General features: G+C 33.4%; 3 protein-coding genes across 3 annotated transcripts; 2 read left to right on the forward strand and 1 right to left on the reverse strand.

Moving 5' to 3' along the window:
- The first annotated feature begins 3,089 nt into the window (after nucleotides 1–3,089).
- LOC134687436 (calreticulin-like) lies at nucleotides 3,090–9,658 on the forward strand. The gene is made up of 10 exons (XM_063547736.1): nucleotides 3,090–3,326; nucleotides 3,882–3,986; nucleotides 4,983–5,189; nucleotides 5,599–5,693; nucleotides 6,234–6,368; nucleotides 6,720–6,908; nucleotides 7,413–7,556; nucleotides 7,898–8,078; nucleotides 8,396–8,466; nucleotides 9,104–9,658. The coding sequence occupies exons 1-10, from the start codon at nucleotides 3,242–3,244 to the stop codon at nucleotides 9,128–9,130; spliced, it is 1,239 nt and encodes a 412-aa protein (XP_063403806.1). The 5' UTR covers nucleotides 3,090–3,241; the 3' UTR covers nucleotides 9,131–9,658.
- A 23,609-nt stretch (nucleotides 9,659–33,267) lies between these two features.
- LOC134697718 (uncharacterized) lies at nucleotides 33,268–86,529 on the forward strand. The gene is made up of 41 exons (XM_063560035.1): nucleotides 33,268–33,426; nucleotides 41,278–41,295; nucleotides 43,271–43,422; nucleotides 43,817–43,908; nucleotides 45,131–45,293; nucleotides 45,890–46,069; nucleotides 46,649–46,794; nucleotides 47,201–47,519; nucleotides 47,699–47,875; nucleotides 48,200–48,298; nucleotides 51,015–51,131; nucleotides 51,550–51,675; nucleotides 52,022–52,263; nucleotides 52,598–52,708; nucleotides 53,469–53,620; nucleotides 54,075–54,296; nucleotides 54,571–54,763; nucleotides 55,815–55,988; nucleotides 56,554–56,766; nucleotides 57,113–57,334; nucleotides 57,998–58,092; nucleotides 58,911–59,131; nucleotides 60,463–60,653; nucleotides 61,707–61,873; nucleotides 62,226–62,320; nucleotides 63,354–63,530; nucleotides 63,906–64,189; nucleotides 64,591–64,835; nucleotides 68,738–68,898; nucleotides 72,589–72,753; nucleotides 74,129–74,353; nucleotides 75,662–75,845; nucleotides 76,438–76,631; nucleotides 76,975–77,128; nucleotides 78,688–78,844; nucleotides 79,821–80,223; nucleotides 81,345–81,462; nucleotides 82,133–82,316; nucleotides 83,627–83,723; nucleotides 84,332–84,508; nucleotides 86,115–86,529. Exons 1-41 carry the CDS (start codon nucleotides 33,384–33,386, stop codon nucleotides 86,253–86,255), a joined length of 6,996 nt encoding a protein of 2,331 aa, XP_063416105.1. The 5' UTR covers nucleotides 33,268–33,383; the 3' UTR covers nucleotides 86,256–86,529.
- A 114-nt stretch (nucleotides 86,530–86,643) lies between these two features.
- LOC134697814 (glucokinase regulatory protein-like) lies at nucleotides 86,644–108,950 on the reverse strand. The gene is made up of 20 exons (XM_063560134.1): nucleotides 108,888–108,950; nucleotides 108,334–108,416; nucleotides 103,255–103,316; nucleotides 102,754–102,822; nucleotides 101,732–101,797; nucleotides 101,019–101,092; nucleotides 95,818–95,884; nucleotides 94,222–94,370; nucleotides 93,373–93,413; nucleotides 92,787–92,851; nucleotides 91,978–92,084; nucleotides 91,205–91,303; nucleotides 90,732–90,829; nucleotides 90,427–90,503; nucleotides 89,272–89,362; nucleotides 88,827–88,906; nucleotides 88,099–88,301; nucleotides 87,877–87,916; nucleotides 87,254–87,388; nucleotides 86,644–86,819 (listed from the first exon to the last, which is right to left on the reverse strand). Exons 2-20 carry the CDS (start codon nucleotides 108,398–108,400, stop codon nucleotides 86,694–86,696), a joined length of 1,716 nt encoding a protein of 571 aa, XP_063416204.1. The 5' UTR covers nucleotides 108,401–108,416; nucleotides 108,888–108,950; the 3' UTR covers nucleotides 86,644–86,693.
- Nucleotides 108,951–131,942: the final 22,992 nt, after the last annotated feature.

The raw sequence follows: 131,942 nt of genomic DNA on the forward strand, positions 1-131,942 counted from the left end.
ATGTATATTGAGGCCGAGATGAAAGTTGAAATAGACCCCAAGTTGTAGGACTGATCTGCAAAGGTTCTTACTGGAATACGGACAAGAAATATGGACTGCCATTATTAAAAAGAGGATAAACTTGTAAAGGGATAAATTATTAATATGGCAAAACCGTATACATACATAGTACATGTAGGACAAGTCGGCACAGTTGAAGAGAAGTTTCGATGGACAGATTGTGATAAACGCCCATTGTACTTTAAAAAGGTTACTTTTTAGTATTGCCATGCATGATAATAAAATATCATGACAGCTTTAACTAAGACAATTTTACACAAAAAGGGCCGCCGGGCATCAAACACTGTTAGGAACTTTTTCTGCAAGACTTATATAAAATATTGATCAAATATGCTTAGAGATAAATCGAAACAATTAAAGGGGTGAGATATACGAGGGTCTTAATGGGGTTTACAGATAAGAGAATGAAGGACTAATACTACAGATAAATGGTCCAAAAATAGAGAATATACAAAACTAGTACTGAAAAAATAAAATTAGAGAATAATGAAGCACAAAATATAAAGAATAAAGATTAGCGGAAAAAATTATAAAGGATAGAGAAAATGGCTTGAAAAATTTGATTAGCCTGAGAATTTAAGGACCCCTATCCAGACCATCATATATTCGGTGTAGACATTTCTTAGATACCAATCATTAATAACAACTATTAGATATGCATGCACAATGTTTTATATAATCTCGGACAACAGCCACTTCTGGTTTAGATTGATACTTTCCGTGATGAACGGAGTAGTTTCTAAATACATATATTTTGTTCAACTTAATTCTTGGATAAAAAGGAACAAAACTGTTCATGCAGAAATAAAACATTCCGAAACACTAACAAACACTTGTGTAACAAACAATTTAATCACATGAATTCGCCTTGCTCCAGAATCGAAATGTCGACTGTTACATACTCCTCTGTATTTTGACATTTTTACCTTTTAATGGTGTTTGTTTTGTTCACACATCATTGTCAATAAAATGGAAATTTATCCAACTGTCAAACAAATGGGATGCTAAGCTAGCTGGCCACAATTTTCTAGATAAGAAAATACCTGTAACAAGTCAGGAATATGACAGTTGTTATCCATTTGTTTTATGTGTTTGAGCTTTTGATTTTGTCATTTGATTCTCATTTAATAAGAATCTTCCCGTTTTGAATTTCCCCCGTAGTTTGTGGATATAAGGCAAAGTTTGATAATATAATCTGTTAGGTGTTGTTTTTTTTATAAATTTCTCCAATAGCTATATAGCTCTTGTTGTTTTTTGGTTTTTTTTTTGCACCATGGTATCAAATACTGTATGATATTGGTACACCATGTATACCATTGACACTACTACTAGTATCTACGCTGCTAGTACACATGTATCCGGCATGTCCGGATATCCCGGTCTTACCAAAATCTCTCCGAATTTTCTCATTTATTTAAAAACACGTGTACAGGATGTCGGTATCACATTTGTTTTACCTTTTTTTTTTGTCGGGGTCTTTGGATTTGTTTGATTTGTGCGGGTTTCTTGTGTGTGTGTGTGTGGGGGGGGGGGGGGGGGGGGGGGGTTACAACATATAACATTAAATTGTCAAAAAAGTGTAGGGTCGTAGGGACTTGATTGTGCTGACTATTCGTAAACTAAGATCTACAACATAAACATCGAATTCTCCAAACGACTATATTAAACATAAAGAGATATCCAATGCATTCACCTACTAACGAGGTTACTATCTGATAGATACATGCAAATATTCAAATAGTTTTTGTTACACTCAAGATTAAGTCTTACATTTTCTGCAAAATTCACAGTGGCGGATCTAATAGGGGTTAAACCGTTGAACCCGTTGAACCCACCTTTTATGACGATCAATGCATTTGAATGGCGGGACAAAAGTTGGAACCCTAGACCCCCCAACCCCCACGGCACCACCACCACCACTACCACCACCACCACCAGTCCACCACCTAGATCCACCAATGCACGAGAGTGTGCATGTGATAAGGAAACTTTAAAGTCCTATCTATATGCGTGTTTGCGTGAATGAGTATAGATTTTAGTAAAATTTGTAGGAACACAACAGTTAAGTCCATGTCCACATGAAATATATGGTTTAAGGGAAAAGTTTGCAGCCATTTAATTGCATACAAATCGATCGTAAAATCCACGCAAATATTAATAATATTTGAAAGATCGGACCGTTTTAAACTTCTAACATGTTTCTCTAAAAATCTTTCCAATATATACTGATTTTTTTTACTACACCAATCATTTTTATCCAAACTGGCCAAACATTGCAGAATGTGACCTTTGAATGAATGCACCCCTATTTTTCTTTTTTGTCTAAACTATGATGAAATTATGTAATGATATGTTCCCTGGTTTTTTCATATGTTTCAATGAGTAGCAGGTGATTATACTTTTTTTTTCTTGTGAAGAACATATAAGATAAGGATTTGAAGTTATATTATTACCAAGTGGCGTCGGGATCTAGAAAGGGGAAAGGGGGTCCGAGTTTGAAACCCCCCCTTATTTTAACGACCAATGCATTTGAGATATATACATTTTAATGACCTAGAATATAAACAAGACTAAAAATCCTTGGCAGCTTTTCTTTATCATTACCGTACCGCCTAGATATTCCAAATCAGCATGGATACAGATTAACAAAATAATGGTATTGGTTAAAAATGAAAGAAGGCATGTTTCTAGCACTTACAAAACTTTCAATTCTCGGAGTTTCAATTATTCATATATTTATCATTTATTTTTTTCCTTTTTTTTTGGTTATAAAACCATTTTCATCTTGTCGTGTTTTGCTTTATTACGTTCCGGCAAGACACTTCTAACAAGTTTAGTGTGATATTTTTTTCTCTCTCACATTTCTTGCTATAAGCTCAAACTATTAAGTAGGTATGATTAGCTCGTGTTTTCGTGTCAGCCTATCCCCCCTTTTTCTGCTGTCAAAATCGGATTGGATATTATAAATATCCGTGGCACGGAAACAGCCGAATGCAACAGGAATAGATTGACGTAGATAGCCGGGCGCGTGGTACAAATCGATTGGTCCACCGAGGTAAATATATATCCAATGACAATCTTCCATCTGGCCTGTCACGTGTGTCCCGGCATCTTCTCACTGGAAATACAAACATCAGAGAAGTGAACATCTTACTGGATCATATTGGAACATCGTCGAATAATGAGAACTTTCCTGTTGCTTGTCGCCGTTTTCGGCGTAGCACTGTCAGACCCAACTGTTTATTTCCAAGAGGGTTTCTCCAGTGGTGAGTTTACAACCTTTTTTTATAACTTTTGAGAGACGGTGTGCACATGTGAGAAAAACATACAAAATTTATCCTAAACTGTCAAAATAGTGAATTATTTTCGTCGATTACTTCAACACTGCATTCTTAAGAAATATCATAGATCAGTCTAATGATATTAATTGCCTTTGTTTAATTAAATAATTTAGTACAAGGTGCTTGTCTGTTGCAGAGTTGGGGAAATTGGGATATTTAGACTGGCTCAGTCATATCAGTCATGTCAGTAGCTTGTGTAAAACACAATTTTGCTTTATTACATGTCAATAATAATACTAGACCGTCAGAGTTAGCCTTTTCTATTTCCTTTTTGTAATCCCAGATGTCTTGAATGCTCATTCTTTTAGTCATGCTTCAGTGATTCCCTATATAATCAGCAAAACTTTTCCATCAAAAGGGGAACTGCCCTTCCCTTAAATTCGACTCTTGAGGGTTGCTATCTCAATCAATATCGTTGATCTTTGCCAAAATTGCATGTTGTTGTCTTGTAACATATTAATTTATTTATCTTTTTTTAAGCTGGTTGGACCGACAGATGGGTTGAATCTACTGCTAAGGGAGCAGATCAAGGCAAATTTGAATGGACTGCTGGGAAATTTTATGGAGATGAAGATCTAGACAAAGGTAGGCATATTAAGCATGTATATTGCATATAGAAGAAAAAAATTATGGTTGAATGTAAATGGATTTTGTGTTTATAATTAAAATATTAAAATAAAAAAAAAACCAATATATCACTCTTAAGGATGTATTCTTCTGACTTTTCAGTCTCGTTCAGTCTCGTTGAAATCTCGTTCTTAAATTATTTCCAAAACATATGATAGAAGTGGAAAATATCAATGAATTGTAAAAATATTATAATCAAACATAACTCTGTGAAAAAATTGTGTATTGACCATGAACGGTTTTTGAATAATCCAGTTTTCAAATTTTATGACCATTCAAGTCAGTATTTTTAGTCAAAATTTTGAGAAAATGGGTGAGGGACACAAAAAATGAGTTTACAAGAATAATATACATCCCATCTCATTTTGGTCTTTTCAAATTTCTTAGATATGTATTTTTTCAATCATTTATAACAAAAAAGTTGAATTAATATGCATTTTGTTCTTTAAAATGAGAAAAATCATAAAAATACAAAATTGGCAGTATGGTAAATTTTACACAAAAAAGCATCAAAATATGATAAAACTTTCTTATATTAACACCTACCTATAGTTTTTGTAAGTTAAATTTATTCAGATTGGTCCACTTCATCTTTATGGAAAGTATGAAAAAAAGTTTAATTGTGAAACTGTGATTTTTTTCACGATAATAGCACAAAAATATGTAAAAATCGATGAAAAGTGAGAAAATCATCAAAATTGGGCATTTTCAAAGGGCCGTAGCAAAAAAAGAAACACACCACCATATGATTTTTTCTTCACCAATTGTTTTGTTACAGTCTTATAAACCTAAAAATCAGGTTAAGAAAAAAAGTTTAGTTCTAGAAATTTTTGGCTCCTCAGAGGTGTACATCCTTAATGATAGATCAGGGTCTGGGCTAGATATTTGCACCACTTGATCCAACGAAAGTTAGAAAACGATTTTGAATTTATTTAGTAAATTTTAATTTTACAGGTATTCAAACATCCCAGGATGCAAAGTTTTATGGAATTTCCAGCAAACTAGAGAAGCCAATCAGCAATGAGGGAAAGACTTTAGTTATCCAGTTCACTGTCAAACATGAACAGAACATTGATTGTGGTGGAGGATACATGAAACTTTATCCAAGTGATGTTGACCAGAAAAATCTCCATGGAGATTCTCCATATCTCATCATGTTTGGTAAGTAAAAAAAAACAAGGTTTTGATCATTATTTTTCTTGTATACCTTATATAACTGATTTTTCCCAACCTGATATTGTTGATTACAGTGCATGGTTTTCTTATTAACCTGAGGTTCTGATAATTTTAAACGAAAACTACTTTTTAAAGTGTTAAATGCTATCATCAAACTCAAAGAAAAGGTGATATTTTTTTGTATTTTAACTAGTTATTTGAAAACTAAAGTATTTTCAAAATAATAAACTAACTTTTGAATTAGATCCTCTTGATATAATCAAATTGATGTACAATTTCTTAAGTAAGGATCCCTCCCTAGGCTTGCAATGTTCAGTTCAGATAGTACTAAATGTATTGGTATTGGACTAAATTGAGATTATGATAGATATTTATTTGAATTAATTGTTTCCAGGCCCTGACATATGTGGACCAGGAACCAAAAAAGTACATGTGATTTTCACCTACAAAGGAAAGAATCTTTTAACGAAAAAGGAAATCAGATGCAAGGTACATTAGATTTCTATTGATGATTAGACATGTTACAGGTGTATGCTATAATTTTGCAGATGGGGCAATCTTGAATTTAAGAAAAGCAACCTCGATAGATTGATTGGATTAAAGCTGTGTTAAAAAGCAAATCAAGTTACATATACAGAAAAAACAACAACAAAAAACATTCAAATAAACCTTCAATTTAGTCCCACAAAATAATGACTTCTGGTAGTGGGGGAAATGTTCAGGATGACAACAGTTTTGTGAATTCCACTGTCAAAAAAATATATAAGAAACTATTTTCTATAGCTTGTTTATCTATTCAGTTGTTGATGGTCATTTTGTGTTTTACAACAAAAATTCAGACAATTTGACTGTTTTATGTACATTTATCTGTGTTGAGTAAACCGGAAAAGATCTCATAAAATTGGGAATGGAAATGGGGACAGATGAGATGCAGTATGCTTGCATATGAGGAAACATTGATAAGATGGTCTAACAAACATAAATTTTACCCTTAATTTAAATAATGATAATCTATTTATCTAATTTCAGGACGATGTGTTCACCCATTTATACACATTAATAGTAAGACCAGACAACACATATGAAGTTAAAATCGATAATGTTAAAGCTGAGAGTGGTACTATGGAAGATGATTGGGATTTCCTTGTACCCAAAAAAATTAAGGTTTGTATTGAAATAAACTTATTGTTTTTCTCAGGTTTTATATTTATAAGAATGTCGCCAATATAAAAAGTGGTTTTTAAAGTTTCTTCAAAATTGATTTCAGCCTCATAATTTGCTATGATATCAATCCATAGTTTTTTTCTTTAGAAATTAAATTGTGTGTTTGATGGTAAGAAATACAAGATTTAAAATACTATTTATATCATGATTTTATAATAAACACATTCCATAGTGCATATATATGTTTCGCAGATCCATTCAGGACATGCTTTTTTTTGTGCTGGAGTTTAGACTGGTATTATTTCGAGAACATGTAATAAAAATATACAATATTTTTTATAATTTTGATAGGATCCAGAAGCAAAGAAACCTGATGATTGGGATGAAAATGAGAAAATTGATGACCCAGCAGACAAAAAACCAGAAGACTGGGACAAGCCAGAACATATCCCAGACCCAGATGCCAAAAAACCTGATGATTGGGATGATGAAATGGACGGAGAATGGGAACCACCACAAATTGATAACCCAGACTACAAGGTAGGCTATAATTAAGATTTGTAAAGTCATGTTATATATGTACTTGTTTTTTGTTATGTGTATCATGGAATCTTTTTTACACAAGACAATAAACTCCTTGATGTATGTAGCTGTTTAATTAAAACATTGAGTAACAGTTAAACTTTAAAAAAAAATGGCAAGTGAATGTTTCAAAAAGCTGTGTTTTTTTTTGTAAATGAGGTAGAGAATACTTGGTTTTATTAGATTTAATTGAAGATTCATTATTTAAGGAAAAAAGATGACAATTAATTTTTTTTTAAATAAGATTTTTAAGTACATCTTTTTTTTACTACTGCTGTTTTAAGTATAATTACATACATCTGACAATGATATGATATATACATATACCATTTATTTCACTGATTTAATAAGACAGATGGATTATGTAAAATAAAAAAGAACTTTCACTACTTAAGTGTGAAATATGTTTTAGAATATATACATGTTAGCAATCAAGTGACATTATGTTTTTCATCTTTTTAGGGAGAATGGAAACCAAAACAAATCGACAACCCAGCTTATAAAGGAAAATGGGTTCACCCAGAAATTGATAACCCAGAATATGTAGAGGATAAAGATTTATATAAATATACAGATATTGGAGCAGTAGGATTTGATTTATGGCAGGTAAGGGAGATAATGTGTTAATTATAGCTAGAGTTGTCGTTCTTTTACTTTCTTATAAAATTTAAATTTTTGATATTTTTATTGTTGTGAAAATGGTGTCAGGATAGATACAAATGTCTTGCAAAAAAAATAAAGATCAAGAGATGAAAAAAAGATATTTGTATGCTGAGCTTTTGGAAGTTAAAATAATTAATAGAACATGCAAGTTAACTACAACATTTACCATTGATAAAAGCTAGAGTTAAAGTTTCAATACAAGTTCAATCATACTTTGCAAATCAGGCAAAACACAACAGCTTGTGCACAATTGTTTAAATGGTGTTTTTTTTTTTTACTTCCAGGTGAAATCAGGTACCATTTTTGACAACATTTTAATAACTGATGATGAAAGTAAAGCTGAAGAAGTAGGAAAAGAATTATGGGAAAAAACAAAAGATGCAGAAAAAACAATGAAAGATAAACAAGATGAGGAAGAAAGAAAAGTACGAGAGGAAGAAGACAAAAAACGAAAAGAGGAAGAAGGTATGCATGAATTTGTAGGATAATGCATTACACTTGAAATCTCTTCCTGAGCAAATCAATGATTATGACATACTTTGATTACGAAGACGCACAGCTGATTATTTAAAATACTCAGAAATAGGGTTGATCCTCAAAACTTAATTTTTGAATGAATGCATTTTTATTTACAAATATAATCTTAATAGTCCCTTTTCAATTTATGAACTTTTTATGTTGCTTATCAAATGCAAAAATTACACTTTGAAACTACACTATTTCTTTGTGTGCAACATGTGTTAATTAAACCAAAATATGTAAACTTGTTTTTTAATCTTCAGATAAAAATAAGAAAGAAGGTGGAGATGAAGAGGAAGAGGAAGAAGATGATGATGCTGGAGAAGAAGACAAAGTAAGTAAACTGATAAAAAATCCACAAAATCACTCACACTCTCTTGTAATATTTGGTAAATCCCCAATTTTATCAAGATGTAAAAATGAGATGGGTTTGGATTGCCAATGAGACAGCACTCCACCAGAGACCAGATAACAGAAGTTAACTATAGGTCCCTGTACAGCCTCCTAAAATGAGCAAACCCATATTGCATAGTTAGTTTTAAAAGGTCCAAAAAACACAAATTTATAACAATTTTAAACAAGCAAGCTGTGTGACTGGGCAAACAATTGGTAGAGCGGTTAAATTGTTCAGACATTTTAACTGTGGTATAAAAACAAGTAATTCATTTTAAGGTTACTAAATTTGTAATTGTTTTTAAATTTCTAATGGAATGTAGTTATTATTTTTAGAGAAATATTTGTCTCTTAAAAAGTTTCAATAGTAGATTAGACAGCTATTGTCAGTCATTATTTATAGATTTCATGTATACAAGGTGAAAAAAATGAAGTTTTGCTAAATAAGTGAGCATCGAACCTGTTTGGATTCATAACAATTATTAACCAAATTCATTGGCACTTTGATATGTCCAACTTATTCAGTCAGAATATTAAGTTATGAAAACTATTTAATTAAATGTCTTATTTTATTTCAGGATGAACATGACCACGATGAGTTATAGGAAAGAAGATTTTAGGACAATTTTAAATTCCATCTTCTCTTCATCGCTGTATGGCAGACTTTATAATAATGTGATCAAGTTTTACTAGGGGACATAATCCATGGGGAAAACCTGCAAATTGTGTTGTGTCAAATCAAATTGTCTGTTTTTGTATCTGTATTTTTAGAGGTTATCTGATTGTGAATGAACATGGGTGAATGGTTGTGTATATGTTGGTATGATGAATATTTGTTTTGATACTGAGAGAAAAATATCCTATGTGTTTGAAAGGCATGTTATGCGAACATTATTATCAACCAGAGTTCACAGTTTATAAAATCATGGTAGTAGTCCATTTCTTTATTTCAAGCTTTATTTATTAAGAATATTTGGAATATCATATTTTTATTGTATTTCATTATTATTATTATTAATGTGTTGTTAATGTGTATTTGTTATACTTCTAGTATAAATTGAGCATTCTGGTTGAACTACTAGGTGTTTTACATTGCTAAAAACAAAGCAATGGTAATAAAACACTTTTATCAATATATGTCTTATAGTAGTTATTATGGCCACCTTTTAATGATTGTTGGTGTTTGTCCAGTAATCTTGGGGCTTTTTGACTCGCATGACCAGACAAAAAAATAAAGGCAACAGTAGTATACCTCTGTTCAAAACTCGTATAAAAAACAAAATTGGGGTAACAAACTAAAACCGAGGGAAACGCATGTAATATCAGAGGAGAACAACAACACAACACTAAAATGTAACAAACAAAGAAACAGACCAAGCATCAGACAAAATCCCACGAAAATAACAAATATAACATCAAAAACAAATACATGAATTTGGGATAGACGAGACAGTTTATTGCCATTTGTTTGACTCTGAAGTTTCCTTTTGAGTAAATAATCCCTCCAGATTCCTTTGCTCCGTATGTTATATGGCCAGAAAGCAATGCTTGATAATGTATTCACTGATTCAACAAGCCAAAAAGTGGTTAGAAAACACGGAACAGTTGATCAATCACCAAACAAATCACGGATCCCAAAAGTGGCATGAAAACGCCAAAAGTCCATCAATCACCAAAAATTCACGGATCCCAAAAGTGGCATGAAAACACCAACCGTCGATCATTCACCAAACAATTCAGATCCCAAAAGTGGCATAACAACACCAACTATCAACTAATTGTCCAATGGATCATGATCGCTAATTAAATTACGTGACATAAATTATTGTGGTAAACATTTTTAAAAATGTGCTAGAATAATTAAAAACCTGGATTTTCATTAAGGATGTCTGCTTGTCATGTTTTTGATTTTTGTCAGATTTTCAGAAACCTCTGGTTTTATCCATTTGAATGCCTTGAAAATTTTTCCCCATGGACCCCCATTTTTCTTTTTATAAATCTTTTACATGTATAATAATAAGTCATTTGTAAATGTCTTATAACATTTTATTTATTTATTAATAGTATTTGAGAACGTTAAGGTAACACGATACCGAATGACGTTACGCCACGAGTTATCGTTCCTAACGTTGTCGAATAACGTTCACACATGATGTATGTGTATACAAGCCAATGTAACAGGTTCTGCAATCACAAGGTGATTTTGAATAATAAAAAAAAATTGTTGGTTACTATGTGACATTTTTAACGGAAACTTTTTCTAGATGCAGAGTGCCGAGAGTTTTGATGCAATACATAACGGTTAACTTGTTTGACATAGATTGCTTTATCGTTTTCCGGCAATTCTTCTGCTCCTTTTTATACGACCGCAAATTTTGAAAAAATTTTCGTCGTATATTGCTATCACGTTGGCGTTGGCGTTGGCGTCGTCGTCGTCGTCCAAATACTTTTAGTTTTCGCACTCTAACTTTAGTAAAAGTGATTAGAAATCTATGAAATTTTAACACAAGGTTTATGACCACAAAAGAAAGGTTGGGATTGATTTTGGGAGTTTTGGTTTCAACAGTTTAGGAATTAGGGGCCAAAAAAGGGCTCAAATAAGCATTATTCTTGGTTTTCGCACAATAACTTTAGTTCAAGTGAATAGAAATCAATGAAATTTAAACACAATGTTTATGACCACAAAAGGAAGGTTGGTATTGATTTTGGGAGTTTCGGTCCCAACAGTTTAGGAATTAGGGGCCAAAAAGCGACCCAAATAAGCATTTTTCTTGGTTTTCGCACCATAGCGTTAGTATAAGTAAATAGAAATCTATGAAATTTAAACACAAGGTTTATGACTATAATGGAAGGTTGGTATTGATTTTGGGAGTTTTGGTCCCAACAGTAAAGGAAAAAGGGGCCCAAAGGGTCCAAAATTAAATTTTGTTTGATTTCATCAAAATTGAATAATTGGGGTTCTTTAATATGCCGAATCTAACTGTGTATGTAGATTCTTAATTTTTGGTCCCGTTTTCAAATTGGTCTACATTAAGGTCCAAAGGGTCCAAAATTAAACTTAGTTTGATTTTAACAAAAATTGAAACCTTTGGGTTCTTTGATATGCTGAATCTAAAAATGTACTTAGATTTTTTATTATTGGCCCAGTTTTCAAGTTGGTCTAAATCCGAGGTCCAAAATTAAACATTGTTTGATTTCATCAAAAATTGAATAATTGGGGTTCTTTGATATGCCAAATCTAACTGTGTATGTAGATTCTTAATTTTTGGTCCAGTTTTAAAATAGGTCTAAATTAAAGTGCAAAGGGTCTAAAATTAAACTAAGTTTGATTTTAACAAAAATTAAAATCTTGGGCCTCTTTGATATGCTGAATCTAAACATGTACTTAGATTTTTGATTATGGGCCCAGTTTTCAAGTTGGTCCAAATCAGGATCTAAAATTATTATATTAAGTATTGTGCAATAGCAAGTCTTTTCAATTGCACAGTATTGTGCAATGGCAAGAAATATCTAATTTCACAATATTGTGAAATAGCAAATTTTTTTTTAATTAAGAGTTATCTTTCTTTGTCCAGTATAGTAAGCAAGAAATATCTGCAAGAATTTATTTTAATTGGAGTTATCTTTCTTTGTCCAGAATCAACTTAAATCTTTGTTATATACAATATACAATGTATATTCACTTTTTACTACCAACTGATAAATTTAAATAATCTTTACCATTCAGTGATAACAAGCAGTTTTTTTACATCTTAATATTTTATGATGTATTTAAATGAGTAGTAATTGTTGCAAACTCCATTAGAATATTTTAATTGAAATTAGTTTTGGAATAAGGGAAAGGGGGATGTGATTAAAAAATTGGTTCAGCATAGTGAATTGCTCTAAGAGAAAACAAAAATTTTAAGTTCATTTGAATACATTCATTCTGTGTCAGAAACCTATGCTGTGTCAACTATTTAATCACAATCCAAATTTAGAGCGGAATCCAGCTTGAATGTTGTGTCCATACTTGCCCCAACCGTTCAGGGTTCAACCTCTGCGGTCGTATAAAGCTACGCCCTGCGGAGCATCTGGTTAACCTTTAAAAATGTATTACTTTACTTTTAAATATTCTGTTTCTTGAATATTAAAGCATCTGCACGGTTTATCGTTATATGTTCTTATGCATAAAAGACCGAGTTTTGTCACTTTATTGTATTCTTGGTTTATATTTGCAATAAATACTAATTCATGATGCACGCCGTATCCCCATGCAATTTTCGTAGAAATCCAATCTATAGAAACTTAGGATGATGCGTAATAAAACAGGAATTGTACAAATATTAATTCGTGTTAAAATGGTCGTCAAAAACACAGCTCGGGCAAAATGGAAAAAGGTTATCATCTGGATGAGAATTCGAATAGAAATAGGCGAAAAAGAACAATACATTAAAATCATGCAGACTTTGAAACTCAAACAGAAAATAGTTTGTTAGTATGGAATGTAAAAAAAAGTGGTTTAACTTTGTTATTTTGCCGAAAAACATTCCCTGTGTTCCAAGTATAATCAGTCTCTGAAATTCATTGGTCTGTAGAGAGTGAATCCGATATAGTTTCTGGAACATTTATAAGATAAAGTGCTAGCGTTGTAATCCTGTAGACCAAATCTTCACGGGACAGACAGCGTAGACTGAGAAATACATGAGAACTTGATTCGGCCAAAATAAAATTAAATATAATTCAGGTCCAGTTAAAATCTGATTAAAGACAGCCCCATGTATCCACCTGCGTCTTTAAACGCAAGTTGATAGTCAGGACTGGCTCTTGTCAAACTGGTTCCGTTACAATTGTTTTTCTCTCGAAATTTACAAGCAAACGACTGACTAACTTTTTATTCAAACGACAGAAAGAGACATGTTTCGTAGTGAAAACAAATACATTTTATATTTCTGACAATAACATAGTTTTTATTTTTTTTTATTCTACGAATTACACCACAAGGGTGACTAGGGAATAGAAATGATCACTTGGTCTTCTTCTGACCGGCGGTAAAAGGCTTCGAAAGTGAGACGTCTATTTGACTGTGCGGGATGTATCAAGTTTGCAGCCACATCCGGTCAGAATGGGGACATTAAATCCGATGCCTCGAATAAAGAGAGTGCTATGCTCTTTGAAATTCAAAAACATTTGCAACAACTCTTTGAGGGGTCCGTAGGTGGCCTGTTGCAAGATAAAATTTCTGTCCCTATCTAATATACCCTCATTTTCCAGTGTCATTCCAAATTTACTCGACCATAGCACAGGCGCTTGGGTCTATGATACAGATTTTTTTTATTAATTTTTTTTTATTAAAATATTCAATTTTCTATATTTATAATACATATCTATCACTTCTGTGCATGTCTCACTAAGTTTCGAGTGATTTAAACGACCCAGAGAAAATACCCAATTTTACTATCCATACTAAGAAACAGTTTAAAATACCCAATTTTACTATCCATACTAAGAAACAGTTTCTTAGTATGGATAGTAAAATTGGGTATTTTCTCTGGGTCGTTTAAATCACAGTTTCTTAGTATGGATAGTAAAATTGGGTATTTTCTCTGGGTCGTTTAAATCACTCGAAACTTAGTGAGACATGCACAGAAGTGATAGATATGTATTATAAATATAGAAAATTGAATATTTTAATAAAAAAAAAAAAAAAAAAAAATCTGTATCATAGACCCAAGCGCCTGTGGACCATAGTCCCGGAACGCCTCAATTACATAACCTACCAATTATTGTTAATTGTTCTCGCCCTTAACATGCATGATCTATTTGCCAACGGACATAAAGCAAACAGCAATCAATCCGACAATTTACAACCGTCACTTGAAACTTTAGTTGTTAAAATTCAAATCATTGCCTATATTTTTTCTAAGAAATCGACAAAGTTTCCGAACATTAATTTTACGCAAACAGAAATATCTACGTTACCGCTTGCTCATTATGGAAGAGGATAACATGAGACTAGTAAAAGTACAAGTATAAATAAAGCAAACAATTATATGGAAAATTTTATTTGTACAACAGTTGGATGTTATAAAGATAAATGGAGATATGGGATATGCAATTTATAAGAAAGCAACACCTAGAGCCAAGGCTCCGTGCTGAAGGCCGTACATTGACCTATAATCATGGTTTACTTTTTTAAATTGTTATTTGGATGGAGAGTTGTCTCATTGGCATTAACACCACATCTCCCTATATCTACCTCACGACATCAAAACCTTAGAAATCAAGCTAATTGGACGAGTATCTTTTTATTTCTAATTTGTAGTTTTAGTAAACGTTGGTCCCCTAGATTGGAAAGTTTTTATAAGTATAATTATCACAGTTACATTTCAGTCTCTTAGTACATATTTGTTGAAGTTTTAAAACTTTTATTCTTCGGTACAAAATTCAAACCATAATGAAATAAGGTGGTGCGGTAAAATTGCCAATTAATCAACTTTCCACCAAAGACAAAATGACGGAAATGTAAGTTTGCTTACATTGCTACTTCCTTTCAGATCTCCAAATAACTATTCCATTATATGAGCTGGATATTTAAAATACGTTTTGTCACCAAAATCCTAATAGGCACGTATCATCATATTGTGTCACTTGTGTCCGTTCAACCGTCAATCCCGCAATTGGTATATATAGGGTGTATACGGCTAAGTATTTAGCACTACAGTCTTTTTGCTTCAAGTTAAAATTATGTACATGGTGTTAAAACTTATATTAAAGCTGTGCATATCGTCTGGATTTTCTTTATTTTTTTTTCATGGCAGGTTGCTAGTTTAGGCATTTTGAAAAAAAGGGCACGCAGAGTACAGACTCCGGCTTACATCTCCTACATGTGGAATTTCAAGCTGGATCCTTTATAGTTCGCAGTTTGTTTTACTTCTAAAGAATGCATATCTGATCTTAAGATTTGTTTTGTAAATAATTTTCCACAAATAAGAGAATGTTGAATTTTGTGAAAGCTTGTGTACAGTTCGCAATGCTTGTCCGACTTGCTTAGCAACCAACTGACACATTGACACCACGCAGAGTACGCTATACTTATGTATGTAGCAAGTCAAGAATGTGAGTTCTGAAATTTCCTTTGAGTTTTGTAATTTTATTTTTTAGAATGTGTATTTTATCAGAATAATTACTTTCACTCATAATTTTCACAACTAACAGAATACTCAACCTTTTTTGACTGGTGCATTAAATGTGTCTTTTATAAACAACTGTTTTCAATATTGTATTGTATCATCCCGAACATGCATGAACTATTTGCCACTGAACGTTAAACAACCACCAAAAACCGTGGCCGAGCAATCATAAAACTTAACTGGATCAAATTTTTAAAGTACTCTATTTCTGCATGGATAAAGCGATGATACCATCTTTGTCTTAAAGGATGGAGATAAAAACTTAAATCACACGTGAAATTTTTCATGGTATTTCCACGTGAACTTTATAAAAATTTGAAGGTATTTTCATGATTTTAATTAAATTTTAGAATTAAGATCTTTTATCTTTCCGGTGATTTATTCATGAACTATTATCATAAGATGCACGTTGAACAAACCAGTTCAAGCAACACTTTTTGTTTCAAGTATATATAAAAAAAAGAAGATGTGGTATGACTGCCAATGAGACAACACTCCACAAGAGACCTAAATGACACAGAAATTAACAACTATAGGTCACCATACGGCTTTTAATAAAAAGAAAAGCCCATACCGCATAGTTAGCTATAACAGGCCCCATAATGACAATGTAAAACGAAACGAGAAAACTAACGGCCTTATTTAAATAAAACAATGTACGAAAAACAAATATGTAACACATAAACAAACAACAACCACTGAATTACAATATGCTCGTTTGGTGTGAAAATTAGAAAAAAAATAATGTTAATTCATTGAGTGAAATCAGTGTATGTAAAGTGCGGATCCTAAAATATCATTTTTACTGTATATGCCATAAATTTCTAATGTAGAATGATAAATAAACAGACGAACTTTTTTTAATTTTTGAAGAAAATCAAGAAAATTAGTTAAAATGTATATGTTCAGAAATACATAATATTAATTAAACAAAGTAAGAGATGCGAGCGGGGTTTTATCGCGCCTAAAGCCATCCAGCTGTGAAATATATACCAAAATAGGTGAATATTTAGGACATTTCACGAACAGATCGTGCAGGTGTTTTATAAGTAGCAGGTTAGATGTTGTTGCAGTAAAAAATATTCATTTTAATACAATTATTAAAGTTGTATAACGTAGAATATGTTTTGTCATTCAGTTTCTTCATATTTAACTAAATTCCACTATGATGATTTCGTAATGCTAGTCATGTTTACTGTCGAAAAATGATACTATTCTTTCATTTTCACTGTGGAGCGAATCATTATTATTGTATATGCGGTGCATTTTCACTGTATAATTATTTTTTTTATCTATTACAGCTCATTTCTTTAAGCATGTAGAGCAAGACTTTAGTTGATTTGCTTGCTTTTTTATTATTGGATAATCATTATGATAACACCCAATTTAATTCAAATATTAAAAATACAGGTTAAACTATGCCTATTCATATTGTTTAAAAATGTCAATCTTATTTACAAAGTTTGTATAAACAATTATACAAACAAAGCAAGCAAGCCAACCAAAGTTTTGCTTTACATGCATAAGAAATTAGCTGTAAAGCCTTAATTTAGCCGACTTGCTCAAACAATAGATAAAGTAAGAGAAAGATTTGATAAAATTTAACTTACGGAGGAAAGTTTGGTTTTAAAACACTCTAATAAATTCAATAGAAATAACATTTATTCCGAATGTATTCCATTTAGTTTCTTATAAAGCGTATAGGGATCTTTATAGGGATGGAGAGTTGTCTCATTGTCACATACGACATCTATATACGGCTCAAAAACGAAACGAGACGGGATAAAAAGGGATAAAAAAAATCTACGCTACTTTTTTAATATATTTATAATGGGCTTAATATGAGTCAAAATAGAGTAAAATAGTGGGTCGCATTTGGGTATAAGCGTCACGCCGGATTGCCGATATTTTGCAAGCGTGACAAGTGAAAGTCAAATGATTGTGTAGTGAAAAACGGGAAATGAAGTCTAGCGGGACACGGATAAAAATTAGAACTGCATAGTATAAGCGGGATACGGGAATCTGACAAAACAATAAGCTGAATACGGGAATCTGACAAAACAGTAAGCGGGATCCGGGATCAGAACCCCCCAATGAGCCCCAAGAATAAGATATTTTTGTATATTCATCCTAGTGTTGCAGTCATGCCTTCAATAACAAATGTATCCGATGCATGCATTTTTTTTATATTTTTGGTCCCTTTTTCAATTCTGTGGGGTCCAAATTTATAGACAAAAGTCCTTTAATATAGATATTTGGAATTCGTTGACATACTGAATCTAACCGTGTATCTAGTTTGGGAATTTTTTGCCTAGCTGCTGAAATAGCCCACATAGAGTTCCAAAGGGTCTAAAATCAACAAAAATGAATTGTAGCATGCATTTCGAGTACAATAACCCAAATATGCATGGTTTTACCTCTGCGGTAGTATCCATTCGCGGATCTAGAATTTTTCATAAGTAGGGGCCCACTGACTGCCTAAGAGGGCCCGCTGCTGTCACCTTCCGGTAATTCCCTATGTAAGTTAAAATCAAGGAGAGACGTAATCTGAAGAATACAAAATGACATTTTGAGAATCGCTTTTGTTACAAGTTTGAAAAGCTATATATTTGATGAAGAATGAATGAGGAGTTTGTATTTCAATTTGAAAATACATGTATCATAAATCCTAAAGTCATCAACTATTTTTTTTTTTCATTTGTTGCAAGTGCATTTATCACATAATTCTACAATAAAAATTCCTCGCTTCTTTGAAAATTCTACATTAATAATGACTGCACTAACAGCGATAATTCATCGCATCTATAGTTAAAATGGATCGCTTTCAATAATCGATATGCTATATTATGATGCTTTTATAACACTTATTTGAACTTTAATGCTATGTTTGTATATTATAAAGACATATCACAATGAAAATATGTTAAAACTTAACTTAAAATCCTTTAACTTGATATTTTCAAAACGTAAACAAATACAGTTTTCCCATGATCCTTTATTCTACAATAGACATACCCGCATATAACAGTAAAAATGAACTAGCTGGATTCGCACTTTATATACACTGGAAATGTCCATGTGCAGGACGAAATATTTCATATTGCATAACTAGGAAATTTACGACACCCGACAGGGGAAATGAAAATAAAATAAACACCATTCAGATTCCGACACATATTTTGTTTTCCATTTCTCTGAGTAGGAATAACGCACTGGAATAACGTTACATTCTGTATTCAATAACGTCACACGTTTTCGGCCAAATTCTAAGGGTATCAATCAACTTTGAAGCCATTTATCTCAAAAACAAGGATGGTGACATATACGTTTCTATACGTGTATGGATTTAGTATGCAATCCTGGATATTATGTTAGTTGTTTGTTTTTATCCGTATATAAGAACATAGCCATCCATTGGAAAATCTAAAAAGGAGGGCCCTCATGGGGTTTTTGATTATGTGATTACTTGGCCGTTTTTTTAATGATTATTTGATTATTAAGCCAAATATTTCATGATTATTTGATTACCTAGGACTGTATTTTTAGTTTATGATTATTTGATTACTAAAGATAAGCAAATATTTAATGATTATGTGATTATATTGGCAAAAAAATGGTGATTATGTGATTACTAGGACCCCCCATGAGGGGCCTCATACCGGAAAAGGAAGGTTGGGATGCATTTTGGCGGTTATGGCCCTAACTGTTTAGGAAATAGGGGCCAATAAGGGTACAGAAACAATTCATTTCTAATATTATGTATAAATTGTTCATTTCATGACAAAATATCGTAGTAGGTATTTCATCTAGTTATATCAGGTGTTTGTTGAATGTCCTATAGGTATAGCAGGTACTTGTTGAATGTCCTAATGGTATGATAGATACTTGTTGAATGTCCTACAGTATGTTAGGTACTTGTTGGATATCCTATTGGTATAGAATGTTCTTGTTGAATGTCTTTCATTATAGTAGGTTCTTGTTGAATGTCCTACAGTATGATAGGTACTTGTTGATTGTCCTACAGTATGACAGGATCTTGTTGAATGTCCTATTGGTATATTAGGCTCTTGTTCAATGTCCTTCAGTATGACAAGTCCTTGTTGGATATCCTTTTGGTATAGTAGGTTCTTGTTGAATGTCCTACAGTATGAGTCTGACAGGTACTTGTTGGATATCCTTATGGTATAGTAGGTTCTTGTTGAAAGTCCTACAGTATGAAAGGTACTTGTTGAATGTCCTACAGTATAGTGGGTTCTTGTTGAATGTCCTACAGTATAGTAGGTTCTTGTTGAATGTCCTACAGTATGACAGGTTCTTGTTGAATGTCCTATTGGTATAGAAGGTTCTTGTTGAATGTCCTACAGTATGACAGGTACTTGTTGGATATCTATTGGTATAGTAGGTTCTTGTTGATTGCCCTTCAGTATGACAGTTACTTGTTGTATGTCGTATTGGTATAGTAGGTTCTTGTTGAATATCCTACAGTATGACAGGTACTTGTTGGATATCCTATTGGTATATTAGGTTCTTATTGAATGTCCTACAGTATGAAAGGTACTTGTTGAATGTCCTACAGTATGACAGGTTCTTGTTGAATGTCCTATTGGTATAGTAGGTACTTGTTGAATGTCCTACAGTATGTCAGGTACTTGTTGGATATCCTATTGGTATAGCAGGTTCGTATTTAATGTCCTACAGTACGATATGTACTTGTTGAATGTCCTACAGTATGACAGGTTTTTGTTGAATGTCCTATTGGTATAGTAGGTTCTTGTTGATTGTCCTACAGTATGACATGTACTTGTTGAATGTCCTACAGTATGACAGGTACTTGTTGGATGTCCTACAGTATGTTAGGTACTTGTTGAATGTCCTTCAGTATGACAGGTACTTGTTGGCTATCCTATTGGTATAGTAGGTTCGTATTTAATGTCCTACAGTACGATTTGTACTTGTTGAATGTCCAACAGTATGACAGGTTCTTGTTGAATGTCCTATTGGTATAGTAGGTTCTTGTTGAATGTCATACAGTATGACATGTACTTGTTGAATGTCCTACAGTACAGTATGACAGGAACTTGTTGGATGTCCAACAGTATGTTAAGTTCTTGTTGAATGTCCTTCAGTATGACAGTTACTTGTTGAATGTCGTATTGGTATAGTAGATTCTTGTTGAATTTTCTACAGTATAACAGGTACTTTTTGGATATCCTATTGGTATAGTAGGTTCTTGTTGAATGTCCTACAGTATAATAGGTACTTGTGGAATATCCTACAGTATCCTGACAGGTTCTTGTTGAATGTCCTACAGTATGACAGGTTCTTGTTGAATGTCCTATTGGTATTTGATATTGTCTGCCTACTAGACTAAGAGATTTTCTACGCAGGCCATTGGAATAGAGGTAGAAGTTGACATGTTCCAAAACAATTAAAGCTTAGACACATACGTGTATATCAGCAAAGAATGGTGGTTTTGGGTATCCTGGTATGGCAAATATTACTTTCCTATTTACAACCAAGATATTTTCCATGTGGCCCATGTTAAGTTTAAACATATTTATTTATAGTAAATTGGGAAACAAGTTATTGCAACTTATATTTATACCTTTTCACTTTGCAGGTGCGAGTGCACGTTTAAATATTTTTATTAATGCAATAAATCAGCAAGTTTTCTTGACAATTGTTTGAATATTTAAGAGAAATATCTTGGAATATTTACTTTTTATACGCCCGTCAAAATTTTGACGGGACGTATTATGGTATACAAATGTCCGGTGTCCGTCCGTCTGTCCGGCATTAACATGTCGCGCCGTAACTTGAGAACGACTTATCAAAATTTCATGAAACTTAAAATAGTGGTTGCTTATGATGGTCAAATGATCTGTATACTTTTTTGTGAAAATAAGATTAAAACTTTTTGAGTTACGGCACTTTGTAACTAAAACAGGGGTGTGTTTTTTTCACATGTTGCACCGTATCTCAAAAACGATTCTTGACTATGGCTTAAAACTTTAAATACTTCTTAGTTATATTAATCTTAATATCTATATACTTTTTGGTGATGATTCAAAGTTTAATTTTTGAGTTATTGAGTATTTTGTAAAAAAGGGGGAGGGTTTTTATACATGTCGAACCATATCTCAAAAACGATTTATGATTATTGCTTAAAACTTTACACACATGTCTTTGTTATATTAATCTAAAGATCTGTATACTTTTTGGTGATGATTCAAATTTTCATTTTTGAGTTATTGAGTATTTTGTAAAAGGGGGGGGGTTACATGTTGTGTCGTATCTCAAGACAATTTATGATCATTGCTTAAAACTTTACACACTTCTTTGTTATATTAATCTAAAGACCTGTATACTTTTTGGTGATGATTTAAAACTTTATTTTGGAGTTATTGAGTATTTTGTTAAACAGGGGAGGTTTTTTTGCATGTCGCGCCGTATCTCAAAAATAATTTATGATTTTTGCTTAAAACTTTACACACTTTTTTGTTATATTAATCTAAAGATCTGTATACTTTTTGGTTTTGATTCAAAATTTTATTTCAGTGATATTTAGTTTTTGTAAAAAAAAACAGGGTTGGGGGTTTCACATGTCTCGGCGTGTCTCAAAAACAATATATGGTTATTGCTTAAAAATTTCTCAGAAACTATTTATGATTATTGCATAAAATTTCCGACCCTAATACCAGAGAGAAAAGAGTGCCCTATTCAAACACCAGATTTTTAAATTGATAATAAGCAGAAACATAAGAAACGTACAGATGTTGTCATATATTGGTCTATCTAAAATTTCATAATTAAAAAAAAATGTTCTCAAAGTTGTTATTGACTCCCTTACACATGTAGTTAAAATTGCTTTCGGATTTTGTAAAGACATTAACCGAGATATACTTATGGAAATAATATTAGGAATACATGTTACATGTACGTTCATAACCAAACAAATAAAGTTCCTATAGGCATAAGAATGTATAAACTAAACTTTGTCAGATAAATATGTCCAATTTGAACGGCATATTTCAGCTTTTTATTGCTCCGATTGGCTCATTGGTAATCATACCACATTTTCTTTTTTATATCTACAGAAACGTTCTTACTTTACAAATCATAAATTGCTATGAGGAACAATAAGTGCATATGGTGCAATAAAAAAAGGTGTAGTAAAAACGGACTGCACAGCTGTCTTTTGGGTACTAGCAGATGTTTCGTTGGGCTGTTTGATGAAATTGAAATATAGCTGTTGCAGTCTAGATAGTTCCGATACGTAATTGTAATAAAAGTGTATCATCATGCCGTAAAATGTATGGCCTTGCAGAATGTATTATAAAAAAAACTCTCGGCTTATTTTATACCCTCTGATAAAATTTAGGATGAAATGGTTTCTATTTCTCTTTTTGTCGAGCCTTCGACTTTAGTCGAAAAAAGCGAGACTAAGTGATCCTACATTCCGTCGGCGTCGGCGTCGTCGGCGGCGTCAACAAATATTCACTCTGTGGTTAAAGTTTTTGAAATTTTAATAACTTTCTCAAACTATCCTGGGTTTGTAACAAACTTGGACAGAAGCTTGTTTATGATCATAAGATAATATCCAGAAGTAAATTCTGTAAAAATAAAATTCCATTTTTTCCGTATTTTACTTATAAATGGACTTAGTTTTTCTGCGGGGAACCATTACATTCACTCTGTGGTTAAAGTTTTTAAAATTTTAATAACTTTCTTAAACTATCCTGGGTTTGTACCAAACTTGGACAGAGGCTTATTTATGATCATAAGATTGTATCCAGAAGTAAAGTTTGTAAAAGATTACTCCGTTTTTTCTGTAATTTACTTTTTAATGTACTTAGATTTTCTTACAATCATATAATAGTAACAAGAGGAATATTTTTATTGATTTTTTTCCTCATTGTTGTTGAGCCTGCGATTTACAGCAAAAATAGGCGAGACACTGGGTTCCGCGGAACCCTTACAAATTTTTTACATCAATAAACGATGACCGATGTCTTTGGTCACCGCTTGTGTGGTCTAGACTTAGAAAACTTGTATATTTTGCATACATTTCTTTTCTCTACATTGGCTAGAGGTATAGGGGAGGGTTGATATCAGATCTCACAATACATTCAGGTATCGCATCTCAAATTTATTTGTTCATAGTGTGTTAAATTAATCTAAGTATTTTGATTGAGTTAAGCCTCCCAATTGATCATGTGTTTTTCCATGATGTGATGTTATACTATTGTCTCAGTAAAAGGGAGAAGGTTTGGTACCATTAAAACGTGTAATCCCGCTGCAAATGTTTGCACCTGTCCTAAGTCAGGAATCTGATGTACAGTAGCTGCCGTTTGTTTATGTAATTTATACATGTTTCTCGTCTCTCGTTTTTTTAAATATAGATTAGACCGTTGGTTTTCCCGTTTGAATAGTTTTACACTTGTAATTGTGGGGCCCTTTGTTATGCTTTATAGTTTGTTGTTTAGTGTGAGCCAAGGCTCTGTGTTGAAGGCCGCACCTTGACCTTTAATTCTTTACTTTTATAAATTGTTATTTGGATGGAGAGGTGTCTCATTGGCACCCATACCATATCTTCCTATACCTATTAACCCCATGGCATGATCTGTGTGCCTGTCCTAAATAAGGGAGCTTTGGCATTTGTTACTGAGTAGTGTATGTTTTTTTTAATATTATTTTATTTATATGTTTTGGAGTTTAGTATGAAGTCCATTTTCACTGAACTTTCTTTTCTAAGTGTTCTTCGACTTTTTTGAAGAGCTAATGATTATTGTAGAAAGATTATTTCCTATGACCTGGTAAACGGACAGAAAGTCACAGGACAAAAAGTCACAGGACAAAAAGTCACTGGACATAAAGTCACAAATTTGGTAGGACAAAAAGTCACAAATAATTTGTTGACACTTGTTTGAATATATAAGAGAAATATCTTGAAATATTTACTTTTTAATACATATATTCAAATTAAAGTTTAGGAAATGTGTCATTATACTTGAAAAATCAAGATTTATTTAATTTTGATAATGCAAAAGATATATCTCTTGGCACCATGAAGCCATTTAAGTTCCAAGCCACTTTGACATTTTGTTTTTTTTAACAATTATTTGATTATCTTCGATATATTTTTGATAATTTTTGTTTACAAATAGATATAGGAAGATGTGGTGTGAGTGCCAATGAGTTGGTATATATACAATAGTTCAAGAAAAATTCAAAAATATTTTTTGTAGAAATAAGCTGTTTTTTCTTTAAAGAAAATAATCAGAAAAAATGAACTGTGACTTTTTTTCCTGTGACTTTTTGTCTGTGACTTTTTGTCCTGTCACTTTCTGTCCTACATTCTTTTATTGTTTACCATTTATGTCTATTAAATGGGCAGCTTTTATTGATATGTTCAGTTTAGTAATATTTTTAACAGTAATTTCATTAAATATAATAAACAAAATGTTTTATAGATTTCCGTATAAAAAAATGAGTGTCTAAAAAGATATGTACCTTCTTTAATCTAATCAAACGAAACAGTTTTCTTATCACTGGATTGTGTCTTGCAAGTTTTCAAGTAAAAAGGTTATTATCAGAATAAAAGATCAGAGAAAAAGATAAAACAACAACCGTATGAGAATATAAATCTTTCAAAATTTCTTTTTCGTGCATGAATTAAATTATAATTGTTTTGAACAGTCACGAACATAACTTTTATTGCCTTTTTCCTGTTATTATGGTTATGTCAACATTTTTTGGGGGCAGTTGTTATAGAAATTAAACGTCAGTCATATATCAGGGCAGAATCAATTTGCGCCAATTGCGGTTTTGAAAAGGTATTAATTGCGCCACTCTCTTTTATTTTGATGGTATTAATTGCGCCAATAAATGAAATGAAATTGCGCCACATTTACCTGTTAATTTTTTTTACCTATATCATACCTGTACATGTTTTACCTATATCAATACAAGACAAGACAAGACACATACTTTATGAAAGTCTCACCACTTGATAAATATAAAATATACAGCTTTTTTAAACACAAGATAACAACAAGAGCCACTCTATAAAGAGTTTTAAGAGACTATAAAATATTTTTTCTTAAAATTATAATACAAATACAAGTCAACTATCAAGAGTATAAAATATGTTTTCGTTTTTTTCACTGCAGATTTTGGCAGTATGCAATACCACATTTTCATTTGTAAAAAGAAATATAATTATTTCATTATCAGTCTCCAGAAATTAGAACGTCAAGTTTTGAGATCTGCGAGCATAAACAAAGCAACCAATATGTTTTCAGAGCGACCTTCAAAAATAATAAATTCAGAGATCTTCAAAATTGAAGAAGAAAATTTATACAAAAAAGATTTAAAATGTGTGCCTCAGTCTATGTATAGAGAGAGAGAAGAAAACTGCGTCTGGCTTAACCTAGGAATCAAGCAGAATTTCAGAATATTGGAAGATATTGGTGTTGTTACAAACAAAGATGATGTCTTTGTATTGTGTAACGATCCACAAAGCGGGAAAATTAGGTGGCGCAAAAGAAGTATTGGCGCAATTAAGTTGTGGCGCAAATGAGTTACTTTTTGGCGCAAAAAGATATCGCCCATATATCACAAGTAAACCTTTGATAATTTGGTCACCTGAAATTACATAATCATTTACCTGTTAAAATCACACATTTTTGTTCCGGGAAGATTTAGAAACAGAACGAATAGCTCCTCTAGCCGTGGTTTTCTCTTCTTTCTCAGGGAGTACACATACATTTAGTATTTCCGACAATGTACATTTATTGTTTATATTCTACAATTTACAACTGGGGCTTTAAAGTTTATTTTTTAAATCCAAGAAGATTAAAAAATCAACCTGAATATTTAATATTAAATATTCATTTTTTACTATTAAAAAATAAGACCATTTATTAATATTAGAAAATGATTTTTTAATATTAAAAAATGTTTTATAAATATTAAAAAATGAATATTTAATATTAATAAATAGGATCTATTTTTTAATATTAAATATTATTTTTTAATATTAATAAATCGAATATTTAATATTAAAAAATGATTTTGTAATATTAGAAAATAAAACCTATTTATTAATATTAAAAAATGACTATTTTTTAATATTAAAAAATATTTATTAATATTAAATATTCGATTTATTAATATTAAAAAATAATATTTAATATTAATAAATGATTTTTTAATAATAATAAATAGGGAATAAATTCCACAACGGCTTGCCATATATCACTTCATTTTTGATACACAAAATATTGACCATACCATTCTAAATACATGTACGTCCTTTCCATGTCAAGAAATTTATCAATGTAATGTATGCTCAGATATTCAAGTCACAAAAAGGTGTTACACCTATCAAAAAAATACATAACTTTTGCAAGGTCTACTCTAAATTAGAAAAGATGTCATTGTGAAAGTGATCTTTTGAAATTGGAGTTATCTCCCATTGTCTAGAATTCTTGTTAACTGCAACCAATGCTTTCATTGATTGATTGATTATTGGTTGCTTTACTCAGGAACATATATATTAACTATACTGTTCCCAGCTTTACTCCGCATTAGCACAAAAAAAGGCTGTATATCGCGGCGAACCAATGCTTTCATGACAATGCAATATTTCATTTTTACTTCCCTCTGAAAAAATAACTTTTGTGCTTACAAGCACTTTTATCAAATAAATTGGCAGAATCAACTAGATAAAACAAAAATCTTTTCTGCAAAATTTTAGCATAGAATAATCTACAAATAACCAAACGTTTCAGAATTAGCAATTGACCCTTTATGATTTATTGCTCTTGAAAGACAAATACAATTATAATGGGCATTATATTCGATACAGACATAAATTTTAAAAAAAAGTTTGAATTAATCTGGTCAAAATGAGCACCAAAAAAAACATCACTGATTTATTACTGCCTTGTAATTCAATAATCAAATTCGTCTTCATGTAACCTTAAATTAACCCGAAGCTGTGGATTAATTACCCATGAAATCTGAAATGAGGAAGAATCGCTAAAAAAAAACCCACACACACAAACATTAATATGTAAAAACGACAGTCACATGCACGCGTATGAGGCGCCGTTTTACTATTTAATACTCATTTTCTGATACCAAAAAATTATATAGAGATTAATACATGGCCTTTTCCATATCAGCCTGGGTATCATCCCGAGACCCCCATATCAGCCCGAGACGGAGTCGAGGCGCTGATATGGGTCGAGGGATGATACCCAGGCTGATATGGAAAAGGCCATGTATTAATCGCTTTATCATATACTTCCGACAATAGTTTTATGTAAGGCAAAAAAAAACCAAATGCAACAACTAAAACAGTCAAAAACTTTATAAAGAAGTTAAGTTATAAATCCAATATACTATAATTGTCAACCAACAGCATCACTACCTCCATATATATATACATTGTATGGTAACATTTCCTATAGAGGCATTTTGAAACATTGAATATTTGGAAGAGTTTCATGATCATTATTACTCCATGTTTGTTGTACTATAAAATGATTCATAATTGCCAATGTCATTTGTTAGCTAGTACTAAACTATCCCCACAAAAGTTCCCGTGAATTTTGACGTCGTCATCAATATCTGACGTCACAATGGAAAAATAAACAACCGATACCGGTAACACCGGAAGTAACTTGCACGAGAAGAACTGTTATGGGTTTTTGCACGAGACGCCACTGATATGGGTTATCAGACCGGGCTGATATGGGTTATCAGCCTGGGTGGGAAATTATGGCTTGTGTACTTCCGTTCGTTACACATATGCAAAAGCTATCATATTAATGCTAAGTATATGATAATTTCTGATATCAAATATTCTTTTTTTTGATATCAGGAATTCGATTTCTTGATATCAAGAAATAAAGCATATTTTCTGATATCAAAAAATCGAATTCCTGATATCAAAAATTCATTTCTTGATATCAGGAAATCGATTTTTTTGATATCAGAAATTCGAATTTTTGATATCAGAAAATACAAATTATTTTTTGATATCAAATATTCTATTTTTTGATATCAGGAATTCGATTTCTTGATATCAAGAAATAAAGCATATTTTCTGATATCAAAAAATCGAATTCCTGATATCAAAAATTCATTTCTTGATATCAGGAAATCGATTTTTTTGATATCAGAAATTCGAATTTTTGATATCAGAAAATACAAATTATTTTTTGATATCAAGAAATAGATTTTCTGATATCAAAAATCTATTTCTTGATATAAAAAAATGGATTTCTTGATATCAAAAAATGATTTTCTGATATAAAAAAATCGAATTATTGATATCAAGAAATAAAAATTATTTTCTTATATCAAGAAATCGAATTCCTGATATCAAAAAATGTATTTCTTGATATAAAAAAAATGAATTCCTGATATCAAGAAATAATTTTTGATATCAATAAATATTTTCGGATATCAGAAATTCAATTTTTTGATATCAGAAATTCATTTTTTTTTATATCAGAAATTCAATTTTTTGATATCAGAAAATAAGGAATAAATAGTAAAACGGCGCCTCATAGTATGTGGACTATCATTTTTTATACACTCGTTTAAAACGAGATGTACTAGCATTCCGGTATACGAGTAGACAGTCCAGTCCATCCGCCAACAATTTGTAAGATAACCCAAGTTTGCTTAAAACCTTTAACTTAGACCTACAGAGGAAATGGAAATACCCCTTTAGATTTTGAAAATAATTATCATTACTGACTTTGTCGTTTCAAGGACTTTAGACAATAGATTTATAGCACATTTGTCAAGTATTGCCTACTCCAGTATGTGTAACCAGGAGACTGGCTACTGATTTGAAGTTGAGAACGAGCTGCAACCAACGACCGATTGCAGATGTTGACAATGCCAACATTAGATAATGACTAGGATCTAGTCACTTGACTGTGAATACTCGCTTTAACTCCACTTGTAGAATTAGACACAAGTCCTATGAAGTAGTTAACAATTTAATGATTCAGGATGGAATATGTGTAGTTTTACAAAATGATGTTCTCTAACACACTGGACTGATACAAATTGACAAATTGAGCGGACGTTGTCAGTACGAATGCCCGACTCTCACTGAAGTTACTTTGACGGACAAATATTGCAAATGAAAGGATTTCGATAAAATAATGAATAGTTAAACAATATAATGACATTTTATGACCGAACATTTTGACAACGAAAGTTCAAAAGTATAATATTTATGAAGAATACCCTTTTTAAACAGTTCCAAATGAAGATGCATAATTTACACAAATTATCCCTATCACATAGGTCTGGATTAATTTAAACTTTCAGTTTGAAACTTTACATTATTGGTTGGATTAATAACAGGACACTCCATTTTATTTTTCGATCCAGAGTTGCATGACTTTGATTGTCAGATTTTATTATTTTCATGCCAACGCCGTATCGGAGGTGCATTAAGTTTAACCATTGTCCGTACTTCCCTAACTTTAGTTTGCCTTAACCAAATACAAATGTATTATGAAACTTCTACAAAATGCTCATTGCCACAAATCACAGATCAAGTTCGAATTATGATGGCTTCACTTTTACCTTTCTAGAGTTATATGTCCCTTTACAAATGAAAACAAGAATTTGGGTACCGTTACCGTTCCCGTTCTTTAGTTATGTTCTTTCATTATAACGTATATATGCAAGCAGGGGATTCATCTGTGTCCAATGGACACATAACCCATTTATTTTCACATGTTTTACCATAGTTTGCTTAGATTGATTCTATGAAAACTTTACACACTAGTTTGAAATGATGAACATAAGATCACATCTTCTTATATCTATATTTTATATAAGACATTTGGATTGAAAACAAAAATCCAATATGTCATTCCAGAATTATGAGACTTTAACTGTCAAATAGACAACAGGCATTACATGGACTTTGACTGTCAAATAGACAAAAGGCATTATATGGACGTTGACTGTCAAATAGACAAAAGGCATTGTATGGACCAGCTGTATCAAACTTGGATAAATTTTCTACAAACTCAATATATTTTTTTTCAAATTGTTGAACGTAAGACGCTTTTGGTTTGGAAAATATTCTTATTTGGTCAAATTAGTCAATTGTCAATTTGTAACTTGAATCTTTGTAATTTTTGGTCTCTTGTGGAGAGTTGTCTCATTGGTAATCATACCACATCTTCTTCAGTTTTATATTAATTATGAGACGTGTTGAACAGATAATTTTGAAATACTACCTATACGCCTAAATGTGTCCTGAAGCATTTTTTTACAGAGAACCTTTGTATGCTTCGTATTGAATAAAATTGAGAATGGAAATGGGGAATGTGTCAAAGAGACAACAACCCGACCAAATAAAAAACAACAGCCGAAGGTCACCAACAGGTCTTCAATGTAGCGAGAAATTCCCGCACCCGGAGGCGTCCTTCAGCTGGCCCCTAAACAAATATATACTAGTTCAGTGGTAATGAACGCCATACTAATTTCCAAATTGTACACAAGAAACTAATATAAAAATAATACACGACTAACAAAGGCCAGAGGCTCCTGACTTGGGACAGGCGCAAAAATGCGGCGGGGTTAAACATGTTTGTGAGATCTCAACCCTCCCCCTATACCTCTAACCAATGTAGAAAAATAAACGCATAACAATACGCCTTTATTCTTAAAAAAAATCCATTTTATACTTGCAACAATTTCTGTTGACAAATACCGTATATATATTTTTTTAAATCGGATTAATTTGTTGCAGGAAAAGATAACGCTGCAACAGCATTCTGTATTGGTTCGAAATATTGTCATTCTGCTGTTCTAATAATATCTTGCATACGCGGATTCAGTTGCGAAAAACATTCACATAAAAAAATCGAAAAGAAGGGGGTTTCCACATCTATTTTTTCAATTGTAATGACCTCCGAAGACTGCCGACGATCATATAACCCGATACGAAAATTAACCAACAGTTAGACAGTCAAGCACGTGCAAACGTAGAATACGAACGAATTATTTAGATATCATGTATACATTTGTCAACTTTTGATGCAAAGACCCGGCCTGTGGGTGAATCAATATTAATTCGAAAAAGATACTAACTTTAGTATTAAACCTGGTAACAGTATCGTAGCTATATCCCTTTTGCAAAAGTTTAACAGTTTGGTTTACATTTGAGGTGAAAAACGACATTTTTTTTGCTTTGTATAGAATACCATAAGCAAGTTACTCTCAAGAGACTGGATCGTTCACCTGTATTTTTTCGCTTTAATCTTTCATCAATGATTATTTTTGTTTTTCAATATACATTATGAGTGGCTTAGAAGTGTCAATTAAATTTTCCTTGTATCTGTCATATTTTCTCAAAAGCAAACATATGCACTTTACCCCTGTTTTCCATTTTAGCCATGGTGGCAATTCTCTTGACGTACATAATTAAATGCAAACTTCTTACTCGATACTCTGAAACTCATTTAGCCCATGTTAGGCTGAAATTGGTTCAGTAGATTCAGAGGAGAAGATTTTTTAAAGTAAGAAAACACATATAAACAAATTGTGTAAAGTTGTCTTTAAACGACAATAGCTCCCTATATAAGTATACGTGTTTTAGTATGAATATAGACACATGAATACACAAATCCGCAAAATCATTTAATTTTGAAAAATATAATCATGCTGTCTACTGCAGCATTTATTGGTTAGTCAACAGGGGTACGCCAGTTCAACTGTTTTCCACCGTAGGGTTTGCAGCCATATATTAGACCGTTGGTTTTCCCGTTTGAATGGTTTAATATTACTAATTTTTGGGGCCCTTTAAAGTTTGCTGTCCGTGTTGAAGGCCGTACCTTGACCTATAATGGTTTACTTTTATAAATTGTTATTTGGATGGAGAGTTGTCTCATTGGCACTCATGCCACATATTCCTATATCTATGAACTTTAAAATAATTCTGACTAAGACCTAGGATAAATTAAAGTATTTGTATCAGCTATGATTTCCCTTTCCTATTTAAAAATAGTCCTACGCCAATGTTCAACCCCTATCTCAAAATTCTACACCCACCCCAAATGAACCTAATTGCATGGCTTCTACCAGATTATGCCCTGGATAATCCTGAAGAATGGTTGCGATATTTTCATTCAGTCGGATGCCAACAGCAAATCACATTCCCCTGTGGACATATGAACTAAAAACCACTTTAAATACTTATCTTAGAGATAGTATGTTTTTAATTGTGTTAAACTTAAGATTATACTTCTATTTTCATCCTCTGTTATCTAAACTCTCCTTTTTTTGTTTCCGCAATACAAGGTGATACTTGTCAATTTCAATTTCCGATTTCAGATGGTAAGTAAAGTAAATCGTTTCTCTGGCTCTGTTCAGCATCCTACAGCCTGATCATTTCAGATATTCATCGGCCCGAACACTGACCGTACACTTATTCTCTTCCACTTGTAATAACAACGGAAAGGTTATTCACAAGAAAGTTTAACATATTGAGATTTTTTCACATTCATTTTGAAAAACAAATCGAGTGATAAAAGTTGAAAGTTCAAATGAAACGTCGGTCTTTGACCTTCCTTCATCTTTAAGTTCCATCTTCTGTTTAAGTGAATATTACAATAAGTGACTGTTGAGCTAAAATATGGTGTCTTGGATATTTTCTTTAACTTTGTTTCTTCTTCTCGGTAAGTTTTAATTAACCATTTTGATAGTTATTTAAGTATCAAAACAAATTTAGGGAAGAGTATATAGATGGAATGCAAATGTTTTCTTTTGGATTGAAGTGTCACGGTAAAAAAGGGAACAATTTGTTAGTTCCGGTAATACTTAAATGAACTTTGGTTCTTTTAACTTGTTTATAAAATAAGTCGTGGGGAAAGAAAGAAAGGATAACACAAAACCCGTTCAAAACCATTGAAGAACAACGGGATGAAAGTTATACACAAAAGTACCATTCCATTATTTCCTAATTTTTATATAAACTATATGTAGTTTTTAAACCATTGCAAAAACTAATCGTTGTTCAGCGTTTGGTCATTGTTTTTGAAGATTGACAATGTATTTTATTTGCTAAAGAGAATAACAACTGCATATCATGAAACACGGAGATCTAACTTTTAGCTTTACTTCCAAGCTCGAACGATGATAGAATCTAATTTTCTGCCACTATTACAATTTAATATCAAAGTGAATTTAATTAAACGAGTGTTTTTTGATAGTTAGCATTTCGGATATTTTACTGTTGTATAATTTTCGTAGGTTTATTGTCTGTAGAATATTCTTGATCTCATCAAGCGGATTAGACACAACGCATTAAACACATTAACAATGGATTTGGCTTGTGAAATCAGGTTTAGTTGATAAACAGATACTGTATATAGTACAGCATTTGTTATTTTCAAGGTTACTCAAACATATGTTTTCCTTTCAAATTGTGTTTTAGATAAGTTGAACTTTTATTAATAAATCAAACCACCATAGATCACCATAGACAAATTAACTTTGAAGTTAAAATTGATAAATTATTTCTGTATATACAAATCTTAGTTGATCCATTGTATAACCAACATGATCATATGCAGGTATCGTATACTAAGTATATACCATAACTCAACACTGGCACACATGGCCTAAAACATACAGCACTGTTTACAGTCTGCGACACCAGAAACACGTTAAAATAAAAAGCCACCCAAACTAATAATTGGTTTGATTCACGTGAGCTCTTTTATATCAAATCATGCCACATTTTGTATCAAATCATGCCACGAGAGCCGTGGTTTAGTGGTTAATGCATCGGACTGCTAACACAAAGGTTTCTGGTTCGATTCCCGTTGGGATGAAAATTTCTGGAACTCAATTTTCTGCTCTCTCTTGACACCATTTGCGAGTATGGTCTTAAGGAAACGATGATAGTCCGTCGGAAGGGGACGATAAATGGCTGACCCGTGTTAAGAGAGAGCCACATCTCTTGCACGTTAAAGACACCCTTGTAGATTTCGAAAAAGAGTAGGCTAATGCCGCTACAAGGTAGCACTCGCACCCGCAAAGTGGAAAGGGATTAATATAAGTTGCAAAACTTGTTTCCCAATCCACTCTAAATAAATATGTTTAAACTAAATCATGCCACATTTTATATCAAATCATGCCACATTTTATATCAAATCATGCCACATTTTATATCAAATCATGCCACATTTTGTAGAAAGTTCATGAAGGCCTAAACATATTGTCTTTGATCTCTAAGACATCATAACAATTTCATGTACGCCTATGATATAGTCTATATACGTATGATCACATATTGTCTTTGATTTGTAGGACATCATATCCTAAACGAGACTAAAAAATGATACATGAATTTTTTTTTTATCAAACATACCAAGCTCAAATGTTGTTGCTTACAGTTGACATTTATACATTATTCTTTGTTTCTCAAGTGCGTTTTGTTTATCTAAGGCTATTAACTGTGTAATGCCATCTTGGATTGTAAAATGATCTGAAAAAATAAGTCATTCGTTGCATTATGCAGACCAGGGGCGGATCCAGCCATTTTAAAAGCGGGGAGGGGGGTTCCCAACCCAGAGTAAAGGGGGTCCAATTATAAGCATTGATCGGTCAAGAAAAGGGGGTTCCTACCCCCGGAACCCCCTCCCCTGGATCCGCCAATGCAGACAAATATCAAATATTTCATTTTGTTAAGTTCAATTTTTCAACTTAGCAATATAAAGGAAGGGAAGTATTTTAGTAAAATTTGTAGAAAGAAATGTTTATGAATTTTTCATTTTTGTCGCAGAAAGCCCGACATATAGAGATAGCATGGCGGGCGGTGGCGGTGGCGGAGCTGGCGGCGTTAGCTTTACTCTTAAAAGGTTTAACATTTTAGAAGGTAGAAAACCTGGATCCTTCATACTTTGTGTATAGATACCTTAAGTTATTGTATTATGTTTCCGTCCGTCGTATGTCCATTGTCATTGACCTCATTTTCATGGTTCTTTCTTATTATGAGTAATAGGATAACTATATTTGGTAGTGCATTGATTGCTAGGTCCTCATGCCGTCAGATAGTTTTCTCTTGACCCCGACCTCATTTACAAGATAAGTGAACGACAAGGTTAAGTTTTCGTGATTAAGTCCGTATCTCAAATACTACTGTATTTGGTAAATGGAACGATTGAAATGTGTACATATCCAACTGACAGGTGTCATCTGATCTTGACCTCATTTTTATGGTTCAGTGGTTGTAAATAAGTTTTTGTGTAATTGTTTTGGTCTGTTTTTCTAATAATGTATACCATAGGTCTACTATAGTTGATGTATGGGATTATTACAAGGTGTGCATATCCATATGACAGGTGTCATTTGACCTTGACCTTAATTTAATGGTTCAGGATATAAAGTCAAGTTTTTGTGTTTTTGGTCGTCTGTTGTTCCAATACTGTATGCAATAGGTCATCAATATTTGGTGTTTGTAGATTTTACGAACTACATGCATGTGTCAATCTGGCATATTTTATTTGACCTTCACCTCATTTTTATATTTCATTGCTCAATGTTATCTTTTTTGGTCTGTTTTTCTAATACTAATAGCAATAGGTCAACTGTATTTGGAGAATGGAATAATTGTAAGGTGTATATGTCTGTCTGACAATAATCATCTGACGGTGGCCTCATTTTCATAGTTCATTGGTCAATCTTAAGTTTTCCTGGTTTAACGGTTTGTTTCTTCAAGATACTATATGCAAAACGTCATGTCAAAATCTCGGGGGCTCTACTTCCTATATACAAGATGATAGGACGCCCGCTGGAATATGTCACCTTTTCAGGCTTGCAAATATGTGAACAAAAGTCGGGGAAACTATCAGAAATATATGAATAGGTCAGTCAATATACCGGTAGTTCCCATAACTTCTTCGCCTGTCATCTTTCTTAATGTTCCCGGCTTTTTTATCAACCATTTTTGCTCTTTTTGGCACTTTGGCATTCCACTATTTCATTACAGACCATTGCTACACGCTCAACCCAAACAATATGGAAAACGGTTACGCATAATGCAATATTTGAAAATGTATACATTTCTACCTACGCAATATATGAAAAGGTATACATTTCTACCTACGCAATATATGAAAAGGTATACATTTCTAAAATCTAAATTATATGAAAGGGTGGGGTAACAGAACCCCAGCGGCGCTCTGTCAATTAAGTATTGAAGTAGTCCAGACCCCCGAGTTTAAAGTACGCAATGATTGTAAGGTGAGCATGTCTGTCTGGCAGGATTCATCTGACCTTGACCTCATTTTCATGGTTCATTGATCAATCTTAAGTTTTCCTGGTTAAGTTTGTTTCTTCGATGTACAATAGGTCAACTATTTTTTAAAGCATATTTGGTGTATGGAATGTTTGTAAGGTGTACTTGTCCAGTTTGGTTTAGTGACCTTGAGCTCATTTTCTTGGATCATGTTAAATTGATTTGATAGTTGTTAAAAGGCTATATATATTTGGGATTATCAATCTAATATCAATGGTTAGTAAAGAAGGTGAGATTTCAATGTGTACACTCTTTTTTACTTTAAGTGTAGCAAGAATACATGGGGACACCAATTTTCGCTTTTTAAATTCTTTAAGCATATTAGAAAACATATATCCACATGCACTTCAAATTCGATCTCATTGATTTCTTATTTGAAAATTAGCAATATGACTGAAAAAAATAGTTTTTTATGAATAATCATGCAAAAGTTGGCGCGCATCTTGTAGCTTGAAAAATAGCACGGTGACCATTTTCTTCAATAATTTTTATGAAGAAATAAAACATCGTAAAATTTACAATTTGGCAAAGCATAAGAAAATTCTGTACCGGGAAAATTACATCACAAATTCAATTATATTCAATATGTATTTTTTAATGATATGATACACTAGTTTCTTTCCCCTTCTCGCAATAGAACTTTTTAATGAAAGCAAGAGTGGACGCATTGTTTGTACTTCAAGCAAGTTGACCTCTACACCCCTACATATTCCTGAAAAGGTATCCTTGTTCTGTCCATACTTAAATATATGAAGCAGGAACTATAAAGGTATGATGGTATTTCGACAAAGGGGTTGTTTCAGTTATAACTTTTGCCCTAAAAATCACAAAAGGGGCCCCAAGCCCCCCACTCGAATATTTCTATGCCGTAACGTCTACGACCATGAATTATATGATATCTTTAAAATGTATATGACAGTTTTCTTTAAAAATTATGTTCTGCAGTCCTTTGTCCACATATATAATATATTTATTTATGCTCAGCTGAAAGAACGGTAAAATCAGAAATTATCACGATGTTTTGATTATTGTGAAAAATGTGACAGGATTATAATCGAAATATTAAATTTAAACTTTCATTTTGAACTTTGTGTATGAATAAATCAGGGTTTGTCTCAATATCATAAAAATAATGAATTTCAGAAATAATATAAAAGGCATGCAATAATTTTGAATATACAGTATACTTTTCTCTTTATTTTTCAACAAAAATTTCAATAGGTGACTCACCATGCGGGAGGGCGCGACATAAACATCATGAAATAAGATTGAACAATGTTCTAATGAATATAAATGAAATGTTTTTCTAATTGGGCCAGGAACATATACATGTACATGTATATTGACAAGACTCGAAACTACCTAATTGTAGCTGATTTCATTGTCAGCTCATAGCTAATAAAGACATGATATGAAAAAAGAGACATGTGTTCAAAATGTACTCGCTATTATACTATAAATAATTTCTGATGATATCAATAAAATGTCATTTAAACTAAGTTTTAAAGAGGTGCCAGTGTATCTAAGCTGTAATCTGTCGCTTCAAATTTATTAAAATCTCATTCATTTGATCACAGAATGGTACAGAATGCAAACGGGGTAATAAAAAGATGTTGTCAATTGCATTACCAAGATCACAAACAACCATAAAACACTTATTTTGGTCATCTCATATGACAAAATAATATATATTTTATGATAAAACTTGTATTTATTTAGGAATAGAATTATGTGGTTAATTGATTGAGCAGTTCCAATAGACCACTTTCGAGTTCATCCGTCACCGGCAAAAACTCGTCAATTATACACGCCTTTATGATGTCATTTACCAGATAGAGGGGGTCGCCTGTATCCCTGCACTATATACGTTCATCAAGCGTCTTAGTGATCGTCATTGTGCAGGATAAACTAGAAATAATGGTTGCTCTGTAGGTACTTACTGACAATTCCCTAATGACAGCAGTGTTGATTATCATTTTTGAGAATTCAATTTGCCGAATAATTCGTACAATACAGAACAATAGTTTTCCAACCACTCGCTCAGCATTGGAACGGAAGTGAAGACGCCCCTAAACGCACACATGATGGTGCATGATAAAGGCGCGTATAATTGACGAATTTTTTCCGGTGACGGATGAACTCGAAAGTGGTCTATTGCTTTTGATTGCTTTTCGATTGCTTTTTCGGTCAGACGCTACCAAAATCAATAAAAAGACATTAGCCCAAGATGAGAACAGTATTTTGTTCCTCCCTGGCTGGGATTTGAACTCATGTTACTGATATATTGTGGCACTTAATTGTCTTGCACTATGCCTGACCCTCTAGACCACTCTACCACCTAGGCCCATATGTATATATATACATCTCGTCTAAACATCAACCCAACAATGTAAGATCTGTAAATTGTTTTTTGCAAATATTTGGATCTTCCCTCGCTGGGATTCGAACCCATGCTACTGAGATATCGTGACACCAAATCGCCTGCAATGTAACTGGTGCGCTAGACCACACGACCACCTTGGCTTCATAAAAATGAAGCTTTTGGTGGCCTGGTTTTACCTTTCCACGTCAGTTTTAATCTAGCGTCCTACCACAGTACATAATATATAAGGCATGAACATGTTATTTTTACAGATTAGCTAATTTATCTATAGTAAAAGATCCTACAAATTAATGTAAGATACAGTCACAGAAAATAATTATATTTATACATGTAAGTACGTCTGAGCCTGTGACAACTCTTCAACAGATTTATCCATCGGATTACCAGCAGTGATGGTGATACATGGCTGTGAACATTGTGTATATACAATGTACAACTCGTCTAAACATCAACCCATATATATATATCATCTTCACTAGCCAAGGGTTATGATCCACTCCCGCTAAGAGAGCGGGAGGGGATCCTAACGCTTGGCTAGCAAAGATGTATATATATATTAATTGCCTGATTTTCATTTGCTTCTTAACTTCATTTTTTAGAATCTCTCCAATATAGAACCATGCGTAAAATTGCAATTTATGACAAATATTTATGTCCATGTACTGTATTCAAAATTATTAAGTCTTTCCACTTTTCTGTGGAAAGACCTAGTGTATTTGTTCTGATTGGTTTTTTTTCTTCCTCCTAAATTTGTTTTTGCGATAAATATTTGTTTTTCGCAATATGTTGCTTAGATATTGTCATATTGTATCCTATAGTTCATGCACTTTTAAATTTCACCCTGCAAAGACGAACAATTTTTTTTGGTAAGAGTTATCTGCCAGAATACTGTTTTCCTTGTGACTAAATCTCCTCCGTAACCATTTAAGAAAGCGACAAATTTGTATTGTCAAATTGCTTGATATATCCTTAGCAATATTTGTCCTTTTTTGCCGAAGCGATATGAACTCTCCATATGAGAGTTATTTCCCCTTATGAATTTGATATAAGGGATATGCAATTTTATCTTGTAAACCATAAGTGATAGAGACCTAGGATCTGTTGATTTGAGGTTTTGATAGGAAAAAAAACCAAACAATTAGGTCAAGGTCAGAGGTCAAGGTCATATTTTAAATTTGAATTTGGCTTATTTTCAATTCATAAGATATCAACAACATATTTTTACTAAATTGTAAGTTGCAACATGTCGTAACACATGAATTTTGGTTGATAGGAACGCTAATATTCAATTGGAGTTTTCTCACCTCTTATATTATAAATTAGGCATATAGTGATATAACTCATTAACCATATATATAATTAAGACCTATGGTCTTTTGAATTGAAGCCCTTGGTTTATGACCATAAAATTGAACTCAAGGTCTTAGGTTAAATTGATGTTCTAGATATTGACCTTTGCTTTAACCTCATATATAAACATAATAAAGCCATGTGACATTTTGTATTACATTGCTAGACACTTGACCATGGAAAAGCCAACTGGAAGTGACCTGGTGTTAACTGGAAGTAGCTATTTTTTTAACTTATTGAATGAAAAAGTATATTAAACAATATATTTTTGGAATCAGTATCAAGTAAACTATCAAATAAAACGGGAAGTGACATAGTTCAAACAGAAAGAAACAATATTATTAATCTCCCTTATTTAGAAAAAAATGTATAGAAACCATATATTTTTGGAATCAGTGTACAATAAGCTATCATTTGATGCTGGATATGATATATGAAATTGAACTTTATGGGTGGAAAACTAAAATAAAACAATATTTTCTTTCTTTTCAGCTTTTCCTTGTGCTTCAGGTGAGAACAGTTTAGTGTCAATAGGTAAACTTGATAAAAAAGGTGTTGGTATATATTGAAAGTTAATAACACAAGATTTAAGTTTTTTTACTGGTTTTCTGAATTTTTTTCTGTTGTTTAGTCTTAAGACACAAAAATTTTGACTATGATCCATCATACATGCATGTACATGTAGCCCAGTTCTTTAAAGTAGCATTGGCTACCAGATATAAAAGGAATTAAAACATTATTTTGTTTTGTTCAATCATAATTATTAAATGAAAGAGATATTTTGAAATACTTATTTGCCTGTAGCAATGAATTTGGTGTCAATTTTGTCAAAATAAGATAAGAAACAAAGCTGAGGAATTATTTACTTGCAAGTGCATAATTCGATCTCATTGTATCTGAACTCATGTGACCTTGACTCTATCCCCATATCTGGAATCGGGTTACACATGTTTTCAGCCATTAAAAAGAAAAGAATGTCAACATTGAAGGTGAAACAAAGTATGAACCATTTGGTTAACTGATTCAATCCACTAAAAAACATTCTTAAACAGATGAAAACGTATGGAAAAAAACATACTTTTCAACCTACAATATGAAATCAAACAGACATACAAAAAAATCCTAATTATTTATGTGGTCACTATCTGTTCACAGTTATATTTATAATTATATCGGGTTAAATGAGTGTCAGCAGTCTTAGGAGGTCATCTTCATGGTAAACTAGGAGACGATTAAAATACACATGAAATGTTGATACATTTTATCTAGTCCATACATTGCTTATTGTTTATTTTAGAATTTTGTTTTTCTATGTTATAAATCAAATTGAGAATTTGAGTTTAATTGGTGAGGATGAATTTGACAGGTAATGCCCTTTAAAGGATCAGCAGAAAAGAACACCATTCTGAATCATATGCAGCTCCAATCTTGACTCAGACAGTCATTATAATGTTCAATGTCTAACCTAAGCTAAAAATCTGTTTTTTTACCGTGGGTCTAATAAATATTTACTAGCTGAGAATAAAATCCAGGATCACTTTCACAGTAAAGCCAACATTCTACCAACTTAGCCAAGGGAATAATCCACTAGATATGACAGCTAAGGGAATGTGTTTATAGAATGATTAATTCAGGGGAAGCACACTAGACCACAAATATTACTCTATGATTTAATTTGGCTATTTTTCTTCCAATCATATTTTTTTCAATGTTTCTTACTTTGAGACTTTACAAATTATAGGAAGAAAAAGTAAAACGTAAATGTGTTTTTCAAAAAATTAAAAATTGTGTCATGTTTTTTGTTGTTGAAAATGATGAATGCTTCTTCTTTTGTGATTTAATTGATGGTTAAAAACTTTGAACATGCACACATTTTTCATGAAGCCTTTCCAAACTTCATACAAAATGTGCCTTGACCCAATAAAATTTGAAAAAAATAAGCATTGAATTTAGTAAATTACATTTTTATTCTACATCCATGTAATTATCCATGAAATTTTCACAAATAGCATGTGCAGCTCAGTCATAAATGTTGCACTTTATATTATAATTATAATTTCTGAAATGCCTCAGCGAAACCAAAATTACAAAATACTTTGAAACTAATATCTATGTAGTGTAATTATAAAGATATAATAGTAATTAATACTTGTAGTCTTAGACATCTTGTTTGTTGTTTGCACAGAATGGAAAGATTTCAAAAGATTGTTGTCATCAAATATATAACTAAATTAAAATGATTGCAACAGAAATAGACTTTGAACTTGTTTCAAGTAACAAATTGCTGGAAAAATCTTATCAACACAGAATACATTGTTTCAATTTAATAAGTAAAATAAACATTTTCAGCAAGTCTTTTCGTTTTGTGTTTTCCCTTTTATAATATCAGGAACATATATATTAATATTAGATATACTGTTCCCAGATAATATGTACCTGCATTTGATTTTCTCCGTTGTTGATTTTGATATACATTTTTTTGTAGATGCTTATTTTACTGAACATAATTCCTACAGTTACACCTATACATCAACAGTTGAAAGCTCCTTTGTAGGAACTACTCCTTCCAAATCAGGATTTCAGTATACATGTTCAGTAATAATTAGACTTTACACTGGTTTTAAATCAGAATTAAAGGTATACATTATTTAATAGTATTTTGATTTTTACGATAGTTTATATGCAGTAAAAAGCTCTTTGAACAGCATTTGAATATAGAATAAATTGATATATGTAGCAGTTATTCTTTTAGAGGTAATAATGATTTAAAGTTGTTTGAAATTGATCTATAAATAGTTTGAATGGATGTAAAAAGCGCCATGTATATAAAAATGAATTCACTTTAAATAGTAATTTCTGAAAAAACCAGTGTGTGATGGAACATACAATTTATTCAAAATATTATGTCAGTATGAACATTTCTATTAAGATATTTATTTATCATAAATTGAGTTACTATTATACTTGTGTCTTAGATACAAACATTATTTATAGTCTTCTTGAAGCCAAAGTTTAATTAATTTGTTGTTAGGTTGAAAACTGTAATGTATACAAGAGAGTTGACAGTGAAACAGAAGAATATACAGAAGTTCTGTCAAATCAACTTTCAGCAGATGTTAGCAGGTATGCATAGGATATAGTCTAGTAATTATGATTATTTTTTTATTTTATCTGTTGCATTTTTAGCTTACCTGACCTGAAAGGTCAAGTGAGCTTTTCTCATCACTTGGCGTCGTTCGTAGTCCGGAGTCTGTCGCCAGTAAACTTTTACAAAAATCTTCTCCTCTGAAACTACTGGGCCAAATCTAACCAAACATGGCCAAAATCATTATGAGGGTATCTCGTTTAAAAATTGTGTCCCTTGACCCTGCCAACCAACCAAAATGGCCGCCATGGCTAAAATTGAACATAGGGGTAAAATGCAGTTTTTGGCTTATTACTCAAAAACCAAAGCATTTAGAGCAATTCTGACAGGGGGTGATATTGTTTAACAGGTCAAGATCTATCTGTGTTAAATTTTCAGATGATTTGGACAGCCTGTTATAGGGTTGTTGCCCGAAATTAGCAATTTGAAGGAAATTTTGCCATTTTTTGTTATTATCTTGAATATTATTACAGATAAAGATTTTGTAAACAGCAATAATTTACAACACTGTAAGACCATATAAGTCAACATTACCAAAATGTTCAATTGACCTCCGAAGGAGTTATTGCCCTTTATACTCAATTTTTAACAATTTTCACAAAATTTGTAATTTTTTTCTTACATTTTCCACTGGGCCAATCATTAAAGACAGAGATAATTGTAAGCAGCAAGAATGTTCAGTAAAGTAAGATCTACAAATACAACACCATTACCATCACACAATTTTGTCATGAATCCATCTGTGTCCTTTGTTGAATATTCACATAGACCAAGGTGAGCGACACAAGCTCTTTAGCGCTTCTAGTTCAGTAGCTGACTAGTGTGCTTGTACTTCTTCTGCCAAACCCCCTGTTTCCAATAACTAACTAGCTGCTACATGTATTAATTGAAATAAATACTTAGATATCACAATATCGAAATCAAAATTATTTGGCAATACAATGTATTGGAAAAACACTGTCATACAAAAACATAGGACTTGAAATGGACAGTCATGACCTAATAAGTTTTGCTGTTTTATTTAGGCCATTGGTTTGAAATTCTTAGGTGTGTTCCCCATACTGTGTAGTGCACACTTGATAAACTTTATTGCAGAAACTTATCATGTAAGGTGAAATTTGCTTTAAACTTTTATAGTAGTCTATAGAAGCTGAAACTCACAACCACAGCAAATGTTATTTTTAAAGTTTTGTATTCCAGATATCCCCTCCATTTTACTTTCACTAACAACCAGATTGATGCTAGTAGCATACATGTACACAAAGATGACGCAGTGTATAGTGTCAACATCAAACGTGGAATTCTGTCAGCCCTACAGCTGGAGGTACTTGGCCCCAATGAGAAACAAAAAACTCTTTCCCAGGTGAGATTTGAAAAAATATCCTTATAGTAACATTAAAAAAGTTCATTATAGGATATTTCAAGATGTGCATTAATGTATTTTTTGTCCCCCATGCAATGCATTGTGGGAGAGAAAAAATACCAGGGATCCATCCATCTGCTTATCAGACCCTCTGATTCATTTAGCGCTTCAATGTACAATTCATGCCAGATAATTTTGAAACTTGCATACAACTTTGAAAAGTAGTGCCGATTATTAATTTTCAAAAGAGTTGTACACCTTGGAAACATTTATGATATTGAAATTGTATTGTAAGCCCTCTCAGGTGTACAATTCAAATATTATCCATAATGGAAATACAATTGCATATGCTCTGAAGCTTTCATTTCTCTTAAGATATTAACAAAATGTTTCAAAGAAGGAAAAAAAAACTTTTTTAGTTTGTTCTTGTTCTTTGGATAGATAATATGTGCAACGTGGGGGACATTGGAACTCTTTTCTTTCATTAATTTATCTTTTATGTTTCTTTGAGATCTGATATTGGCCTATAGAACATGTAACTACTATCCTTTTTATATTATTTTTACTGATTGTATGAATATCTTAATACTTTCCAGGTTGATATATTTGGCCCATGTAGCATTCACTACAGCGTGCATGACCACACCCCTGATAGTATATTCACCTATAGAGATTTGACCATGTGTGACATGCCACAGATATACACCTTACAGATGAGATTCTTCTCCGTCATTAAGAAGATCCATGGTGGATACAGACAAAGACAAACATCAGAGGTAAAAACCTTGTTCTGTAGAATAGTTGTATTGCTAATTACTGAATAGATTCAGATATTACAGACTTTTTACACTGGTTGTCTCCCTTTTTACAATTGCTGACCAGTTTTAAAACAGACAAAATAGTCTGCTTCCTATTCAAAACTTGATAAGTTGAAAGTGATATATAAATATTTTAACCAATTTTTGATGACAAGAAATATTGATATTAAAAGTTTTTAGCTTGTTATAAGATTTAGTGTATTTAAAATACTTGATAAACCTCATAATTACATACTTAAATTTGCTCTTTCTACAAGCTCTCCTTTGTCAATGAAAACTTTGTCCAACCTAAGGGACTTATATCATACACATAATTACCTCAAAGTCTAGTTCTACATATAGTTGTGCACCATATTTTCTAGCACATCTTTTTATCCAAAGATTCAAGTGACAGAACTTTTAATAAAATTTATAGTTTTTGGCACTTAGAGTTAAGTAAAGTTGATTTGTTGAAAATGTAAAGGAAATCTGAAAATCAAAAAAAAGTATTATTTATGATATGAATGTGTTAACAAAATATGATAATTCATTTTGCAGCCAATTTATCCATTCAGATCAACTGTTAGTTGTGAATACAAGACCTCAGATAATTTAATCAGTTCTATAGATTGTCTTCAACGACAATCCTTCAGGCCATCAGCTTACAATGGCAGTATATATGCTACAGCAATTACAGATGCTCGGTAAGATAAGTTAAATAAGTAATTGGTGAACGGGTCTCTTTAAAGTTATGCCAACAACGACCAAACATGTAAAATTAATCACCGTCCCCAAGCTGGTCCTGTTACTAGAAAGTAGAAATATATGAAAGACTTTCAATATCATGGTTTCAATTCCAATTATTCTTCACACATTTGAATTGGATATAAAATTGAGAATGGAAATGGGAAATGTGTCAAAGAGACGTTTTTTGTGAAAAATAATAATACAGGGGACAGTTTGAAAAGTTGAGGATCAGTTTTGGAAATGGTTAAAGATATTGAAGAATTTTTAGATACATTTTTGCACCAATTTTCTGTGCTCCATAGATTGAGGAAATTTACACTTGAATATAACTTAGAATTTGACACTGATAGCTTTCTTTGATAGCCAGAAGTTCCAGTTTAGAAGTGCCACTCCCTTGAGGTCAGATGATGAGATAGAATCGTCAGCAGATATGAGGACAACTGATTTTCTGTTTGAATTTTCCAAAGAAGAGGAGGTTTCTGTTTCACAGGAAATAGTCCAAAACCAGCTGGATGCTTTGGTTAAATCCTTCAGAGAGCTTGACCTGCAGGCATGGCCTGAACTTTACCAAGACTTTGTCTGGTTTATGAAGCATTCTACAGAAGAAAATCTACAACTTATTATTAATGATGTTCTAGATTGTCATGGAAACCAAGATGGAACTTGTGACCTTGAAAAAAAGGTAATCAAGAGTTAAAAGATTTTATTGAAAAACAAAGTAATTAGAGTGAGCACAATCGTTTCAGAATGAAAATATACAATTCTAATGTTTTACTTGTATAAATATAACATCTTGATAGTAAACATTTACAGTTTCTATTATAAACTTTTTATTAAGCAATATATTACATTATTCTTCAGATGTTAGAAGAGGAATATTTTGTGGATGGTTTGTTGTCCTGTGCTACACAAGCCTGTATAACTGTGTTTACAAGATGTATAAAAGAAGACCATGTCACATGGTTTACCAGTAGATATTTCCTATATGATCTAGCTATAAATCATGAACCAACTGAAGAGTCAGGTCAGCTTGTTCTTGTAAGTAAAAAGAAATTAAATCCCCCACGAAAATTTCTGCTTTTACAGTAGTTCTTTGTTATATATAGTATACAATACCACTAATTCCAACTCCATAAATGGTCATCAAAGATGAGATGTATAGTTTGATACACCAGATGCACCTTTAGTCTATACATGGCTTATCAAAAGCACTCAATTAAATTATTGTGAAGACTAAATCATTGATGATGTTGTTTTTTTTCACAGAAAGCTAACAAATTGAATCCCTTATGTTATAAATACCATCATTTACACTATGTAACAACTATTTGGTTTTATTGAATGGTTTCTTATTCATTCCAGGACATATGTAAAAAGACAAACAGTACAAGCTGCTGGCTCCCACTCAGTGTTATGGTTAATAAACTGTATACATCAACAACTGACCCAGATTTAAAACAGGTAACAAAATATCTTAAGGTACTGATGGTTTCATTTTTCTAGAATTTTAAGGCCCCACTTAGGAGCGTTTGTTTTTCCGTTTGTGGGTTCCTTCATTCGTCTGCTAGAAACGCAATACACATGTCCCCTGTTATAAAATCTTCTAATTTTAATGCCAAATTAGAGTTTGACCCTAATTTCCCGGTCCACTGAACATAGAAATTGGTACTCTCCCACTTCAGGTTAAAGTTTTTGATGAATTTGAAGTCAACTTGAAACAAAGTAAAAATGTTCCCTATGATGTGATATTTCTTATTTTAATGCCATATTAGAGTTTTGACCCCAATTGCATGGTCCACTAAACATAGAAAATGTTAGTGTGAATAGTGCATCTGTGTAGTATGGACAAATTTTTGTTCAACTTAACTTGGTAATATGTGCCTTATTTTACTTTAAAATATATTAATATTTGATGTACACACTAAAACTATTTCATTCAACTTATGTTACTGGGGAATTGGAATAACAAGTACATTGGCTTCTCAAACATCCTTGAAAGTTCTTGAGAATGAAACTTGAGAGTTCAAGGTCTTATAAGTGCCTAAAATGTGGTAAGGGTTCTTCAAAATACTTAAAAAACAGGAAATACTATTAAGCTATTAATCTTGTAAAAAATAAATAATACAGTAGATTTAATTAAACAAAAGTGAAAATAAGCAGTTGATTTTCATTCACTTTACAAAAATGACCACAATAAGAAAAGACATGAATCATACATTGCTGATAGATATTCCATAAAAGATAATGGTGCATTGTATGTGTATAGTACTAATGAATATTTGCCCTTAAAGTCTGGTGACCATCTATTAAATTCCAGCACAAAACTGTATAGTGCTTTCTTGTTTTGCCATTTAGTTTAAATCGCAGTAACTTTTCATTTTCATTATTATGTCAGGATCAATATTTTATTATACCCCACACAACGAGTTGCGAAGGGTATAATGTTTTTGACCCGTCCGTCCGTCCGTCAGTCTGTCCGTCCGTCAGTCCTGTTTCTTGTCATCGCAACTCCTCTCAAACCACTCAACAGAATTTCACGAAACCTTTTCAGAAAATAAGGACATACTATGTAGTTGTGCATATCGACGGGAAATTGCGGTTCAATTTTTTTCTAGGAGTTACGCCCCTTTGAACTTATTTACTTTAGTGTACTACTGCAACAGTTTGTCATCACAACTCCTCTCAAACCACACAACAGAATTTCACGAAACCTTTTCAGTTAATAAGGGCATACTAAGGAGTTGTGCATAAAGACGGGAAATTGCGATTCAATTTTTTTTCTAGGAGTTACACCCCTTTGAACTTATTTACTTTAGTCTACTACTGCAACAGATTGTCATCTCAACTCCTCTCAAACCACTCAACAGAATTTAATGAAACCTTTTCAGATAATAAGGACATATTGTTATTCAATTTTTTTTCTAGGAGTTGCGCCCCTTTGAACTTATTTACTTTAGTGTACTACTGCAACAGTTTGTCATCGCAACTCCTCTCAAACCACTCAACAGAATTTCAAGAAACCTTTTCAGTTAATAAGGACATACTAGGTAGTTGTGCATATCGACGGGAAATTGTGATTCAATTTTTTTTCTAGGAGTTACGCCCCTTTGAACTTATTTACTTTAGTGTACTACTGCAACAGTTTGTCATCGCAACTCCTCTCAAACCACTCAACAGAATTTCACGAAACCTTTTCAGTTAATAAGGACATACTAGGTAGTTGTGCATATCGACGGGAAATTGTGATTCAATTTTTTTTCTAGGAGTTACGCCCCTTTGAACTTATTTGCTTTAATGTACTACTGCAACAGTTTGTCATCGCAACTCCTCTCAAACCACACAACAGAATTTCACGAAACCTTGTCAGTTAATAAGGACATACTATGTACTTGTGCATATCGACGGGAAATTGCGATTCAATTTTTTTTACTAGGAGTTACGCCCCTTTGAACTTATTTACTTTACTGTACTACTGCAACAGTTTGTCATCCCAACTCCTCTCAAACCACACAACAGAATTTCATGAAACTTTGTAGATAATAGGGACATAATACTTAGATGTGCATTTAGACAAGAAATTTTGATTCATTTTTTTTCTAGGAGTTACGCCCCTTTGAACTTATTTGCTTCAATGTACTTCTGCAACAGTTTGTCATCTCAACTCCTCTGAAACCACACAACAGAATTTCATGAAATTTTGTAGATAATAAGGACATACTATGCATGTAGATGTGCATATTGACAGGAAATTATTATTCAATATTTTTCTCATACAATTTTTTTCTTTACACTTATTTAATTTCTCCAATGACAATGTGGGGACGTGGGGTATGTGAGCGTGCTCACTAAGGTTCTTAAATTTTATATGAAATTTGCGTATTGTGTTATGAAGTATTTACATTGACCTTTGATGCAAACGATAAAGGTATATAGAAGAGAGAATTTTATAATTATTTCAAAATATATTTGAATTCATCTGCTGATAACAATATTATATTCAGGCCCTTAGCCAGGAATTTCCAAGGGGGGTTTGGTGGACTCACAAACTCGACTTTAACAGTCACTGTTCGAACAGAACATTGACGTTGACAGTGCTTATTTGTTAGCATTGAAGGGTGGTTCGTCCAAACCCCCCCTGGCTACCGGTATGATATTCAAACAAGTATGTCAATTTCAGGAAGAAGGGGTTGTTTTTCAAACAATTTCTACCTTACACAAGACTCTGGTTAGTGCACTTGAGACAAAAGAGGAACTTCAAACAGTAGGAGCCACCATTATTGTGAGAACTTTAAAGGTAAACAATTTTTTTGTATTGAAAATATTATTTTATGCAGATTCTTGTCTTTGTTCTTTCTTACCAAAGTATTCAGCTTTGAGGGGGAAGAAAAATCTGTTTTTTTATTGAATATTGTTTGATCCAACGTTAATAAGTTCAATCTTAACTTTCAATAACAATATAATGGTTCATTCCTCACTAACACTCGGCAAAAATAATCACGAAAATAATGCCTACCCAAGTTAAAACTACAATAAAGTAAAGCTTGCATCAATTATTTCTTAAATAAAGTTGATGCAGCTTGCCTGGTCTGCCATAATTTGATTATTCTCATTTTCTTTAACTGGCATAACATGAAGTATTTTTAAAGCTTGAATATTGACTCATTTCATTTAAAGGGAGATAATATTGAAAAATGTTATTTATACATTTTTAGGCTATTGGAAATATTGGCCGAGCTGTACAGGAGGTATATGATACAGATGGAAGGTTGATCAAAACTATACTTGATTTGTTTGACAATAAGGGTGTACCTTTCAAAGTTACTAAATCTGCAATTCAGGTACTGTTATTACAATGTTAGATAGTTTTGATTAAAAAATACTTTGGATAATGTTAATCTAGATGTATAATGTAGAATTGACAACATCTGATAGTTGATTTAACTGTATTATATCTACAGTTATTTCCCTTTAAGAAATCTCATAATAAAATTGATATTTTTAAATCCTTCTGATGTCATAAAAAAGTAACTTTAATATGTTTATCAGTACATATTCTGAATTTCAAAATGACAAACTAAATTTGGCTCTTTTTGTTGGCTTTTCCTTATTCATGACCTCAGAAATGAGAACAATCTTTTATTATTTTCAGTAACACATTTAGACTTTCTAAAAAATCCATTTCAGGTATTTGAGAATTTGGAATTAACGAGTATGATCAAGGAGAAACTGATATTATTGACATCAGATATAAATAGACAAGCTGTAATAAGAACGACAGCATTCTCTGTCCTAATGATATCTGAAGAGCAGGATTGTATTTATAAACTGATCAACCTGATTCATACTGAACAGATGAAATACATGCAGACTTATATGGTATCCTATGTACAGGGATTGTTGGAGAATGATCAGCCAGATAAAAAACAGTGGGTATATTACAAATTACAGATTATGAATGGCATATGCATTATACTTTCATAATTATTATTTAGGCTCTGAATGATTTCATATCATTGGGATAAAGGTTTGGAGTAATTGGTGGATAAAGAATCATTGCAAGATTTTTGTTTGTTCCGATCAAAACTCAAAATTTGAACAAAATAATTGACACATCAATCAATTTATTTTTGAAGAGCTGATTAATGATTAAATAACTGCTCATCTCTAAGGTTTCTTCCTAACTTTTGGTAATTTACATACAGTTTATTCAATTTAGTATTTACTCTTCAGCAAAAAATTACTAACTAACCTTGTTTGTAGGTTAAGAGAAGCATGGCAGAAAGCATTACAGACAGACGGTAGATCACTACCAGAAATAGATGATTATCTTGCTGGACAGACTAGATATCTGGAGTTGTCTAGATACTTCAGGTTAGAAATGGAACATAATATGAATGTAATAACTTTTAATTTATAAATTCTTCTAAAAAATTACTGTTCTTTAAAATAGTACTAAATTTTCCAGGAACGTTCTTTTTGGTAATTTCTTGATTTGTGTAACACTCTCACATTCAATATAGCCTCTAGAGTCAATTAACAATTTTGAATTATCAAGCTCTTGTTAACAAGTAAGAGATCACTGAAATTGATGTGCCTAGGAAATCAAGGCTTTAGCACAAGACCTTGTTGGAACCTGCTTAATAAGTTGGTGTTTTTTATGTATGGATGGTGAAATGATAGTATGTCTTTAGCACTGATCTGAAAACCTAATATGACTGAAACTGTGAATAGTAACCTTCCTTTGAACCCCATGCATACGGAAAGTTAACACTTTATTTAAAAAAATATTAAGATAAACAGATAAGCTCCACTGTTGTCATTTAAATTTTGGTTATTTCAAATGCTTTGTAAATTTCTCAAGAGGAGCAGGGTTGTATCACACAGGATGCAATGGTTGAATCTTTATTCATACATACATTTTTTCACTTCTTAGATTCTACCTGACTTGGTCAGAATTTCACTCTATAATTATTAATTGGTTAGAATTGTATATAATATATAAATATATGAATACGTATAAAAAAGAAGATGTGGTATGATTACCAATGAGACAACTATCCACGAAAGACCAAAATGACACAGACATTAACAACTATAGGTCAACATACCTGTATATTTCAATATATTTTAGATTGCCATTTTCTGTAACAGACTATGGTATACAATTAGAATTTGACTTAGTGTATGATCCTGCTAGTCCTGTGATTGAGTCTGCTGTTGTTAGGTTAAACTATTACAAAGATGAGAAATACAACTTACTGGAAATGACAATAGATATTCAAGGTAGGAAATACGTCATCAGTTAAAAAATTTAGTAAAGCAATAAAAATTCCTAAAAATTCTGATATGACTCAAAAGATCCTACACTATTGAAACACTGTTGAAATTATTTTTGCAGATTTTTTTTTTTTTTTTTTTTTTTTTTAAATTACGTCCTAATATGCTCTAAACTTTGAAACTTGAAAGTAATGCTAAGCACTTACAATGTATAGATAGAGAATATAAAAAAAAGAATAGTGAAGATAAAATTTAAATGTATATTAAAAATGTATTAAGTTTGCATCTTAGTTCAAAATAAAAAAATAAGGAAACAATATACAACTCTAAAGATATATCAGACACAAGAACAGAAAGAACGCTTAACATTTCCCCAAATTTCGTGAGATGAGAAGCAAATGGATTTGTTTCCATGGTAAACAGTTGGCTGATATCAATTTCTATTTTTTTTTCCTTTCAGGTTTAGAATCCCTTTTGGATGCAGTATTTGAAAGTAAAGGAAAAGGTTTATTTTCATTGCTTTCTTTTCTTGCTGAGGCCAAGAAAAGTTTGGAAAAGGGAGTTAATCCACAGTTTGCTGAATTTGACAAACCACTTTCAGAAGCTTTGAACAAAATCATTAAATTAGTTAATCACCCACAATACGTCATGCCAGATGGTATTCTTACTTGGAAATTATATGGTAAGAATAGAAATATTCACACACTACTGTGTTTGATAACTAACTCTAATCAAAATTCATTTTAGAATAACAAAACCTGAAGCTTTTCCTCATTTCTGATACTTTTAAAAGAAAGATTATTTTTGTCTGTATGAACAGCATCTTGATCAAACTCAAAATGCCTTTTTTCAAACAACTAGATGATTTTAATTAGCTTAAATAGTTCAGCTGTTACTTTTTTTTTTTATCTTTATATGTAAGATACCAAATAATGAAGATAAAAATGTCTTCACAGGTTATGAAGTTATGTATGTAGATATTGGTGACATTCTTTCAATGTTGATTGGAAGTCCTTCTCAACAATCATCACCTCCACAGCAGCGTCAGAATCTACAACAACAGCGACGTCAGCAACACAGACAACCAAGTGGATTTATAGCTAAAGTAATGATGGCATTAGCTAAAGGATACAGACTTATTAAAACTAGGTAGTTATTGAATTCTGCTTGTATTAATCAGGGAAACATACAACACAAATTTACAAATTTCTTATATTATGTCTGGATTCGGGAAATCTTGTTAATATACAAAAAGAAGATGTGGTATAATTGCCAATGAGACAACTGTCCACAAAAGACCAAACTGACACAGACATTTTAAAACAACTATAGGCCACCGTAAGGCTTTCAACAGTGATCAAAGCCCATACTGCATAGTCAGCTATAAAAGGCCCCGATTTGACAATGTAAAACAATTCAAACAAGAAAACTAACGGCCTTATTTATATAAAACAAAAAATAAACAAAAAACAAATATGTAACACACAAACAAACAACAATCGCTGAATTACAGGCTCCTGACTTGGGACAGGCACATACATAAATAATGTGACAGGGTTAAACATATAAATGGTTGTTTAGAGTCTAATAATTTTTGTTTGTTTTTAAAATTAAATGTGGATATCAGATCTCTTTTGATTTCTTTCACAATTCATCTACTGTGTGTTCCTTTGTCCTAAAAAAAAAATTGTCAATAAAACGATTTAGATGACCTTGACTTTCTGTACAGAGGTTAAAACAAGCACACCTTTAATTAAACATGTCATCTCAATATGTTCTACATGATCATTTACTGACTTTAATTACAAAATTCTGTAATGCATAAAGGGTTAACACATTATTCTATGTGTTTTTTATTTATTGACATTGAGCTATTTTTCTTTTCATTTCTGAGGGTGGATAGGACCTTTATCGGGACTCCAGGATCAGGTGTGTTTAAGCTCGGGATTTCGGGATTGACCCTTTCGGGATCCAGGAATTATATTTTTCGAATTCCGCGACCTCAGGATTTTGTATTTTTAAGCCTGGGATTTTGAAATTTCTTGTTTTTACGCCCGGGATTTCGGGGTTCAGGACCCCTCCTTTCCCCCCTCATTTCTGTGATCAGCAAAAGTTCTTGTTGGAAAAAAAAAATACAAGATTAAATTTTCTATATTTTATGTAAGTTATTAGTCAATATATATTACTTTGTATTTTTAAGATCTGCCAAGGTGCTTGATCTGACAAAAATCATACCGACTATATCAGGTGCATCATTGAATATGACTGTTTTACTGACAGCCTCAATGGGATTGGATGTTACTGCTAAAGCTGATGTTAGTCAGTATATGAGGAGAACTGGACCTGTTCAAGGTACAGGGGAACTGTCTATGGGGTAAGTTATATCATAATGATAAGTTTGAATCATGATAAAAAGGTCAAGAAAGTTTTAAATTGAATCTATATTATTGATTTATGACCAAATGATTGTTATTCATAAATTATTAATTTTGGTGCTGATCTTTAGAAATCCAGTCACCAATTGAAAATGTTATAAATGAAAATCTGCACAAATCATTTCAAATTTGTAAAGATCTCTGATGATTTAAGATAACGTTAAATATTCAGGCACTGGAATTTGAATAATGATTGGTATAGAATCTTTTAATCTTACTGAAAACCTGAGCTGAAAAAAGTTCTAAACATTAACTTTGATAGCTGCAGAACAGCAGATATTTTGGTGATGGTTTAAATTTTATGTAAATTGACAGGCAAAGAAACTAATTTATAATTTCATTAAAGTAACTGGTCTTTGTCCAGTTGAATACATTCAAGTTTACATTTAGAATTTTTGAAATGTCTATTTAATTTAGTTAAGTGATAAATACAGGTAATCAGCTGATTTTTTGCTGATGCAGCATTAATTGAGTAACATATGATATAATACATTGTATTGTCAGATTTGCTGGAGAGTTTTTTGGTCAGATGCTAGTGGAGTTAGGAGATAATATACAAGCAGGATGTAGAATGTTGTCTTCTCTCAATGGGAAAGCTGAAATGGAAAATTCTGTCACCTGGAATAGAGGCAGTAAATCTAAAACAACTTTAGCTAACTATACTGCAACAGCTACAAGCAAAAACATTGATGGAAAATATAATGCAATCCATATCAAGTAAATACTATTCATATTATTGTACAAAAGTGACTTCATTCTTTTATGGTACAATGTACCATGTTTCTGATTACTGTCAAAACTGAGACAAAAGAAACATATATTTATAGCTGTTTTGCTTCTCATATGTTAGATTAAGTTTATCTTGATTTGTTAAATGGCAGAAAACATGTTTGTTTTTGATGTATTACATTATAATGTACCACAGAAATGATTTTCAGTAAGAATATCAACTTGAATAACATGAATAAGTCAAATAAATATTTGGAAAATAAAGGTCTGTTTATCTTTTTGGATCCTCACTTTGAAACTGAAAATGATGAATACTTGTTATTTTTTTCACCAGGAGTGGATTACATCATCTTTTTGATGACTGGACAGAAATACCAGCAGATCCAAAAGTACAAACAACAATGAAAAAATGTTCTGGTGCCCTGTTTATGCTGCTGTCAGGGAACAGATTCTGTATGGAGTTTGACTACCCAGATGTTGCTGATTCTACAAAACATCCATACTTTCCTTTGTCTGGACCATTTAGCGTTGACATAGATTTGTCAAGGGCTGATAAGTAGGTTATTTTAAATATTCACTATGGAGGTACAGATTTAAGTTTAATATGCCCTGTATTTAAGGAACATTAATTTATGATACTATAATGTTTGAAATAATTAGAAATTCATGTATTAGTCTTTTGTCTGTTTTATCTTTGCAGTCTACTATGACATCTTGATTATGTTCTTACTCTGTCACACCCACATAAATCGCATTGTTAGGGTTCAAATCTGATGCCCTCTATTATATATAACTGGCAACAGGCCTGTGGAGCCTGGAGGGTAAGAAGATAAACAGCTGCAAGGGACAATTTATTCCTTTAATCAACACTCCAAACTTTTTTGAGTGGTTGTTCAAAATTTAACATCCGTTTCAATGCACAAGTCCTGTAACTTTGCAGAAGTAACTCATTTTATCTATTGGTTAATATAATTGAAGTTGCCATAATCCTGAATAAGCATGAAATCTTCTTTTAAACCCTGCTCTGGAAATTAGAGGGCATTATGTGTTGTGGTTTACTGAACATAAAAAAGTGATTGTGCAAGTTTTGTGTGGTGTCAAACTATTCTTGTTTTTTTTTCTTTGATTCATTTTTGAGTCTTCTTTTATTGAAGTATAACTTTATCAGATAATTCTTATGTTTACATAAACTCTTTGAACTGATATTGTTTATACTCAGGGACATGAAAGAATACCTTGTGGAAATTACATATTTGATAACTAATGGTACCACAGGACCAAGGAAAAATGTTCATCTTACTTATTCAGCTCCAGGTATACTATAGATATCCCTCAAATGTATTCTGTTCATTTAAAATCATTCTTTAAACACTACAGTTGTTTAAAAAATTGTGTTAAAGATTTAAGGTACAGTTTTGATGGAAGCAGATCTGTCCTTTATCTAAGATAGAGTATAGAATCATTTTTACAACAGCATAGACAAGACCATTTCATGGCGTGCTTAGGTTATCAATTGACTGGGTCAGATAAGGTGAACGTTAGTGTGTAAGGCCCACTTGTCTTAATAGTGTACACGTTAAAGACATTTAAACTGGTGTCGCCAAAGGTTCTAAACGCCTAAATAAAATACGAATAACTAGCAGAGGACTTAAAGTTGTTCATTGATTTAAAAATGTTGAATACTTTTAAATTTTTCTTCTTGTTCCCCTGCATGTACTTTACTCTTTTATTCTATTTAAATCCACATTGGGAGGCCTCAGACAGACTAAGTGAGCATAAAATCACTGTTATTGATAGTCAATGACAAACCAGTTAAATGCAAATGATTCAGTATTATTACCAACATAAGTACATGTATTATGGTTGTCCACTGTGTTATGAAAATGATTCTATTGTGGATTTTATGTAGGTCTCAAACCTGCCACTTATTTGATAGTCATTCATGTTTTAAAATTGAAATCCATACATAACTATACTGGTACTTTAGGACAGTGTATTCAAGCATTATAACTAATTTTTATGCAAACAGGTTATCTTTCTGTTATTATTTAAAGTCCAGGAGAGTAAAATGTTAATAAAGCTTCCTCTCTAGCATGTCTACCAACAATAAAACATGTATTGTTCTTTTTCAGGATCCAAACTAAAGAGACAGATCAATGTTGACATAGAACAGAGTTTGGTAGAGGACAGCACTGTAGCTAAATTACATATGCTAGAGACAGGATTACATCTAGATTTTGTCAAAAAAGATTTAAAACAAGTAGATACTGAGAAAAAAGACCTTAAATCCAATCAACTCACTGACTTTCATCTACAAATAAAAGGTCTTACTTTACTGAAAACTAAACTCCAGGTATAGTTTTATAGTTACAGGAAAAAAACATGTCATACCCTTGACTGTATATTTTTCTACAATAACCTTCACCATTTTCATTTAGGACCAATAGTTGAGAAAGTCTTACAACTTTCTGTTTTGATAATCAGTGGTTTATACATGATTTTTTAAATCAGTGATGTTTTTCATAATGTGGTGGATGTAGCGCTTTCTTAACCCTTTAACCAAAAGCTGCCTAGACAGAAGCTACTCTGAGACGATACCTTCCCTGGCTACTATAACTCAAGTGGGAGATCTTCATAATAAATGTCAATAAAAACTTGTCTGTAGTTATTTGTGTCTTTATTTCATCATGTTTATTCACTAACGACATGTTTACAGTTTTGTTCTTGTATTGATAACTTAATCTTCATAAAATATTCAAATTTTCAATTTTTTGGCATTATCTAGGTGAAATTCACAAAAATCTGCTCTTTGACCCCAAATCGTAATTTTTTAACCAAAAACAGCAAAATTTTGAAAAATTTAATTCCTTACACTAAACAATGTCTATTCCAAGTGTTTTGTACATAAAACAACATTTTATGTCAAAAAAGTTTACTAGTTTGGTAGTTTGGCTTCAATTCTTCCATATTATTTCGAAAAATGTTCTCATAAATTCCGTAAATTTCCTCTGCTTTTGACACGGTTTACCACAAACGGAAGCGCCATGTTCACACTTTCATCCAGGTATTCAACAAAGAAAGATAACTCGTGTTTGCACTATTTTGAGTGGGAAATATAAAAGAGGTATTCCGATCCTGGAAAAACAGGACTCATCGTCAGCCGTCTAAAGCATGAATCAAGGTAAACCGGGATACATCGGCAAAAGGGTTAAGTAAGAAATTGACAATTAACAGTATGTTTTCCAGAAAAATAACACCTATTACAAAATTTGGTGTTCAAATGTCAGTCAAAGAAATCTCTGAAATTAACTTTTGGATGAATGATGTACATTGGCTTTGAAGTGGTGGTTATAACTGGTCATATATTAAAAAGTTTTAGCAATGATTTGAGTTTAAAATGCCAGGTCATTAAAAGAACATCCCAAAACAATCATACTTGAAACGCTTTTTCTATAATTTTCGTTTTTTACTATTTTTTTCTTAAATGTTATTGTAAAGCATTTTAATTTGAGTAATGGCTGATTTTAATAGCTAAAGACATTTAAGCAGTTTTATTTTAAATTTAACAGAATAAACTTATTGCTTGCATTTTCAACCTTCAAGGGACTTCACAAGATGATATGCAGCTATGCAAAAAATCTGTAATGATATATCAGATATACATGTATATTTATTTCATTGAAGATTAACAAAACCACTAGAGAGGAGGTAATATTTGATCCAAAACAAGGAAAGGATGTTAAAGGAAATAGATCTCACATCGAGACATCAATATCTTTTGCAGCACCCTACACTAGTTTAGATGTCAACTTTGAAAATCTAAGCCAGAAACTTAGCTCACACATTTTTACTAAATTCCATGTAAAGTATACCTGGTAAGTTGTTTTTTTCAGTCATCCCACTGTCTATATCACTCTGCTCATCTCTAAATATTATTCCATATCACGGCTTTGTGACTTCAAATATGTTGACCCCAACTTAATAACTTTGACTCGGACATATCAGTGACGTCATAATGTTTGAACTGATGTTGATAATTTGATCCGAACTTATCAAGCCAACTTCTAGTTGCTGGTGAAACTAACAAAACACTTCCAAAAGATGCAAATACAGCCCGATAAATCGATTATCAGGTTATCTGCATCTTGATATTGTTAAACAGTGGTGGATCCAGGTTGGTGGTTTTGGACAATTAATGCATTTGAATGGGGACATGTAGTTGGACCCCACCCCAACCCCTTTTGTCCTAGGTTAGGGACACCCCCCTTTTCTGGATCTGCCCTTGGTAAAATATCTGAAGGCTTTATGATCTCGTTTACTGTGCTCACTCAACAAAAAAGCTCCATGTTTTTCAGTATTTAGCAAACATCAATCAATTATTGAAAATATAAAATATAAAAAAGAAGATGTGGTATGATTGCCAATGAGACAACTATCCACAAAATTCCAAAATGAAACAGACATTAACATCTATAGGTCGCTATACAGCCTTCAGTTTGATTTAGATGAATTAACCTTTGATTTAGAAAATGTTATTCTTCAAACACCTAATAGATTTTAAAGAATTTCTGCTTCAGAAAAACTGGGTATTACATTAATGGTATTTGGTGTGAGTTTTTATTGTTTAGTGAATTTTAAAATTACAGGAAGATTTAAACTAATTCATATTCTCTTGCACTTTACCATTTACACATAATTCTCAGTTTATTAACCATAATTGGTACCTGTTTAAGGGCTCTAAAAATCTAAGAGTTCAATATTTTTATCTCAATTTTTTACCGTTTGATAATGAGACAATTAATATTGAAAAGATTGAACACTTAATGAATTACAAGGTTGAATCTAATTTGCATACTGTTTGAGGTTTTTTTCTGTCAGTATTTTTAATGTTAGTTAAAAAAAAATTGTACAGGTATATTATTTTTCAGTTCTAAGAATCTCCCACTCTTATACCTTCTACACATTCAACCAAAATTAGCTGCCACCAACAATGATGTAAGTGAGATAGAGTTTGTCAACACTGTTGCTATGGGGTACATGACAGGGAACACTAGATTATGGTCTGCTGAAGACAGCATGTATTTATCTTATCCAGGTATATAAACTGTTATTTGTTGATATTTTTATGGACCCGCAAGGAAGTTGTCAGTGCCATATAGTTTTACCCTTTTCCGATATTCTGTAATCTGACAGGGTAAAATTGAGAATCAAATCAAAATTTATCTGCCGTGAAATTTTCAGATGAATTGGACAACCCCTTGTTAGGTTGCTGCTCCTGAAATGGAAATTTAAAAGGATAAACTGTAAACAGCAATAATGTACAACAAAGTAAGACCTAAAAAAAAAATTTCAAAATGAGGAAAATTAATACTTTGAATGTAAATATTCTAGAATTTTTATGTGTTATGCTCTTAGTTTAAGAAATACTTTCATTTTCTTTTCTATAGGACAAAATTTTACATTATCTAATGAAATGGTAGCTAACATTACACATGCCCACAGGAAAACAGTCATAACATACATTGGGTCTGGAGACAAACAGGTAACTTGTAATTTGTTATATAGAGAATTTGATGTTGCTGGGAGATTTTAATAGGTTCTGTTTTGTTTAATTACAACTTCCTTGCCATGATCTTCCCATAAAGAATTGCCAATGGGAAGTAAAGCAGACTTAAATCAATCAGTCATTTTTTGGACGATTTTTTAATTGAGTTCAAATTAAATATCAAAGCGACGAGAGTACAAATGTACTAAAAACTAATGCCTTTCATTCATGTAACCCAATTTAACAAGCTCTTTTTTGTGACTCAAATAATGGTAATAGTCATGGTAATAAACTAAGAACATATCGCACAGTTAAAAATAATTTTGAATTAGAAAAATATCTTCTACTGGACCTTAACAAAAGTGTTATTTCTAAAATGGTAAAAATCAGAATTAGTAATAGTAAATTACTAATAGAAGTTGGTAGATATACTAGAACACCTTTAGAACAGAGAATTTGTCCAATTTGTAACGATGGAATTGAAGATGAGTTCCATTTCCTCATTCAATGTAAAGCACTAGAAATTAATAGAAATGTACTCTTTTGTAATTTAAGTGATATAGTTCCATCTTTTGCTAATATGTGTGAACAAGATAAGTTTAGTTTCATTTTGAAAAGTAATGATACAGACATTAGTACTGTAAGTGTAGCTGGAATAAGCGATATGTATGATTTGAACATTCATTTAAAGCAAACATAATGTTGTTAAGAACTTTTATAGTATAAAAGCTAATTGTTAATAGCTTGAATTAATAATTTTGTATGAATAACACCTCCACGCAATGTAAATATAAAATATGTATCTCTTATCATTGAGAAAATATGTTGTTTTTGTTTTTTTTGCTTTTGTCTGTTTGTTTGTTTATTTTTGTATTTGTATCTGTATTTTGTAAATGTCGGCTGGTATCATTTCTGTATAGGAATTTACACCAATAAAATTATTTGATTTGATTTGATTTGCTTTTATCTTAAACCTCTTATCATCACAGCAAATGATTTTAATGAAGTTGAAAAACTATTTTTGTTACAGGAAATAATTGAAATGAATGCTCATGTTAGAAATGAAAGTGATAGTACCAGCCAGCACTTCTGTTATGACATGATAATAGAACAGAAAGATAGATATGATATTCATTTTAAAGGTCATCTCCTTGGTAGCCTCAGAAAGAAGCTTTTTCTCCTAACAGATATTCACTTTAAGCATAAGGTAATAATAATTTCATTTCTGAAACATATTTCTTTATTTTGATCGATTTGAAATTAGTGCTGATAAAATCTTAAAATGATTAAATGCCTTTGTCAACTTACTATTTTGATTTATTTATTCCAATTGTTTGGGGTTTCCTGGTAACAAATCATAGACTTTGCAAAGGTGGGAGACAGTGGTGATAATATTTTGAGAGCCTGTCATATCCCTGTTTTTTCCTTTTTTGTTTTCATCTTGACTTTTCAAAGAACATGCAAGGTAATTATCAATATTGCCTTTGCTTTTTGTTGCCATCTTTTTTTGTTTTTTAGCTTTGTTTGTAATACATATAGTTTAGATCTGTTTTTCTAAGTAATTCAAATACATTTAATTTAGCCAGGGAGTGAGAATGGTGTCAAAAGAAGCCCAGAGAACCCGTTAGTCCTGAAGAAAAGCAATGGAAATACCTGCAGTATTTTTGAACTAGATGAATGGGAAATCAATGTAAACTTAACAGTGGATACCAAACCAATATTTGAAGTTGGACAAAGGAGACCAAAAGGATTAGAGTTTGTTTGGCACTTAGATGTACTTTATCCAGATTGTAAGAATGAAGAGGCACAGATTATATCTGATGGAGCTATTGGAAGTCATCTACAAAACCAACTTACTGATTTCAGGTTGATAGCTATGTATATAAAAAATAGGAAGATGTGGTATGATTGCCATAAAGAAAACTATCTACAAAGACCACATGACCTGAACCATGGGTCACCTAAAACAAGGAGAAAAATCCATACTGTTATAGCTAGCTGTAAAAGGCCCCAGTATTGCAAATGAAAAGCAAATGGAACTAGAAAACTATCTTCATCGAAATACTATCACTTTTAAAATATTGAAACAAAACATAGATATTCTATCAATATAAATCAAGTTGGAAAAACGGGATATTATCCTGCTTGAAATATTTATTACAAAACTAAAGTTTGAGCAATACCAATCCAAAAAAGGCTCAAATACTCCTTGTTTTTAAAGTTGGTATACAAAAAAAGATTCTATCTTCTTTTTTTTATTATTTCAGATATTGGTTAAGAAGCACCTTCAGTTTGATATCACCTGTACAAACAGAATCTAAAGACTATGATATTGACTTTAACATTGAATACTTGTGGCATGATCATAGTAACTACAAGTTATTATATCATGGACCAAACTTAAATACATCATATCTTATCAATTATGAGAGGTTCCCTGACAAATCTGCTGAGATTAATGTGAAATGTCACATGGATTCTCCTCTGAAACTACTCAATTTTGATTATGCAGGTATGTCTACATTAAAAGTATCTAGCTTTACTTTCACAAAGTTCAATGAGAAACCCCATCAGTCTAGGGTCAATGAGCTTACCTTCTTACATTAGTGATGGAGGTTGATCCTAGCTTAGTGCGTTCCTAGTGGAAGTTACCAGAAAACCACTTTAGGAGCATAACATTTATAAAGGATAATTTTCAAATTTTTAGTCAAACTTATGACTTCAAAGTTGGTATTTGCTACTTCCACATGTTCCAAGCCAAGAATTCAACATTTCAGAAAAAGAATAGACTTTAAAATGTCATCTTTGTTTTGAATTAATTTTACAGAGTAGGGCCATATGTCTTCCCATAGACATTTTATTACCTTTGAGATAGTACTGTAAATTCAGAAATTATTGCGAGGTTTTTATTATTGCGAATAATGCGACTGAGTTGTAAACGCAAAAATTAAAACTCGCATTTTTCGAATATTCTAACTGAACTTAGCATGACTTTTCTCAAAATCGTAAAAATTAAAATCGCATTCAAGTGTAAAATGACAAAATCGCAATAATAAATGCACGCAATAATTTCTGAATTTACAGTATGTTATAAATCCAACCCATGTTAAAAATAAAATTGAGAATGGAAATGGGGAATATGTCAATGCATCTTCATCCAAGCAAGAAAATCCTGCACCTGGAGGTTGGCCTCAGCTGACCCTTAAGTGAAAATGGACATCAGATTTAAAAAAAAAAGATATGTTTTCATCTTGGGACAAGTAATGGTTCTATATATGTATGAAATACTTGGGACTATATAATAATAACCAGGATGCGTTGGAATGAGCACTGTGATGCTTTGAATGTCTAGTTTCAAATTGTATCAAATGTTTTAAAATGCCAACATACCAACATTGCCAAAAGAGGAGGTATAATAAGAACACTTTTTAAAACCCTAAAGTTGAAAAACAAATGATATGTATTGCACCTATACTGAACAAAAATAGCTGTGGAAATTTTACAAGTTTTATTTGAAACTAAACAATTGGTGTTTGTATGATTTGGCATTAAACATGTATTTTAACATAAGTCAATATTTTTAAATATGAACTAAATGTTCAAAGTATATCTAAACAAATAAAAAGTATTTACTGTAAAAGTAAAATCTAAGGAAACGTCACCATGCAACTTCACAAAAGGTCATCTTTTAAATATGAGCTAGTAAAATATGTTGCACCCATCGTTTTCCTTAAAAAAAGAATACGTATTAAGCATGGACTAATGTCAAATTGTTCTAAATATTTGAAGAAATAGAACAAAGCATCTGTTAGATGATTTTTAAGGATTAAGAAATAATTCCTTCATGTCATGCTCTATGCTCATTTTAACATGGGTAGGCATTATATTTGTCGATATTTTACACTGAGCTTCAGCTGAGCTGAGAATTGCGTGTCGATATCTTGTCAATCGTACGGTTGTTTTATCTGACTAGTTAACTATAACTAAGTTGATACGGAAACTTTTCTTATCTTTTTTTTTTTTAATAACCATGATCTGTTATTTTTTAACAATAATGATAATATTGGAATTAGTTAAAAAGTAAAAATTTCAAATCATAAATAAGTGTTCCGTGAAACTTGAATTGTTTTGGGAAATCTAATTAGTTCATAATTCTTTTATGTAATAAACTTTATTCAAATAAATTAGGATCTTCGCTCCACTGATCACCTGCATGGCTAAAGGTATTAGTCCCAAAGGTATTGCAGGGGGTGTGACACGTCCAGGTATTCAAGCGATTTCCTGTCGAGCTTGCAAATTCATGCATCATTTCACTTCTTGGGGTATTGGTCAGTGTACACGGCTGATAACTTACAACTTTCCATTTTGAACTATTAGGTGTATAATATGCATCTCTATCTTGCGTGTCCGAAAGTGATATTATATACTGGTCATTACTAAACTCATACCCTTGTTTATAAATAACATTTCTGATGTAAAGAAAATTATTTATAAAAATATAGATAATACCTAAAAATAAACAACAGATTTGATGAAATAAAAATATATATACATATTTTTTGTCAATGGTGAAGGACAGATCGGACTATACCAGAAATTTTGATTTAAAAAAATGTACGCACTTGTCGACCATTTGTATATACGCCAGGACAAAAAGAAACGGAACTATAGCGAAAATTCAAATATGTACATGTATACATTGTACATAAGAAAGAAACATACATTTTGTGTAAATTGGGGTAAAAGTTTTGTTAGTAGACTAGTCCACGTATGCCAACAGTATGTAATCATCAAATGTCGAAAGACTATTGTATACCAAAAGAAGAAGAAGAAGAGATTTAAATACTGGTCGATATATAACTTTCTTTGGCTCATCGAAGTTATGGACATTTATATATCAATTAGATAGTTCTCGAATAAAGGAAAAAATTCTTCATCATCACAATTGTTCCGACATGCATGTTATATGTACGCAACTGGACGTACACTAATAATCCCTAAGGGATATGATTATTTTCCAGGAAAACTATAGAGTATCAAAGTTTCAAATCAATTTCGGGATTTATTTTCTTTCTTGATATTCAATGACAGCAATTTAAAGAACAAACTGCTTGTCCGCTTTATGGGTATTCTTGCCAATTCCTAAATAGGTAATTAAAAATAACTTCGGATGGACTAAATTATATAATTGCAATTGTTAATGATCTGTTTGAAATATTTAAGGCTGCCGATCCTAATCTAAGATAGTACAATTTTTAGTTCATACACTTGTGATTATGAATTTATACTTCAATTAGAATAATTAAGTATTTTATCGTTACTGAATTAATCAAAAGTCATAATTCATTTAAAAGTGATCTTATCATGCTTATGCAAAATATAAAAATATACAACTGCTATCCAGTTATTGTGCGACCTTATTATTTCCGTTAATTATTTATTTTTTTTTACATTTCTGCAGGGACGTCTATATGAGTCTTTGATTTCTGTGTCTAAAACTTTGACTGACTCCCGTTTTCAATTCATACGAAATGTTGTTCACACCTTCAAGCCAGTAAACCTTGACGCCTAGATTTCACTGAATGAGGATCAAAGGATTAGAATTACATAATGCTAATCCTTTAATTACCTTGATTTAACCGACGCACTCAACATTCTTTAGGTGTCACAAAACAATACACATTTTATTTCCACCGTACAAGCAAGTGAAAATGTTTGCTGGAATGAAGCAAAAAGGTCAGAATACAAACGTGTATTTTTATTACACTATTGATCATTTCAATTTCATATGTTTGTTTAAAGTATTTGTTGAAAAAAACATAAAAATGTTCTATTGTATGAATTAGTTTTATTATTAAAATTCGTTTTAAAATATCCACACGATCTAATTTTAAAAGTTGCATGGCTATCACTTATTTTTCGTTGGTTAATAGCTACACCAAAAGTCGTCGGTGCGCTTTAAATCGCGTTATTAGATGGTTTACGAACAAGACTTAAATGAGATATTTTCACTCCCGGCATGCATCAAAGACTTAAACTATGTCACATAAGTCAGGAAGTTTCAAGAAATAAAATTAATAATTCCCAATTTTCTCCTTTATTTGATTTCATATCAAAATAAAACTTGGTGAATATGTTTTTTATGGTATTATAAACATAATAAGATGAAAAGTAAAAAATCGCGAATTATCCCTTTAACTATTCATTTACTTGTATCTTTTGTAGCTAGTCAGTCTATTTATCCTTATTAAGCTCTGTTTAAAATCATCCGGTGCCAAAATAAAATTTGCTCAAATGGAACACCGGAAAATGAAAGGTCAAACTGATCTTAAACCACACACAAGTCACAGTTACCATTTACATAAATGACTATAAAAGGTATTAGAATGTATAAATTTAATTTTTTGTTTTCAGAACAATATAAAATGATATTTAAAGGCTCAGGGCTAGCTGTTTCTGAATTAGAACACAGTTTTGAAGCAATGTCAGCTTTAGGGGAGATAAGATTATATAGCAAACTATCTGATGACAACACTACACTCCTAATACAGCAGGATGGCTACATTAATACAAGTGTAAGTAGCATGAAATGAGTGGATATAGATTCGTGATATCTAGACTTGATATCTATAATCTTATAATCTATAGATATAAGTTAGGTATGCAGTTAAGAAATACATTAAACACAAGTTCTCAGACTCATATAATACACATTTTGTACAAATTGGTAATTTCTTTTTACTATATGTTAATGATTCTTTTGTCCTGTTTTCTAAAAAAAATATCCAGAAATTATCAATTCATCTATACTGTTAAAGGGACAGGAGAAAAAATTTCCATAGTTAATGCAAATGGTCCGAGTACACAGTTATTTCGTAGTGCATTTCTTTTAGACAATAAATGTAAATAAAAAAAATCCCACCTGCGCTTTCTCAATAATATTTTTACAGTGTGTTGTACATTTGTACTACTTTTGGGACAAATTATATCAAAATTATAGAACACTTCATCAGCTCTAACTCAAAATATGGACAATTTTGTGTTAAGGGGGTCTTGAAATTTTTTGACAGCTTCTGAAGTGCTTATTTTTTACCTTTTTCAGCTGGACCTAATCACTACTTTACCTAAATATTTATGACCCAAATTTTCTTACAGTGTCATTTCACCCCCCAACTTGCTATATGAGGCATAAAACATGGAGAATTAAATTTGGAAGGGGTATAACAAAAATTGGCAAGTAACACACTGTCCACACTAAGGACTATATTCGTGGACAACGAAAATCAAAGGACGATAACTGTGTACTCGGACCAAATGAATTTTCTAATTATGTATGTATAATGAAGACAGTATATTTCTCCTGCAAAGACAAGTCTAATCACAAAAGGTACCACAGATTTTTAGAATATATTAAAAAAATAACCATCTGTTTTTGCATCTTATATGTAAATATAATTTTTCTCATACAGCAGAATGCATCAAGTGTGTAGGTAAAGATACTATCTTTGGTTAGCTTGCTTGCTTGTTGTACCATTAAGTCATTATAAGGTTAGGTATACTGCCCTCCTTTTGGAGTAGACTTGTCTTACGGAGACAGATCAGTTGATTATCTGTAGGACAAGTCTACTCTTAAAGGAGGATAGTTCAACTAACCTGATAATGACTTAATGGTACAACTAGCAAGCATGCTAACCAAAGATATTACCTTTACCTACACACTTGATGCATTCTGTTGTAAAAATTAAAAGTAAGCAAAAAATAGTGGAATAAATTACTTTTGGAGTGTCAAGAACTCGTTGGAAGTACTTGATAAATTGCATGCTTATATTGGTGTTTTTGAATCTGTTCAAAGTTTTGATTTTTCTACCCTGTATACCACATTGCCTCACATTCTCATTAAGAAAAAATTCACACATCTAATTAAATGGGCATTCAAAAAATCAGAATGTGAATATATATGTTCAAACTCTTTTAGGTCATTTTTTAGTAGCAATAAACAAAAAAACTATGTTAATTGGACATGCTTTGATACTATATATGCCCTTGAATTTTTACTAGATAACATTTTTGTTCGCTTTGGGGATTCCGTATATCGTCAGATTATCGGAATTCCAATGGGGACTAACTGTGCACCACTTATTGCGGACCTCTTTTTGTATTGTTTAGAGTTACAATTTATGACAAAAATAAGCAAAGACCCATCAAAACAACATCTGATAAACAAATTTAATAATACTTTTAGATATTTGGATGATATTTTGGCTCTCAATAATGACGACTTCAGTATGTATATTAATGAAATTTATCCTGGTGAACTCACTTTAAATAAAGCTAATACTAACAATGACCACTGCCCTTTCCTCGATCTTGATATCTATATCACTAACGGAAAGCTGAATACTAAAATTTATGATAAAAGGGATGATTTTTCATTTCCTATCGTTAATTATCCGTTTTTAGATGGTGACGTTCCCTTGTCACCATCTTACGGTGTTTATATATCTCAACTTGTACGATTCGCTCGTGTATGTAACAATGTTTTAGATTTTAACGAGAGAAATTTATGTATTACTGAAAAATTATTACACCAGGGTTTTCGATATCTCAAACTAGTCAAAACATTTACTAAATTTTATCATCGGTATAAAGACATCATTCGTAAATATAGCTCAACATGCAGACTTTTTATACGTTCAGGTATTTCACATCCAATTTTTTATGGAAATATTCTTTATAAAGCACAAAGGTGTCAGTATTCACCTCATAAACTTACAAAACCTTTGAATAGACTTATTAAGAAGGGATATAATTACGATACTGTTGTCAAGTCATTAAAGATTGCATATTTTGGCGTTAATATTGAGTCACTGATAAGGTCTTTGCGTCGGAACTAAACACATTTATTCTAAAAACAGTTGTTGGCATGACACGGGTTATGTTCTTCTCATATATGTTATGATGGTATGATACTAAACCCCTTACGGGAAGGATTGTGCCTGATGTTCATATGATGAAATCATAATCTTTCAGTCAGTTTAATTGAAGTCTGGAGCTGGCATGTCAGTTAACTGCTAGTAGTCTGTAGTTATTTATGTATTATTGTCATTTTGTTTATTTTCTTTGGTTCCATCTTCTGACATCAGACTCGGACTTCTCTTGAACTGAATTTTAATGTGCGTATTGTTATGCTTTTACTTTTCTACACTGGTTAGAGGTATAGGGGGAGGGTTGAGATCTCACAAACATGTTTAACCCCGCCGCATTTTTGCGCCTGTCCCAAGTCAGGAGCCTCTGGCCTTTGTTAGTCTTGTATTATTTAAATTTTAGTTTCTTGTGTACAATTTGGAAATTAGTATGGCGTTCATTATCACTGAACTAGTATATATTTGTTTAGGGGCCAGCTGAAGGACGCCTCCGGGTGCGGGAATTTCTCGCTACATTGAAGACCTGTTGGTGACCTTCTGCTGTTGTGTTTTTTTATTTTGGTCGGGTTGTTGTCTCTTTGACACATTCCCCATTTCCATTCTCAATTTTAGTATTTTTCACATTACCTGTAATACCCTTTTCGTTACAGAGAAAGAGACAGGAGAGCTACAACTTAACAAGTATTTATGTTTTCTGGTCTGTGCGTCCGTTCGTCCATCCGTTCGTTCTTTCGTCTGTCCGTTCGTTCGTCCCTCCGTTCGTCCGTCTGTCCTGCTTCAGGTTAAAGTTTTTGGTCAAGGTAGTTTTTGATGAAGTTGAAGTCCAATCAACTTGAAACTTAGTACACATGTTCCTTATGATATGATCTTTCTAATTTTTAAAACAAATTAAACTTTTGACCCCAATTTCACGGTCCACTGAACATAGAAAATGAAAGTGCATGTTTCAGGTTAAAGTTTTTGGTCAAGGTAGTTTTTGATGAAGTTGAAGTCCAATCAACTTGAAACTTAGTACACATGTTCCTTATGATATAATCTTTCTGATTTTAAAGCCAAATTAAACTTTTGACCCTGATTTCATGGTCCACTGAACATAGAAAATGAAAGTGCATGTTTCAGGTTAAAGTTTTTGGTCAAGGTAGTTTTTGATGAAGTTGAAGTCCAATCAACTTGAAACTTAGTACACATGTTCCTTATGATATTATCTTTCTAATTTTAGTGCCTTATTATATTTTTTATCCAATTTCATGGTCCATTGAACATGGAAAATGATAGTGTGAGTGGGGCATCTGTGTACTTTGGACACATTCTTGTTTATTACTACTTATTCTTTCTTTTCAGCATCCTTATCTGCATGGAATGACAAACATTACCAATGAAGTTATATTATCAAAGAAAGCTAAATCAGGAATGAATGTTAAACTGACCAGGAATCGTACAGAATACTATATTGACACAGTGATAATGAGTCCTTGGGCTATAGACACTTCATTCTCTATCAAAATGGTACAGTAGTTCTCTATTTCAGGATCTAATGGGCTATGGGTAATATTTTCAATAATGTACACCAAAACTTTGTGATTGGTTTAAAATGTTCTTAACAACTAATGACATGACGTTTTTTTCATTTTAGTGTACAAACAAAGATATTACCCATTGCCTTTAGATTCTGAAAAGGCGAATTGTTTGATAAAAAGTGCATATGAAACTTTGATTGTGCTCCTAAGATGATCTTTTAAATAAAATCTAAAAGACATCTATTGTCTTTCAGTAACAATTTTTTTTACCCATCTTTTTAATCTGCGAGACTGAGAGATTGGGGTTAATTTATTCAGTATCTTTTTGAGGATAATTATTATTTTTATGACTTATATCAAAATTATGAAGAAGGACAAATAATTATAATTTCCAACGGTTTCGATAGTATAGTGGGAAATTATTGTAATAACGGTACTAGTGAATACTATTGATACGGGTACTTATGTACACGTATATACATACATGTATCACGTGATACTGATATTGAGCGGGAATATTTTCCCTTGTTGGTCACTTCTAGCCAAGCATCAGACTGGACAACAGTGAAATAAATTTCATTTTATATTGAATTGTTATTCTAATTTGTATTTAGTAGGGATTTATATTTTACTATAAAGTAACTTGATTTATTATTTCATATAGTATATTTATTCGTTTATATACAGTCCAAGTGTACCTCTCGAGATGGTCTTCCGAGCATTTGGGTTTGGACACAGGTTTCCAAAATTTTCCACTTTATTTAAAATGTAGTCTTTTGAGTGCAGTTTAAATGGAGTTTGAACTGTGGTAACTCGTTTTTGTTGGGTTTTCCTGGCCGGCGGGATCGTTGATGACAGAGCCCATATTTTTAACACAATTTACTGTTTTTTCTACAGAATTCCTTATGAAAGTTGATTCATAGTGCATTGATACTTATGCTTCATGCATATTGTGTATATATATATTATATTTATATTTAATAAAATATGGGGTCCACCAGTATTGCTGGGCTATCGGCTATATATAGTATTTTGGTATTTATTGATATGCCTAGAAAGAGTATTTAGTAAAGTTGATACTGATAGCTGAATCACACCCAGGGTGTGACATAACTGTGTATAGTTATTCCGAATCATGCAACATCGGGGGAAAATTAGGAAAACATGGTCATTTGCAAAATAATTAAAAGTTAGTTAACCAAATTTTTCAAGTGTTGGAATGCTTTCCTTTACTTTCATTGCATATTGATGTCATATTGCATATATTGTTATTGTAATGGGTTTTTTTTAACCAGATCACAGTTATTGAGTAAGTCATATAACCCCTTTCATAAAAGTGACTGAAAACATATTCTTTTCTTCAGCCTGGTAGACCTAAGATGTTTTGTCTCTCGTGGTTAAATGAATTGGTTGGAAGTTCAAGTCAAAAGAGTACAATTCAGTGGAATCCAGTGTTTACACGTAAAATAGTAGCCATCTTGAAAGCCAAGAAAAACAAGTTGGCAAATGCCTTATCTGATGCCAGCATTGTACTTGAGAGGAACCTAGAGAAAAGTATTATGTCTATGGTGATTCCATTTGTTAACAAGGTAACAACTTTTCAAGGTTAATGTAGAACTGTGGAATACAAGTGAAATCTTGAAAAATGAGTTCTCCACAAAAAGTAACCAATTCACATTATATTTATTGTGTTAAACATGTGGAAAATAAACTTAAAACAAGATCTTTGTTCAAATTTGATATTTTAAGACTTGTGACCATATTTAATTCTTTAAGAATGTGTTTTGTGTGTTTGTATCAGCTGACAAAGCAGCAAACATTTCTGTTGTATCAGACAACAAAGCCACCAATATTTCTGTTGCATCAGCTGAGAAAGCAGCAAACATTTCTGTTGTATCAGACGACAAAGCCACCAATATTTCTGATGTATCAGCTGACAAATCCCCAATATTTCTGTTGTATCAGACGACAAAGCCACCAATATTTCTGATATATCAGCTGACAAATCCCCAATATTTCTGTTGTATCAGCTGTAAAAGCAGCAAAAATTGATGTTGTATCTGATGACAAATCCACCAATTCTGCTTTAACTGTTTGTATAAGTACTTATATTCATAAGAATCAGGCATTATTTGAATAAAAAATATCATATATTCAGTAAAATATGTGTGAAATAACAAAATGCTTTTGATAGGTTTCCATGGGGAGATCACTGAAATTTCTGACCAGTTAAACAGTTTGGCTTTATAAAACAAATTGCAATTTAAACAGAATTTTGAAGTTGCAATAGATGAATAGCAACACTAACAGTCAAGTCACAGTAGATTCATTTCCCGTTTGATATACTGTTCCTAGGTTAAACTTCAAATAGACATAATTCTGTTTGTAGATAAGGCCTTTAACAACTGTTAAGGTACCATTCATCAGTTTCAAAGTTCCAATCAAATGGTTTACAGCTATATAGCCTACTGTGTATTTATTTATTTTGCGTGGGTACCAATTTTTCGTGGGTTACGAAAAACTTGCATGTTCGTGGATATTTAATTTCGTGGTTTTGTCGAAGTCTGCATACAAGCCTATAGAACATTTTTAATTTGTTGAACATTTATTTTTGTGGTTCACATGTACCCACGAAAGCCACGAAAATTGGTATCCAGCGAATAATAATGAATCTACAGTATATGTCACTGTGATTCATTAAACTGCATTTATGAACTGGTGATCATTTAAACATAGGGTTCTATTTTAAAACTGGACCATTTGTTAAATTAATTCCTAGCTTTAAGTAAATGTCATGTAAGGCATCTGAAAAAGAAAGGAATAATTAATCTTGAGCTATAAGTAATGCAGTTCGTGGTTGCAATACAATTATTTATTGAAGACAAAATATTTTCCAGACTGTTGGTCATGTGATTTCCAAGATTGCTGTTCCTGTTTTCTATTATTTACCTTTGCCATCAAACATGAAAAGAATGATAGCCGTGACGCTAAAGGGAAAACAACTGGTAGCCAATCAAAACTCAGCTGGGATAGAAAAGGGAGAAAGAATCCAGAATGATGATAGTAGAATGAATTATTTCGGTAAGGTGTTTAAATAAGTCACAATTTAAAGGGGTGATAGTTACTGATTTGTCCCCCTTAATGGAAATATTATTTATTGTAAAAAAAAACCATTTACATCTAATGATGTGAAGCTTTATATGAGGTAAAAAGATTCTATAAAGGTTAAATGGTACTACAAGTTTTTTTATGTCCCATTTATGGGCGTTATGTTTTCTGGTCTGTACGTCCATCCATTCGTTTGTTAAGTTCGTCCGTCTGTCCCGCTTTAGGTTAAAGTTTTTGGTTGAGGTAGTTTTTGATGACGTTAAAGTCCTATCAACTTGAAACTTACTACACATGTTCCTTATGATGTGATCATTCTAATTTCAAAGCCAAATTAGAGATTTTCCCCTATTTTCACGGTCCATTGAACATAGAAATTGATAGTGTGGATGGGGCATCCATGTACTAGGGATACATTCTTGTTTATAAGTATTAAGATGATATTATACACCATATGCAATAATGGTAGGTGGGAACATTTTTCCTGCAATTAATATTGTATCCTATAAATTATTTGTTGAGGGAATATTTTAACATGTGAGCTAATTTATGTCTTATTGGTTTGCAGGAGAAAAGTTAATAGGGATGATAACAAAGTTAGAGTCAAGAACATTGCATTTCCTTTCTACCTTGCTGACAGACCCTCCACTATTGATAAAAGATATTGTATCTAAGACTGTCAAACCACATCTATATCAAGCTATGAAGACAAATAAGATATCATTTACACAGCCATTAATTTTCAAATGGAAGCATTTTTTGGTAAGTATTTGTCATATTACCGAAACAATTGGTAAAAGTAGAGGTTTGTTTTTCTAATGTAACAAATTTTATTGATACATTAATTTGCTTAAGCGAGTAAAGTGATGCATATTTGAGATTCTCATAAAACTTAGTTTCCCAAGAACCTTTATATAAAAGTGTGTAAAAAGAAAATATTCAAGAAATTTTAATTATACCCCAAATTCAATGGTCACATGCAAAGATGCTTTATTTTGGGAGGTTTTCTGACATCCAGTGATGTTGTATTTTTGTTACAATAGACCTTTGATTTGTTACATTTTTATTGAATATAACATTATTACTAAATTCTTTTCTCCAACAGTCTATCCCAGAATTGACAACAGGAGAAAAATACATATTAGGTTTCATTAAATCAAAGCTAGCATCTGAGCCTGAAGACAAAGATACACATACAGCCTTGATATATGATAGCAGTGAAGTCTTGACATTTGATGGAAAGTTATTTCAGACTAAAGGTTGGTGTCACGTAAAGAATAGTTGACTCCGAAAGCAGTCATTCTACATTGTTATTATAATAATTGATAACAATTTTTGCAATGCAAAAGCAAAATAAAATCTTTAGAAATTGTAAGATTTTAAATAGTGTGCTTAGTTAATTCAAAAAATACATACAATAAAATACTTTATTTAATGATATTGTATTTCATTTTGAAGTGTTATGACTGTATACTTCACTTGGCAGTTCGTCTTGAGATTGAACGTCTAGTGTTTTGTTTTTTTGGTCCTTTTGGAGGAGAGCCACATTTTAGTCTTCAGTTTTAGTACATGTAGTACCAGTGCAACAAGAAAGCATGGTTACAAAAATAAAAGAACATAAAGTTAGCATACCTGTCAACCTCTGAAAATGAAAAGTCAGGTCATGACCTGCATTGAGAAAAAAAATCTCAGGTCATAACGCGTACGACATTTTGCGGGCTCAATTGAAGAACAAAAATATGTTTACATATAATTTATATAGTCAATATGTATATAAAACAGTTAGAACATGTATACAAGTTTATTTCAGACTATTGTTATATTCCATAGTAGCAGACTTGGCATTCTTTAAAAGAACTGCACTTGGTTTCAGTTCATAGCAATGCAAATGTGTATTCATTTTACAAGAAAGAAGAGCACATAGTGTATCCTTATTAAGATCAGCCCTAAACTCTGTAGCTATTTTCTTTACTAAAGAAAATGCCCTCTCACTGTCTGCATTGCTGTTTGGCAAAACCAGTAATGTTTTAGCAAGTTTTGACAAAACAAAAAATCTTGGCTTGTTAAGAAAAATGTCATGCAACTTGGACATTTCTCCCCAAAATGTACCAATGTCAGTTTCAGGGGAAGTGCAAAGTGGAAGTTCATCTAATGGAGTCAACTGATAGTCACTGAACTCATCTTGTAGCTTGTTGAAAATATCGTTACGTAGCTCAGGTAAACAAGTCCTACATTTTGACTTTTGGTTACATTGAAAAAGACCGATAAAACCGAAGGTCGTATTACTTCTAAATACCGGAAACAATTCCGGTCAGAAATCCGGGTGAAACGGGTAATGTTAGAAATTCCCGGGACCCGCCGGGTAAAGAAAAACTCCCGGGTGAGAGGTGAAAATAACGGGTGAGTTGACAGGTATGAGTTAGTGAACCAGGATGAAAGGTTGAAAATTTTAACTGCCACTGGAAAGACTGTATGTTGGGTAGGACCTTTTATTGGTCACATAATAAACCCTCAAAGTTCTATAACAGTGTTGAAAATAAGATGTTTTAACTATGGGTGCCAGTAAAATTGTGGTTCATATTGACTGGAGTAAAAAAAAGTAAACTGCCATTCTATAGAATTTTAACCAATTTAAATAACATTTGTTTTTATTAGGTGTAGAAAATAGATGTGTTAACTGGGCTGAATGGCTTGTAAATGCAACTTGATGAAGTCATGAAATGCTGTTTTAGCTACAAATTGTTAAAGAGAAATCACTAGGATTTGATGTCAGGGGAGAGCACTTGTCCTTTTCTTAGATGTCTTTTGTATGTTTCAGGTGACAGCACATGCCCACACTTAATGGCAGCAGACATTAAACATGGTCACTTTGCTGTGGTGTATTCCAAAGAAGGTGTGACAGTTGTTACTAAAAAATCAATGGTAACAATTTACAGTGGAGGTCAGGTGTTTATAAACAGTTGCAACACACCAGTGTAAGTTCATAGGTTATTGTCAGCACTGTATAAGCTTAGAATTACTGTTGATTATATTATACCTGTGAAACGTAAATGTAAACAGATAAACTAATCCATGTAATTGTATATTAATGCAAATTGTGGCTAAATAATATGGTGTTGAATATTTTGATGGTTTATATTTCACAAAAAAATGTCAAAAACTTATTTCTTGTAACACACACAGGGGAGTATTATTTTGTGTTGATTCAGTTTCCTGCCAATATCAAGTTTGTTTTAGTTATTGCCCTTGACTATGTAAAATATATATGCAATATGTGGTAAATTAGAGCTCTGTTCTTTTATTATACATACTAGAACACACCTGTGATATCGCAGGTCCGTGACTGAATTAAGGTATATAACTGTGCGTATGCCTTATTTTAGTATTGGCATTGTCATCTGATAAAGTCATGCCGATTATATTAAGATGCACAGTTTTCTCTGCTTTCAAAATCTTTCTGTTTGAACCCTTCGACCTGAAACCTATCAGTTATTGGTAATATTAATTATTTGGAAAACAAAAATACCTGGAATGGAGTTTTTTTTAATTCAACAGTATACAGCAAAATTCTAAATACACAGTTTGATGGTGTGCCTGTCAGATGCGGAACGTACAGATAAGGTAATAGATGACAGGTGAAAATACTTTTAGTATCGGTGTCGGACTCGATCCGGAACTTCTTAATGATTGGCAATATTAATTATGTGGAAAACAAATGGGCCTGGAGTGGTGTAATTTTTAATCAACACCATTGTACTATGTTAGTTATATATAAAGTTGAATTCTTTGATTCATCGTTTTTACTTGATGACGGCTGACAAATTGGACCTCATAATTTCATTATTATAGATATATAAATCAGGCAGAGACTGTTTGTATATGTTAAGAAAATTTAACTCTTGTTATAAGTTTTGAAAAAATATTTAATTTCCCCTTCTTTTTTTTTTACAGAAAATTACCATACGAAACTGATGAAATGAAGATTATAAAGAAAAGTGTGTCCAGAGTTATATCCCTTGGTGATGGTATCACCATTTCCTGTGACATAAATAATTCACATTGTAACTTCAGACTGAAACATTATAAAAATCAAACAATTGGACTGCTAGGAAATAACGATGGAGAAATTGGAAATGATTTCCAGAAGCCAGAAGGGTCAATCAGTCCAAGCGTTGACCAGTTTGTATCTGGTTATGAACTAGAGACATCAAAGTTCTGTCAGTCAACATCTACCAGTATGCTCAGTCAGGTTAAAGCTTGTGATGACATAAACCAGAAATGTATGACATTGTTTACTGAAATAGAATCACCATTGGCTGTATGTTTCCTAAAGGTGGATGTTACTCCATTTCTTGTAAGTATTCATAGAATGCATTGTAAAATGTTAACCCTTTCCTCCATAGTGACACCTTTTGACGCCACCCACTTTACGCCTGTGAAGTACCTCAGTTGAAACCCTTTGTCTACAAAGTGTCTGCAGTAGACTTAATAAAATTTGTATCCAATATGAAAAGGAATATTGTAGGAATTTTCGACTTTAATTTATTTGATGAAATCTTTGTTTTTCGCATTACTTTAATACTTTAAAGCATATGTTTAGCATGTTATTGAAAATCCTTATGTGAATCAAGTATGCAAAAAAAAAAATTCAATGGTTACCCATATTTTATCTCCAAAAAATCATTGAAACTTTTAAAGTAAATTCATTAATTTTTATGCCCCACCTACGATAGTAGAGAGGCATTATATTTTCTGGTCTGTGCGTCCGTTCATCCATCCGTCTGTCTGTCTGTCAGTTCGTTCGTCCGTCTGTCCCGCTTCAGGTTAAAATTTTTGGTCAAGGTAGTTTTTGATGAAGTTGAAGTCCAATCAACTTGAAACTTAGTACACATGTTCCTTATGATATGATCTTTCTAATTTTAATGCCTAATTACATTTTTTATTCAATTTCATGGTCCATTGAACATGGAAAATGATATTGCGAGTGGGGCATTGGTGTACTTTGGACACATTCTTGTTTTTTTCTCAAATAGTTTGTGTGTTAATTACACTCTTCTATTCACAGTTTAACTTATTTTTACCAAAAGTTCAGCTTAATGAACACTTTTAAATAACAGGCTAAGTTAAGTGTTCATTATGCTGGACTATTAAGGTCTGGGTCATTGAATAGCATTACCAAAAAAATATTTAAGCATGATTTTTAAATTCGATTTCTTTATAACCATGTAAAATTGATCAGTTCTTCTGGAGAAAAATCACTTAAAATTCCAAGATTGGAGCTTAAGGCAACAACATAACATTTTGTAAGTGAATGTCTGAAGTGTTTACATTTGATCATTGCTGTGTAATAGCATGAATTTTCAAAAATCTTCTTTACACTGAGGATGCTGGACATTTCATTGTTGAAACTAACTCATATACAAAAGATATGAAAATAAAAGAATGTCACTTGAATATAATTTTTTTTGATTACAGGAATCATGTCAAGAAAGAGTAAAAAGTTGTATGCCAAGTGCAATATGTCCATCAGTTCATGCTTATATATCTAAGTGTGATATAGTTGGAATAACAGTAGAACCATCACAACAGCTAGGTAACACTTTGCTTCGTTTAAATTTAGATTTTTTTTTATCTGTTTCAACAAAATTTTAACACAAGAAATTTCTTCTTACAATGTTATTTTTATTATTCACAAATTCATAGTTAAAGTATTTTTTTTCAATGTTTCTCCCAATTTTGAATGCTTTATCTGCTGAGAAAAACAACTTTGTACCTTAATTAAATAATTTTGATTTTAAGTGATATTACAGGTTATTACATCAAATATAAAAAGCTTTTTTTGTAATAATGCTTTTGTTAGGTATAGTAATGGAAATTACCCTCCAATAAAACTACACACAAAAAGTAAAGCATATAATGATGTACAAGGAGCAACCTTATTTCAGGTAGACATCTTCAAGGGGAGATAATCTTGATGGTAAACTTTTGCAATAGGGCAGTATTTCTTTTTAAGCTGGATCCCATTGTGAAGGTGTTGCGGTAGATAAATGAAACTTCAAACAAAAAGCAAAGCATTAATAGATGTGTAAGATGCAACCTTATTTTAGTCCAACATTTTTAAGGGGAGATAATTGAAAATACATCTTGATGGTAAACTTCAACATTGGGTCAGTATTACTGTTAATGCTGGCTCACATTATCTTGAGTAAATGTTTAAAAGTCAATATAGAAGGTGTAGTAGTTAATAATTTTCATTGTTTTAGATGTATGTAGACAGATTTATCACTCAACAGAGAATCTCCCATCCAAAGCCCTGTTAGACATTGTTATAGTTCTGTATAAGGAGAACGAACATGATTTCTGTTTACCTTGTATTGAAACACTTGTAAGATATCTGCAGACCTGTGATGATACTGATGTAAAGCTGACATTTATACAGTTTGACAGGTAATATTAAACATGCATAAATATATAACTATAAAGAATACAAAAAAATATTGTAAAATTCTTGTATTATATTTATTGCAAATCCTTAAAATGTCTGTAAGTCTGTATCTAAGAAAAGATGCTTTTAATACAAATCTGTTTGCTTTAAAAACCTCCAAATTCATGATAGAAAGAAAGTGCATTTTTCTATCACACATTTCTATAGAATTCTTGCTACTGTTCAATCTGCTTTTGAAAGAGAGGCAAAAGATACCAAAGGGACATTCAAACTCATAAGTAGAAAGTAAACTGACAGCACATTGGCTAAAAAAGATAAAGACCATCAGACTAACAAAAGTACACAAAACACAACATAGGAAACTAAAGACTGAGCAACACGAATTGAATGCTTCTTTTTGTAACTTTATTGGAGTGTAAAAAAGTTGACGGAAGTACATTTTGTATGAAGCGCGGAAGTGCTTCATTCTAAAAATGAGTGCACTGTCAACACTTTTACAAGCATAAATTTACAAAAAGAAGCATTTAAAACTTATAATTACATTTTTCAGCTAGGATCATGAAACTCGATTTTTATCAATTTTAAAAAAAAAATTATCTGTGCACTTTATTGTGGGACCTCATGTCATCATGAATGATAAGTTTTATTGTGTAACGCAATTGACTAAGGAATAACGTGAGATTGCAGTGTAGCCAATCAGAATAACATATTATAATGAAACATACATCTAATGTAGTTATTTGACCGTGACCTCATTTTCATGGTTCATTGCTCAGTGTTAAGTTTTGGTGTTTTGGTCTGTTTTTCTTAAACTATAAGCAAAAGGTCAACTATATTTGATGTATGGAAGAATTGTTAGCTGAACATGTCTGCCTGGTATGGTTCATCTGGCCCTTGACCTAATTTTCATGGTTCATTGGTCAATGTTTAGTTTTCTTGGTTAATATTACGTTTATTTTACAGTTGTAATTATAATAAAGCTTCATATTGAAGACTATCAAAATAATACCAATGATAAGTAAAAAGAAGGCGAGACATTTCAGGGTGTGCACTCTTGTTGCAGTATTAGTGTGCAGATATACAGGATGTGATCAATAGCACCAAATATTTTGGTTTTAGATTACCTTTTAAAGTAATTGCCTTGTCCAGAACATGCAAGGACTATTTTCCGGACATTAGGCAAACACTTATTAAATTAATCATTTTGATATTGTTGCTTATTAAACTTGTACACAATTTAAATCATGTTTAGTTAAATTTTAAATGTTTAATTACAAATAATTGCATAAGCCTAATATTTACTGTATTTAAGCCATACAACCTCTCTTCATGATGTTTTGATGGATGGAACACAACATGGATTCAGATTACATTCACAGAAGGTTGTGACAATTATCAAAGATGGACAGGTATGTTTACACAGTGACTTCTAATGTGAGGTATGAAAGTTTGTCAGTGTTATTAATGGTGTATTGAAGGAGCAATGACTGTTAAAGGAGACCTGCCATATATCTTTGATTTTGTCATTAGTAGGTACCCTATAAACCATGGTCATTGCTCAATATATGGCATATATTGCTATATTGTTCATCTGGCATACCTATCTGCTGACCCAATGTCTGCAGGTAACACCTAAAAATAACCAACACACAGGAAATTCTACTATCATCCACTTAATTTATTATATTTATTTAAAATACAAGTACATTGGTAGATTTTTCTCTGTGAAAAACAGTTCAAAATTACCATTTTCACCATTCTCTTCCAGTAAATTTCCAGAACTTCACAATGCTTATGTCATAATGACATTGGAAAAGCCAAACAAAAAATATGATGCATTCTTCCTAATCACTAAAAACATTAATGACGAAAAATTTAATTGAAAACTGTTTTTGAAAATGAGACAATAATAGCACTGAATAATGGGTATTTTGCAGTTAAGAAATTAGAAAGAAGATGTAAATTTTTCTCTTTTTCGTTTTAGTAGCTTTTTAATAGATAATACACCATTTTTCAGGATTTATCGGAGAAGGATTTCAACAATCTGAGAGACCATTATGTTGCAAACAATATCATTCTAAATATCATATCAAAGTATTCAGTCCTTAAATATAAAGGTTTGGTAGGAATAGACTGGGATCAGAGAATTGTATCAATTAACAGTATACTGGAGGAAACAAGAAAACTTCCTGAGGTTAGTTAATATATCAAAAAGTAAAAACACAAAAATACCGAACTCCGAGGAAAATTCAAAAAGGAAAATCAAAAATAAAAGGCAAAATCAAAAGTCCAAACACATCAAACGAATGGGTAACAACTGTCATATTCCTGACTTGGTACAGGCATTTTCTAATGTAGAAAATGGTGGATTGAACCTGGTTTTATAGCTAGCTAAACCTCTCACTTATATGACAGTCGCATCAAATTCCATTAAATTGTCAACGATGCATGAACAAAACAAACATACTCAAAGAGTAAAAATGTCAAAAATAGGGGTACAACAGTCAATATTGTGTTATCATCTTAATATCTCTACATAAACAACAAATGTAACAAAGAAGCACAAAAAGGCATACATTAATTTAACATTCTCATTTTGCTTTTCTTATACGGCTGAATTTATCTATGTAAAGTCTACCCATAATGATAGAAGGTTTCATTATTGGTTTAAAAATGCGCGTTTGAAATTCGCACAGGTAGACATAAAAATAATTTTGTCGTATGACGGCATACATAAATGAAGACTTACGTAAAGTTGATATAACAAAAACAAACTAAACAGTAAAAGTAATAATAATAGATAAAATAATGGTGTGGTTCAAAGTATGACGGGATACATAAGAACAGTTTCATGTCAAATACGGCTGAATTTATCTATATAAGTCTACCCATAAATGATAGAAGGTTTTCATTACTGGTGGAAAAAAGCGCGTTTGAAATTCGCACAGGTAGACATAAAAATAATTTTGTCGAAAGTCGGCATACATAAATACAGACTCACGTAAAGTAGATATACCAAAAACCAGACTTAACAGTAAAAGTAATAATAATAAATAAAATAATGGTGTGGTTCAAAGTATGACGGGATACATAAGTACAGTTTCACGTCAAATGTATATCATGAAAAACAGACTAAACAGAAAAAGTAGTGTTATTGAATAAAATAGTTTTGTCATTCATAGTATTCAAGATCCTTAAGTAAAAGTAATATCAATCAATGAAATAATTTTGCCGTTCAAAGTATGTGGTTTTACATAACCACTGAGTCACTTCAAATGATTATCTAAAAAAGACTTATAAAAGAATTCTATAATACGTAATTAAGATGATAACAAACGTCAGTACGCAAAATCTATCCTTCAAGACCATCTTGTATTATTTGTGAAGTTGATACGGAATATTTATCAACAAGTTCTTGGTATCTTCCGATGAACTTTTTTAGAAAGTTAGATAACTCTGTAAGAGTATAAATTAGAAACTTCTATTGGTGTTGTTCACTTTATATCAGCCTCCATATACAAATTAGAGTTGTGAGGTATTTGGAAGCCAAAACATTGTTTAATTATCTTCCATTTGAGCAGCATCATAAGGGCATGTCGGTGATGGATCATGATTTTGATTGGAGACACAATATTTTGTGAAAATAAAAAAAGTTACAAATTATTTGAAAAAGGTGAAGTTCAGGGGGTGGCCTTCAGTTGTTATCTGCCCTTTGGTGAAGTTGTTGTCTCTTTGACATATTCCCCATTTTTTTTAATTCCCAATTCTATTTTTATTCATTCTTTTTCATTTCATTACAGGATTTCATCATAAAGCTAATGTCAACAACAAAAGGAACTTTGTTTAATTTAATGTTACTAGAGAAGGACAGGAAGACAAGAATGGTTGGACTAATTCATCATATTTGTCAGACTCAAGCTTATGTCAATAAGAATTGTTAAGTGGTGCTGAAGAATCATGTTATCCAGAGAGTTGTATATTTCTTGTTTATTTTGTACATTGATTGTTGATTTTTACAAACTCGATCAGTTTTTGTATTTAAAAATAATTCATTGTGTTTTGAAAGTGATAGTTATACTAAATGTAAAATATAACAATCATTGAAAAACAATTCAATACTTGATCAATTGAAAATATCCAACACAGAAAAGGCATAGACACATCTAGTCATCATTGGACAGAAAGATTATGGTAGAATTATTCATTGATATAACAATGAACCAACCATCATGGATGATTTGGATGGTCTTACAATGAATACTTGTTGAGACTTTTCAGGGTTTATATTTTTATACATATTTGATAAAAGGAGAAAGTAAAAAAATAAACTGATGTTTGATTTTCTTTCTGTATTATATGCAAGTTAACAAGAAAGATGATCATGTAGGTCTGTTATTAAGAATATCTGCTATGGCAGTCCGGATGACATGATGTTGTGACAATAATTGTCTGGCATCATCAATTTTACATTTCAAGATGGCTGCTACTAATGCTGTAGGGACTACCTGTAAAAGGAGGTAGAAAAATTTCATGTCATGTGATAAAATATTGTAGAAAATTTATCAATAGTATTCAGAACTGCTTTATTCATTGTAAAACCTGTAGCAGTAATCATTGAATTTGTTATAATAAATTTTTCCAAAATAATTGTGAAATCTTTAGCTATGTCATCAATATGCAAAAACTTATTATCAGTGGACTTCATCAAACTAGAAAAAATGATAAATGAAATCAGTGGCAGATCCAGAGGGGGGGTTCCGGGGTGCGCACCCCCCCTTTATTTTTGTCGATCAATGCATTTGTATCGGGACATATGTTTTGCACCCCCCCCCTTTGCCCTGGGTTAGCACCCCCCCTTTCGAAAATTCCTGCATCCGCCCCTGGAAATTAGAAATGAAACTGAAAAGGTAGGAATATTTCACAGTGATGTTCTTTATACCTTCTCCATAGATGTGGCTTTGACAATATGATCCTTGACTTGAAGAGATTTTAGGTCCTCAGACAAATCATCTGTCATGTAGATTGATTTCAATAGGTATTCCTGGCACACATCTTTCGGCAAATTTGAAAAATTCTGTGTAAAATAAAGTATACATATGCATAGTTACAACCAGAAAAAGGCATCTTGAAAAATAAATTTCAGTTCTCTAAAGCACCCAAGGTGAATCTTATTGATATTTGACCACTTTATCAATATTCAACAAATGTTTGTGTCATACAAGAAAAATTATGATGCCACAGTTTGAAAGTATGACAGCTATAGGGAAAGTTACAAGTCGTGTATATTGTTTAAGAATTTTAAATTAAGATAAGTTTATACTACCGGTACATGTATCAACCATTCGGCTCTTCAACTGCATATAAGCCCTATTTAGCAAGTATGAATGAGTATTTTGAAAATAAGATTCAAGAATATCCAGATGGAAAGAAAAAAAATCCACAAAGATGAAAACATGTGTACATAATACTAATATATGTGCAGCATATGTTCTAAACCAAATTGGTCCTCTGTATCCTATAGCTCTTAAATTATGATTTAGTTTGTTTATATATGCAACTTACTTGTATAATGCCAACAGCTCTGAAGAATAGTTTATTATTGCTGCAAAAGAAATTAAAATATTTATATATATATATAGATAAGACTGTACTCCACCATTCTAATCAATATATTGACTAATTACATAACTTATCAATATTTTTTGCTGATTTTGTTGCTCTTCCGACTAATTGTATCAATTTATACTCTACATTTTTTAAATTTCACATTAAGATGTGATTTACCTGACTTTCAAATCGACCATAATGTTCTGATACACTTTGCCTTTAAGAATATGTGCTCCAGTAGTGACAGCATTCAGTATCCATTTTGTTGAAAGTTCTTTATAAAGCTGTGCCCAATATTTATAATGCTGATCACCTAATGGTTCTGTTGTAAGACTAGATAAATCTATGGACACTATACAGTCCAATCTATCTTGCTGAATCTGTGTAAAAAATAAAAAGACACTATGAATCGAGCACTTAATTTTACTTTATATTAAGTTGTTGCAGTTTTTGTTCATTTTGATTGTTTCTATTATTACAAGAAACAAATTTGTTTTGATGGTTATATTTCACCCTTACTGCAATTTAATTTCACAAAGTGCTTTTACATATAACATGACAATGGATTGTTTTCTTGTTATGTGTACACCTAAGAATTTTATTATACAGGTGGGTTGGCTTGATATTTTTAATAATTAGAATGTTACTGATATAAATTTGTTTTTCTGAGTGCTATAGAAAGCAGAGCATCATTTGCGATTGTTCTATAAGTCAGGAAAATGAAAATTTACATCCCTTTTTTTCCCTTTGAAGTTTTATATATAATAAATAGACTCCAATACACTTTGCTCACATCCATATCATTTGACCTCATTTGGTTAGTTTTCATATTGGTAATCAAAGTGCATGTCCTAATTGTGAAAACCTGTTTATTCAAATATACAGCTAGTAATATTTCTTTTCACCTTTTCTTCAGAGTTGAAACAGATACAAGCTTTTTTGCATGTTGAATTCCATAAGATATCTGCCACTGAACAGGATTCATCTACAAAAGAAAGTGTGTTCATGAATAAAGAACTTCTTAAAATGAGATATATAATAATAACATGATACAGAGGAGCCATTCCTGAACAGGGATTTTTTTTGTTAAAAATAATACTTATAAATGTTAGAATTTTCAGAAAAAGTATCATATTGTTATTCTTAGAAAAATTGTGAAAATGGAAAAAGCATCAGATTGTAGAGGGAAAAAATAAGTGTTTCTAAATAAAGCATTGGATGTACAAGTTAAAGCAAGGTATTACATGTTCTTATTTGTAGAAGTAAAATATTGAGTTTTTTTTTCTTATAGCAACATTTTTAAACATGTTAAAAATTTAATGGAGTTAACTTTGAATTTACTGGTACTACCTTTCATAAGTAATATAACCAAGTCAGATTCCATTAAACCAGGTAAAACATCACTTTGGAATTCTTCAATTGAAATTCTATAGTATTTTCCCTAGACAAAATAAAGTAACAGATACTTGAATGTTGAAAAATGAATCAGACAATACAATGTCCAAGTTAAATAACTTTGAACCCATTATTGTATTTGTCAGCAATGTGAGGAATAGATGATTGAAATAAATATAAGAAAAAAATATAAAACCCCATAATGTGATGAATTGATGACCTTGCAAGGTAAATTATCTAAGGTATGTATATGGAACAAATATAAGTATATAAATTTTCATTTACCCCTATATCATTGTGTGAAATATTTTTTTAATAAAGGCTTCAAAACATACATGTTTCGTCCTGAACATACATGAAATATTTGCCACTGGACGTTAAGCAATTAACAATCAATCAATAAACCAAACATTCATGAAAAATCCTAGGATAAGATTGAGAACCAGAGATTGCTAAGTTTTTGGTGGGATTAGTGTTGATCAAAATTTTTCTATGGAGTGTTTTGTTTATACTGTTGTTTGTCGATTTGTTATTTCTCTTTATCTTTTTGAAATTATGTTTTTTTAGTTTTCATCTGGGGTATATATTTTGTCACTAAGTTAGTTGTTGAGTAAACAAAAAACTCATTTCATATGGATGGTGTTTTCATGTTTAATAATATGTCTTTAACTTGCATTATATGGCATAAAATTAAATAAAGGTTTACTTTTCTACATTGACTAGAGGTATAGGGGGAGGGTTGAGATCTCATAAACATGTTTAACCCCGCCGCATTTTTACGCCTGTCCCAAGTCAGGAGCCTCTGGTCTTTGTTAGTCTTGTATTATTTTAATTTTAGTTTCTTGTGTACAATTTGGAAATTAGTATGGAATTCATTATCACTGAACTAGTATATAATTGTTAAGGGGCCAGCTGAAGGACGCCTCCGGGTGCGGGAATTTCTAGTTACATTGAAGACCTGTTGGTGACCTTCTGCTGTTGTTTTTTCTATGGTCGGGTTGTTGTCTCTTTGATACATTCCCCATTTCAATTCTCAATGTATTGCATACAATGGAAACATGACAGATAAAAGTTGTTATTTAGAAACTTGAAAATACTGTCCTGCGTTACCATAGGTGATAGATCTCCTTCATGATTATTTAATAACTTGTATCCCGTATCTACAAATCCACGAATGTCACTTAATGCTGAAAAATAAAATTTAGGTATAATATTAGCATGTAGTAAAAATCAGGTTTTCCTTAAAACGTGCAGCTATTATTTAAAATTCAATTAGCCTCAAAACAATTAACCACTTGAGAATTCAGCAAATCAAGTTCAATTATAATGTAAAGTAATTGATTAAAATTTAAAAGATTGTGATTTCCACAAGAAGTTATTGAATTAACCTGAAAAAAAGATTAAATATGACTTACATGCCCCATAGGTAGGTGGACATTCTGAGGCATCTATCATACCCATAACTCCCAAACTGTCCCATCCAATGTAAGACATGCTACCTCCAGCTTTCAAACTGATATATAAACAAATATTAAATTGTAGCAGTTGTTTCACGATGTAAGAATGAAAAGAAATGTGAGTTTATGCAACGAAGCAGTAGAATATGACATGCAAAATATAATTTTTTGAAATTATTAACATTGGACAATTCTGTTAGATACTTGCATTGTTATAAGCATTGTATTTATTCATATATTATCATTTAATCATTTGATATCCTTACAATGATACAAGATTAATCTTTCTTAATGATTTGTACTTTCAAATTATTAATTATCAATATTTTCAAACAAAAAAGGAATAAAAAAAAATTCTTGATGAATAATTCTTATTAAAAACACAATGAAGAGGGAAACGTTTAGATAGATATTATTTATTAAAAATGTACCTGTTACCAGCAAGTTGTACAAGCTTAGAAATGGAAGAAGTTTCTTTGTATACCACTTCACACAAATCTTGGCAAGACTTTAAATGTGCTTCTATATTACTGAAATGTACATGTATGATTCTCAAAATAACATTTTATATATAATTGTTGCTTGAAATACAAGTACCCATTCATTTTAAAAATTGGTATCATATTTTGTGGTTGCATAGTTACCATGGATTTTCAGTTAATTGTATTAATTCTTGTGAATATATCACAGAAAAGTAATTATTGTACAGGGTGCTGTTATTAAGAAGTCTCTAATGGAATCTCCATTTTACACCATATTCTTTTTTAAAGTTTTTATAGCTAATAAATGCATATACATGTATATTAATATACCACTTTGGTGCTGCTTAACCAAAGAAGTCAAGGGGCATTTGCCCAATTATATGGGTGACCAGATGAAAAACAGAATTGTATTTATAGGGATTTATGTACTCCCGAATGCAAATTACACAGAACTTCTTATAGAGCCACTCTGAAGTCCAAGTTTAAGGCTTCCTTTACAAAAATATGGCTCTTATGTTCTTGTTTTCTAATCATTATTGTTCTGAGAGGTCTTCAGTTCTAATAGACTTCTAGAAAAATTACCAAAATTGGATTAGCACCCTTTTTGAAATCAAAGTTAAGATCGTAATTTCGTTGTGTGTTTCCTTATTATTTTGTTGGTTTAAATGTCCTTTTAATCACAAGTGATTGGCTTTTGCAGAGCTTACTTAGTATCTACTTGCCTTGGAATATTTTCAGTTGCTTTTATACACGAAACAAAAATGGTCTCCAGCAATATTTTAGTAGCTGTACCACTCTTCATCCTACTAGACCCAGTAATTTGTTCTGGCTACAATACAATGAAGGGTTAATTGTTAGAACACAACCTGCTTGATTCAGAACTTGTGTTGTAAATTACATTACTAAACAAACATTAGCATGTATTTAGGCACAGTCACCTAAAAACCATTGCATGCATATATTTATATGCACACCCTACTACACTGAAAAATACAGTTTTATCAGTCGGAAATGTGCATGAAACATTTAATTCTGTTAACTGATATTTATTTTGAAATCATGGTATAGCTTACTCACTGGGATTGACTCATTGGAGTTTTTGATTCTTCTTTTATCCAGTTGTCCTCTACTTACTTCGTTTTTAGAGTTGATACAAAGTGTTTGAACACAAATCGTGCAAAGCATTGTTGTCCAAAGGAATAGTTGAATAGATTATAAAATTGAGAATGGAAATAGGGATTGTGTCAAAGAGACAACAACCAGACCATAGAGCAGACAACAACAGAAGGTCACCAACAGGTCTTCAATGCAGCGAGAAATTCACGTACCCGGAGGTGTCCTTCAGCTGGCCCCTAAACAAATATCATACTAGTTCAGTGATAATGAACGCCATACTAAACTCCAAATTGTACACAAGAAACTAAAATAAAAAATAATTCAAGACTAACAAAGGCCAGAGGCTCCTGACTTGGGACAGGCTCAATGCCCCTGTGTTGAACAAATACTACGAATTGCTAATTATATAACCTACCCCTACAACAGGGTTAAGTATGTAAGCTTTGCTTTCTGCCACTTTGTCCTCCAGAAGTCTCACAACTACAAAAGATAACAGGTTACCTTGGTATTTACAATATTAATGGACACTAGGATTTTTACGGGATTAGTTGGATACAAGTTATAAGAAATCTTGCACATCATCTTCATCAAATTTTGTAAAATTATTCGGCATTACAAGGACATGATGCGAGTAGTTTCGTTGACACATTACAAGACATCACAAAAGTTAAAAACACAGGAGAATATAATCTATCAATCCAACTTTAAAGGAGGATGTCATAATTTGACATAAATGTCAAAATAAGAATTTTTTAGTCATAAAATGCCGGAGTGATTCACTTTTATTTTAGCTTAGATCAATGATTATTAATGGAAGCAGAAATTATTTTTCATGGTTTGTTAGTTCTAAAAAATACTAAAAATTTTAATTTCCGTTCTAAATATAGGCTTTTGCCCCTCCCCCCCCCCCCCCCGAAAAAAAGAGATGCCATTTTTCAAGTTTATTTTGTGCACTAAATACTTATACAGAGAACTAGGTGTATCTGATATGAACTTCCTACCTTGCAAAAATGTTTTATCCCATTTCTCGATCTTGATGTTCCTGTAAAATGCAACCTAATCTTTTAGTTGAATACACGAATTAAATCCCGCCCTGTCTGGTCATAGAACGTACTTTGGAATTCGGATTTGCTGCTTCCGTCTGCAAGGTAATGCCGCATTTCGGAGTTAGAGCAAATACAGCTGGTTGAATTTTTAGTCAAATGATGTATCCGAGTTATAAGGTGACATATCATCCCGCGGATTCCACCCACACATTCATTCATCAATAATTAAAGACGGCAACGTTTCCTAAAATATGTATTTGCCGGACCTTAAAAGTAAACTGACCCATCGCGTATAATCAAACAATTGAATATAATAATATAATCGTTTAGTGATCAACTGGGTGTTCTTGTCTTCGCTAGTATCCTTATGCCATCATCGGCGACATGCTATTCCGTTTGTTAAACAGCTGACTTATTATTTAACAGTTCATTTTTACATGAATATTTCCTGAAATGTATGTTATTCGGAAGGATTAAACGATTTATTACCATTAATGAATATCCTAATTGTTAGTAAAATTCTGAATAATTCCTCACCACCTTTACTAATTATACATGTAACAACGATTTTTTCAATGTTTTTTTTTTAATTAACCTCAAAAATCTTTTTATAAACTCTTTTTGGTGACAAATTAAATTGTCATAACACTACCCAGTAACCTTAACCTTTGTCATATTGACCCCACAATCAATAAGCTTCCACCTTGACACCAATCCCACCTTTATTTTGCTGCTGTGGTTCATTTTTATCAAATACATTGTTTTAAATTAATTCAACTCAATTTTTAGATAAGTTTGACATACCTAGCTAGGTTACACGGATTAAATCCGAGGAGTACGGGTGTAAAGATGTTTATATTCTCCATACAATGACACAACTGTCCTGCAACAAAGGGAGCAGACAGGCCACACGTAATTCCAATAAACAACACTCGATTTCTACCTGTTGTTGCCTGAAAATCATTTATTTATATATTTAAGAAAAGCGTATATTAGTAAAAAGTTATTTCTATGTTGATGTGATAGCAACCTAGTAAGATCACCGACTAAGGACGCCAAAACCCAGGGTTCAACATTTGATTTTCAACAAGGGAATATACAAGTACTCGAACTTTATAAATCGCCACAGGTTTGGAAAGTATAAATATGTTCAGCCTATACAGATCATCCATAAACAACAAATTTCTAAATAACAAAAAGGGGTTAATCAACAAAAGAAAACCTCTGTCGAGGTAACTGTTTTGTCCTTTTTGTCGAGCCTTCGTCTTTAGTCGAAAAAGCGAGACTAAGCGATCCTACATTCCGTTTGGCGGCGGCGGCGTCCACAAATAATCACTCTGTGGTTAAAGTTTTTGAAATTTTAATAACTTTAATTTCTTAAACTATCCTGGATTTCTACCAAACTTGAACAGAAGCTTGTTTATGATCATAAGATAGTATCCAGAAGTCAATTTAGTAAAAATAAAATTGGATTATTTTCTGCATTTTACTTATAAATGGACTTAGTTTTTCTACCGGGAAATATTCATTCACTCTGTGGTTTAAGTTTTAAATTTTTTATTAACTTTCTTAACTATCCTGGGTTGGTACCACCTTGGACAGAAGCCTTTTCATGATCATAAGATAGTATCCAGAAGTAAATTTTGTAAAAACATAATCCATTTTTCCGTATTTTCCTTTTAAATGGACTTTAATTTCCCGCCGGGAAACAACACATTCACTCTGTGGTTAAACTTTTTTTTTAAATTTAATAACTTTCTTATACTTTTTTGGATTTGTACCAAACTTGGACAGAAGCTTGTTATGATCAAAAGCTAGTATATAGAAGAAAATTTTGTAAAAAAATAAATCTATATTTTCGTATTTTACTTTTAAATGGACTTGATTTTCTGCCAGGAAACAACAAATTCACTCTGGTTAAACTTTTAAAACTTTTAATAACTTTCTTATACTATTTTGGATTTGTACCAAACTGGGACAGAAGCTTGTTTATGATCACAAGCTAGCATCTAGAAGGAAATTTTGTTTTCTTTCAGTTAACATTACATTCAGTCTGCAGTTTAAGTTTTTAAACATTTATTCGATTCATAAACTATCCTGGATTTTTTTAAAGTAACTTGAACAGAAGCTTCTTTCAATCAAAAAATAGTATAAACAGGAATATTTCATTGATTTATTTCCTCATTTTTGTTGACCCTGCGATTAACAGAAAGAGTAGGCGTGACACTGGGTTCCGTGGAACCCTTACAATTTTTATTTTAAAATTAAGTTAGTTTGTTTTAGATCTGGAATAGAATTATTAAGGTATTAGAAGGTTTTGCTGAATATTTTACTTTTATCATGAACTTGTTTTTCATTACAGTGTAAACTGTGTTTCTTCTCACAGTGTAATGTGTGTACCTCTTTCAACATTTCTATTCCACATTGCGGGTCATCCTCGGGTGCTTCTTGTGAAGTAAATAATGCTCTGAAAAATAGTTCTTGTTAATCATCAATGTCTATGAAGAATATTGTGAAATACATTACAATGATACTTCCGACAATATAATAATATTTAAATCCTTTGCTTTAGTTTTGGTTAATTTTTATTATCCCTTTTCTGTAATGAGTTCTCAACTAAAATTTCAAATTCTCATGTACAGTTTTTTTCATACATTCCGTGAAATAACTAGGAAATAGCATATTTCAATGAAAAGATGCTAATTTTGAATAATTTTTCAAAGTATTTCTCAATTTTTTAATTGCTTTCATATTTTGCATAAGGTAGCATCTTTTTATAGTACGAATGCTGTGTGTTTTATTTTATATGCTTCTGGCATTAAAATTTGATGTAGATGCTGTTGTTAAAATAATAATGTACTGGCGAATCTTACTATTACTGGGATGCTAGTTTTGCTTATATTTTGTAAAACTATTTTTTTATTTTTTGGGGATGCTGGATTTCCTATATATTGAAATGCTGGCATCCCGTTTTATTGAGATGCTGGCATCCCATTATTTGTGGATGCTGGCATCCCGTTTTATTGAGATGCTGGCATCCCGTTATTTTGGGATGCTGGCATCCCGTTTTATTGGGATGCTGGCATCCCGTTTTATTGAGATGCTGGCATCCCGTTTTATTGGGATGCTGGCATCCCGTTTTATTGGGATGCTGGCATCCCGTTTAATTGGGATGCTGGAATCCCGTGATATTGGGATGCTGGCATCCCGTTTTATTGGGATGCTGGCATCCCGAGAAAGCTGGATGCTGGCATCCAAAACTGTAGGAGTACAGACATCGCAAAATATCCAAATGCAGTAATCCTTCAAGTTCTGTTTGATATACCGTTGGCCGAATTTCTATAGATGTACTCCAATGCATAATTTTGTGGAATGCAAAAAATAAAACAACAAAAAAAATCCGTTTGTTGTTTCTTCCCAACACTTTATCTAATGACGTCAGGGATATTATGACGTAAGAGGTGGTTTACCATCATGCGTAGAGATTCGTGCAGACATAGTAAACATGAAAAGAAATCAATTCTCAAGAATCACTTATACCGATATAAATATTTTTTGAAAAGTAATTAAAACAGATAACCCTTTTAATATTCTCTTATTTATTAGTTTTTCTTATGTTTTATTCTGAAAGCGATTGCACTATTTTTTTACGCTAATTGCGGTAAATCCCACAGCATGACGTCATGTAAAAAGAATGTTTAAAATCGGCGAAGTGGACATGGTAGCAAGGGGAAGGACGAAAAACACTTCTTTGGCCAGTATGCCGCAATTTATCATCATTTTGATATAACAAAAACATATTCGCTATAGAACGCTATTCATACAGGTAAGTAGATTTGCTTATATTTTACATGCATTTCGTAGTCCGAGATTTCTCAGATTTAGCCATTCATGACCACCCCCCCCCCCCCCCCTCATTCATGACATAAAGTTCTACTCAACTCGACAACTGTATCATGTATGTCTGTAATGGTTTCATATATATATTATCGACATTATCAGATGTCGAATTTTTTTATATAGGAGACGATTTGACCTGTATCCGTCCGAGATTACTCTGGTGTCCTATGCTCATGGGCCTATCTGCGGAACCGTAGCTCATAGGTCCTTATGCTATTTTTTTACTATTTGCGGCCCATCAAAAAATCACATAAGGACCTATGAGCTACGGTTCCGCAGCTATAATGGGCCTAGCTTGTCTTGCAAAACAGTTGTTTGTAATCTCGGACGCATCAGTGACTTGAATCTTGATACACCAGCCGGATAATATAATTCTGATTACTTCCAGAGAGAAAATTACAGGCACAAATGGTTAGGCAACAATGATTATGTCAGTCGCCAGATTCTCCCATGTCGTTTGGGAGGGATGCATTTCGATCCGTTTGTGGTAGCAAATGGTGATTCCACAACTTTCTATAAATGAGATTTGGGGTCACTGACTGCCATAACAGAGAGCCCGATAAAGTCGTCTTTTAATGTTTACCTGTAGGTATAATAAACCAATTTTTTTCACACGAAAAAGGAGGAGGGCTGGATCCGCCTATGGTAGCGATGAGCCTCCAAGACAGACACAGGGAATACACACATTTATTCTTTTTATTTTGCCTTATTGAAGTATGTCCTTTTTCATGAAGTTATGAATAGTTTTGACAAATATATGATCGACATAAACCCCACTGAGACGATTAACCACCATCAATATGGCCATGGCCAGTAAAAATATGGGTCTGCAAAATTGATTTGTTTACCCCTAGACAACCTATAGGAAAACCATTAAAATGCATCACTGGTAAGTCTGAGTTCAAGAAAAATAAAGTATGAAAAACTTAATTTAAGATTGATTTTCGGTCTAGAAAATTGAATGTGTTGTTTGCCTCTTTTTTGCAAGGGTCTAAAACTAGTTAACTTGTGCCCGTCCGAGATTACTTTGAGTCTTGACTTCCTATGCTCATGGGCCTAGCTTGTCTTGCAAAACAGCCGTTTGAAGTGTGAGCAGTATCTGAGTAATGGTTAGCTGCGGAACCGTAGCACTTAGGTCCTTAAGTTATTTTTTGACTATTTGCGGACCATGGTTAACTGCGGAACCGTAGCTCTTAGCTAAGTAATGGTATGATTGCTAATGAGACAACTCTCCACCGGACTGAGACCAAATAATATAGCACTAACATGACTAAGCAGTTTACAATTAAATGTCAGCATATGGCCTCCAACAATGAACAAAATGTAAATATCGCTACAAGAGTTTGTGTTCCAGGACTAGGCTAAAATTTAAAAAAAAACCACACCAATTACATCATTATGACATCATACATGAATATTTACTTTCTCCTAGTGTTGTGATATTACAACGAAAAATTGTTTTTGATAATTTTTCATATAATTATTATTTCTCTTTTCAGCATTTGTAAAGAGTAAAGAAGTGGCTTCACCTTTCTGTTTACTATTCATGTGTTGTGTATTAATGTATCGCAACACTTTATAGTTATTGGACAGGTTAAACTTAGACGACGAATCATACAAACAGCACCAGATCATTTGTGATTCCAGTTCGTGTAACTGATTTGATTAAATGATTACCAAATATTGAAATATCAAAATACAGAAAAAAAGATACAAGTTTAATTATGATTGTAATAAAAAAAAAGTTTTGTTAATGAAATGAAAGACTCCAGTACTAAAAGATGTTGACATAATGTACTGACACATTGGAAGATGAATACAGCAAGTCCAGATATACTGACAATATCCAGTACGTACAGATCAAAGACACTGCACCAGTATCGATAATAGATTTTTTTTAAATATTGCATTGTGGTACATGTTTTATGGTATACAGACAATAGTGCGGAAAACAAATCTCCTTACTTTATACATTAAATGCACCTCATATTTAGCATCTTCATAAAGGTACAGTCTCCAATCTGTTTTGTAGAGTGTATGTCCTGGATGACTTAGTTAATCAGACATTCCAAAGGTTGATGGTTATTGGGCAATTGCATTAAGCTTATTTTCAAAAAAATTATTCCATGAACATTCGAAACATGAGCAGATTTGAAAATTGTAGTCCTGATGTCATATATAAATGTATTTTCTCGAGACCATTATACATGTAGTCAATAAAATGTATACATCATGTCCTTCATAATGGTAATCAAAGTCAGAAAAATAACATTAAAACTGGCTTATTATTGGAAACTTACCGGTAGTACATTGACATAATCTTATAAGTATCAAATTGTTAACATTCACATGGTAAACTAGCACTTTACAATTCAGACTCAGTTTGTTGGTCAAGTATACATTTCACACTCTGACCTATGATGTCACATTCTCAATATGCATTAAACTGGCCACTGGACATGAACAAAGACAAAAAATATAATCTTCCCGGCATTCATCAGTAGCACTTTTTTGTTATTACTTGATTGTTTTAATATGCATTCAACACACATCAAAACCTTAGGAAATTTTCTGGGTGTTATATTGGTGGCTTAATACTAAAATCAATTAATTAGGAAGCAGCATTTAAATTCGTATTTCATAATGAAAAATGGTACATGTCTGCGTGGTTGTGATGCCAGAATCCCTATATTTTGGGATGCCAGCATCCAGATATATTCGGATGCCAGCATCCCGATATGTTGAGATGCCAGCATCCCGATATGTTGAGATGCCAGCATCCCGATATGTTGAGATGCCAGCATCCCGATATGTTGGGATGCCAGCATCCGGAGATTTTGGGATGCCAGCATCCAGATATATTGGGATGCCAGCATCCGGAGATTTTGGGATGCCAGCATCCAGATATATTGGGATGCCAGCATCCGGATATTTTGGGATGCCAGCATCCGGATAAATTGGGATGCCAGCATCCGGATATATTTGGATGCCAGCATCCAGATATATTGGGATGCCAGCATCCAAAGATTTTGGGATGCCAGCATCCGGATATTTTGGGATGCCAGCATCCGGATATATTGGGATGCCAGCATCCAGATATGTTGGGATGTCAGTTTCCGTATATGTTGGGATGCCAGAATCTACAAATAATTAGAAGCCAGCATCCAAACGTTGAAGTATTCAATGGACTTCAATATGAAATTAAAAGAATTACATCAGCATCTATCAAAGGTGGAGATGCAATTTCAATTTTTTTCTTCATTATCCGCAGACACTTTTCTTAAATATGCCATATACAGAAAAAAGAAGTGCTTTTTATACAAAACAATTTCACAACTACAAAAGTTATTAATATAATTGAGAGAGCATCCATAATCTTTGAGAACCAATAACATCTATAATGCAGCATCTACTATTCATAGAAATAAATGAATCAGTATGATTTTTTGTAAAATGAGCATATGTTGATACTAAAACAAATGCAATATAGTAGAAATATTCCAAATATGGAACATGGCCGTAACATTTTCTCTGGACATTGAAATATTTAGTAGAATATAACATAATTTTACCTTAAAAGTTAAAAAATTGTCAAAAAATTCTCTTCTAGCATATGAGAATTACAAATTTTAGTTGAGAACTCATTCTGTACATATATTTTCCGTATTTTGTTTTGTGTAAATTTAGAAATATAAACGTACTTATCTCTCCCTGCAATGAGGTATCTGAAACATTGCTCTCTTCCTAAGTTTCGAAGTACTTCGTTGAAATTTCTCTGAAAAACATACCAAGAAGAATGAGGTAAGAGTGTATTCTATATCCAACTTTTAATTTTTAATGTATCATACACAAATGTTCGCCAAATGCGCAGAAATATAAATCGTCTTAATCTTCGTGAATGAGATGGATATTAAAGAATCTATATGTTGTCAAACGAAAAGATATTTTTATGATTAATTTTAGGGCTATTTCATCAAGATAAACTGTAGGGGAAGGGTTGGACACATTTTTTGTTTAAAACCCGATAATTTGTTAAGGATATAGATGTATAAGAATAAACACCATATGGAATAGAACAATCTTCAAACAACTGCTAAATGCATACTTTCAGAGGGGAAACACTCAATTTTTAACCGTAGCATATTATTTAAATTTCAATGGTAGTTCCTTTTTTTTCTGGAATAGACAGTATAGTCATTTCAAGATCTATGGTGATCATAAGACATATTCAAGTGATCTTGTCAGGAACTGACATACTCTCTTTAGTTCATAAGTCAATTACAGTGACATTTTGACGAGTCTACTCAATCATCTGCCTATTGAAAACTTTTAACTGAAGTCAGTTTTGAAGTGAAGATAAACAATGTAAAAGAAGATAGTGTAGGAAACTTGTTTATTCTAAGTTTGTACTTACAGCTATAAGAAATGCAATTCTTCCTGATGTGCCACATCCACTTAGAACTATCATACCTTCAGGCTTCTGTAACATAACATTAAATATCTATTTTATTGGCCAGCTGATTGCAAAAGTGATCTTTTGACCACGCTGCGCTTTTAATACCTTGTACATATTCTGTATTTCAATCCTGTTGAAAACAAATGTAGCCATCTATGTAATGTTCTTTTCAAAGGTTACTTGTGAGCTTTTTCATTGCTAATATCACAGTTAGTAGTAACAAATACATTTTTTTCTGTACCATACTCTCTGTTTTAGTATCATGCATATTATGCTTGTGTTATATTCTATCTAAAACAAATGCATTCCGATTCTGTGATCTATAGTTGCTAAATTCAACGTCATGTATAAAAAAAGAAGATGTGGTATGATTGCCAATGAGACAACAATCCTCAAAAGACCAAAATGACACAAACATTAACAATTATAGGTCACCGTACGGCCTTCAACAATGAGCAAAGCCCATACCGCTTATAGTCAGCTATAAAAGGCCCCGATAAGACAATGTAAAACAATTCAAGCGAGAAAACTAACGGCCTTATTTATGTAAAAAAAAAATGAACGAAAAACAAATATGTAACACATAAACAAACGACAACCACTGAATTACAGGCTCCTGACTTGGGACAGGCACATACATAAAAATAATGTGGCGGGGTTAAACATGTTGGTGGGATCCCAACCCTCCCCCTAACTTGGGACAGTGGTATAACGGTACAACATAAGAACGAACTATAAAAATCAGTTGAAAAAGGCTTAACTCATCAGATAGACAAAAAATAAAAGTGGACGTGGCCGGGTACTTATACATCCCGACACAAAAAGACACAATGAACAGATCTGAGAGTACTCGCAGTTATCTGACAGCTAGTTCAAAGCCATTGACAACTAATAAAAAAATCATGCCTCTAAGACTTAGCAGTCTCTGGTGGATATTTGTTTCATTTGCTCTATGACCACATCTTCTTATATTAATATACCTTCATGATATCAACTGCTACTTCCGATATCTGTCGTATTGTGGATATTGTTTCTGGGTGAAATAAACCCTGAAAATTGAAAATAAAACATCCATGCAAATAGTGTTCATGCAATTTAAAAGATACCAAGAACCTTTATACAGAGAGTACTATAACTCTTTTTTATTTTGGTTTCGACAAAAAGAACCACGGAACTTTTATAACTAATTTGTATTGGTTTCGACTATCTTAAACAGAATCTAAGACCCTTTAGACCTACCATATCTTAAACAGAACCAAACCACATTTATATCTGTTATGTATTGGTTTCAAACATCTTCAACAGAACCTAAGACCCGTTTAACCTACCATATCTTAAACTAGTCCGCGATTACTCTGACGTCCAACGGCTGTTATGCCAGACAAGCTGGAGCCGTGGGACCGCCCCAGCTTGTCTGGCATAACAGCCGTTGGACGTGAGAGTAATCTCGGACTAATCTTAAACAGAACATGTTCACTCACCTTGTATCGGTTCCAACCATTGAATATTTCTCGGTCACATTCGTGTAGTTTCTTTACAATATCTGGAAAACAATATCAGGTATATACTTAATTCCTATGTTGTTTTTTTTTTAAATAAACACATTCGCGATTTTCAAAATTTTAAAGCATTTTGTTGTTCTTAATTCTATATAAAAAGGGCGCCTATCAATGAGTGCATGTTATATATCTTACAAAACAAACTCAAGAAAGATATGTAACAATCCGGCGACTAGAGAAATCAGAACAGGAAAAACATCTAACGACTTCAAGATAAAACATTAACATTATCATAAGTAATAAATCTACTTATCAGCTGATGGGAGAAAAAGGACGGGTTGGATATCTTAACATCAGCTGAAAGGGAAAACAAGGACGAGTGAGATATCTTCTCATCAGTTGATAAGGGGAACAGAGATGAGTGAGATGTCTTCTCATCATCTGATAAGGGGAAACAAGGAAAATTAAGATATCTTCTCATCGGCTTAAAAGGGAAAACAAGGACGAGAAACATATCTTCTCATCAGCTGATAGGGAAAACAAGGACGAGTAACATATCTTCTCATCAGCTGATAGGGAAAACAAGGACGAGTAACATATCTTCTCATCAGCTGATAGGGAAAACAAAGACGAGTAAGATATCTTCTCATCAGCTGATAGGGAAAACAAGGACGAGTAACATATCTTCTCATCAGCTGATAGGGAAAACAAAGACGAGTAAGAGCTGATAGAGAAAACAAAGACGAGTAAAATATCTTCTCATCAGCTGATAGGGAAAACAAGGACGAGTAAAATATCTTCTCATCAGCTGATAGGGAAAACAAGGACGAGTAATATATCTTCTCATCAGCTGATAGGGAAAACAAGGACGAGTAATATATCTTCTCATCAGCTGATAGGGAACACAAGGACGAGTAAAATATCTTCTCATCAGCTGATAGGGAAAACAAGGACGAGTAATATATCTTCTCATCAGCTGATAGGGAAAACAAGGACGAGTAATATATCTTCTCATCAGCTGATAGGGAAAACAAAGACGAGTTACATACCTTCTGATCAGCTGATAGGGAAAACAAACTTCTCATCAGCTGATACACGGTGGGTATGGTTGTTCTGCGAGAGAACGTACTGTGCTGGTGATTCGGTCCTGACGGGTGCTGGTGATCAATGAAAACATGTAAACAAAGACGAAAATGATGATTTTTGACGTTTTCACTCATAAAAAATGGAAGAAAACAGTTGAGATTTTTCAATTTCGTATCTTATGGGTTCATATATAAACCATTAAAAAAATGACCCTCTAAACTGTTTCAGTAAGCGTAACACAAAAATGCTCATTTTCAGAAAATCTCGAACTGAAAAAATAAAACAAAAACGCTCAAAGAGTCCGCTTTCTATACCGCAATCCACACGACAAAACAATTTTGTGAAAAAACATTGCAATTTAGCATTTTCTCAATTTATCCATGTCCTGATACTGTGCTGGTGGGTCCTGTCATTGTGCTGGTGGGTCCTGATACGGTGCTGGTGATTTTGGATAAGAAGTTGGTCATATTTGAAACAAATGTTACAAAATCAATAAAATAAGCCAGGTAATTGTTGCCAACAGGATCTATGACTCCTATTTTAGCTCTTGTGCATCCATTTGGCTGTTTAATATGTGTTTAGACAAAAAAATTGTTGGAAAAATCCTACAGCAAGTGATTCTTAATAGCTATAAGATACATTTTTCTTTTACAATACAACTTTTAAATCTTACGGGAAACTATTCCAAGCTTTCACTGTAACCTCGCTTTAACTTATCCCCATCCCTCCCCCCCCCCCAAAAAAAAAACACCAAACAAACAAACCCGCAATACTATTATCATTCTTATAGTCAGCACTCAATTGTTCACAAACAAATGTGTTTTAAGCTGCTAAAGACATGATTCAAACGCTCAGAAAGTCCTCTGTTCTATATTTTTGCTCTCCATTTTTATGCAAAACCTTTTTACATTTTTATTTTATGGGTTATTGTTGAAGGTCGTACGATGACGTATGGTTGTTAACACATACTTCCTTTGGTTTCATATGGAAATTTGTCCATTGACAACAAACATACCACATCATCTACTTTATATAAGTATTGTATAAATTACAACGTATTTTGGTGATCTTGCAAAATGATCGTAATCCCGAAAATCGTAAACATATTTTCTTATCTTAAAAGGGGGCAAGAAGGGTTCCATTAACAGGCCAATAAATAAGATTACAGTTAGTTTAAAAAAAAATTGTAAAAAATAGGGGTATTTTTTCTCTCATAATAACAGTAAACAGATTCACAACAATGTCAATTTCAAGAAAGCAGACAACAGCTAATAAGTCAACAACAGTACAGCATCAATGATCTTGAATATATGCCACTTTTAACTAAAATATAAAAGCACAGAACCAGGACATAGGAGCACAGAACCAGGACCGTTTTTCTTATCACCAGCACAGCGTCAGGACAATTCCGTTTAACGAACTTGCACGACTTTTGCAATATAATATTGTTGTAATATACTTTGCATGGTACTTATGACACATCAGAGAAAAATTATGCAACAAAACAGTCGTTTTATTGCCGTTCTGATACAATGTAAACAAACCCACCAGCACAGAATCAGGACCCACCAGCACCCGTCAGGACCAAATCACCAGCACAGTACGTTCTCTCGCAGGACAACCATACCCACCGTGTGATAGGGAAAACAAGGACGAGTAAGATATCTAGATAACGTTTGCACGAGTGAGATAACTATGTATCGATTGATTGTTAAAAAAAAATTAAAAAAATGATATATATCTATCAGATGAGGCGAGAAAAAGTATACGAGTTATATATCTAACCACAAAGGGAAAATAACGCTAAGATATTTGATAATAAGGTGCCGGTGTTATATAGCCATGAAAGCTTAAAGGCGATGAGTATTTTTCTCTATCCATGCCTTTGATGGGTACTTTTACCTTGTGGTACAAAAATGATTTATCATGTAAAGTCAAAATCTTCAAACTGACCAGAAGTGGTTGTATTCAGTAGGTCAATGATACAAAGGATTCACGATTGAGAATGGATGTGATCACTGCATCAGAATGTGCTTCGTATGTATGTATACATGGTGTATATCAATTCATATCAATTTATATTAATACGATGAAGCTTTGGTACCGCTAAACTAATAAAAAAAGTTAATATTCTTTTTTCAGGATAAAAATTTCTAACTGACGTCGCCGACGTCATAAGTTTATAAAGGGGAAAAACTAGCTTATCATGCCGCAAAGGGGAAAAATTGGCCTGATCCTCGTTTTCCCCCTATAACGTTGAGGGGGAAAAGTTGGATCATGCCAATTTTTCCGGGGGGAAATATTGGATCGATCCAGTTTTTCCCACCGGAAAAATTGGCATGGGGGAAGAATGGCTATAAGACACCGGGCGAAACAAACACGATTAAGATATCTAGCTATAAGTTTCCGAAAGTTAAACTAGAGGCTCTCAAGAGCCTGTGTCGCTCACCTTGGTCTATGTACATATTAAACAATGGACACAGATAAATTCATGACAAAATTGTGTTTTGGTGATGGTGATGTGTTTTTAGATCTTTATCTACCGAACATTCTTGTCGCTACAATTATCTTGGCCAAATAATTACAGTGGAAAGTATTTTCTAAAAATTAACAAAAATTAACAAAAATGTATGAAAATTGTTAAAAATTTACTATAAAGGCCAATAACTCCTCAAGGGGTCAACTGACCATTTCGGTCATGTTAACTTATTTGTAAATCTTATTTGCTTCACATTATTGTGGTTCACAGTTTATCTCTATCTATAATAATATCCAAGATAATAACCATAAAACAGCAAAATTTCCTTAAAATTACCAATTCAGGGGCAGCAACCCAACAATTGGTTGTCCGATTCATCTGAGAATTTCAGGGCAGATAGATCTTCATCTGATTAACACTTTACCCATGTCAGATTTGCTCTAAATGCTTTGGTTTTAGAGTTATAAGCCAAAAACAGCGTTTTACCCCTATGTTCTATTTTTAGCCATGGCGGCCATCTTGGTTGGTTGGCAAGGTCACGCCACACATTTTTTAAACTATATACCCCAAAGATGATTGTGACCAAGTTTGGATTAGTTTGGCCCAGTAGTTTCAGAAGCGAAAATTTTTGTAAAAAATTACTAAGATTTACGAAAAATGGTTAAAAATTGACTATAAAGGTCAATAACTCCTAAAGGGGTCAACTGACCATTTTGGTCATGTTGACTTATTTGTAAATCTTACTTTGCTGAACATTATTGCTGTTTACAGTTTATCTCTATCTATAATAATATTCAAGATAATAATCAAAAACAGCAAAAATTCCCTAAAATTACCGATTCAGGGGCAGCAACCCAAAAACGGGTTGTTGGATTCATGTGAAAATTTGAGGGCAGATAGATGTTGACCTGATTAACACTTTTACCCATTGTCAGATTTGCTCTAAATGCTTTGGTTTTTGAGTTATAAGCCAAAAACTGCATTTTACCCCTGTGTTCTATTTATAGCCATGGCGGCCATCTTGGTTGGTTGGCCGGGTCACGCCACACATTTTTTAAACTAGATACCCCAATGATGATTGTGGTCAAGTTTGGTTTAATTTCGCCCAGTAGTTTCAGAGGAGAAGATTTTTGTAAAAGTTAACGACGACGGACGACCGATGAACGACGGACGACGCACGACGCACGACGGACGCAAAGTGATGAGAAAAACTTACTTGGAACTTTGGGCCAGGGGAGCTAAAAAAGGTATGAGTAAAATATTTAACTCTATAGTTGACGAGAGAAGCTGACATGAGTAAGAAATATATCATATCCGTCGTGATACGGGAGAAACATATACAAATTGCAGAGAAAGATTTATTTTCATAAAGAATTACAGAAACTATCCTAAATAAAAGTAAGGAAGATGCCCTTCCATGGTACGATAGAATAAAAGCACAAGTTAGAATTCAGATAAAGTGATTTCCAGAAACAAACATCAGTTCTATATCTTACCATCAGTTGATGCTACATCGATTTTAGTAGTAATTGGGTTGCGAGATTCTGTGATTGGTATGTCCATTTCGATTAGTACTTGTCTGAAACAAAAAGCATAAACAAAGACTTGTTGGCTCGGAGTAAGAATGTTGTAACAGGTATATATAGGGTGGAATGATCTTACGTTTATTGTGGACTAGTTGTTTCCTTGTGAACAAGCACGTGAAAATTCGTTTAAGCTTATCAGCCTAGTACAAAGCAGGGTCAATATTCATATCACATTGACACATTTCTTCCTAAAATGCATGTGATATTTGCCACTGGACGTTGAACACAATTCATCATCACCCTTCCTGCTTATGTGTCTTCTAGAAAATTATACTAACAGCGATCTTCACTGTTGAATATGCATCAAATATTTACCCCTGGATTTTAAACAAGCGATCAGTCAATCAAAAAATTATTTGAATACCAATAGTACCATAATCAGCTCATAAGTTATTCCTGGCGTGTTTGTTCTATATATATTATATTTACAAAATATTAACATGTCAATGTCACCCTATACATACCGTTGATCTAAACATCACAGGAAATGAAAGGACTCTTATCTGATAGTAACAGCAAAATGTTGGATATATATATACACACAATTTAAATTTACCTGGGGTCATATCTTTTTAGTCCAGTTACGCATTCGTAGATTAATTAAATGGAAGAGCATTTTTAAAAGAATCACATTATTTTCTGAGAATTTGCTTTTATAATCGTTTTCTAACTCTAAATCTTCTTAAACAAAATATCACACATTTAATTGACTCGGATTGTCTATATATATCTCAAAAATACCGTACGCGTGTTTGTGAAAGATCTGAAACTGTGCGAAATTGGTCTTCTCAAGATGTTACAACAATGATCGACTTTCAAAGTAATTGTAATAAAGGGCCCATTTGCTTTCCAATTTAAAGGAAAATAACATCTCGATGACTGAGGGTATCCGGTGTGCAGGTTCGTCAAATGTGCCGGTTGTCAATTTGAGGGTTCTCTAGATGTTTCAAGGGCATATCTCATGTCTGACGTAATGTCCCCCCCCCCCCCCCCCCATCAAAGCTGGATCACACAAACAAAAAGAGGTCTCGTGGTTGGATCTCCTTTTATTTTTATGATCAAATATGTTTGTAAACATGGTAAATGGGAACATTTGGTTGAAACCTCTTTTAAAAATGCCTGGCTGGATCCGCCTACTATCCCTACTCCTCGTCCTTTCCTAAGGCTTAAATATATTTATGTGTGTGAAGTTAGCAGCCGGTTCGTTATTCGATATTCGATATTCAATATCCAACCGGCTGCTAGCAGTCAGTTGGATATTCAAAATTAAGTTGAAAATAAAAAAAGAATAATACTTAATAACATTAAAAGCATGATGATTTTTATAGTAAAAAGAACTGATAAGACACGTAGGAAATAGTTTCATGACCTCTTCAAGCTGTCGCAAATTCTCGTTGTTCTCGAATATAAACCCTTTTCTAATTTGCATATTTGTCTAAATGTAATATAGATTGTTGTCGATAAAAAAAAATCAAAGAGGTACAGTACTTTTACACAGGATTTTTCTTAAAAACAAAAACAAAAACCGATTACTCTAGAAAACAATTAGGATTATAAATAGAAATATTTATGGAAAGCCCATAAAAGAAATATACAGTGAAAAGCTACCTGAGACCGCTTAAATGAGGGAAAGACCCCCCTGGTCTTTCAATGTCCACAAAATTTAAGAAAATCATAGACTCTGTATATATAAAGGTTGTATCAGAAGGATTGCCAAGAATAATGTCATATTCGATATCTATGGAGGGCTTGTATTGTCACTTTTCAGCTAAAAACTATCAAAATTTTAGAACAAAGAGTACAGGGCAATAGTGAGAGCCCCCTAATTGCTCAATCTGTCTAATATTTTGCAGACATTTAGTCAATAGGTAGATACACACGTGACTGAAAGGAATTTGGGTAAACTTCCTGTCTTTTATGTTTACGGAGCGCCCAAAGTGCCAGTTGGATATTCAAAATATATAGTGAAAAGCTACCTGAGACCGCCTAAATGAGGGTGAGACCCCCCTGGTCTTTCAATGTCCACATAATTTTAGTAAATCATAGACTCTGTATATATAAAGGTTGTATCAGAAGGATTGCCCAGAATAATGTCATATTCGATATTTATGGAGGGCTTGTATAGTCACTTTTCAGCTAAAATTTATCAAAATTTTAGGACAAAGAGTACAGCTAGGGCAATAGTGAGAGCCCCCTAATTGCTCAATCTTTCTAATATTATGCAGACATTTAGTTAATAGGTACATACACACGTGACTAAAAGGAATTTGGGTATACTTCCTGTCTTTTATGTTTACGGAGCGCCCAAGGTGCTAGTTGGATATTCAAAATATATAGTGAAAAGCTACCTGAGACCGCTTAAATGAGGGTGAGACCCCCTGGTCTTTCAATGTCCACAAAATTTAAGAAAATCATAGACTCTGTATATATTAAGGTTGTATCAGAATGATTGTCCAGAATAATGTCATATTCGATATCTATGGATGGCTTGTATTGTCACTTTTCAGCTAAAAATTATCAAAATTTTTGGACAAAGGGCACAGGGCAATGGTGAGAGCCCCCTAATTGCTCAATCTTTCTAATATTATGCAGACATTTAGTCAATAGGTAGATACACACGTGACTTAAAGGAATATGGGTAGACTTTCTGTCTTTTATGTTTACGGAGCGCCAAAAGTGCCAGTTTGATATTCAAAATATACAGTGAAAAGCTACCTGAGACCGCTTAAATGAGGGTGAGACCCCCCCCCTGGTCTTTCAATGTCCACAAAATTCAAGAAAATCATAGACTCTGTATATATGAAGGTTGTATCAGAAGGATTGCCAAGAATAATGTCATATTCGATATCTATGGAGGGCTTGTATTATCACTTTTCAGCTAAAAATTATCAAAATTTTAGGACAAAGGGAACAGGGCAATGATGAGAGCCCCCTTATTGTTCAATCTTTCTAATATTATGCAGACATTTAGTCAATAGGTAGATACACACGTGACTTAAAGGAATTTGGGTAGACTTCCTGTCTTTTATGTTTACGGAGCGCCCAAAGTGCCAGTTGGATATTCAAAATATATAGTGAAAAGCTACCTGAGACCGCTTAAATGAGGGTGAGACCCCCTGGTCTTTCAATGTCCACAAAATTTAAGAAAATCATAGACTCTGTATATATAAAGGTTGTATCAGAAGGATTGCCCAGAATAATGTCATATTCGATATCTATGGAGGGGTTGTATTGTCACTTTTCAGCTAAAAAATTTCAAAATTTTAGGACAAAGGGCACAGGGCAATGGTGAGAGCCCCCTAATTGCTCAATCTTTCTAATATTATGCAGACATTTAGTCAATAGGTAGTTACACACGTGACTAAAGGAATTTGGGTAGACTTTCTGTCTTTTATGTTTACGGAGCGCCAAAAGTGCCAGTTGGATATTCAAAATATATAGTGAAAAGCTACCTGAGACCGCTTAAATGAGGATGAGACCCCCCTGGTCTTTCAATGTCCACAAAATTTAAGAAAATCATAGACACTGTATATATGAAGCTTGTGTCAGAAGGATTGCCAAGAATAATGTCATATTCGATATCTATGGATGGCTTGTATTGTCACTTTTCAGCTAAAAATTATCAAAATTTTAGGACAAAGGGCACAGGGCAATGATGAGAGCCCCCTAATTGCTCAATCTTTCTAATATTATGCAGACATTTAGTCAATAGGTAGTTACACACTTGACTAAAAGGAATTTGGATAGACTTCCTGTCTTTTATGTTTACGGAGCGCCCAAAGTGCCAGTTGAATATTCAAAATATATAGTGAAAAGCTACCTGAGACCGCTTAAATGAGGGTGAGACCCCCCTGGTCTTTCAATGTCCACAAAATTTAAGAAAATCAAAGACTCTGTATATATGAAGGTTGTGTCAGAAGGATTGCCAAGAATAATGTCATATTCGATATCTATGCAGGGGTTGTATTGTCACTTTTCAGCTAAAAAATATCAAAATTTTAGGACAAAGGGCACAGGGCAATAGTGAGAGCCCCCTAATTGCTCAATCTATCTAATATTATGCAGATATTTAGTCAATAGGTAGATACACACGTGACTAAAAGGAATTTGGGTAGACTTCCTGTCTTGTATGTTTACGGAGCGCCCAAAGTGCCAGTTGGATATTCAAAATATTTAGTGAAAAGCTACTTGAGACCGCTTTAATGAGGGTGAGACCCCCCTGGTCTTTCAATGTCCACAAAATTTAATAAAATCATAGACTCTGTATATTTGAAGGTTGTGTCAGAAGAATTGCCAAGAATAATGTCAAATTCGATATCTATGGAGGGCTTGTATTGTCACTTTTCAGCTAAAAATTATCAAAATTTTAGGACAAAGGGCACTGGGCAATGGTGAGAGCCCCCTAATTGCTCAATCCTTCTAATATTATGCAGACATTTAGTCAATATGTAGAAACACACGTGACTAAAAGAAATTCGCGTAGACTTTCTGTCTTTTATGTTTATGGAGCGCCCAAAGTGCCAGTTGGATATTCAAAATGTATAGTGAAAAGCTACCTGAGACCGCTTAAATTAGGGTGAGACCCCCCTGGTCTTTCAATGTCCACAAAATTTATTAAAATCATAGACTCTGTATATATGAAGGTTGTGTCAGAAGGATTGCCAAGAATAATGTCATATTCGATATCTATGGAGGGCTTGTATTGTCACTTTTCAGCTAAAAAAATTCAAAATTTTAGGACAAAGGGCACAGGGCAATGATGAGAGCCCCCTAATTGCTCAATCTTTCTAATATTATGCAGACATTTAGTCAATAGGTAGATACACACGTGACTTAAAGGAATTTGGGTAGACTTTCTGTCTTTTATGTTTACTGAGCGTCCAAAGTGCCAGTTGGATATTCAAAATATATAGTGAAAAGCTACCTGAGACCGCTTAAATGAGGGTGAGACCCCCTGGTCTTTCAATGTCCACAAAATTTAAGTAAATCATAGACTCTGTATATATAAAGGTTGTATCAGAAGGATTGCCCAGAATAATGTCATATTCGATATCTATGGAGGGGTTGTATTGTCACTTTTCAGCTAAAAATTATCAAAATTTTAGGACAAAGAACACTGGGCAATGGTGAGAGCCCCCTAATTGCTCAATCTTTCTAATATTATGCAGACATTTAGTCAATAGGAAGATACACACGTGACTTAAAGGAATTTGGGTAGACTTTCTGTCTTTTATGTTTACGGAGCGCCCAAAGTGCCAGTTGGATATTCAAAATATATAGTGAAAAGCTACCTGAGACCGCTTAAATGAGGGTGAGATCCCCTGGTCTTTCAATGTCCACATAATTTTAGTAAATCATAGACTCTGTATATATAAAGGTTGTATCAGAAGGATTGCCCAGAATAATGTCATATTCGATATCTATGGAGGGGTTGTATTGTCACTTTTCAGCTAAAAAAATTCAAAATTTTAGGACAAAGGGCACAGGGCAATGGTGAGAGCCCCCTAATTGCTCATCTTTCTAATATTATGCAGACATTTGGTCAATAGGTAGATACACACGTGACTAAAGGAATTTGGGTAGACTTTCTGTCTTTTATGTTTACGGAGCGCCCAAAGTGCCAGTTGGATATTCAAAATATATAGTGAAAAGCTACCTGAGACCGCTTAAATGAGGGTGAGACCCCCTTGGTCTTTCAATGTCCACAAAATTTCAGAAAATCAAAGACTCTGTATATATGAAGGTTGTGTCAGAAGGATTGCCAAGAATAATGTCATATTCGATATCTATGGAGGGCTTGTATTGTCACTTTTCAGCTAAAAATTATCAAAATTTTAGGACAAAGGTCACAGGGCAATGGTGAGAGCCCCCTTATTGCTCAATCTATCTAATATAATGCAGATATTTAGTCAATAGGTAGATACACACGTGACTAAAAGGAATTTGGGTAGACTTCCTGTCTTGTATGTTTACGGAGCGCCCAAAGTGCCAGTTGGATATCAAAATATTTAGTGAAAAGCTACTTGAGACCGCTTTAATGAGGGTGAGACCCCCTGGTCTTCAAATCTCCATTAAATTCAACCAAAGTATAGATTTTATATATATAAATGATTGTATCAAAAGTGGAATGTTATTGAACGGACTGTTTGCTGCCGATCAGATCAGACTAGAACCATAGGCCTAGTAGAATCGATGACCTAGTTTCAAATACAAACCGTCACTATAGGTTGAAGGGAAAATATACAGACCTTTATCACGCACCTTCACACAGCTCCCACAACCACCCCTTTTGATGTAAAATCCAGTTCCAAATGCATTGTTGATCTCTATTTCACACAGACAACTTAGGGCTCCAACACCTCATGCAGACATGAATTGTGTTCGCCAACATAGGAAGGGCTCGCATTGCCCTTTCCGCTAACATGGATAGGAATCCACTTTCTTTTTGAATGTTTTTCTTCAATTGGTTAGTGCTTTTTTCCACTAGAATCATTTTGTAGGAGCTTGGTGATCTTTTCAATCAGTCGCGGGGTAAGCAACATCAGGTTTGTGTGTGATAAACGAATGGTGACCAGGAAACCTTTTTTGTCTGCTCTCTGTAATATTTAGATTGACCTTTTATAAAGTTCAAACTGTATTTCGATAGACCATTTATTCATGCCTCGCGAAGATGGAAGCGGATGGTGAAATGTTCTCTGCGGAGATTGTGGAGGATCGACGTCTGGATCGGTGAGGTATGTCTGCATGCGATTGATGGTTCTCAAGATCACGGGTAAGGACACCATATTTTTGGGGGGTTTGAATGATCTTTACCCCAGGATCGATTGCGGGGGGGGGGGGGGAGCTTCAGATAGTGGACTGTTGGGTGTCGTGTATGTAGCTGCTTTTGATGATGCCACTGTTCACCAGGATGCTGTTGATTCTTCTGATGCTAACAATGTATTCACCCTCTTTGGAACATGTGTTGCCCGATCAAATGTGTAGAGCTGTCTCTTAAATCCCAATGTGTTGTGTTCGATTCCTTAAATTGTAGTTGGGGGAGGGGGGTTGAACCGAGTACAAATGCGACTGTCGTTTCCAGAGACAAGGATGGAAAACCCTTGTTTTTGGTCTGTGTTGTGGACGATTTGCTGCAACAGTGTGGTGTCCATTTATTTATTAAAACACGACGTTCAACTAATGACCGACCGATTCGAACTGGAGGCCTAGGACTCCTACGGAGATTGGAAGTGCAAATGCTTCGGTGTTGGCTGGAACATAACGCTCAAATTCCGCTCGAATCTGGATGTCCGCTCGGACTGATGACTTACATCGATGACAAACAGCGGCTATATGTCAATGAAATCAGAGGGGTTGACACCACCGTTACTGAGGAGGGTGTCAATGTTGTAGAATTTCTTTCTGGAGTCTACATCCTCCTTGAACACTCTGGCAACCTTGTTTTGTGAAAAAAAACGGCATTAAAGTCGACGGCTGAGTAGCGTTCACCTTTGAGGGTGACATGGATATTTTGCAATCGACAGCGATTGAACACGGAAGCATTATGGGTTTTGTCATTATCTCTGTCGGTTTGAAAGGCAACGATAACATATCTTGGCTTTTCTTGACCACTATTGGCAGCTAGGCGGTAGTTAAACTGTGAGGCTTGGGGAACGGCTATTAAATCACACTGTCTCATGCAAAATCCACAGAGGATCGTGGATTTTTTCTGGATGGTTTTGTACAGTTGCATCTTGTTTTCGTCTGCAGGAGTGACACTCAAGAGTTGGTAAGTTGGGCGCCGGCTTAAGGTTCGAATTCGTGAAGCAAGTATTAATATTTTTGAAGACTTTCATCGGAGGTCAACCCTTCTGTGATTGTAAGGATGTCAGACATTATGTATTTATTTATAGCATTGGAGGAAGTTGGGATGGTACCGATGCCACGACCAGAGATGAGATTGTTTAACTGGGTTTGGTTGTTGGGCTTTCTGCATTTAACACTGGGCTTGCTGCGTTGGTCAATGGGTTTTCGAGTGCGGGTCACTTTGTCAACGACATGGTTGACGACTACCACCTACCACTCCTATCATGGCTGCATTGGTGGCAGTGCTCATAGGCCTGCTTTTTAATATCAAAAAAACTTCTACCACCGTATGCATACTTTCGAGCAAAACCTTTCTTAATTGAGGATATTTCGATGGAGTTGCTTATATTCCTTGATGCTGATGTGTTCCCCTTTCTTTATGGCATCGAGGATCGCCATAATCGCGTTGCGCACACCATTGTTTCCATTACGGTATGCAGTGTTGCACAGATCCAAGCGATAGAGGAGCTGGTCAAAGTCGGAGGGTAGAAACGGGTTTGAAGTCCGCTACAATGCTTATTTTGCTGCTTTAGTTGTGAGACACAATCTTCGTCCACTTTGAGATCTTTATCGCCTTAGGGTTCTCGAGAGGGTTAATTGCCTTGATACATGGCACCGTAACTGGGACAACATCCCTAATGCGCCTTGAAATGAGGAACTCAAAAGTCACGTGTAAAGCAAACATCTCTGTGTAGTGATATTGGACATGTTTCTATTTTTAGCAAGTGACTGAACTTAATTATTTGTGGTGATTAGAAAAGTAGAGGAACATAGAATAAATGTATAAAAACTATGGAGCTATTGAATGTGTTCAAAGTATTAAATTTTCAAAGAACTTATTGTGTTAAAAATGGGATATTTTACCACAAGGAGCCGCATCACAAAAGGATGTTCGGGGTTTGCTAATTTACGGAAAAGTAATCTCACTTCGTACCCCGAAAATTTAACCACATGTGTGAAAATGTCACAGCTTCGAAACGAGCTATCATACATATCCAAGTTAACGATATGGACTGAGCTACAGGAAAAAAACGTTACCATTACCGCCTATGTAAAAACAATTTAAGATTTTGACCCAACTGTTCAGGATCTCTGGATAGTCGACAAGGTCTTTTCGAGGCGATGCTGCATGTTATTGGCTTGAATCTTCCGCTTGATCTCTTGCAACTCCCAGGCGAGCGCCTCACACTGTTTAGGGTCTGTAATCTTTATAAACGTTCATTTATTCAAAGCGTTGACGTGAACCTTCCTAAGTGAAGGATTGAATACCTGTTAGCGTTTGTTTGAACGCTCCTAAGCGTTGGTTTGAACAGTTGTACCTTTCCTGAAATTATAGGCATATATCTATCGAAAGGTTAAAAAAAACACACATGCATTTTTGCTCGTTTTTCCATAAATTGATTTGAAAAGGTCGAGCGATAAATATTTGTTGATAAACACTACAATAATTTATGGACCTATGGGTGGTACGGATAGAAAAAATACGGACTGTCAAACAGATAAATACCATATAAAACATGCTAAAAACAATCTAAATGTTCATATAACCCCACTAAGGAGGCTATATTATTCTTCAATTATCTAAAAATCTACTAAGTATTTCATTGTACAAAAACTTTCATATTTAAAAAAGTCACCATGGCCATAATGTGACACTAAACATTTAACTGTGTATTGCTACAGAACCTTATCGTTTTTTGTTTCAACCTTATCGGTAAATCAAAGCACTCAAAGTCCGCGTACACTACGAAAGGGACTCTCATCGAGTAAGTGTTGTTGACAAAAGTCAGCTGGTATGTCCCTTCTTTTGGCAGCTCTGATTATGACTGCCTTGTGGTTGACGCAACACTGTTTGTTGGTTTCCAGAACTTCCTTGCTATAAACGTGGTGCAAGCACATGTAGCCTTCGATCAGCAGTAAGTTGGGTTCTCTCTCCCTCTGTTCACCAACGTTTGAAATGTGCAGCGGGTATACTTCACTATCATCTATTCTAAATACATTAACCGCCAGGGTGGAATTGGTCTTCTCAACTTAATTAATATCATTAAGGCTTACCAGATTGAGCTCTGTGTAACACTGTCCCTTTTTTTTTGTCTACATGCAAGGCCGAAAGTATGGCCCACTTGAAACACTCCTCGTCGTTATTTTTCACATTGATTACAGCCTTCTTGGATTTAATCCATGCTGGCTAATCAATGTACTGTGACCTACCAGCGGTCGTTGGTAATATTGACTTGAAATTTTACAATAATTGCTTTCGATGTCCAGTCACTTTTTTCAGAAGTCCACTGTGCAATCTTCTCTCCGATCTTTTCATCCATCTTCTCAAGGGTTTCAAGCAAGTCCGTGGTTGAGGGGAAAATCTGGTTTCCCGAGTGAAAGTATCCCACGTTCTCATCATCCATCTTACCTGTTGGGTTAATCTTCACAGTGCAGCATCACATTGACTTGTTATCCTTTCAATGCCCAATCGTCTACAAGTTCCACCCTTGACATCTGAGAGACCTCAAGGAAGGTCTGCACATCCATCTTTCAGGTAGTAAATACATCTTTAAAGGCTTTCTTCAGTTGATGTACCTCAATTTTATCCCCAATGATTTCCTATCTTCTCTGATCTGTTCCTGTAACTTCTCCAGTAGTCGATCTTTCGACATCCTGCTAACCTCTATCAACTCATGCTGTTTGGCTTGGGTGATAATATCCTTCTTAGTATAGGGTTGGGACAACGCTAAAAAAATGTTGGTCTTCGTTACGATCAACTGATCCAACTGATCCTTCCTCATCCGGGAGTACCATCGGCGGTGGTTCATTTTGGCAATACCACTCAGGGCTTTGACGTTTTCAACAACTAATTCCAGCTATTAATAGCTATTGGATCGATGTCTTAATCTTTATAACAATCCAAAATAAAATCAATTTGTTTCACCCAAAACCAATATCCACGATTAAATGGTTTTTAGACCCAGCTTTTGATCTTTCGATCCTATCGTCCATATCAAAATATATAAAATTCGTGGTAATCATAACCGGTGCGCCTGGTTTTTTCATCCCATAGCTCACAATTTGCCGAGCTCAATCGGTCTCTCTCTTTGTCAAGACGGTGGTCAGCTGCTTGTTTAATCTCTCACAACCCCAAGTGGGGACAGTTGCCCCCTTCCAACATCAGGTTATAATGTCTGCCTACCTATTAACTAAATGTCTGCTTAGTAATACAAAGATTGAAAGATTAGAGGGCCATCACCATTGCCCTGTGCCCTTTGTCCTAAAATTTTGACATTTTTTGACTGAAAAGTGACAATCTTAGCCCTCCGTAGATATTGAAGATGACGTTTTTCTGAAAAATCCATCTAATACAATCTTTATATATACAGGGTCAATGATTTGGTTGAGTTTTATGGACATTAAAAGACCAGGGGGGTCTCAACCTCATTTTAGCGGTCTCGGGTAGGTTTTCGCTATATATTTTGAATATCCAACTGGCACTTTGGGCGCTCCGTAAACATAGAAGACCGGAAGTGTACCTAAAGTTCTTTTAGTCACGTTTGTATCTACCTATTGACTAAATGTCTGTTAAATATTAGAAAGATTGAGAGATCAGGGGGCTCTCACCATCACCCTGTGCCCTTTGTCCTAAAATTTTGACATTTTTTGACTGAAAAGTGACAATCTTAGCCCTCCGTAGATATTGAAGATGACGTTTTTCTGAAAAATCCATCTAATACAATCTTTATATATACAGGGTCAATGATTTGGTTGAGTTTTATGGACATTAAAAGACCAGGGGGGTCTCAACCTCATTTTAGCGGTCTCGGGTAGGTTTTCGCTATATATTTTGAATATCCAACTGGCACTTTGGGCGCTCCGTAAACATAGAAGACCGGAAGTGTACCTAAAGTTCTTTTAGTCACGTTTGTATCTACCTATTGACTAAATGTCTGTTAAATATTAGAAAGATTGAGAGATCAGGGGGCTCTCACCATCACCCTGTGCCCTTTGTCCTAAAATTTTGACATTTTTTGACTGAAAAGTGACAATCTTAGCCCTCCGTAGATATTGAAGATGACGTTTTTCTGAAAAATCCATCTAATACAATCTTTATATATACAGGGTCAATGATTTGGTTGAGTTTTATGGACATTAAAAGACCAGGGGGGTCTCAACCTCATTTTAGCGGTCTCGGGTAGGTTTTCGCTATATATTTTGAATATCCAACTGGCACTTTGGGCGCTCCGTAAACATAGAAGACCGGAAGTGTACCTAAAGTTCTTTTAGTCACGTTTGTATCTACCTATTGACTAAATGTCTGTTAAATATTAGAAAGATTGAGAGATCAGGGGGCTCTCACCATCACCCTGTGCCCTTTGTCCTAAAATTTTGACATTTTTTGACTGAAAAGTGACAATCTTAGCCCTCCGTAGATATTGAAGATGACGTTTTTCTGAAAAATCCATCTAATACAATCTTTATATATACAGGGTCAATGATTTGGTTGAGTTTTATGGACATTAAAAGACCAGGGGGGTCTCAACCTCATTTTAGCGGTCTCGGGTAGGTTTTCGCTATATATTTTGAATATCCAACTGGCACTTTGGGCGCTCCGTAAACATAGAAGACCGGAAGTGTACCTAAAGTTCTTTTAGTCACGTTTGTATCTACCTATTGACTAAATGTCTGTTAAATATTAGAAAGATTGAGAGATCAGGGGGCTCTCACCATCACCCTGTGCCCTTTGTCCTAAAATTTTGACATTTTTTGACTGAAAAGTGACAATCTTAGCCCTCCGTAGATATTGAAGATGACGTTTTTCTGAAAAATCCATCTAATACAATCTTTATATATACAGGGTCAATGATTTGGTTGAGTTTTATGGACATTAAAAGACCAGGGGGGTCTCAACCTCATTTTAGCGGTCTCGGGTAGGTTTTCGCTATATATTTTGAATATCCAACTGGCACTTTGGGCGCTCCGTAAACATAGAAGACCGGAAGTGTACCTAAAGTTCTTTTAGTCACGTTTGTATCTACCTATTGACTAAATGTCTGTTAAATATTAGAAAGATTGAGAGATCAGGGGGCTCTCACCATCACCCTGTGCCCTTTGTCCTAAAATTTTGACATTTTTTGACTGAAAAGTGACAATCTTAGCCCTCCGTAGATATTGAAGATGACGTTTTTCTGAAAAATCCATCTAATACAATCTTTATATATACAGGGTCAATGATTTGGTTGAGTTTTATGGACATTAAAAGACCAGGGGGGTCTCAACCTCATTTTAGCGGTCTCGGGTAGGTTTTCGCTATATATTTTGAATATCCAACTGGCACTTTGGGCGCTCCGTAAACATAGAAGACCGGAAGTGTACCTAAAGTTCTTTTAGTCACGTTTGTATCTACCTATTGACTAAATGTCTGTTAAATATTAGAAAGATTGAGAGATCAGGGGGCTCTCACCATCACCCTGTGCCCTTTGTCCTAAAATTTTGACATTTTTTGACTGAAAAGTGACAATCTTAGCCCTCCGTAGATATTGAAGATGACGTTTTTCTGAAAAATCCATCTAATACAATCTTTATATATACAGGGTCAATGATTTGGTTGAGTTTTATGGACATTAAAAGACCAGGGGGGTCTCAACCTCATTTTAGCGGTCTCGGGTAGGTTTTCGCTATATATTTTGAATATCCAACTGGCACTTTGGGCGCTCCGTAAACATAGAAGACCGGAAGTGTACCTAAAGTTCTTTTAGTCACGTTTGTATCTACCTATTGACTAAATGTCTGTTAAATATTAGAAAGATTGAGAGATCAGGGGGCTCTCACCATCACCCTGTGCCCTTTGTCCTAAAATTTTGACATTTTTTGACTGAAAAGTGACAATCTTAGCCCTCCGTAGATATTGAAGATGACGTTTTTCTGAAAAATCCATCTAATACAATCTTTATATATACAGGGTCAATGATTTGGTTGAGTTTTATGGACATTAAAAGACCAGGGGGGTCTCAACCTCATTTTAGCGGTCTCGGGTAGGTTTTCGCTATATATTTTGAATATCCAACTGGCACTTTGGGCGCTCCGTAAACATAGAAGACCGGAAGTGTACCTAAAGTTCTTTTAGTCACGTTTGTATCTACCTATTGACTAAATGTCTGTTAAATATTAGAAAGATTGAGAGATCAGGGGGCTCTCACCATCACCCTGTGCCCTTTGTCCTAAAATTTTGACATTTTTTGACTGAAAAGTGACAATCTTAGCCCTCCGTAGATATTGAAGATGACGTTTTTCTGAAAAATCCATCTAATACAATCTTTATATATACAGGGTCAATGATTTGGTTGAGTTTTATGGACATTAAAAGACCAGGGGGGTCTCAACCTCATTTTAGCGGTCTCGGGTAGGTTTTCGCTATATATTTTGAATATCCAACTGGCACTTTGGGCGCTCCGTAAACATAGAAGACCGGAAGTGTACCTAAAGTTCTTTTAGTCACGTTTGTATCTACCTATTGACTAAATGTCTGTTAAATATTAGAAAGATTGAGAGATCAGGGGGCTCTCACCATCACCCTGTGCCCTTTGTCCTAAAATTTTGACATTTTTTGACTGAAAAGTGACAATCTTAGCCCTCCGTAGATATTGAAGATGACGTTTTTCTGAAAAATCCATCTAATACAATCTTTATATATACAGGGTCAATGATTTGGTTGAGTTTTATGGACATTAAAAGACCAGGGGGGTCTCAACCTCATTTTAGCGGTCTCGGGTAGGTTTTCGCTATATATTTTGAATATCCAACTGGCACTTTGGGCGCTCCGTAAACATAGAAGACCGGAAGTGTACCTAAAGTTCTTTTAGTCACGTTTGTATCTACCTATTGACTAAATGTCTGTTAAATATTAGAAAGATTGAGAGATCAGGGGGCTCTCACCATCACCCTGTGCCCTTTGTCCTAAAATTTTGACATTTTTTGACTGAAAAGTGACAATCTTAGCCCTCCGTAGATATTGAAGATGACGTTTTTCTGAAAAATCCATCTAATACAATCTTTATATATACAGGGTCAATGATTTGGTTGAGTTTTATGGACATTAAAAGACCAGGGGGGTCTCAACCTCATTTTAGCGGTCTCGGGTAGGTTTTCGCTATATATTTTGAATATCCAACTGGCACTTTGGGCGCTCCGTAAACATAGAAGACCGGAAGTGTACCTAAAGTTCTTTTAGTCACGTTTGTATCTACCTATTGACTAAATGTCTGTTAAATATTAGAAAGATTGAGAGATCAGGGGGCTCTCACCATCACCCTGTGCCCTTTGTCCTAAAATTTTGACATTTTTTGACTGAAAAGTGACAATCTTAGCCCTCCGTAGATATTGAAGATGACGTTTTTCTGAAAAATCCATCTAATACAATCTTTATATATACAGGGTCAATGATTTGGTTGAGTTTTATGGACATTAAAAGACCAGGGGGGTCTCAACCTCATTTTAGCGGTCTCGGGTAGGTTTTCGCTATATATTTTGAATATCCAACTGGCACTTTGGGCGCTCCGTAAACATAGAAGACCGGAAGTGTACCTAAAGTTCTTTTAGTCACGTTTGTATCTACCTATTGACTAAATGTCTGTTAAATATTAGAAAGATTGAGAGATCAGGGGGCTCTCACCATCACCCTGTGCCCTTTGTCCTAAAATTTTGACATTTTTTGACTGAAAAGTGACAATCTTAGCCCTCCGTAGATATTGAAGATGACGTTTTTCTGAAAAATCCATCTAATACAATCTTTATATATACAGGGTCAATGATTTGGTTGAGTTTTATGGACATTAAAAGACCAGGGGGGTCTCAACCTCATTTTAGCGGTCTCGGGTAGGTTTTCGCTATATATTTTGAATATCCAACTGGCACTTTGGGCGCTCCGTAAACATAGAAGACCGGAAGTGTACCTAAAGTTCTTTTAGTCACGTTTGTATCTACCTATTGACTAAATGTCTGTTAAATATTAGAAAGATTGAGAGATCAGGGGGCTCTCACCATCACCCTGTGCCCTTTGTCCTAAAATTTTGACATTTTTTGACTGAAAAGTGACAATCTTAGCCCTCCGTAGATATTGAAGATGACGTTTTTCTGAAAAATCCATCTAATACAATCTTTATATATACAGGGTCAATGATTTGGTTGAGTTTTATGGACATTAAAAGACCAGGGGGGTCTCAACCTCATTTTAGCGGTCTCGGGTAGGTTTTCGCTATATATTTTGAATATCCAACTGGCACTTTGGGCGCTCCGTAAACATAGAAGACCGGAAGTGTACCTAAAGTTCTTTTAGTCACGTTTGTATCTACCTATTGACTAAATGTCTGTTAAATATTAGAAAGATTGAGAGATCAGGGGGCTCTCACCATCACCCTGTGCCCTTTGTCCTAAAATTTTGACATTTTTTGACTGAAAAGTGACAATCTTAGCCCTCCGTAGATATTGAAGATGACGTTTTTCTGAAAAATCCATCTAATACAATCTTTATATATACAGGGTCAATGATTTGGTTGAGTTTTATGGACATTAAAAGACCAGGGGGGTCTCAACCTCATTTTAGCGGTCTCGGGTAGGTTTTCGCTATATATTTTGAATATCCAACTGGCACTTTGGGCGCTCCGTAAACATAGAAGACCGGAAGTGTACCTAAAGTTCTTTTAGTCACGTTTGTATCTACCTATTGACTAAATGTCTGTTAAATATTAGAAAGATTGAGAGATCAGGGGGCTCTCACCATCACCCTGTGCCCTTTGTCCTAAAATTTTGACATTTTTTGACTGAAAAGTGACAATCTTAGCCCTCCGTAGATATTGAAGATGACGTTTTTCTGAAAAATCCATCTAATACAATCTTTATATATACAGGGTCAATGATTTGGTTGAGTTTTATGGACATTAAAAGACCAGGGGGGTCTCAACCTCATTTTAGCGGTCTCGGGTAGGTTTTCGCTATATATTTTGAATATCCAACTGGCACTTTGGGCGCTCCGTAAACATAGAAGACCGGAAGTGTACCTAAAGTTCTTTTAGTCACGTTTGTATCTACCTATTGACTAAATGTCTGTTAAATATTAGAAAGATTGAGAGATCAGGGGGCTCTCACCATCACCCTGTGCCCTTTGTCCTAAAATTTTGACATTTTTTGACTGAAAAGTGACAATCTTAGCCCTCCGTAGATATTGAAGATGACGTTTTTCTGAAAAATCCATCTAATACAATCTTTATATATACAGGGTCAATGATTTGGTTGAGTTTTATGGACATTAAAAGACCAGGGGGGTCTCAACCTCATTTTAGCGGTCTCGGGTAGGTTTTCGCTATATATTTTGAATATCCAACTGGCACTTTGGGCGCTCCGTAAACATAGAAGACCGGAAGTGTACCTAAAGTTCTTTTAGTCACGTTTGTATCTACCTATTGACTAAATGTCTGTTAAATATTAGAAAGATTGAGAGATCAGGGGGCTCTCACCATCACCCTGTGCCCTTTGTCCTAAAATTTTGACATTTTTTGACTGAAAAGTGACAATCTTAGCCCTCCGTAGATATTGAAGATGACGTTTTTCTGAAAAATCCATCTAATACAATCTTTATATATACAGGGTCAATGATTTGGTTGAGTTTTATGGACATTAAAAGACCAGGGGGGTCTCAACCTCATTTTAGCGGTCTCGGGTAGGTTTTCGCTATATATTTTGAATATCCAACTGGCACTTTGGGCGCTCCGTAAACATAGAAGACCGGAAGTGTACCTAAAGTTCTTTTAGTCACGTTTGTATCTACCTATTGACTAAATGTCTGTTAAATATTAGAAAGATTGAGAGATCAGGGGGCTCTCACCATCACCCTGTGCCCTTTGTCCTAAAATTTTGACATTTTTTGACTGAAAAGTGACAATCTTAGCCCTCCGTAGATATTGAAGATGACGTTTTTCTGAAAAATCCATCTAATACAATCTTTATATATACAGGGTCAATGATTTGGTTGAGTTTTATGGACATTAAAAGACCAGGGGGGTCTCAACCTCATTTTAGCGGTCTCGGGTAGGTTTTCGCTATATATTTTGAATATCCAACTGGCACTTTGGGCGCTCCGTAAACATAGAAGACCGGAAGTGTACCTAAAGTTCTTTTAGTCACGTTTGTATCTACCTATTGACTAAATGTCTGTTAAATATTAGAAAGATTGAGAGATCAGGGGGCTCTCACCATCACCCTGTGCCCTTTGTCCTAAAATTTTGACATTTTTTGACTGAAAAGTGACAATCTTAGCCCTCCGTAGATATTGAAGATGACGTTTTTCTGAAAAATCCATCTAATACAATCTTTATATATACAGGGTCAATGATTTGGTTGAGTTTTATGGACATTAAAAGACCAGGGGGGTCTCAACCTCATTTTAGCGGTCTCGGGTAGGTTTTCGCTATATATTTTGAATATCCAACTGGCACTTTGGGCGCTCCGTAAACATAGAAGACCGGAAGTGTACCTAAAGTTCTTTTAGTCACGTTTGTATCTACCTATTGACTAAATGTCTGTTAAATATTAGAAAGATTGAGAGATCAGGGGGCTCTCACCATCACCCTGTGCCCTTTGTCCTAAAATTTTGACATTTTTTGACTGAAAAGTGACAATCTTAGCCCTCCGTAGATATTGAAGATGACGTTTTTCTGAAAAATCCATCTAATACAATCTTTATATATACAGGGTCAATGATTTGGTTGAGTTTTATGGACATTAAAAGACCAGGGGGGTCTCAACCTCATTTTAGCGGTCTCGGGTAGGTTTTCGCTATATATTTTGAATATCCAACTGGCACTTTGGGCGCTCCGTAAACATAGAAGACCGGAAGTGTACCTAAAGTTCTTTTAGTCACGTTTGTATCTACCTATTGACTAAATGTCTGTTAAATATTAGAAAGATTGAGAGATCAGGGGGCTCTCACCATCACCCTGTGCCCTTTGTCCTAAAATTTTGACATTTTTTGACTGAAAAGTGACAATCTTAGCCCTCCGTAGATATTGAAGATGACGTTTTTCTGAAAAATCCATCTAATACAATCTTTATATATACAGGGTCAATGATTTGGTTGAGTTTTATGGACATTAAAAGACCAGGGGGGTCTCAACCTCATTTTAGCGGTCTCGGGTAGGTTTTCGCTATATATTTTGAATATCCAACTGGCACTTTGGGCGCTCCGTAAACATAGAAGACCGGAAGTGTACCTAAAGTTCTTTTAGTCACGTTTGTATCTACCTATTGACTAAATGTCTGTTAAATATTAGAAAGATTGAGAGATCAGGGGGCTCTCACCATCACCCTGTGCCCTTTGTCCTAAAATTTTGACATTTTTTGACTGAAAAGTGACAATCTTAGCCCTCCGTAGATATTGAAGATGACGTTTTTCTGAAAAATCCATCTAATACAATCTTTATATATACAGGGTCAATGATTTGGTTGAGTTTTATGGACATTAAAAGACCAGGGGGGTCTCAACCTCATTTTAGCGGTCTCGGGTAGGTTTTCGCTATATATTTTGAATATCCAACTGGCACTTTGGGCGCTCCGTAAACATAGAAGACCGGAAGTGTACCTAAAGTTCTTTTAGTCACGTTTGTATCTACCTATTGACTAAATGTCTGTTAAATATTAGAAAGATTGAGAGATCAGGGGGCTCTCACCATCACCCTGTGCCCTTTGTCCTAAAATTTTGACATTTTTTGACTGAAAAGTGACAATCTTAGCCCTCCGTAGATATTGAAGATGACGTTTTTCTGAAAAATCCATCTAATACAATCTTTATATATACAGGGTCAATGATTTGGTTGAGTTTTATGGACATTAAAAGACCAGGGGGGTCTCAACCTCATTTTAGCGGTCTCGGGTAGGTTTTCGCTATATATTTTGAATATCCAACTGGCACTTTGGGCGCTCCGTAAACATAGAAGACCGGAAGTGTACCTAAAGTTCTTTTAGTCACGTTTGTATCTACCTATTGACTAAATGTCTGTTAAATATTAGAAAGATTGAGAGATCAGGGGGCTCTCACCATCACCCTGTGCCCTTTGTCCTAAAATTTTGACATTTTTTGACTGAAAAGTGACAATCTTAGCCCTCCGTAGATATTGAAGATGACGTTTTTCTGAAAAATCCATCTAATACAATCTTTATATATACAGGGTCAATGATTTGGTTGAGTTTTATGGACATTAAAAGACCAGGGGGGTCTCAACCTCATTTTAGCGGTCTCGGGTAGGTTTTCGCTATATATTTTGAATATCCAACTGGCACTTTGGGCGCTCCGTAAACATAGAAGACCGGAAGTGTACCTAAAGTTCTTTTAGTCACGTTTGTATCTACCTATTGACTAAATGTCTGTTAAATATTAGAAAGATTGAGAGATCAGGGGGCTCTCACCATCACCCTGTGCCCTTTGTCCTAAAATTTTGACATTTTTTGACTGAAAAGTGACAATCTTAGCCCTCCGTAGATATTGAAGATGACGTTTTTCTGAAAAATCCATCTAATACAATCTTTATATATACAGGGTCAATGATTTGGTTGAGTTTTATGGACATTAAAAGACCAGGGGGGTCTCAACCTCATTTTAGCGGTCTCGGGTAGGTTTTCGCTATATATTTTGAATATCCAACTGGCACTTTGGGCGCTCCGTAAACATAGAAGACCGGAAGTGTACCTAAAGTTCTTTTAGTCACGTTTGTATCTACCTATTGACTAAATGTCTGTTAAATATTAGAAAGATTGAGAGATCAGGGGGCTCTCACCATCACCCTGTGCCCTTTGTCCTAAAATTTTGACATTTTTTGACTGAAAAGTGACAATCTTAGCCCTCCGTAGATATTGAAGATGACGTTTTTCTGAAAAATCCATCTAATACAATCTTTATATATACAGGGTCAATGATTTGGTTGAGTTTTATGGACATTAAAAGACCAGGGGGGTCTCAACCTCATTTTAGCGGTCTCGGGTAGGTTTTCGCTATATATTTTGAATATCCAACTGGCACTTTGGGCGCTCCGTAAACATAGAAGACCGGAAGTGTACCTAAAGTTCTTTTAGTCACGTTTGTATCTACCTATTGACTAAATGTCTGTTAAATATTAGAAAGATTGAGAGATCAGGGGGCTCTCACCATCACCCTGTGCCCTTTGTCCTAAAATTTTGACATTTTTTGACTGAAAAGTGACAATCTTAGCCCTCCGTAGATATTGAAGATGACGTTTTTCTGAAAAATCCATCTAATACAATCTTTATATATACAGGGTCAATGATTTGGTTGAGTTTTATGGACATTAAAAGACCAGGGGGGTCTCAACCTCATTTTAGCGGTCTCGGGTAGGTTTTCGCTATATATTTTGAATATCCAACTGGCACTTTGGGCGCTCCGTAAACATAGAAGACCGGAAGTGTACCTAAAGTTCTTTTAGTCACGTTTGTATCTACCTATTGACTAAATGTCTGTTAAATATTAGAAAGATTGAGAGATCAGGGGGCTCTCACCATCACCCTGTGCCCTTTGTCCTAAAATTTTGACATTTTTTGACTGAAAAGTGACAATCTTAGCCCTCCGTAGATATTGAAGATGACGTTTTTCTGAAAAATCCATCTAATACAATCTTTATATATACAGGGTCAATGATTTGGTTGAGTTTTATGGACATTAAAAGACCAGGGGGGTCTCAACCTCATTTTAGCGGTCTCGGGTAGGTTTTCGCTATATATTTTGAATATCCAACTGGCACTTTGGGCGCTCCGTAAACATAGAAGACCGGAAGTGTACCTAAAGTTCTTTTAGTCACGTTTGTATCTACCTATTGACTAAATGTCTGTTAAATATTAGAAAGATTGAGAGATCAGGGGGCTCTCACCATCACCCTGTGCCCTTTGTCCTAAAATTTTGACATTTTTTGACTGAAAAGTGACAATCTTAGCCCTCCGTAGATATTGAAGATGACGTTTTTCTGAAAAATCCATCTAATACAATCTTTATATATACAGGGTCAATGATTTGGTTGAGTTTTATGGACATTAAAAGACCAGGGGGGTCTCAACCTCATTTTAGCGGTCTCGGGTAGGTTTTCGCTATATATTTTGAATATCCAACTGGCACTTTGGGCGCTCCGTAAACATAGAAGACCGGAAGTGTACCTAAAGTTCTTTTAGTCACGTTTGTATCTACCTATTGACTAAATGTCTGTTAAATATTAGAAAGATTGAGAGATCAGGGGGCTCTCACCATCACCCTGTGCCCTTTGTCCTAAAATTTTGACATTTTTTGACTGAAAAGTGACAATCTTAGCCCTCCGTAGATATTGAAGATGACGTTTTTCTGAAAAATCCATCTAATACAATCTTTATATATACAGGGTCAATGATTTGGTTGAGTTTTATGGACATTAAAAGACCAGGGGGGTCTCAACCTCATTTTAGCGGTCTCGGGTAGGTTTTCGCTATATATTTTGAATATCCAACTGGCACTTTGGGCGCTCCGTAAACATAGAAGACCGGAAGTGTACCTAAAGTTCTTTTAGTCACGTTTGTATCTACCTATTGACTAAATGTCTGTTAAATATTAGAAAGATTGAGAGATCAGGGGGCTCTCACCATCACCCTGTGCCCTTTGTCCTAAAATTTTGACATTTTTTGACTGAAAAGTGACAATCTTAGCCCTCCGTAGATATTGAAGATGACGTTTTTCTGAAAAATCCATCTAATACAATCTTTATATATACAGGGTCAATGATTTGGTTGAGTTTTATGGACATTAAAAGACCAGGGGGGTCTCAACCTCATTTTAGCGGTCTCGGGTAGGTTTTCGCTATATATTTTGAATATCCAACTGGCACTTTGGGCGCTCCGTAAACATAGAAGACCGGAAGTGTACCTAAAGTTCTTTTAGTCACGTTTGTATCTACCTATTGACTAAATGTCTGTTAAATATTAGAAAGATTGAGAGATCAGGGGGCTCTCACCATCACCCTGTGCCCTTTGTCCTAAAATTTTGACATTTTTTGACTGAAAAGTGACAATCTTAGCCCTCCGTAGATATTGAAGATGACGTTTTTCTGAAAAATCCATCTAATACAATCTTTATATATACAGGGTCAATGATTTGGTTGAGTTTTATGGACATTAAAAGACCAGGGGGGTCTCAACCTCATTTTAGCGGTCTCGGGTAGGTTTTCGCTATATATTTTGAATATCCAACTGGCACTTTGGGCGCTCCGTAAACATAGAAGACCGGAAGTGTACCTAAAGTTCTTTAGTCACGTTTGTATCTACCTATTGACTAAATGTCTGTTAAATATTAGAAAGATTGAGAGATCAGGGGGCTCTCACCATCACCCTGTGCCCTTTGTCCTAAAATTTTGACATTTTTTGACTGAAAAGTGACAATCTTAGCCCTCCGTAGATATTGAAGATGACGTTTTTCTGAAAAATCCATCTAATACAATCTTTATATATACAGGGTCAATGATTTGGTTGAGTTTATGGACATTAAAAGACCAGGGGGGTCTCAACCTCATTTTAGCGTCTCGGGTAGGTTTTCGCTATATATTTTGAATATCCAACTGGCACTTTGGGCGCTCCGTAAACATAGAAGACCGGAAGTGTACCTAAAGTTCTTT

Source organism: Mytilus trossulus, chromosome 1, assembly GCF_036588685.1.
Source record: "Mytilus trossulus isolate FHL-02 chromosome 1, PNRI_Mtr1.1.1.hap1, whole genome shotgun sequence".
Taxonomy (NCBI): Eukaryota; Metazoa; Mollusca; class Bivalvia; order Mytilida; family Mytilidae; genus Mytilus; species Mytilus trossulus.

Bases quoted from the DNA above. Each gene is read 5' to 3' on its own strand.
- LOC134687436 (XM_063547736.1), top strand. From the start codon at position 3,242: ATGAGAACTTTCCTGTTGCTTGTCGCCGTTTTCGGCGTAGCACTGTCA. The intron at 5,694-6,233 runs GTACATTAGATT...ATCTAATTTCAG, and splicing joins AAAAGGAAATCAGATGCAAG to GACGATGTGTTCACCCATTT. The intron at 7,557-7,897 runs GTAAGGGAGATA...TTTTACTTCCAG, and splicing joins TAGGATTTGATTTATGGCAG to GTGAAATCAGGTACCATTTT.
- LOC134697718 (XM_063560035.1), top strand. From the start codon at position 33,384: ATGGTGTCTTGGATATTTTCTTTAACTTTGTTTCTTCTTCTCG. The intron at 43,423-43,816 runs GTATACATTATT...ATTTGTTGTTAG, and splicing joins GTTTTAAATCAGAATTAAAG to GTTGAAAACTGTAATGTATA. The intron at 57,335-57,997 runs GTAGGTTATTTT...GTTTATACTCAG, and splicing joins GATTTGTCAAGGGCTGATAA to GGACATGAAAGAATACCTTG.
- LOC134697814 (XM_063560134.1), bottom strand. From the start codon at position 108,400: ATGGACATACCAATCACAGAATCTCGCAACCCAATTACTACTAAAATC. The intron at 91,304-91,977 runs GCAAGTAGATAC...TGTACATTTCAG, and splicing joins GCAACTGAAAATATTCCAAG to TAATATAGAAGCACATTTAA. The intron at 90,830-91,204 runs GTACATTTTTAA...TTTATATATCAG, and splicing joins GTACAACTTGCTGGTAACAG to TTTGAAAGCTGGAGGTAGCA.